This window comes from Artibeus jamaicensis, unplaced genomic scaffold, assembly GCF_021234435.1.
Source record: "Artibeus jamaicensis isolate MK-2021 breed Jamaican fruit bat unplaced genomic scaffold, CSHL_Jam_final contig_3126, whole genome shotgun sequence".
NCBI classification, from domain to species: Eukaryota; Metazoa; Chordata; class Mammalia; order Chiroptera; family Phyllostomidae; genus Artibeus; species Artibeus jamaicensis.
Genome location: NW_026521723.1, coordinates 7,170,999 through 7,315,177, shown reverse-complemented (window position 1 = coordinate 7,315,177; position 144,179 = coordinate 7,170,999). Strand labels below are relative to the sequence as shown.

The 144,179-nt window shown below is 40.1% G+C and overlaps 2 protein-coding genes, 1 non-coding gene and 2 pseudogenes across 3 annotated transcripts; 3 read left to right on the top strand and 2 right to left on the bottom strand.

Annotated features, from left to right (window-relative positions):
* The first annotated feature begins 30,554 nt into the window (after positions 1–30,554).
* Positions 30,555–39,038, top strand: DPPA4 (developmental pluripotency associated 4). The gene is made up of 7 exons (XM_037128648.2): positions 30,555–30,578; positions 32,793–32,949; positions 34,402–34,562; positions 34,657–34,707; positions 34,937–35,213; positions 37,035–37,230; positions 39,008–39,038. The coding sequence occupies exons 1-7, from the start codon at positions 30,555–30,557 to the stop codon at positions 39,036–39,038; spliced, it is 897 nt and encodes a 298-aa protein (XP_036984543.2).
* Positions 39,039–55,569: 16,531 nt separating this feature from the next.
* Positions 55,570–56,892, bottom strand: LOC119036790 (ribosome biogenesis protein NSA2 homolog; annotated as a pseudogene).
* A 1,876-nt stretch (positions 56,893–58,768) lies between these two features.
* LOC119036851 (ubiquitin-conjugating enzyme E2 variant 1-like) lies at positions 58,769–60,254 on the top strand (annotated as a pseudogene).
* Positions 60,255–60,705: 451 nt separating this feature from the next.
* On the top strand, positions 60,706–69,554 carry DPPA2 (developmental pluripotency associated 2). Its single transcript, XM_053663162.1, has 7 exons — positions 60,706–60,738; positions 62,717–62,864; positions 64,192–64,337; positions 64,430–64,483; positions 64,906–65,170; positions 66,936–67,131; positions 69,482–69,554. Exons 1-7 carry the CDS (start codon positions 60,706–60,708, stop codon positions 69,552–69,554), a joined length of 915 nt encoding a protein of 304 aa, XP_053519137.1.
* A 4,240-nt stretch (positions 69,555–73,794) lies between these two features.
* Positions 73,795–73,898, bottom strand: LOC119044350 (U6 spliceosomal RNA). Its single transcript, XR_005081584.2, has one exon. It is a non-coding gene; the product is annotated as a U6 spliceosomal RNA (small nuclear RNA).
* Between the last annotated feature and the right edge of the window lie 70,281 nt (positions 73,899–144,179).

Genomic DNA, 144,179 nt, shown 5'->3' with positions numbered 1-144,179 from the left:
AATAAATAAAATGGAAGAATCGACAAATTTATAGATCAATATGGAGACTTGGTCTATTTAATAGAGTAGCTAGTGGGCACTCGAGCTGGGGCTAGTCCCAGTTCAGGTGTCCTGTAGCATGAAATGCACACCATATTTCAGAGAATTAACACCAAAAAGGTCATAAAATAACACACTAAAATGTTTGCATTAATTTCATATTAAATAATATTTGTGATGCATTGAGGTAAAGAGAATACATTATTTTTCATCTCCTTTTTTTTTACTTTTTTAAAGTGGCTACTAGAAAATGTCATTATATTTCATATGTGGCACACATTGTATTTCTGTTTTGAGAGCACTGATATACAACCTTCATGTTACTACAGACATAATAATTTTTTTAAATCATAAAATTTGTGGTATGTACCTGGCTCCATGGTAAATGCTTTGACATGTGTTAATGCATTTAATCCTCACAGAAGCCTAATGAGGTAGGTGCTACCATTACCCCATTCTGCAGATTAATAAACTGAAGCACAGGCGCTGCATGGAACAATTTCTACTGGCACACAAGGAACTGAAAACATGGGTGGTGTCCTGAGAAGGAATTGGGGATTAAGGTGTTGAAACAAATTTCTAGGCCCCCGTTGGACCCTCTCGTGCCTGGGGTGCCACATCAACCAATGGAAACTCACATCATCTTCCTGTCCCTGTAGACGCTCCACGTGACCAGAAAGGCAGTCTCTCCAGTCAGCCAATTCCAAAGGCCAAGCCAACTTTCAGCTTTACCCTTATTTCCTTATTCCTTCTTCTTCATCCTTTAAAAGCTTCCTGCCTGCTCTCTGCCCTGTTTTGCAGTTCTTGGGCCCCACGGGAGCAGAGACTGGCTGCTGGCTTCATAAAGTATGAAACTTTCTATCACCTAAATTGTCTTCTTTAAACATTTTAACAAAAGCTCGGAGTAAAAGGGAGACTGATTTTCATTGTTCATCTCTTTGTACAGATTGAATGTTGTTACAGTATGAACCTGTGATCTGCTACCACTTCGATTTAAATATAACAAATATGTTGGGACAATCTCCAAAATCACAGTGTTGGGGGCATAAACTCAAGTATAATTAAGTACAATTGAGCACTTAATTGAGAGTAATCAAGAGAAGATCAGCCAGAAGTCAAAACATAAAAACCATTGAAGAATTTGCATCTTTCAACCTAATCACAGACATGTCCTTCTTGCTTATTACCTGGAATCTGCCAAAATGATGGTGTTTTGTGAGTATTCAATTGTTTTTAAATGCCAAAGCCTTCACATGGAGGAACCAGGCTCAGCAACTGCTTCCACAGATTAGTTTCCACCAAGACAAAAGGCCTGAAAAGAGAAAAAGCATCTTGTGTCAGTTATGCCTGCAGTAATTACCATAAATTGGGTAATGTTCTTCCTTCATATACATGTGAGTTCAGCTTCTGCAATGCATATGAATTCATAAAGCTCTTCCTTCAAACATGGCTTACAAGTCCTGTGTGAGCCAAGGTCAGGCTCACTACGGCTGAGCAGATGCTCTTGTTGCTTTAACCACACTTCTGCACTAACCAGCACCATTAGAGAAGCCCAGATTGTTAAGAAACTCTTAAGTAACAACTTGTATTTGCTGAAAATTTACTGTGTTTCTCTCTCTCTCTCCATATATACACCTCACAGACACTCCTGTGATTCACCCTCGTTTTGTGCGTATTTATTCTTCTATATGTCAGACTCTTTCTAAGAGCTAGTGGGGCAGAGGGTAGCAGTAACCTAGAGAGAAAAAAGAGATTTTCTCTCATGGCTAATATGCTTCTGGCAGTAGACAGAAAAGCCATGGCAAACATATAGACAATGGCAGTCAGCCCTACGTGGGGAAATGGTTATGAGATACAGAGGTGGTGGGATGGTGGCTTACTCAGAAAGGGTGATCAGGGAAGGGCTAAGCGGGTGACATCTGAGTGAGCCAGCCATGAGGCCATGGAGGGGGAAACATTCTAAGCAGCAGGCAGAGCAGGTAGGAAGGCCTCGGAGGGAGGGCAGGTCTAGCAGGTCTGATAAGCAGTAAGGTACCCGGACCCTGGAGCAGGGTAAACCAGGGGGGGGGGGGGCCAGGGATCTACCCTCAGAGAAGTAGGCTGAGGTCCCTGTCACATTAAAAGATTTGTAAGCCATAATCATACATGTTTAGATTTTACTCTAAGTTTAATGGGATTTTCAAGATTTATATTTTAAAATATCTGACACTCAAATTTTGAGCACTAGGTTAATGGTAGCAGTGAAATTACTGTGCAGGATCAACCGGTATCTGGGACTTAATATCCAAGGGCTTGTGGTTTGCTCAGCATAGGTCCCCTCATCCCCTGTCCCCCATCAATGGTAACGCCTGGGTGCTGGATTGAAAATGCAGAACCTCAGGCCCTGCCCCAGACATACAGGATCGTAATTTGCATTTTATTCTGGGGCCATCATTGGCATTTTAATAAGCTGTCCCGGAGATTCATGAGCACATTAAAGTTTGAGAAGTGCTTCCTAAGGTAGGGAGTCTGGACATTGACTGCATTTTGGAATCACCATGAGAGCTATTAAAATAGTGCTGCCTGTTTCATCCCAGGGAAGCTGGTGCAATTGGTCTGGCGTGCAACTGAGACAGGACAGTCGGAAGCTAGGGAAATTCCTTGGCAAGCGGGCAAGTGGATAAGTGGAATAGGGAAACCGAGAAGATAGCTCGATACAATAGCCAGGCAATTTAGAGCCAGGTGCAGATGGTCACCAGGACCAGAAGGTCCCCAGTGCCTGGCAGAGGGCAAAACTGGGAAAAGAAGACCTTAGCCCCAGGGTAACTTCTCCTCCCCTGGCCTCTCCTTCCAGGAGATAACATCTAGGATATAATAACATCTAAGCCTCAGTTGTATTTCAGCTCCAGGCCCAGAAAAACAGCAAACCCAGGTGGTCATGGCCAGAACCAAGTATAATGACAAATAACCTGTCACTGACCGATCAATGGAGATTACTACTCTGAAAAGGCATTCCTGGAGAACAGATGAGTATTCTACTGAAACCCTCCTCGGAGACCTCTCCTAAAATGCCCCACCTGCAAGAGAGAGAAAAACAAAAGCCTTAAGACAAAGGACCCTGGGCACACCTGCTCTCCCTCTGGAGAGCAGCCCTATCCACTCCCTTTTCCTTCTTCTTCCCTTACTTCTTTCTTCACAGGCACGTGTTCTCTAAACACTAAGGCAGTGGGCAGCTAACTGCTTGTCCCAGGCTAATCCCCTGAACCTGTCCCCAAAGCCTCCCTTTTCTCTGACTTCCCTGTGAGCTACAGCCGCCCAGCCTAGACTCTCCTCTTGCCTCTTCTGTGCTAAGTCCTTCCTTGTTTCACCATCCCCAGCTTTAATAAATGGATCCTCACAGTCACCTGGACTTGTGTTGTGATATCTTTCCTACACAAAGTTAAGAACCCACACACTACAGCTGGCCCTAGGCAGACCGGCTCAGGGCCAGGCCCCTGGCTGGCAACAGTCATGACATTGGCACTTCGGAAGCCCCTTATCTTGCAACAGTTGGAAACCACTGACCTAAAGTGTCAGTGGGTGACCAGCAGCTGTTTTTCACGCTCAGCTGATTTCCCCTGAACCATTTTTCTTTATTTCCCCTCAGAGTGGTTCCCAGGGTCTTACCTTGATTTCCTTTCTCAAGGTCACTAGCAAAAAGTGCTTCTCTCCCTGGGGATTTTCAAACTGATCGCACTGAGAAAAGAGTCAGGCTAACCCTGAAGATAGACACACTGCCTCTTAATGTTAAGGGTTAACTGCTCTACCAGGCTGCAAGTTGTCAAATAGAACAACCCCAAACAAATTACAAAACCCAGTGTTCCTTCAAAAGTGATTCTCAAGTTCCTAAATGCCCTTCGAATGGAAAATCTAGGCTGAACTCGACTCTCTTGTCAGACCTCAGCATTTCAAGTTATCAAGTATTCATAAAAGGCCTTTTCTTCAAACTTAATTGTGGTAGAAGAATAGGTAGTACTCCCCCTGAAAGCTATATAATTTTACTAACCAGTCTCACCCCAATAAATTCACTAAAAAATATAAATAAATAAATCATAGGTAGTACTCTGCAGTTAGTTTTCATCTCGGAGGAGTTGGTTCCACCCAAATCCCACCCTGCACAGAAATGAGCTCCCTGGGCATTTCCAGCCTGACCTCTAAGTCACCTCCTAGGCTGACTTCTAGAGCAGACAATAAGGATCCAACTATTGCTAAATTGTAGCCAAAGGTCTACGGTTCTTAATGAAGTGATTGATCTCTTTTTACATTAAACTTCTGTTGAAACAAGATGAGTGTAAAGAAAAAAGGAAAGAAACACCCCAAATTTTCACACAATGATTTAGCCCCATGTCTTCTACTCAGTACTTGAGAGTATTAGCTTAAATTGCTCTTCTAAAGAACCATTACCTATTTAAGAGGAAAGCTACAGAAAAGAGCATCTCCTTTCATTTATTTTATTTTTATTTGTGTATTTTTAATTACAACTGATATACATACAGTAGTATGTTAGTTTTAGGCGAGTCAACATTAATATACCTTGCAAGTGATCACCACAATAAATCTGGTAACTGTCACGAAACATAGTGATTGCTATGTTCCAGACTCCACTCCCTACCCTGTATATTACCCTGTGACTTATTTTATAACTGGAAGTTTTGCACTTAATCCCCTTTCTCTTTTTGGCCCCTATGCAATCCCCTCATTTCTCTTTAGTTTTCTAAACTTTGAGCATGGAAAGTCCTTATCATTTTTAATCTACCTCTTGACAATCTGTTAGCCAAAGCATTTAAACTACCTATAAAAAGCATTTAAACTACCTACCTATTAAACCACCTAGTGAAATGATAGCTTCATAAAAATACAAACATCATTCTAAATTAATCTAAAAATAATTAAATTGGGAGAGGAATGGAAATTTAAGACTTATTTTTCTTACTGACAAATATGAATATTGACTGACCAATACTGTGAGAGAATTAGAAGATATTTTATGAAATATTTTTGCAGGCCTGGCTGGTGTGGCTCAGTGGATTGAGCATCGGCCTGTGAACCAAAGGCTCAGTGGTTAGATTCCCAGTCAGGGCACATGCCTGGGTTGTGGGCCAGGTTCCTGGTTTGGGGTGTATGAGAGGTAACCAGTCGATGTATCTCTCACACATCAATGTTTCTCTCCCTCTTTTTTCCCCTCCCTTTCCATCTCTCTAAAAATAAATAAAGAAAATCTTTATAAAAAAGAAAAAATATTTTTGCCATGCAAGGCTTTAAAAAGGAGAGGAGGGAGTCATTAAAAGCCATCAGATTTTATAATGGTGAAATTATAGACTGCCTTCTTCCTAATGTTCAAACCATGAAAAATATTCTATGCTTTGAGTTAATTTGGATGGTGTTCTTTCGCTGGCTTGGAGTCTAGGCCAAGAACAATTGGACTTAATTCAGGAATTATGCCCACTTCTTCTGTAACATCTGGGCCTTTGTCAGTCAGCTTTGCTTATTCTCGAAGTCACATTGCAATCACCAGCACCACTCTGGGATGCTTTGGATTTCATTCCCCTCCTAAGGACTAGGTTTTCTACTATTAGTACCGTCATCTTAAGCATATGTAATGTAATCAGTAACTCCATTACATATGCATGCTATTTTCCGTGATTTGTTTCTAAACAAGTTTATTGCTGCCCTAGGGCCTTAGCACCAGCTCTGCCCTCTGCCTAGAATGTTCTTGCCTCAGCTCCTGTTATTTAATTCTCAGTTCCCTCCTCAGAGAGCCTTTGCCTGAACATCCGGTCTAAGGTAGTCCCCCAGAGTGTTCTATCGCACCACCCCGTGTTATTTTCCCCCCACTGCTGGTTACTGCTTAAAATGATTTTATTTCTTTGCCTCTCCCTCTTCTAAAATGAAACTTCTTATGCTTGGGATCTGTCTACTTACAACGGTCACGGAACAGATCCCTAGTACCTAAAAGTGTAACTGGGACATAGTGGGTGTTTAAATATTGTTGACTACCTTTCAGAAAACGTTGTGGATATTTTGTTATCATTTCATCCAGTTGTGGTCACTGAACTAAAACATCATGAATCTTTATTTTTAATGCATCAGAAAGACAACCGAAATTATTAACATATTACTGCTTTTTAAAAGACTTGTACATTACCACACTTTTTAAAACATTTATTTATGTATTCTTAGAGACAGGGAAGGGAGGAGAAAGAGAGGCAGAGAAACAGGAGTGTGCAGTTGCTCTTTTGTGCCCCCAACTGGGGACTGGGCCTGCAACCCAGGCATGTGCCCTGTCTGGGAATTGAACCGTCAACACTTTGGTTCACATAGCAAGCATCCGATCTACTGAGCCACACCAGGCAGGGTGAAAACACCATTCTTTAATAATGAAACATCAAATTGTGAAGGTAGAAATGGAATCCCCCCACCATCCGAGTCACAGAATAACAAAAAAGTGATTGGGGTTTTTAGGCCATTTTAATTTCTGTCACTGTGACTGAAACTCATTTTGGATTCACTCTGTCAGACAGTTATAGAACATAGATGCTCTGGCAAAGATGAAGGTGTGGGTAGAAACCTTTCACTTCTTCGCACAACCAATCTAAAATCAATAAACAACCAAAAGCACCAGAAAGGCAAACTGCATAGAACTCCATCAACCACAGAATTAAAAAAAAAAAACAGAACAACCAGACTGGTAAGGTGACAGAGTTCAAGGGCCAACTCAGAAAAACCAAGGTTATGTGGCAGCCTGTGGCGGCGGGGCTGGCTGCCCAGCTTGACTTAGGGGAACCTGACACTTAGAGCTGACTGTGGGCTATGGCTGGGGTTGCTGCCGTGGGAGAAAGTCGCAGTCTCACAAGAGTTCACTGGAAAATGGGCTAGAGAGGAGCAGACGAGCTACACCGTTCCCTCTCTGCCCCTGCCTGAGGGGCAGACAATCTGGGGGCTTGGAGGAGCAGGGTGGAGGGGGAAATAAAGGGGGAAAATTGGGAAAACTGTAATAGCATAATCAATAAAAAATGCTTAAAATCTTAAAAAAAGAGAGAGAAAGATACAGAACATAGAGGTTCAAGAAGAGAAACCTTGTCATAAAGGCATCTTAATACTATTGATAACTCATAAAACATTTTATAAGTGAATTTATCTCTGAGAAAAAAATTTTATAGTCATGAGCCTGTAATTGGTTACCAATACATTCTATTTTGTTTCTGAAACTATATTTCTATACCATGAAGGAAAAAAGAGCCACATACTAAAGCTGACAAGCTCAGCAGAGGCCTGAATGGTGGGCCATACAAACTCAAAGACCAATAACCACATAGGACAATCTGAAATTAAAATGTTTTTAACTAAAAAGAAGCGATGATGGGTGGGCTGGCATCTTCCTTGACAAAGGTCGATATTTATCTTAACTGAGCCTGTGTGTCTATTGTCTTTTTGCATCTATAACATACCCTGGGGTGTCACAGTAACCCCCTTTTTTTTTCATACCCCTCAGGGCACAATCTCTCAGCAGGGCACAAGACCACAGAAGGTACCTGCCTGCCCTGGCTGGTGTAACTCAATACATTCACTGACTGCTGGCATTCGAACCAAAAGGTCACTGGTTAGATTCCCAGGCTAGGGCACATGCCTGGGTTGTAGGCCAGGTCCCCAGTAGGGGGTGCATGAGACGCAACCACACATTGATGTTTCTCTCCCCCTCTTCTCCCTCCCTTCCCCTCTCTAAAAAGTAAATACATGAAATATATTTTTTTAAATCTCCTTTAAAAGTAAAAGACCCCCTGAACCTCCTTATTGTTCCCCTGTACAGCTTGTTTAGGTGCTGTAAATGTTAATAGTTAAATATCCTGTACCCACCCATGTAAAAGAAGTATTTGTTTTTCCCTTTTATTCTTTATCCAATCTCAGAGATTTCCACCACTTTGCTTTTTATTTCACCTCTCTGATCTACCACCAATGAATTTCATGTAACCCTCCTTACATCTCCTCCTTTGCTTCTGTATAAGACAAAGTGCAAAACTGCCTTTCTCCTGAGCATTTTCTCAATCTGTTGAGATTTTGCTTCCTGCCAATTGTCATCAGTTTGGTTCAAGTAAAACTCAAAACTTCTCTATAGGTTTGTACATTTCTTACATTGACAGTATGCTTTGCTTTGTATGCACTGCTGGTAATTTAATGAACCATAGCAATTTTAGGATGAAGACAAATTTGCTACATTTTATACTATAATCCACTACCAGAGTTAATACACATTTAGATTTTCTATAAACTACTTTCTTCTTATATTTCTAATTGCTTTAATTCCAGCTGCATATTCCACATCTGTTTAAAGAAAGATTTTTTTTTAAACTGTATCTCTGGTTTTTACACATAACATAACTTATTATTGACTGTGATATTCCTGCAGAAAGATGAAGCGATCATTTGCTACTTGGACGATCATTTAGCCTGTTAGGGTTTTCACTGGCATTATATGCCAGATGTTACCCAGTCGGCAAATCATTGCTTTCTCAACCACCTGTGTACTTCCTTCTCCATCTGTATTGCTCTCTGACTCCTTGTACAAATAACTACTGAAATATCTCCTAAGAAAACATGACACTTCTTAGCTTTTACTTCTTTGTCCACAAGGAACTTGAAGTCATCTGCACTTGCCTCCCAGAATCCTCTGAATCTTCCATGATACTAAAAGAATCAGTTGCAATTCTGACATACCAGCTGTAAGGGTAGAGCTCTGAAGCTGATTAAGTCAACCAGGGTTACAGTTTACTTCTAAATTCGGGTAGGCTCTGTGAAGAGTTTTAACAAAGATGTTTACTTTTTCTGAAGAATGCATATAGATCATTTATGCAAACTAAGAGTAAGTCATGTTACACTAGTATCAATGAATGATAAAAGTAAGTTTGCTTTAAAAATCATTTTCCAAGCCCCAAAACCCTGAGACAATATTTTAATGTCATTAACAAATCTTGTGCATTTAAATAATCTTTAATGTCCTGATTGGTGTAGATCAGTGGATTGAGCACAAGCTGAGAACCAAAGGATTCCCCATCAGGGCACGTGCCTGGGTTGCAGGCCAGGTTCCCAGTAGGGGACTTGTGAGAGGCAACCACACATTGATGTTTGTCTCTCTGTCATTCTGCTTCCCTTCCCCTCTCTCTAAAAAGAAATAAATAAAACCTTTAAAAATAAATAAATAATCTTTAATGCTTATAAATCAACTACACCAGTAGAGTTCATCTCTTTTAAATTAATTAAAAAAAATTCTTATTATTAGTTAATATCTCCTTTACAAATGTTCACACTGAGAGGAAATGAAATTCCTTCTCATTCATTAGAAGGATAGAAAAGAAAAACAATTATTTATACAATAACAACTAATATTTATTGAGGTGTTATCATGTATCAGACCCCAGGTAAAGAGATTTATATTATTATCCCTTTTAATCCTCATACGGAGCCTAAGGTAGATACTATTATTACTACCATTGAACAGAAAAGTAACATGATAATTACTCTGCCCAAGGTCACAGGGTATATAAGTAACGTAGACAAGATTCTACATAGATTATCAGGAAAATACATCATGGTCATCATATCATAAAATAGATAAATAGTGAATCACTATGTTGTGCACCCGAAACTAATATAATATTGTATGTTAATAATACCTTAACAACAACAAAAAATATCAGGAGACATGGCATGTAGCTCAGTTGGTTGGAGCTTCATCCCAATGAGCTAAGGCTGTGGGTTTGATCCTTGGTCAGGGCACATACAAGAAATGAATGCATAAATAAGTGGAATGACAAAATAATCTCTCTTTCTCTCTCTCCCCTCTCTCTTTCCTTTCTCTAAAATCAATCAATAAAAAATTTTTTAAATAGAATCAGCAAAATAAATATGTGTTTTGGGTTTTTAAAACTACCATAAATTAGGATTAAAAGATGAAAAGCTATGGAAGCTAGATTACTCATTCCAATACTTTTCATTATGATAACTTTTAAACACACACAAAGTAGACAGAACACTATGATGAATTTTCATATACCCATGATCCGGACCCTATACTTAACAAACTTTTATCATTTTCCTTGATCTATCCTTTTTTTCCCTTTGCAAAACAACTTTTAAAGCATACCCTAGATACCCTATTATTTTATAGCTTCATACTTCAGCTTGCAGTTCCTCAAAGTGTGGCCATTTTCTTACTGAAGAAATGTCAACATCCACCAAACAAAAATTAAGAATAAATTTTTGATGTTGGCTAAATAACATTTCATTTCCACGCATTTCCCTGTTTTAAAAATGTTTGGGCATTTGTCCCTGGCTGGTGGGCTCAGTGGATTGATTGCTGGTCTGCAAACCAAAAAGCAACTGGTTCAATTCCTGATCAGTGTGTGTGCCTAGGTTACAGACCGAGTTCCTGGTTGGAGATGTGCAAGAGACAACTGATCAATGTCTTTTACCCTTGCTTTTTCCTTCCCTTCCCCTCTCCCTAAAAACAAATGCATAAAATCTTTAAGAAAATGTTCTGGCATTTACCTAGTTCAAATGAGGATCTAAAGCACTGGCTGGTGTGGCTCAGTGGATTGAGTGCATGCCTTCAAACCAAAGGGTTGCTGGTTATATTCCCAGTCAGGGCACATGCCTGGGATGTGGGCCAAGTCCCCAGTAGGGGGCTTGTGAGAGGCAACCACACAATGATGTTTCTCTCCCTTTCTTCCTTCTTCCCTTCCCCTCTTTCCAAATAAATAAATAAAATCCTTAAAAACAAGGAGGATCTAAATAAGGTCCATGCATTGCATTTCTTCGTGATGTCTCTTAAGTCTCTCTGAATCTGGTAGGCTACTCTAACTTTTTTCTCTACGTCTTCGATTTGTCTTGTAGAATATTTGTATTCTGGATGTGCTTGCTTCCTTCCCTGAGCCATTAATTTGTTTCTTTCTCCCACAATGTTTGTCCATGGGAGAGAGCCCCAGAGTCCTGACTGTATTTAGGATCACCATTTCGGGCAAGAACACTTTGCACGTGGCATTTTTCATGTTGCTTCACATGAAGCACCAAAATGTCTGACTATTTCTCTATGTTTAAGATTGACCAGTAGATTTATGTAATAACTGCTGAATTCCTCCTCTCCTCCATCAGCCTTTCATCTACTAAGTTCATCCATTAATAATCTTCCTCTGAATTTATTACATTAGGAGTTGTAAAATGTGACTTTCTCATGCTATTATTCCTCCCATATTCACCATCTGTACCTCTTCTGTAGAGAACTTTCCCACACTTACTGGGGCTGCTATTTAACTTGATACACTCTGCAAGGAAAGCTTAACTCTTGCCATTTAATTGTAAAGTTTAAAATAAAAAGTTGATATCTTAGCAACTACCAATGCTGTCCAGTGAAATGGAGGGAAAGAAGTTGGTGGGGACCAAGTGGGAGGCTCTTTTTCTTCCTCTTATTAGTTCCAATATGAATTTCGCAGTCTATAATAATAAATATCCATCTACTTAATACATTTCAATCATGTCTAGTGTTTTATTGTTTGGCTAGATTAAGGGTTCTGAAAATGTGATTCCTGGACAAGCGGCATCAGTGTCAGCTGGGAATTAATTAGAAGTGCAATTGCTCCAACTCTATTCCAGACCTGCTGAAACAGAAACTCTGCAGGTGAAGCCCAGAAAGATGCTTCAACAGGCCTTCAGGGTGGTTCTGATGCCCACTAAAGTCTAAGAATCATTGGGATAAATCATATTGGAATTAACCATTCATGTATTGTTATTATAACCTTGCCTCATACCTGTCAACTTCGCCTGCTCACCTTAGAATGACAGGTTTGTTTTATATCCTCTCACAGAGAGCCCATAATTGCAAGCTGGCACCTTTTTGGGGGGTGGGGGGATACTCTGTTGTCTTACTCTCCAGTTTCAGTGAGCTCATCTCAGGGTTTGGCAAATTCAGTTTTAGTTCTTTTAGTTGTCTTATATAATTTCTAAGTTAGAAACAGTAAAATATTTATAAGAATCATAAAAATAAGGATCCAATTTTCATGAAAGAAAATATAAAACATTTATTTCTCAAATAGGAAGATAATGATAAAGGACAAGGAAAGTAGAGAGAGTTCACTTGTAACTGCTGCTTTGTTTAGCAGGTGATTAAAGAAAGAAATGCTTCCAAAAGCAAAGTCAGTGTATTAAAATATATATACATTTAAATCTGTTTTTTTAACCAATGTATTATTTGAGATCATTGTCAAATCCAAAGCAGATGATGATCTATATTAGAATCACTGAGAAAGAGACTTGCTTTAAAATGTTAAATATTAGTACTGGAATGTTGCTGAATCTCATGGACAATTATCAAGATGACATTAAATTGAAAAAGAAAGTAGATATTGACATAAATCTGACAACCAATAAAGCCACAATGAAGGTTGAAACATAGAAACTTTCTATGAACCAGAAGATATTTGAGAAGAATAAGTAAAGACTTTTTAAGGTAAGACCGATTTTATTGTGTGTTTCTTTCTTTCTTTTTTCTGTATTTCACATCCAACTTTTATTTTATTTTATTTTTTATTGATTGATTTGTTTAGAGGGAGAGAGAGAGAAACATTGATTTGTTGTTCCACTTATTCATGCATTCATTCATTGCTTCTTTCATGTGCCCTGACCAGAGATAGAACACGCAATCTTGGTGTATGGGGACTGTGCTCTAACCAACTGAGCTACCAGGCCAGGGCTTATCTGTTTCTTTTTCTCTCCTCCTCTCCCCTCCCCTTCCTTCCCCTCCCTTCCCTTCTTTCTTTTTTTTTTCTTCCTTCCTTCCTTCCTTCCTTCCTCCCTTCCTTCCTTCCTTTTTTTCTTTTCTCTTTCTTTCTTTCCTTCCCTTTTCTTTTTCTTTCTTTCTTTCTTTCTTTCTTTCTTTCTTTCTTTCTTTCTTTCTTTCTTTCTTTCTTTCTTTCTTTCTTTTCTTTGATTTGTGCAGTGATATATTTCCCAAATCAATTTCCCCTGCCTCCCCTGACATCTTGAATTTTTCTGATGTCATACTTCAGCCTCTCACAACTTAACAATACTGCCCAAGTCTCTTATATCCAGACTTGCTTATTCAACTATGTCCTGGGTGTCCACAAGCACCTGACACTCAGTGTGACCTCCACAATAGAATGAGCCCCTGCTGTGGCCTCCTCTCCCTGGGCAGGTCTGAGAGGAGCACCCAATCACCATGACCTGCCAGTCTTCTGCAGGCTGACAGCTGAGAAAGAATAGAGCTCTGGAGTCCCCCACTTGCCCAATGCCATTCTTCCTTGTCTCAGGAACCACCATCCTCTCATTTGTGCAAGTTAAGAATCTGGGAGCCAAACTTCACACCCTCTCCACCTTCACTCCATCAGGGATTTTGTGTGGTATAGCTTCCCAGCTGTCTTCATTTCTCTGCTCCCAGCTGCCACTTGAGTCCTGCCAGATGCTTCTGCCTACTCACAGCCTCCAGCCTCCCAGCTTCCTTTCTTACTCCCTATACACCACCCTGATGCTAACAATACTTGTCAATTCTGTGCACCCCAGTTCCCACACACATCTATTATGCATTTCTTTAAAGTAAGGGGGAATCTTTCAAAGAGAAGCCTTGGCTGGGTAGCTTACTTGGTTAGAGCGTCAATCCAATAAGCCAAGGTAGCAGTTTGATCCCCACTGAGGGCACAACAAGAAGCAGCCAATGAATAAGTGAAATAACAAGTTGATGTTTCTCTTTCTCTTCTTTTCTCTTTCTCTAAAATCAATAAATATAATTTAAAAAAATAAAATAATGAAAAAATATAAAACAAAATGGGATTTATCATATTACACTGAAAAGCAAGAAGGCTATTAGGGACTCACTGGATGTGTCAATACAAGCTATAAGAGAACACTACAGGCCTCATGGATGGAATACCTTGCACTCCCGAACTCTCTGTTCTGTACCCCAATACTCAGCATAGTGCCTGTACGCATTGCCTCTTAGACAGAGGTATCTGAGAATTAGGAAAAGAAAAATTAAAATTTGATCAGAGTAGTAGAAAGAGAAATAGATGCACAAAAATAAATGTACCTACTTTGATTTCTTCTATTTTTCCCAACCCCTGACCTCACACCTGATATCATCCTCACCATCATCACCACCACTTGCGATCCAAATCCCTGATTGTTGCACATGTTCCACAGCAACACAGCCCATCTGGAGGAGCAATGTGAGCCAACACCACTCAAAGACAGCCTCAGCAACAGTAAGGAAGATTAAAGTAAGTCCCTAGATCATTTTGTTTGTTCGTCATTTACAATGAGCCATTTACTCATTACTCAGCCAATACTAGTGTGCTTGTCCCTTAGACTAGGGCTGGCAATACAAAATTACATAAAGCATAGTCCTCCTCATCAAGAAATTCCCAATCTACGAACTTCTGGCCAAGATGGAGGGATAGGTGGAAACACTGTGCCTCCTCACACAACCAAGTTTAAAGACAACAAAGTTTTAGTAAAAAAAAACAAAACAAAAACAAAACGCAACCAAAACACATAAAATTGAACTACACAGAAGTCCAACAACAACAAACAGTTCAGACAGACCGGTAAGAGGGGCGGAGTCAGTGACTGGCAGAGCAGGCTTGCGCAGAAAAACTCAGCATGACTGACCCAGGCACGTGGGCGGTGGTTGGCAGATCCAGTGACAGTGCAAGGCGACAGGCTGACTGCAGTCACACATTCGCATGATAAACCAGGCGAAGGAACGAGCAGTGAGACAAACCACGTAGGCCCTAGCACCAGGAAGCAGCACAGGGGACCGCTATTGCCCCTCTCTGACCCCGCCCCCACATACAGCATCACAAACCAGCGACTGAGTTGCCAAGCCCTGGTGAACACCTAAGGCGCCTCTCCTCATATGTAACAGGCGCGAAAAGACATTATGGCTCAAGAAGAACTCAAAGTCCAAGAGCCCATAACTCTAAGTGACCAAGAAATAGCCAACCTATCAGATGCACAGTTCAAAACACTGGTGATCAGGATGCTCACAGAACTGGTTGATTTTAGTCAAAATTAGAGGAACAGGACTTCCGCCAAGATGGAGGCATAGGTGGAGATGTCGCGCTTTCTCACACGACCAAGTTTAGAGACAACAAAATATTAGCAACAGAAAACGCAGCCAGAACACGGAAAATTGAACTTTTTGGAAGTCTGATAACAATGAATTCTTCAGCCTGACCGGTAAGAGGGGCGAAGCCAGCAGCTGGTGGAGCAGGGTTGCACAGGAAAACTCGGTCAGACTGACTCAGGTGCACGGATCCCAGGCATGGGGTTGCCACAAGCGAACCCAGTGAGTGACCCAGTGAGCTACCAGTGGACCCAGCGAGGGCGCATGGTGGCGGGTTGACTGTGGTTGTGCATTCATGCGCAGATAGACCTGTGAGGGAGTGGGCAGTGAGACAGGACAAGCAGGCCCCAGCAGCAGGAAGCAGCAGAGAAGGCCACCATTTCCCCATTCTGACCCCGCCCCTACATACAGCGTCAAAACCCAGCGACCTAGGCAGCCCCGCCCTCGCGAACACCTAAGGCTCTGCTCCTCATACTTAATGGGTGAAAACTGACCAAAAAGGGCTGAAGAAGATCTCAAAGCCCCAGAGCCCATAACTCTAAGTGACCAAGAAATAGCGACCTATGAGATGCACAGTTCAAAACACTGGTGATCAGGATTCTCACAGAACTGGTTGATTTCAGTCACAAATTAGAGGAACATATGAAGGCTAAACTAATTGAAATGAAGGGAATTGCACAGGAAACCAATAGTGATGAAAAGGAAACTGGGACTCAAATCAAGGGAGTGAAACAGAAGGAAGGAAAAAATTACCAAACAGGAATATATGAAGAAACAAAAATTCAAAAAAATGAGGAGGGACTTAGGAACCTCCAGGACATCTTTAAATGCTCCAACATCCGAATTATAGGGGTACCAGAAGGAGAAGAGGAAGAGCAACAAGTGGAAAATCTATTTGAACAAATAATAAAGGAGAATGTCCCCAATCTGGCAAAGGAAATAGACTTCCAGAAAATCCAGGAAGCTCAGAGAGTCCCAAAGAAGTTGGACCCAAGAAAGAACACACCAAGGCACACCATAATTATATTAGCCAAGATTAAAATAAAGGAGAGAATCCTAGAAGCAGCAAGAGATAAGGAGACAGTAACTTACAAAAGACTTCCCATAAGACTGCCAGCAGATTTCTCAAAAGAGACTTTACAGGCAAGAAGGGACTGGAAAGAAGTATTCCAAGTCATGAAATCCAAAGACCTACATCCAAGATTGCTCTATCCAGCAAAGCTTTCATTTACAATGGAAGGGCAGATAAAGTGCTTCTCAGATGAGATCAAATTCAAAGAGTTCATCATCACCAAGCCCTTACTGTATGAAATATTAAAGGGACTTATTTAAGAAAAAGAAGATAAAAAAGTTGAACAGTGAAAGGACAGCAAACTCACAGTTGTTAACAACCACACCTAAAACAAAAGCAAACTAAGAGGACAGATAGATCAGGAGTGAACCATAGAAATGATAATCACATGGAGGGTTAGCAACAGGGGAGTGGGAGGAGGAGAAGGGGGGAGAAGGTACAGAAAACAAGTAGCATAGACAGTAGATAGAAAATAGATAGGGGGAGGGCAAGAATAGTAGGGGAAATATAGCATCTAAAGAACTTGAGACACCTGGTCATAAACTAAAGGGGGGAAATGGTGGGGGAGGGGGTATGGAGGGTGGAGGGGAATGAAGGGGGAAAATAGAACAACTGTAATGGCATAATCAATAATAAATAAATAGATAGATAGATAAATAGATAAATAAATAAAAAGGAGGGATCCCCTCTGGCTGGGTAAAAAATAACAACAACAAAAAAACAGCTTCTGGATTCATTGATCCTTAGAATTGTGCTTTTAGTCTCTATGTCATTTAATTCTGCTCTGATTTTCATTATTTCCGTCCTTCTACTTGCTCTGGACTTTTCCTGTTGTCGTTCCTTGACTTCTTGTAGGCGTAGTGTTAGGTTGTTTGTTTGAAATGTTTCTTTCTTAGTTAGGCCTGTTTTGCTATGAACTTTTCTCTAGGATTGCCTTCACTATGCCCCGTAAGTTTTGGGTTGTTGTGAGTTCATTTTCATTTGTTTCCAGAAACTTTTTGATTTCTTCCCTAATTTCATTCTTGAACCATTCATTGCTTAGTATCATGCTATTCAATCTCTATGATTTTGAGTGTTTTGGGTCTTTTCCCTTGGGGTTGCTTTCCAGTTTCAGTCTCTTGTGGTCAGAGAAAATGCTTGGTATAATTTTAATTTTCTGAAATTTGTCGAGGCTTGTTTTGTGTTCTATCATGTGGTCTATCTTTGAAAATGTTCAATGTGCATTTGAAAAGAATACGTATTTATCTTCTTTGGGATGAAGGGCTCTATATATATCTGTTAAGTCTATTTCATCTAAGGTTTTGTTCAATGCCACAATATCTTTGTTGATATTTTGATTGGAAGATCTGTCCATTTTTGACAGTGGGGTGTTTAAATCCCCTACTATAATTGCATTGCTGCCAATATCTTTCTTGAAGTCCTCTAAAATTTTCTTTATATATTTGGGTGCTTCTATGTTGTATGCATATATATTTACAAGGTTTTTGTCTTATTGGTGGATTCTTCCCTTGAGTATTATGAAGTGTGCTTCTGGATCCTTTTATTTTGAAGTCTGTTTTGTCTCATATGAGTATTTCTGCCCTGCATTTTTTTGCCTGGCCGTTTGCTTGGAAAATTTGTTTTCAACCCTTAATTTTTAGTCTTTGTATGTCTTTTGTCCTGAGGTGGGTCTCTTGTAGGCAGATGTGTGGTCATGCTTTCTTAACCATTCAGCTATTCTATGTCTTTTTTAAAATATATTTTATTGATTATGCCATTACAGTTGTCCTATTCCCCCCCTTCATTCCCCTCCACCCTGCACACTCCCTCCCCCACCATTTCCCCCCTTTAGTTTATGACCAGGTGTCTCAAGTTCTTTAGATGCTATATTTCCCCTACTATTCTTGCCCTCCCCCTATCTATTTTCTACCTACCATTTATGCTACTTGTTTTCTGTACCTTCTCCCCCCTTTTCCTCCTCCCACTCCCTGTTGCTAACCCTCCATGTGATTATCATTTCTATGGTTCACTCCTGATCTATCTGTCCTCTTAGTTTGCTTTTGTTTTAGGTGTGGTTGTTAACAAATGTGAGTTTGCTGTCCTTTCACTGTTCATCTTTTTTATCTTCTTTTTCTTAAATAAGTCCCTTTAATATTTCATACAGTAAGGGCTTGGTGATGATGAACTCCTTGAAGTTGACCTTATCTGAGAAGCACTTTATCTGCCCTTCCATTGTAAATGAAAGCTTTGCTGGATAGAGCAATCTTGGATGTAGGTCTTTGGATTTCATGACTTGTAATACTTCTTTCCAGCCCCTTCTTGCCTGTAAGGTCTCTTTCGAGAAATCAGCTGATAGTCTAATGGGAACTCCTTTGTAGGTGACTGTCCCCTTATCTCTTGCTGCTTCTAGGATTCTCTCCTTTATTTTAATCTCGGCTAATATAATTATGGTGTGCCTTGGTGTGTTCTTTCTTGGGTCCAACTTCTTTGGGACTCTCTGAGCTTCCTGGATTTTCTGGAAGTCTATTTCCTTTGCCAGATTGGGGAAGTTCTCCTTTATTATTTGTTCAAATAAGTTTTCCACTTGTTGCTCTTCCTCTTCTCCTTCTGGTACCCCTATGATTCGGATGTTGGAGCGTTTAAAGATGTCCTGAAGGTTCCTAAGCCTCTCCTCATTCTTTTGAATTCTTGTTTCTTCATTCTTTTCTGTTTGGTCCTTTTTTTCTTCCTTCCGGTCAACTCCCTTGATTTGAGTTCCAGTTTTCTTTCCATCACTGTTGGTTTCCTGTGCATTTCCATTCATTTCAATTAGTTTAGCCTTCATTTGTTCCTCTAGTTTGTGACTAAAATCAACCACTTCTGTAAGCATCCTGATCACCAATGTTTTGAACTGTGCATCTCATAGGTCGCTATTTCTTGGTCACTTAGAGTTATGGGCTCTGAGGCTTTGAATTCTTCTTGGGCCATAATGTTGTGATCTGCTCATGTCTGTCAGGTATGAGGATCGAAGCTGTAGGTGTTCAGTAGGGTGAGGCCACCCAGTTCACTGGGTTGTGATGCCGTATGTGGGAGCAGGGTGAAAAAGGGTCAATAGCAGTCCCCTCTGCTGCTTCCTGCCACTGGGTCCTTTGAGGTCTATCTCACTGCTCACTCCTTTGTCTGGTTTATCTGCGTGCAAATGTGTGACCGAGTTCAGCCCGTTGACTTGCGCCCCCACTGGGTCTGCCTGTCACAGCACCGTGCCTGCGATCTGGCAACTGCCGCCACGTGCCTGGGTCAGTCATGCTGAGTTTTTGTGGGCAACCCTGCTCTGCCAATCGCTAGCTCTGCCCCTCTTACCAGTCTGGCTGAATGGTTTGTTTTTGTCGGACTTCCATATAGTTCAATTATCTGTGTTTTGATTGTGTTTTCTTTTTACTAAAACTTTGTTGTCTTTAAAGTTCGTTGTGCGAGGAGGTACACCGTTTCCACCTATGCCTCCATCTTTGCCGGAAGTGTACTTTATGTTTTTTGATTGGAGCATTTAATCCATTTATGTTTAAGGTTATTATTGATAGGTACTTATTCATTGTCATTTTTATTTCTGTGTTTCTCTTTGTCTCTCTCTTTTCCTTCCTTTCCTTAAAGCAGTCTCTTTTGAATCTTTTGCAGAGCTGGTTTCATGGAGGTGTATTTTTAGACTTCTTTTGTCTTAGAAGCTCTTTATTTGGCCTTCTATCTTGATTGAGAGCCTTGCTGGGTAAAGGAGCCTTGGTTGTAGACCTCTGGTTTTCATAACTTGGAATATTTCTTGCCATTCTCTTCTAGCTTGGAGTGTTTCCACTGAGAAGTCAGTTGCTAACCTTATTGGGGCTTGTATGTTACTTTCTTTTTCTCCCTTGCTGCCTTTAAGATTTTTTCTTTGTCATGGAATTTTGCCATTTTAATGATGATGTGTGTTGAAGTGGGCCTCTTTGGTTTCCTATTGCTTGGGACTCTCTGTGTTTCCTGGATTTGTGTGACTTTTTCTCTCATCAGATTAGGGAAGTTTTCCTTCATTACTTTTTCAAATAGATTTTCTATTTCTTGCTCTTCTTCTTCTCCTTCCGGTATCCCTATTATACAAATATTATTAAATTTCATATTGTCTTACATTTCTCTTAATCCCTCTTCATTATTTCTGAGCCTCTGTTTCTTTTCTTGCTCTTTCTGGAAGTTTTTTTTCTACTTAGTCCTCCAACTTGCTGATCCAATCCTCTGCTTCATCGATTCTGCTTTTGAGTTCTTCCACTGCGTTCTTCAGTTCAGAAATTGTATTCTTCATTTCCCCTTGTTCCTTGCTGATAGCTTCTATTTCCTTTTTCATGTTGATATAGTTTGCAGTGAGTTCATTGTAACTCCCCTGTAGTTTCTGGTAGCATTGTGAGCTCTCTGAACTTCCTGATAACCAGTGCTTTGAATTCAATATCTGATAGCTGACTTGCCTCTATTTCATCCAGCATTCTTTCTGAGGCTTCTTCCTTTATTTTCATTTGGGGACTATTTCTTTGTCTTCCCATTGTTTGTGAGACTCTTCTTGTTACCTTCAGCTTCTTAAATTGATTTGTTCTGGCTTCCTGGGTTTATGGTGCACACTTCTATAGTATAATACCTGTGAGATTCAGTGCTGTAGTCTCTTTGATCTCTCATACTCACTGGTATTGGGCTGTCCTTAACATTGGCTCTGAGTTTGTCTTTGGGTTTTGGTTGTTTTGGGGTCTTTCTTTTGTGGGTTCTACCCACCAACTGGTAAACTGATGGTCCCTCTCTCCACCACCCATTTTAATTTGTTGTGCTGGTGAGGGCAGGTTGTGTTGAAGCTAGATCTTCTGTGTGTTTAAGGTTTTAAGGATTCTCTTTTGTTCTTGTTCAGTTGTTTGCACTGGGTAGTTTCTCTGCTGTTTAGTTGTATTTACAGATAGGTGTTGGGTTGAGGTTTCTATGGTTTCCACTCCCTCCTTCACCTTCTTCTGTTGTTATCTGTTGGTGGTTCCTTTGTTGTTGGATTTCCTCTTGCAGTGGGTATCCTGGTGTTCACTGCTTCAACCTGCTCTTTTTGTGTGTGTGTGTGATCAGTTGGAGGGCAAGGCAAAATGGTTTATGACAGCAGGAGAGTATTCTGTATTTACAGTAGCAGCCAGTAGAGAAGAGATAGGGAATCCTTTGGCTATGTATAGTGTTAACCATGATCTTCCACCCAACTAGCCACTTTTTAGAAAGGATGGAAAGAAGATAGGACTCTTATTGGGGAGGGAAGTCTTGTGAGTTGGAGGTAGAAAGCAGTGAGGTTGTGGGAGGTCATATTCTGAGGTAAAGTGAGAGTAAAGGATAGTAAATAGGTGTAGTGTGTGAGAGAATAGAGTTAACCACTACAGTAATAGAGTTCAGGAAACCGTGAAGTGGGCTAAGATCTGGGAGGGGTGTTGTGTAGTATTTATAATAGTATGAAACAGCTATTACTTACAATAATATTAGAGCAACAATCATATGACAGAATCTATGAGATCTGGATACCAGAATAGGGAGTATAGGACCTTCAGGAGTGTGCTAATGGAGCACAGGTGAAGTGAAGGACAGTAAACTGGCAACAGACTATGAATGAGGGGACAGGGGAACCTGTCAAGTGATACAATATATCCAGCCAAGGCAAAGAAGACTATACAGAAAAAGGAGGAATACAAAGATACTATTAAAATAAAACATGTAAGAATAATGAAAAAAATAATAATAATGCAGATATGCAGTGATTTGTAGTTTCTCTGCTATAGCAAAGTGAAGTTTGTCTCTCTGTCTCCACTGTTGGGATGCCCTCTCTTTGGGTCCAACTCTGGTGTTTTCGCAGTTCCAAGTTTTTGGTCTCACTTGTAGGGGGAAAAAAAAGGCAGCAGAATGGAGGAAAAAGTGATAAGTTTGGGGAAAAAAGGAAGAAGGAATAAAACCAGAAAGAAGGAAAGAGAGGAAAAAGCTATTGAAAGATTAAACGATAATAAAGTTAAAAAATAAACAATTTCTTAAGTAAAATGAAACAAAACAAAACAAAAAACATCTCTTGTTGGTTTTCAGCTGGCCAAATCGATTTTTCTGGTCTCACTGGCTGCAGCAGGCTGAGGGGCAATTGGTGTGGCCTTTCTCCCTTCTTGGGGTACTCAGCCAGTCTCATGAGCACTCTCCCAAGATCCAGACCAGTGCCTCTCCCCAGCGCCCCACCCAGGTCCTCTTCAGAGCACTCTTTCCCCGGGAGTCACCACCGTGGGCTGGGGTGCAGGCGCGTGTGCCCAGCAAGGCTTCCCTGGTCCGGAAGGCTTGGGTGCAAACCTTTCCAGGTGCTACAAGGGAACGCAATGCCTTCCACCCAACCTCGGGATTGCTGCCAGGCTGGGTGGGTAGTAGGCCGAGTGGCTGTTGCTAGAGAACCCCCCCAAGCAGTTTACTTTTTAAGAAATTTCTCCCACTCAATCCTGCCACACAGCTCATCCCAATTCTTCAGCCAGACGGATGACAGTCTGGGTCAGAGCCGGACACTGTGACTCTCAATTCTCCCAAGCCTGCGACCACAGACCATGGGTGATCAAGGCCCCTATGTTTGCCTCCTTGTGCCTATTTCCCTCTCTAACGCTTCAAGCAAACGGGTTTCTCCTGGTGTTTTTCAAACCGCGCCTAGCCGGGTAGGGAGGAACTTGATGACCCGGCTCTTTCCCAAGGACCCTGCTGCCAGCCCTCGACTCCCAAAGAGTCCGCGGCAGACCCGGCACCAGGCCCCTGGCGACCTGCACAGCAGCCTTGGCCTGCCGCCTCTGTGCTGGTCCCTGGGACCTTATTGACCTGCAGCCGTCTCCTCACTGTATGGTTTTTCAGTGTCTGCTACAATTTCTGGACTCCTATTTTCCTATATGCTGGGGCACTGTTGGCTATTTGCGGTGTTCCTCTGCAGAGGGGCCAGGTTCTTCTCCCATGCGTGGGTGGAAGCGGAATCCCCTCCGTCCTACTCCACGCCATCTTCCCCCGCTCTCCCGACATACTTTCCTTTTAATCTTTATAGTGACTGCTGGCTACGTGGATTACCTATTTAGAAATCGCCTGAAGTGTCCAAATGTGAGGCTATTTGTGACTGTGAAACCTGGTGCTATTTATCATGAAAATTTTAATTACCTTGGGAAAAAATGATCATTTACCTTTTGTTTATATTATTTTTTCTGTGAGTGATTATCAAAAAAATGTGGGTTTTTTTCCCCAATGGCCAAGTGGCTCAGTTGGTTGGGCCATCCCACACATCGGAAAGGTTGCGGTTTATCCCCCATCCAGGCACATGCCTAGGTTGGGGGTTCAATGCCCGATCAGGACCCATTCTCTCTCACATCAGTATCTTTCCTTCTGCCTCTCTTTCTTTCTCAAAAAATCATAAACATATCCTCAGGTGAAGACTTAAAAAAATGTTTTTTCTATCTATTTAGAGATTTAGAGGCTCACTGTTTAACTTATGTCAGGAGTCAAAAATGCCACTCTGGCTGTTGTGGCTCAGTTGGTTGGAGAGCTATCCTGTACACCAATAAGTGGCAGGTTCAATTCTAAGTCAGGACACATACCATGATTGAGGGTTCAATCCCCTGTCAGGCACATATGGAAGACAACCAACTGATGTTTCTCACATCAGTGTTTCTCTCTCTCTTCCCTCTCTTCCCTCCTGCTTTCTCTATAAAAGCAATGAAAAAAAAATGCCCTCAGGTGGAGATTTTTTTAAAGGTGCTTATAGGTATGTTAGACAAACATTTAAAGCCAAAAATAAAATACAAAGTCATAATCTCAAAAGGGAAAGTGTATAAAGGGTTGGGAGCTGGGGAAAAGGTGAAGGAATTAAGCAATACAGACTAGTATTTGCAGAATAGCCACAGAGACTGAATTGCAGCATGGGGTGAGACAGGATAGTCAGAAGCTAGGAAAATTCCTCAGCGAGTAGAATAGGGAAACTGAGACAGATAGCTGAACACAAGGGCTGAGGAATCTACAGCCAGATACAAAAAGGTCACCTCCCTAGAGATAATATCTAGGCCTCCGGTGTATTTCGACCCTGGGCGTGGAAAAGCAGCAAAACCAGGAGTAGCTGGGTGATACCAGGACCCATTGCAATTACTGAGGAACCCCTGCCTGGTGCTAAGCAATCACAACCCTAAAAGGACACAGCTTAAAAAATGGTGAATATTTTACTTAAACCCTCCTTTGAGCATTGTCTTTCTCTGGGGAGCAGCCCTCGTCATTAGCTTTCCCTTCCTCTTCCCCGACTTCTTTCTTCACAAACATGTGTCTAAGGCAGCTGACAGCTTGGCCCAGGCTAATCCCCTGAACCCGTCCCCAAAGCCACCTCTTCTCTCACTGCCCTGTGAGCTATAGCAGCTCAGCCTAGGCTCTCCTGTCGCTTCTTCTGTGCTAAGCCCTTCCTTGTTTCACCATCCCCAGCTTTAATAAATGGATCCTCATAGTCACCTGGACTCATGTTGTGATATCTTTCCTACACCAAGTCAGGAACCCACACACTACAGCTGGCCCTAGGCAGACCCACAGTGGGTCAGACTCCTGCCCAATAACAGGAGAATATAGTCAATAACAGGGTATGGGGCCAGGTGTGTTCTTGGGCTGAGGGGCGCAGAAGGGTGTGGGGTCAATGGACATGGCCCTTCTTCCTCCCATGATTGAGGGCTGGTCATATGGCCACTGGCCAAGAAGAATGTATATTGTTTTGGGAATGGATTGTAACTCCTTCCTCATCTCCTTTTGAAAGTGGCTTTTTGTCCTATCATTTTTTCCTAACTTTTTCTTTATGCACATACACATTGAGATAATATAGTTTAAAGTATTGGGTAGCACGCATGCCTCCTTTGTCTCATATCTCTTATAATGAGCCTCAGACTGGAGGAAGTGTGGTCTCTCTCCCACTGACCCACCGCCATCAGTGAGCTTCTTGTAATTTGAATGGACCACATCTGCTGGTCCTCTGGGTGGTTTTTTCCGTATATTATGAACACTTAAGCAGCTCCCCAGTTTGGAGCTCTTGCACCATATGGGGGGAAACACTCTGTAGAGTATATAATTTTCTGGCCACTTTGCTGTACATCTGAATCTGGCACAGAATGGTATTGAATGTAAACTGTGGTTATAAAATAATTTTTAAAAAAATCCCCCAAATAGAAAACATGTAAAGAGGATTAGTAGCAAGTATTTCTGGGGAATTTTAGACCTACCTTTGATATACAGAATATTTATCATAGTATATTTCAGGGCTTCAATTGGAATAATTCCATTTATCCCACTGAGTACATCTGTGAATCTTTTGCTTCAGGAAAGTAGAAAGGCCAATTACCTGACACCTTCTAGAAGGTCAGCACCATGGTTGAACTGATTCTGGGGCAGCAGAAAATGGTCTACCTTCATCTTCATCTCTATTTTTCTACTACAACTTTAGAACATCTCAGAAAGATGTCCATTCGTCCCTTATCATTGTTGTTCTCCAATGAGAGCAAGTGCTTCAAAGCCAAAAGGCAGGTGGACCATCAATGCCTTTGCACGTCAGGGTTGATGTTAGAGGCATAGAAAAAAAAAGAGAGAAAACTGTTATAAATCAATACACACTGAAGTCTGAAGATGCTTTAGCTCCATATCATATTTAAGAAAGGAAACACTCAAGAATAAGGAAATTGTTAAAAAAAAAAAAAAGGATAAGGAAATTGCAGTTATAATTTTCCACTATAACACAGCATCAGCTACATTTTGCCTTCCTTTGAGATACTCAGATGAAAGACAGGCACGTATGAATGAAAATTGTTACCACCTATCTTCTCCTTGAGGATGCAGTTATGTAGTAATCATTCTCATTTAAGTTATTCTCACTGTTCTGTGTATGGCTATCCTTCTAGCTCAGGAGGAAAGTAATTCTTATCATAAAAGGCACCCTATTTCAGAGCCCAGTAAAATTTAAAGCAGCAAGAAAGTGAATTATACTGAACAAGAGTTAGTTAAGGCTTCCAGGCAAAAATGCATGCACGCTGCAGAATTAAATTAAGCCTGCTTATATCAGCTCTCACGGCTAAGTTCCTTGGGATGTATGTTATCTATGTAAAAAAAAAAGCCTCAAATACTCATGTTTTCTATTTTCTGAATCATTTGCACATCTGAGCTGAAAGGATAACAGGGGCCACCATTCACCTCATCCCAGGTCCCCTGGAGGTGGACTACACAGCCTGACATAGCAGACCTAGTGTAGACAATACTTGGAAGGAGATTAAATGAAGATTAAAAACCTCAATAAGGAGGCTATTACAGTGGTGCAGGTGAGAAGACACATCCTGAACACAGATATTCGCTGTGAGGACAAAGGTGAGGAATCCGAGTTGTGAAACATTAGGAGGTAGCATTAGTAGGTCTCCGTGGGTAACAAGTAGTTACTAAGGATTCTGACCTCACACAGGGGCTGCAGAATTTTCTCACCACATCTTCTCTAAATCATTGGATTCTCCCTTCTTTACTTCAAAGTAGGTCATCCTATGTAGGTGAGTTCTTATGATCACAAAGAGTAGTGCAGAGCCAGAAATTTCTCCATTTTCAAATAAAATTGGTTAAGGCCCACAGACACCAATGGCTCTTTTCCCCAGCTACGTGCCAGCAAACAACCTGGGAGATTAACACTAATTAATCTCTGGACAAGGCACTATCAGCTGGCTTGTTGAAGAACAAGCTTTGAGAAACATCAGTATGGCAAGATGAATCTCCCAGAGTACTGACATTCATTTTGGCTTCAAAAAGCATTTACAGCCCCGGCTGTTGTGCTCAGTGGATTGAGTGCCAGCCTGCAAACTAAAGGATCTTGGGTTCAATTCCCAATCAGGGCACATGCCTGGGTTGTGGGCCAGGTCCCCAGTAGGGGCACATGAGAGGCAACCACACATTGATGTTTCCCTCCCCATCTTTCTCTCCCTCTCTAAAAATTAAAAAAAAAATTTTTATTTATTTTATACTTGAAAGCATTTACATACATCCTCAGTAACATATTAGAAATGAACTAGGTAGGCACACAGGTTGTAGCCTTCAGGTGGATGTTCCAGAGAAAGATTAATGGAAATTGAAATAAAGTTCATGAGCCCCTTGCAGCAGGGAGGGATTGGCAGCTTTGTTTTTTCTAATTAACTTCCTGAGGCTTTTCTGCAACTTGTTGACTCCAAAGTGTCAGAATATACATACAGAGACATGGAAGATCTAAGCCACCACTTATGCTGGAACAAAGAAGGTACGTGTCACCGTCTTATACCTGACCACGACAAGATCCTTATTACCAAAAGCAACTGAGATGCAGCTGTCTGGAGCCCTGCTGGAGACCAGTGGAACCCTCACTGCCCCCGCCCCTTCTTCAAGCTTTTCCCAGAGACAAAGCCCATAAATCTCGTGGACTTTCTGGCCCAAATCAGCCACCCTGATGAGAGGACAATGTCTTGCAAACACCTATATCCAGGGTGACCCACCCTCCCCAGTGGTCGGCTACACACCCTTCAAAACCCTTCTACCTTTCCCTTGTTACTGTCATCTTCTTGGACTCAGCCCGCCTGATAGAAGTGTCCTGCCTCGAATAAAGGCCCTTAATTGGAACTTTTTGGCTCCCTGTCCTTTCTTAAAGTGTTACCTTTTTTTTTTTATGTATACTAAATTTTATATGTTGATGAGGACCAAAAGTTTTGCCTTTTGGGATATTGATTTTTAAGCTGATAATTAAGAAACAAGACTCAGAAAGAGACTTTGCTCCTCCTGGTTCCCTGCCGGAGAGATTCAGATGGAAAAACCTGCTTCGGGAAGTCTTCCGATGTTTGCCTTAGGCTAGTTTGAATCAAGTGTGATAAACAGGAGGGCTTCAGGCTTGGGTGTGTTATCGAGATACACTGAGTAGCCCATTGTTCTTGCATAATTGCACAAGCATTTCACTGCTGTGTGTTTTCCACTCTTCCTCAACTACCCGTAAATTGCCCATTTTCACTTTTAAAGTCTAAACCCCATCCCCCCCCCCCCCCGCCCCGGCTTTTTTCCTTCGTCCAAAATGACTCGACCCCAGTGTTGTCTCACTGTGCTTGGAATTTTCATGCCCATGCGAATTCCCCATGTGCATGTATTAAAAATTTGATTTTCAAGGAATAAGAAAAAAGAAGGGCTTGGTCCCCCTCATTTGGAGGCGCCTCCACAGAGCTGCCCTGGAGGAGGCGAGGAGGGTGTGTTGCGCGGCGCTGCTGGGGGCCCTCGCCCAAAAGCCGGACCGCCGGGGCGGCTGGGCGGGTACCTCGGCGGGAAACCCGGGTCGGTAGAAAGCGCCCTTAACGGTGCTCTTTTTTTTTTTTTTTTAACGGTGCTCTTGTTAAGCTCTGACCAATCGCCTGAAAGGGCACTGACCGCCAGGTACCTGGGCGAGGCTTAGAGGGACCGTGAGTGTCCAGCCTGTGCGGGGTGGGCCCCGTTTGGGAAAAGTAGCTGTGCCAGAGGGTCCTGCAAGGGGGTGGACTCAGACCTCGGAGAATCCCGGTGTCCGGAAAGTGCGCGACACCGCCTGGGGCCGTCCATTCTACTCCCCGTATTCCGGGCCCTGTTTTCCGGGTGCCTCCCGCACCAATGCCAGACGCCTGTTCCCTTCCATCCACTCGGAACACCTCACCTCCCCGACCCTTTGCGTGTAAGGAAAGCGGGGCTCAGAGAAGTTTAGCCGTCGCCCAAGGTCATCAGCTGAGCTGACTGGGACTAAACTGGGGGTTGAGTCCTCCCCTTCCTACTTCATCTAATTAGTACTTTCTAAACCCCTGGGCTTCTTAGCAGCAGGCATCCCCTCACCTCCTCTCTGTATAAAAATTTTGATTTTCTCCTGTTAATCTCTGTCTGCTAATTTGACTTTTGGCCCAGCCAGAAGAAATTTGGACCGTGGGAGGAAAAGTATAAGCATTTTTTCATCCCTCACGTGTTTTAGTGATAGCCCGAGGACACGCAATTACTTAGCATGTGCAATTTCAAGAATATCAGGATCTGAAAACTTAATAACCAACTAATGCTTCTCTTGGAGCAGTTAATTGGAAAGAGGCTGGGCAGTAGTAGGGGGAAGGAAAAATGAGAGCATATTGGGATTTTCAGGGAATGTTATTGTTTTATACAAACATTTCAGGATTTATGTATCATTCGGGCACATCTGTAGGGCATGACACTTATACAACTTTAGAGGTCCCTCTTTAAGAAAAAGTATAAAATAACGGCCCTTACTGGTGTGGCTTGGTAGTTGGGCATCCTGATACAAACCCAGAGGTCACCGGTTGATTACCTGTCAGGGCACAAGCCTGGGTTGGGGGCCAGGTCCCCAGGTGGGGGCAGGAGAGAGGCAGCAGATCAGTGTATCTCTGGCAGTTCGTTTTTTACTCTTTCTTCCTCCCTTCCCCTCTCTAAAATAAATAAAATCTTTTAAAAATAAAAAATAAAACTTATTGTTAGTCATTGACAGGTGGTAAGGTGTTATTAGTACAGAAGGGAAGCTAAAGTTTTAATTGGCTCAGTAACTTGCTTAAGGAACAAAACGTTACGTGGTAGAAGAAAATATCTTTGTTTTCTTCAAGTCACCACGTCTGGCCCTGGACTTGTATCGTTTCTACAAATCCCAAGCAGTAAATCCCTTCACACACCCAGTTCAGAAGTCTCCAGCGGCTTTTATTTTTCCCTTGGAATGTTTCTGAAGTTCTCAACTTCCCAAAATCTCCAGAGCCACACCTTAGATAATTATGTTTAAAAGCTCACAGCTCTGGCTGTGTGTCTCAGTTGGTCGAAGTGTCCTCACCAGAAGGTTGAAGGATCTATTCTCCGTCTGAGCCGGTACTTAGGTAAGTTTCAGGTTCTATCCCCGTAAGTTTCAGGTTCTATCCCCCTGTGGGGCAGTTTGGGGAGGTAACGAGTCAGTTTCTCTCTCAAATCAATGTCTCTGTTCTCTCTGTCCCCGCTCACACCTCTCTCCCTCCCTTCCCATCTCTCTAAAAATCAATAAACAGCCTTGGGTGAGGATAAAAAAAAAACAACAACACAAAAAAGGGTCAGGAATGTTATTAATTCACACAATAGGTCCCTCATAAGTAGTCCACACATTTAGCATTCCCAAATTGTGGGAGGGGGGAACCGAAAGGAGGAGTGAAAAAGTGCCTTTGGATGCAGGAAGTGGGAGGAGACTTTTTAAAAAGCAATCTTAGGCCAGAGGCCGCATCAGAAGTAAGAAGATTTTCTTTTTTATCACCCTTGTGTTCTGTTCTGAATATGGAAAATGCAAAAGGCAAGAAGGTAAGTACATTTTAGTGGCTTTGTTTTCTGTCTTTGTGTGTCTCCCTCAATCATGAATACACTGGTTCTTTTGAGAATAAATAGCCCCTTAGGATTTTTCTCTGTATACTTTGTTTTCCTTAAAAGTACAGTTCTATTTATGATTGCAGCCTGGTATATTGGAGTGAGGAAATAATATGAAATGGGCCACCTGTTTTGTTTTTGAGGAAATGCTTGATCTTGTCAGCAGAATCAATGATCGGGGCCAGAAGGAAATATAATGGGAAGAAAGGGAGGTGAGGCAAAGACTTTTGGAAGAGGCACTTGACTAAGGCTGGGCCAGAAGCTAAAGGGAAAGAGGCTTTAGCCCCGTCATCGTGCTGTGGGGGCTAAAAGGATACTACTTTTTCTCCTACCTTCTAAGTTCTCTGGCTGGGCTATAATCAAATTAATGGAGACAGACCAACAGGAGAAAATGAAGTTTTAATACATGTTTGTGGGGGATTCACCTGAGCCTGAAAATTGCCCCAGGCAGTGGGGCAACACTGACATCTTGGACAAAAGCGAAAAGGAAGGGAAGTCGGGGTCTTAAATTTCAAAAGTAAGAATGGGGAATTTTCAGGTGGTGGAGTAAGAGCTGAACTTCCCTGGCAGGAAACCCTTCCTAGGCGACGTAGAAACTGGGATATGGAGATATATCTAGCCAACAGACCCCTGCCTGACCTCCTCCAGTTTATCATACTTAATTCAAATTAGGCTAAGGTGAACACCCTAACATCTCCTTCCTGAAGCAGGTTTCTGTCTGAATCTCTTGGGAAGGAAGAGGGGGAGAGTTAAAAGTCCTCGGAGTCTTGTTTCTTTAATAAACGGCTTAAGATCAATATCCCAAAAAGGCAGATTCAGGGTGGCAACGATTTGGTTTCTTTTAGTAAAGAAGAATCGAACTCCTTTGCCCAAAAAAACTGACTGCTTTCGGGGTCTCTTCCGAGAACCCGGTTGTTTTCAGCCTTTCAGTTTAAGACTTCTGAGTCTCAAAAGTGAGTATTTTATGAAAGAGTTTTGCAAATGTAAAATTCGAATAAGAATGTTAAAATGTTATAGACTGTAAAACAAAAGTCACACAAATGTTAATTTGTCCTGCACTCCCATGGTGATGGACAATGGAAAAAATTTAGCTGAGGGAGTCAGTTGACTTTTGATTTAATTTTGATCTGAAATGACTAGTTCTGTGCCCTTAATTTTGTAACCTCCAATCCTCAGCATTTAAAAAACAAAATAATAAATTGTCACCAGATTGTTGTGAGATTAAATGAAAGAAAATAAGGAATGCGTCGAACAATATTTACGAGAAGGTAGAGATGTGAAATGTTACTTTATCCATACCACCATTGTCCTCTTGTTTTAGTTCAAATAAACGGTAAGTATGGAGTGTCAACCATGAAAGGGAAAGAAAGAATGGGGAGAAAGCCCCATTTTGTGGGGCTTATAATCAAATGGTGTAACAGGTATTAATTAAATCTCAAGCAACGGTAAAACTACAATTGACTAATGATGGGAATGAGGAAATATACGTAGTAGGTTTGACTTGGTCTGTAAAAACTAAAATTGATGCTAGATGAATTAACACTTGAAGTGAGTTTCTAAAAGATTAAGATTTTAAAATGTAAATAGAAGTGGGTGGGGGTGGAGCTGAGGGAAATCCCTAAATGTGAAAGGAACTGGGTTGGAAAGGAGAAAGAGAGGCTGAGACTGAATGGAACTTGGCAATGGAGAATAGTAGAGGGTGGGGTAGAAGATAAGAGGCTGGTGGATTGATTATCTTCCTGTTTCCCTGCTAACGAGAAACCATTGAATAGATATACAACAACCCTGTGGGAAACATTTATTAGTAAGAGGTCAAGACTAAAGAAATGGGGTTAAAAAAATCTTCCAGGTGAGAGATGAAGATAATGTGGCTGATATAAGTAAGGGCTTCCTCCAAAGCAGAGCATAGTTTCCTCTTACTGTTTGTATTATTTTCTGTCTTCTCTCATACATTCAAATTGGCCTTCTCCCATTTCTCTGACATCACTTTGCTGTCTTATAAATAAATCTGGGCATTACACGTTGTCGGTGACTGAAGGAGTCCGTGACTGTCTTGGTGTTGTGGGTATAGCTTAACTTAAAGCAGGTACGAAATGTAATGTGGTGGGTCAGACATCAGAGGAATGACTGACCGGCTCTTTTTGTCCCCAGTGTAAGTCCAAAAAGAAGTCAGGGGGGAAAAAAATGGCTTCCGCCAGTTTTCAACCAGTAAAAGCTGAAGAGGAACATCAGGCTGCCGGTGAATCAAGTACAGAAAGTACCTCCAGGAAGGAAACCAAACGGAAAAGGTCTATGAAAAGTGACAAAGGTAAGAGGTCATCAAGTCCCTCAAATCCCATTTCTTAGGGGTAAGAAGCCTGATGAGTTTTTTGTGGAGTAGAAAAGAGATTTTTGCCCTCTATACCACAAGTCCTACACTTCCTTTGAAACTTTCTTTGAGTCACCTGTTAATACTTTCTGTCTCCAAACTCCCACAATATATTTGGTTCTAATCATTTTGCTTTTCACCCTGACAAGGAGAAAATTCTGATGTGTTCTCAATTACAGTGGGTCAAGACTGAGAGAAAGACAAAACTGTTTGTTGATGGCTGTGGCTAGCTAAGAAAAGACTACTCACATTCTTTCTGTATTTGTTAGAGTTTGGATTAAATTCCTGGTGGCTTTTTCTTTACGTCTGGACTTTGTGACTGCACCTTTCCCAGTCCTGACCTCACTTCACTATCCCACTCCTTTGCTGATAGCTAATGTGAATTATTTTAGGTGGCTTATACCTTTTCTCTCCCTCCCTGCTATTTAAGTACGAAAACACTCACAGGCCCTGTCCAGATAGCTCAGTTGGTTAGTGTTAACAGATACACCAAGGTTGCAGGTTTGGTCCCCAGTCAGGGCACATGTAAAAGCAGCCAAAGAATAACAAATCGATGTGTTGGTGGTGGTGTTTCTCTCTCTCCCCCCCACCCCCCTTCTCCCTATCTTAAAAAAACTCATACACTTGTAAAGTCTGAAGTTGTTGGACGTGTGTATCTTTTCCACCTCGTAAAGCTCCTGGTGGTTTGGACTCAATGTCCCAAGACCCGTCACTTTTAGCCAGCGTTTTGGGGTTAATAAAACCATTCCTTTAAAAAAAGACTGTTGGCTATGGAAATTAAAATTTTTGTTCCAACTCGTGGCTTGGAGTTCAGGACCTCTGTGTATGATGGTTCAGGGATGGACCGATGTAAGTTTGAAATCACATTTATGAAATTGCACTTCCTTTTTTTAAAAGTGAGGATAATACCAATTGGGCCGAGTCTCGAGGGTGGGGTGGAAGGTTAATTGTAATTTACATGGAGTAATGAGGTAAAATGCCTAAATTATACCTGACTACTAACGTGAACTCTGTGTTCTACGAGACTCTCCTGAATGCCGAGTGTGAGGTGCAGCAGGACACCTGTGCATGATGAGAACAGTGCTGCCCTGGTGGGGTGGGGTGGAGGGTTTATGGGTAAATGCTTGCAGCACTGCAGAGTGGTTTATCTATTTTGTGAGAGATCAAGGAATCGCTGAGTATTTATGATCTCAGGACTAAAAACTTCTATCATTCCCCTGGATTGGAAATGTCTAGGCAACAACCTCCTTGGAGTCTGGATTAAGGGGCTCATTAGTCTTTGAACTGTACAATGGGGACTGTACTGTGATAACTAAAAGGGATTATACTTCTGACATTTTAAAAGGTTACACAAAAGTTAATTATTACTAATTTTATCCGATTCTCCTCAAGATTCCTGTCCACAAGAGACGGCACAAAACAAAGAGAGAGTCAGAATTCGGAAGAAGATACCAATCCCTCCGTTGCCCGTTATATTGCCACCAGTTGACCTGCTTCATCGAGACATCGTGAGGGCTTGGTGCCAGCAGTTAAAGCTGAGCACCAAAGGCTTGGTGAGAGCCCGGGGTGTTGGACTCGTTGAGGGGAGGAAGGGTAACAACCTTCCTTTAATCATTAACGCTCATTAACTCATTTTCCTCATCTTAGAAAGTGGAAGCATATAAGAGGCTGTGTGACTATGCTTATCCTAATCAAAAGGTAAGTAATTTGTAGGAAATTTGGCATAGTGGAAGTTGTCATTCTCATCCTAATCACCTACTTCAACATGAAAAAGTGAGTAGAGAGATTGTCCTGGCCCCTCCTTCCCACTCCTCTCCTTCTTAAGGCACAGTATCCCCAGTCCTCGCTTTTTACCAGTGCTTCAAAAAGTAATAAAAATGAGGCTGCACTTCTGACAGCACTTTAATCTTTTCAACTCTGTTTGTAGTATATTCCTGTCTCCTCAAAGGAGTCCAGGGTGTTGACAGAATCGAAAAGGAAATTGAAGATGGAAAAGGAGGGAATGACTCTGGAGAGTTTTGGTCTTCCTGAAATGATTGCTCCCCCTGAGGAGGGGGTGCCTGGAGGGGCTACTGCTCTCCTTGAGCGAATGGACGGTGTTGTCGTGACAACTTCCACACCAGAAGCTGTGTTTGCTTCCTGGAGCAAAATCGCGGCCAGTGCTGGGCAGATGGAGACATCGCAGTCAACACAAGAGGCCTCTGGTAAACCCGATATCAAAAGCTGGTTCTGGTTCAGATGAGTAAATACAGTTAATTGATATTCATCTCTGATAAACTTTAGGCTATAAAAATTACCTGAAGGACTGGTGATTCCCACCACCACGTCCCACACTCTCCAACCCCAGCTTAGCTTCTGATTCAGGTCTGAGATAGAGCCTGAGAATGTGCAATTCTAAAAATTTTCCAGGCCCAGCTGATGATGCTAGTCGGGGGACCACCACACTTTGAGAAACCACTGCTTTAACTTGCTGGTGTCATCACAAGGGGGATAGCAATCTGTTAAGATTCATTTCTTTCCTCTTCTGTAAGGAATTAGAAGTAAGGGCTCTAAAATCAACTGCCTGACCTTAAGCCCTGGATCTTCTAACATCTTTTAAGTGAGTGACATTAACAGACTATTTAAACTAGTTCAAATAGTTTCCCAGTTTCTTCACTGAAAAAGAAGTTAATAATACTTATGATGCCTATGTAAGAATTACAGAAGACCATTATGATACCATTAAACAAAACCATAGACTGCTGATCTCAATGAACTGCCTGTGAAAGAGTTGACACCCCTGAATCTATTCCCTGAAGGCTATTCCAGACCAATCTGGTTTAGTCTATTAAAGGATACCAGCATAGGTAGGATACCACAGACACCTCTCTGACATAAAAAATTGCTTTCAGGCAAATGTAAATAAACAAACTTAAAAAAAAAAAGAAAGAAAAACTTAGCCTTTTCTGCCTAAAGGCAGTATGTAAATTCTTGTGCTGGAGACACTCTTATAGACCCAGAGATGGTACCAGGGCCCTCTGCAAATAAACTTGACTCCATCAGTTTCCTCTACTATGTTCACCCTCTCACGACTCACCACCCTTGGAAGCCTAAAACTGCTCTCCTTTGTTCTATTATTTCTCTACAAATTTATTCTTCGTAGAACATGTTGTATAAGACACAATTCTAAACCACCATTATGAGTTAGTTTTTGTTGTGTTTTCTCTCACATGGTATGCACTTCACACATTAATATACTATTTTTTACTTATTCATCTGTCTTTTTGCTAGAGTCCCAGGTGAGCCCTGGCTGCTGTGGCTCAGTGGACTGAGGGCCGAGCTGTGAAACAAAAGGTGGCTGGTTCTGTTTCCAGCCAGCGTACATGCCTGGGTTGCAGGCCAGGTCCCCAGTTTGGGCATGTGAGAGGCAACTGATCAGTATATCTCTTGCATATGATGTCTCTCTCCCTCCCTCCCTTACCTTCTCTTTAAAAATAAAAAAAATCTTTTTTTTTTTTTTTCAAAAAGTCTCATACCATGGTTATTGTGGGTCAGTGGTTTGAGTGCCACCCTATGAACCAAAGGATTGCTGGTTCAATTCCCAGTCAGGGCACATGTCTGGGTTGTAGTCCAGGTACCTGATAGAGGGAGCGTTAGAGGCAACCACACACTGATGTGGTTTCTCTCCCTCTCCCTCCCTTCCCCTTTCTCCAAAAATAAAGAAAATACAGTTTTTAGAAATTGAAAAAAAAATTAGTCCCAGCTGAAAGCCTGAGATGGGTAGAGGTGAAGGTTTGCCTCCCCTACACCACCATTTACCCACTTGCACCTATACCACTTCCAATGAGTTTTTCTCTCCTTTTATAGTTGTAACAAGAACTGCCTTGCATTGTTTTCAAAAAGGAACTCATGAGAGCAGGTTAAATTAGAATTCTAAGGTTTGTATCTCAAGAGCTAGCACCTGAGAAAGAATCAGGCTGTGGTGCAATTTCTAACATGATAATTTGGTTTTGCTCTGTTCACACTTACCTCTCTTCCCTCCCCAGGTGTCAGGTGGTGTGTGGTCCATGGGCGAAGTATTGCTGCAGACACAGAAGGTTGGGTTAAGCTACAGTTTTATGCTGGGCAAGCCTGGGTTCCTGAAAAACAAGGGAAAGTGTGTGCACTCTTCTTGCTCCCGTCCTGCAACCTCCCGCCCCCGGACCTGGAGGACAATATGTTGTGCCCCAGATGTGTTCATAGGTAATTACTTAGTGCTGTTCCACAAACAAAAAATAGGCACCTGGATTTAGTCAAGGGAGAGGGGGGTGCATGTTTATGTTAATTAGCCCTGTTTTTCCATCATAAATTACCAGTAAAGAGTTTCAAGAAAATCAGTACCCATTAGTGTATTCCTAGGAAAAAGAACATTTTTGTCCACTTGGAGACCCGTAATTCTAGAGAAACAAACCTTAATAATTGCTATATTCTAAGTACAAGCTCTGCACAGAAATAATGACCAGCAAAAAAAAAAAAAACAAACTCCTTCCTTTAGGTATCCACTGTCTAATGTGGATGATTCATTTGTAAACAGCTGTCATACCATGTGTTGACTGGTATAACAAAGATTTCTTGACAAAAGGGAAGAACCGACTAGATGGAAAGGAGGGGGGGGGGTGTAAGGTCATTTTCCAGCACAGCAACCAGAGCCAATCCTGTGAAAGAACTTAGGACAACATAGAAATTGCAAGCAGTTTAGTGTGACAGAATATAGTTGGAAACCATATTCTGTTTTCTCATAAAATGGGCATAAGAATGACTATCTAAGGATATTGTGAAAATTAAATGAGTAAACAAGAAAAACATACATCTGCAAACAATTTCTAGTAGTCAAGGGCCAGACAAGGGTCAAGTCAGGCAGCTCATCCCAGGTGATGGGCCACTAATAGGTTTTAAACAAGTAAATGGACAGGCTTCATTGCTGAGGAGGGAAGGGCATAAGATCTGTTAAAGAAAGCTTGTGGGATAATACAGTTTCTTTGTGTTTAATGGGTCTGGCAACTTCTAGAGATGCCTCCTTAACAAACAAAAGAAATCTGGCTAAGGACAGAGCTTTAGGGAACAGCAGTATTGGGTGGGTATGTTGAAGGATGCAGAGAAAAACAAGGAAAGCTAGAATATGAAGTTAATGGGGAGAATTTGCATGGGGAAGTGTACTTAATTCCAAGTGAAGTTTCAATAAAGTACAAATAATATACTTGCTTAGATGATATGAGAGATTCAGCGGAGTAAAGGGTACAGAAAATGTGTTGGTTGAATATGGAGAGGAGAGAGGTAGGTAGACACTGCAGCTGTAGGTGTTTTCTGAAAGTACAAATGGAGAAGTGGATCAGTAGGATGCTTAAAGGAAATTTTCATTATGGAAAGGGAAAATGGGAAGAAAGGTGTCCCCCTGAATAGAGGCACTTGGTACAGCCCAGTCTTGGTTTCTAGGGATCCATTCTGCCACCCGTAGCTGCAGGGAAGCATCTTGGGTTCCACTTCTAGCTCTCCCGCCACCCCTTTGGTGTCATGGTTACTGAACACCACGGCTGGTGAAAGGTAGCAGTCTACAGTGGGTGGGCCCCTCAGGCCACACTCACCCTCCACCAGTCTAGGACTGCCAGTACCCTGAGCCCTGGCACAGGGAGTGTACGCTTATCTTTTTCCCATTTGGCTGTCCTGCTTTCTGCCACAATTCTCTGCCAAGCAAGTTAAATACAATTGAGGTCACTTTGAATAGCTCTTGAATGACATCCTGGGGCCATTGAGAAAATGGTAAAAGAGTCACTCGGGGACCTCTCCTGCCTGTGGCTGCACAGAGCAGGAACACGTTAGAGGCATAACCTGGCTGAAAACACCATTCCGAAAGGACTCGGGCACATCATTCCACCCACTCTCCTAAAGTTTGAGGGCAATTTTATTGGCCTTCCAGCAGTGGGTTTCTTGTGTTTTCTCATTTGATTTTTAAAAGATAACGATCATTTCATTTGCTTTATAGGAACAAGATATTAATGAAAAGCCTCCAGTGAGATTATAATGCTAAGAAAAAAAGAGTACGGCTAGGATTATAATTAGTGGTAGAAAGGTGACCATGATGAACTCCGTGGTGCCACTGACTCTGAACTCCAGGCTGCTTGGACACCCTCCACACTTCCTGTTCACAGGCCCCACAGACTGGAGGGGCAGGTGTTACCTTCCGATTCCCAGCATGCCAGCCACTTCATCTGTTGGGATATAGACATTTACATTTTAAACTGGAAAAGCCTTTTACAAATTATCAGTCATCACTGTGAATAAGATGAAAAAATCACACCATCAAAAGACTATCCTTCTGAATCAGAAGTGAACACAGCAGCTCCATCACGGTGGGAACCTCAGCAAACATCGTGCAGAGAATGAAGATCCGGGCAATCCCGCGCTGCGTTCCTGCCTCGGGACTCTGGCTCCCCTAGGGGGCTGCTGCCTTCTGAGTGGGATAACTTCAAACTGCTGACTATCTTAAGCCAAAGGAAAAACTGTTCTTTTCTGTTCTCCAAAAAAAACTCATTGTTAATATACAGAACATTTTTTAAAAAATTGTACTTATTTATTTCTAGAGAGGGGGGGAAAAGAGGAAGAAAGAAAGGAAGAGAAACATCAGTGTTTGGTTGCCTCTCGTGTACCCCCTACTGGGGACCTGGCCTTCAACCCAGACATGTGCCCTGATTGGGAGTCAAACTGGCAGCCCTTTGGGTCACAGTCCCGCACTCAATCCATCGAGCCACACCAGTCGGCTTAATATACAAAATATTTTTCAAAGTTTTCTTAACCCGGTTTCCTATAGTGTATCTCCTGAATAAAAACACAGGACACTTTTCTAGTATTCTTATCAGTCGTAACTGTTTTTTGCATGTTTCTGGTGTTTAAAACATTCAAGGTTATTTCTTAGTACATAATACGTCTTAAATGTGTATGTAAAAAATGTATTGTGTTCAGGAAATTTTGTCATACAAATTATTAGTGCTCTTAACGTAGGAACAAGACAAGGCATGATTATTAGTAATCATTTTCTCGGTGTAATAATACAGTATTCTTTATTGTTGCATGTATATTTTGATTTTTTTTCTATTTTAACTTCCATTTTTTTCATTGGATTGCTCAAGTTTCTATTTTATTACCTTGCTCTCTTCCCTTTATTAATTTTGGAATTTTAGTTTGCTTTCCAATTCTGCTTATCTTGTTCCTAGCACACTAAATAAAGTAAGCTTAAGATTTCTCTCTATATAAAATAAGTCCTCTTCTACCATTAAGGATGTTTATTTACCCCTCCTTACTGCCCCAGCAAAATAAAATCCCTGAAGTCACGTTTTCCAGCTCTCCCAAAATTACTCTGAAGTTTTAACTGCTTACTCTATCCCTCCTTCACTCTCTCTGTCCCATGCTCTCCAAATATTTCAAGAAAGGGAATTCCATGACAAAGGGGCGTGTACATAATCTCTAACATTGTTTTATGATTATTGAGTTATAAATGTATATATACACAAAATATATGAAAAATATTTCATTAGCCATTGACATTGATTAATGAGGTACAGAATACATAGGTGTTATACCAACTTTTACCTTTGAAATTTTTTAAATAAAATAATTGCATATATGAAAAGACTCTTGAAATATAAGTCAGATTGTGACACTGCTTAGAACCTTCACATGGATCTCATTTCATTAAAAGGAAAAACCAAAGTCCATGTAATACAATGACCTAAGTCTCCTTGAGGGACGTCTCCTTCAAGTCAGGTCTCCTACCTCGTGTTCCCTCACCTCTGACCTCTTCTCCAGCACCCTGCTTTTGCTGTTCCTTGGGCACGTTTAACATTGCTTCCACAGGCTGGAATGCTCTTTCCCCAGATATGGCAAACTTACTTTTACTCTTATTTTATAGAGAGGGAAAGAAACCAATCCTCTCACATCTAGGGACCTGGCCCACAACCCAAGCATGTGCCCCGACCAGGAATCAACCAGCAACCCCTTGGTTCACAGGCTGGATCTCAATCTACTGAGCCACACCAGCAGGGCAAGTAAACTTCCTTACTTTTAAGTCTTTCTTCAAATGTCACTTTTTCAAAAAGGTGACCCCCCCCCCCATTTAAAATCACAAGCTATTTCTCAACCCGTCAGTACCATATATCACTCTTCAGCTTTCTAGATGAATGATGAGTGAAAATGGATTGCAAGTTACTTAGGAATCAGTATTTAGAAAATTGATCTTTGTACTCTAATGTGTTACTGCATGATGAATATAACACAGCTACACTCTGATGCAATGACCTGACCTGTGAGTAGGGAGCTACAAAACAAACAAGAGGGCAGGAATGGATGTTGGGTGAAATGTTAATGCCCTGCAAAGATTAAGAGTAAGAAGTCTAAGACCTAGGTTTCAGGACCAGTTGTGCTTTTAGTTGCTGGATGACTTTGGAGTATCTCTTGACTACATGGCAATGATCAGAATATTTATGTCACAGGATTGAAAGAATTAATGAGAATATATACAACATACTTAACAAATTGAAGGTCTATGCAAATGTTGATTATGACTATTTTATTAAATGTCTCTTAGCTATTTTTTATTGATTTTACAGAGAAAGAGAGGAAGGGAGAAGGAGAAAAACATTGATTTGTTGTTCCACTTACTTATTCATGTATTGGTTGCTCCTTGTATGTGCCCTGACTGGAGATTAAACTCGCAACCTTGGGGTATCCGGACGATTCTCTATCCAAGGGACCAATCCACTCAAGGCCTAGCTTCTATTCTTCAGTGTTAAGTTGCCCCAAACAAAATGCTTCCCTGACTTACCAGCCTGCTTCCCATCACTAGGTTATTTTGAGAAATTTGCATAGCTAGCGCCAACAACAGAATTTGAGTATTGCTGGCAAAGTTAGTAAATTAGAAATGTGTGCTGCTCAGAACAATGGTGTGAATGTGAGTTCTTTGATTAACTCATATTTTGCCCTTATTCTCTGCAGAAAATGTAATTTGAGAGACTACAAACAGGCATTTTTTAAAAAGTCACTTGTTGGGAAAGCAGCAATAATATAAAGTAATACTTTTACTGAATCATTTTGCCTAATTTTAGTTTAAAGCAAGGTCAGAAGGCAGAAGGATAGAGAAGAGGGTGTTATTCTTCATATATTACTCCCTTCACACCCTGTTCTGCTTTCGTCTCTAACATGGAGGTAAAAACATTTATTTTTAAACAGTGATAATAGTGTCTCACTTCTGGACACGATCTAGAGACCCGTTTGCAGAATATGCTCACCTCAGCAGAAGTAGTCCAGAAATTATATCCAAGAAGAGGCATGATACCAGCCAGTTCAGCAAGGCCCACACAGACCTAAAAAAATAAAGAAGACTGAAGAAGCCTCTACCCTTGACATGGGTAAAAGATTTTTTTGTGTGTGTGTTCTTATCAAAATGGGTTTTTTTAAATATATTTTATTGATTATGCCATTACAGTTGTCTTATTTTCCCCCCTTCATTCCCCTCCACCCTGCAAACCCCCTCCCACCCATCATTACCCCCCCTAGTTCATGTCCGTGTGTCACAAGTTCTTTAGATTCTACATTTCCCATACTATTCTTGCCTTCCCCCTGTCTATTTTCTACCCACCATCTATGCTACTAATTCTCTGTACCTTCTCCCTACCTCTCTTTCTCCCACTCCCCTGTCACTAATTCTCCACGTGATCTCCATTTCTGTGGCTCTGCTCCTGATCCAGCTGTCTGCTTAGTTTGCTTTTGTTTTAGGTGTGGTTGTTAATAACTGTGAGTTTGCTGTCCTTTCACTGTTCATATTTTTTATCTTCTTTTTCTTAGATAAGTCCCTTTAACATTTCATATAATAAGGGCTTGGTGATGATGAACTCCTTGAACTTGGCCTTATCTGAGAAGCACTTTATCTGCCCTTCCATTCTAAATGAAAGCTTTGCCTGATAGAGCAATCTTGGATGTAGGTCTTTGGATTTCATGACTTGGAATACTTCTTTCCAGCCCTTTCTTGCCTGTAAGGTCTCTTTTGAAAAGTCAGCTGACAGTCTGATGGGAATTCCTTTATAGGTGACTGTCTCTTTTCTCTTGCTGCTTCTAGGATTCTCTCCAACATTTTTATCTCGGCTAATGTAATTATGATGTACGTTTGTGTGTTCCTCCTTGGGTCCAACTTCTTTGGGACTCTCTGAGCTTCCTGGATGTCCTGGAAGTCTCTTTCCTTTGCCAGATTGGGGAAGTTCTCCTTTATTATTTGTTCAAATAAGTTTTACACTTGTTGCTGTTCCTCTTTCCCTTCTGGTACCCCTATAATTTGGATGTTGGAACGTTTAAAGATGTTCTGGACATTCCTAAGCCTCCTCATTTTTTTGAATTCTTATTTCTTCATTCTTTTCTGTTTGGTCATTTCTTTCTTCCTTTTGGTCCACTCCATTGATTTTAGTCCCAGATTTGTTTCCATCACTATTGGTTCCCTGTGCATTTTCCTTTATTTCATTTAGTGTAACCTTCATTTTTTCATCTAATTTGCAACTAAAATCAACCAGTTCAGTGAGAATCCTGATCACCAGTGTTTTGAACTGTGCATCTGATAGGTTGGCTAACTCTTGGTCACTTAGATTTATTGGCTCTGGGGCTTTGAGCTGTTCTGCTTGAGCCATAATGTTTGGGTCAGGTCAAGCCTATTATGTATGAGGAGCAGAGGCTTAGGTGTTCACCAGGGTGAAGCAACCTCAGTCCCTGGGTTGTGACTGGGTGTTGGGAGAAATTGAAAGCTATTTTAAGACACAACACAGTGACTAGAGAGTGATTTGTGTTTGCAGCCCAGTTGTTTTTGCAGCCCGGTGGCTTGTTTTGGGCCTAAGAGGCCAAAAACCTCTTTTGGCTTCTCTAGACTATTTATCATCTACATAGCAGAGATAATGCTCTGCTTTCTGCTTCTGTAATTGCCTCCTGCTTTCGATCCGGAAGTAAGGGTCTGAAGGACGGGCTCTCCCTTGCTCTATAAAATTAACTGCTCCCCCACTGCTGAGTGCCCAGAATTTGGAAACTGACTCCTCTGGGTCGGCGTACATAAAATAAACTTCCACTCTGTACACCCAAAAGCAGCTGAGTTGTTTTCTGTAACATATGGTTCCAACACTCACGCTAGCAGGCCTTTTTACCTCTGGTGAGGGGACGGTGGGGGAGTGACCCAGAGGGAGCCCGGGGCGAAGAGAAGCACAAGCCCCTGTGATTTCCGGTCCCGGACACCCCGGGCTCCGTGGAAGTCATCCCCCGGACCACTCTTCAACCCAGGCAGGCAGGGTATGGACTGGAACTATCCAGACCTGAGAAGTCGCCAACGGTAAGTGCCCCGGGGGACCAGAGCCCGAGACCCGCCCACTCCTTGGGGTGGAAGGAAAGACTGATTGCCTCTCAGGAAGGCAATTAGCCATAAGTCCTCTGGAGGCCAACTGGCCATCTGGAAGGGGAAATGTATCCCCACCTGGGCAGTCCTACTCGGGAGGGACCGTAGAAACTCTTGGATGTCTGTGTGTTTGTAGGAGTGACTGTGTTTGTGGCTCCATGGGTGAAAAACCTACGGAGCAAGAGTGACCCCCACCCACTGGAGGGACAGGAGGCGGCCCAGGCCAGCATGGCCCCCTGCACCTGGTCCTGCTAAACGGGTCACCAAGGAGACAAGCAGGGCTACCCCAGCCGAGCCCCCTTGAATGAGCCAGAAGCGAGCTGTGAAGACCTCCTGGGCCCGCACTGGAGGCCCTGGCAGTGGGTCCTTTAAGAAACCAGACACCTCCCGGGAGCAGTGAATACCAGATTGCCTAAGCAGAGGAACCAAGAGTAAAAGGAATGATAGATAAATCAAATAAGTAGAAATATGTATAAAGGATATGAAAGTTTTAATCCTGGAGTAAAGGAAACCTCAACTACTTATTTTCTGGTTTTGTGGGAAAAGAGCAAATTTCTCACATGTGGTTCTGTTTCTGATCAGAAATCTGTATTGTAAGACCTAGGAAAGGTCGCCTGTAGCCAGTTGGGGAGAATGCCTTCGCCACCGGGGACCCAGGAAGGGTCAATTGGGGCTGATGAGGGCTTCAGCCTGAGGCAAAGCAGCATGTCTCTGCCATGAGACTGGGCCTGAAGGAGCATGTCTCTGCAAGGCACCAGTGGATGCACTGATGCAAGAGATTGCCTCTACCTGTGTATTGTTTTGGAACTCTGTTTCAGATTTTGCTCCGTATCTGCTCTGAAAAGGAAAAAGAAAAAGCCCACTGGCAGGTGACAAAGACCAGAGTTACTGGCACCTACAGTCCTCAGCCTAGCTGGCTTAGACCCAGACCAGACTGCCACAGGGCTTCAGAAACTCTCCCACTCTCCTCAGAGAGGCCCTGGCCAGAGATCTAAAATCATTCACCGAGAAGGAGACTGATCCAGTGTTACTGCAGTGTGTAGATGACCTCCTTTCAGCCACACCAACCCCAGACAGGTGTTGGGAGGGCCCTGGCCAGCTGTTCGAACTGCTAAGCAAGACAGGGTACCGGCTGTCCTTAAAGAAGGGGCATAAATTGAAACAGAGTAGGCACACTGCATACTGGCCCCAGAGCTCAGGAAAAGTAGAGCGCATGAACAGACTCTCAGGGAAACTCTGGCTAAGTTCCACCAGGAGACTGGACTGCCCTGGACTGATTTGCTGCCACTGGCACTACTTAGAGTTAGGAATGCCCCTAACCCTTCAGGCTACACCCCATATGAGTTAGTTTTGGGGAGACCTCCTCCCATCCTAAGAATAGATAAAGAGGGACCCCAGACAGCAGGAACTCCTGTGGTGACGTTGCCTTGTGGGGAGGTGAGGCTCACTGTGGCTTCTCCCCGCCCTGCAAGTGAGAGAAGTCTTCACCACGGATTCGCAGCCTCTGCGAGTGGGCTCTGCTCACCTGCTGCAACAGGGGCCTCTGGGGCCTTTTTCACTCTGGAGACTAGAGCCAGAGCCTTGGGACTGCCAATGCAGGTGGGCAGAACCAGAGTCGAGGTGCTGCCATTTTGGGTAAAATGGATGAGCCACGTGGATGCCCCACCATGGAGGACAGAGCATTCATGGGCGTTGCCATCTTGGAACTGGCTAAGGCTTCTTTTCAGATTATGGGCTGTATGCTGCTGCTGTGTGGACACTGTAGCAGTCAGGTTTTCTGTGTAACTGGTTCTGATAGGAATAGCTCTGGTTTTGAAGGTCACGAACTGAGGTCCAAGGCTGACCATCTGATTTATAGGGTGTTTGCAAGGTCCAAGCATCAGAAAGGTGAAAAAATGTCCCTGCAAATCTAGGGACTTTTAGTAGAAGATGCCTAGAGTGCTAGGGACTTTTAGCTGCCAGATACTGAGTTTAAGTACAGTCCTTCCCAGTGTGGGAAAGGAACAGGGATTAAAAGTGAATTATGGATAAATCTGGATAGGTAAAAAGGCTATAGAAGGTTTGTGAATATTGCAGAAAGTCTGTGGTAAGTTTAACAATAAATGGAAATGTGAAAGTTTAGGAAAGAAATTATGTGGTGTTAGTAATAGAAGGTATAAGGCACGGAGATGCATCTTGATGGGTATTAGAAGGAGAAAGATTTTCCTTCAAGCTTTGTGTTTTCTCCCTACCTGATCCCTCCAGAATTTGTCACTATAAAAGAATGCATGATGACGTAAGGTTTCTTTGCATAAAACCAATAGGACCAGTCATTAATAGTGGTTTTGTTAACCAGGACTTTGACTGGAATGTCACACCTGAAGGAGGCATGTATGGGTTCTGTTCGTTACCAGAGAGCTCAGAGGAACTGGGATTGACCTGTGAAGCTAGCGAAAGCCCACGAGAAAAGCCTGGTACTTTGGTTGGTTGTGCGGTTCCAGCCGGCCTTTCCAGGGAAGGAACGAAGGTTGCTTTCCTGAAAGATGGCTAAAAAGGAACCTGTAGACACAATGGAGGCTCAAGGATTTGAGTGAAACAACTGGTACAAGTGAAGCCAGATGGCAGGTGTGTGGCTCTGCTTCTGTGCCCCGAGGGGTGGACTGAGAAGTCAATCTGAAGGTTCCCAGTGTGAGTTCCAGAAAAGCAGACTTAAGGATCATAAGTGATCCAGGTTGCTCTTAGTGTGTTTATGCAAATGAACAGTCAAAATCAAGAGCAGGACCCAAAGTAGTCCCTGTAATAACAGTAAGGGTGATCTTAAGGAGAAAAATTGTAGTTCAAGGAAAATTACTATGCTCAGTATTAGACATCAGAATGGTCCACCTAACTGTCTTAAAAGTTTATTTACATTTCATAGTTAAAACCAGGTTTGTGATGTCACTGAAGATGTACAATTCACAGGTGCAAAGGACCTGTCAAATTGCCACTGTTGAGTGTCATTGCAGGAAGGACCTTGCAATGGAATGTCACCCCAAAAGACAGTCTCATAGGCACAGCGACTGGTTTGGGGATTATTGTGTGAATTAACCTGTGTGTTCTTCTGTTTTCATAGGGCGTATGCCTATGACCTGCCTATGCCTATGGATGATTAGTTACAATATAGGCCTCATTTAAGGATCCCATCTTCGTCATCGCCCCCCCTGAGACTCAACGGTTCGATTTAACTGAGTAGGTTGATGAAGGGTCGGGGTGGTCTGCGGGCTTCACTTTAGAACTGATTTTCCCTTTTCTGTCTTGATAGCTTGGCAGAAAGGGCTCAGAAATCTGAAAAGAGGAAAATCCTAATGTATTCCCCCCAGCCTGAGTGAAGTATAGTGGGCCACAAGAGTCTTGGATAGGTGTAGCATGCCTTGTACACCTTCCTCCAGATAAGCCATTCTTTACTGAAGCCCCTGCCTTTGTCATTTAATGGTTATGATTAAATTGTGTTTCCAATTCCTTGCCTAATCTGTCACCTCCAGAATATGACCTGACCAGAAGGCCAGTGGTCCAGTAATGCCAGCCTTTGGACACCAAGCCTGCGACTTCCTGGTGACAGCCAACTGACCAGAACCCTGTAAGGTCCTTCCCCTTGCAGGAAGGACTCCCTCCGTGATGCACCCCCCTTCCCTTTCAGGGTACCCCAGACCCAAGGGTAGGTGGGACGACGTCCAAGTCCAGCCAAAAGTAGTTACAAGAAGATGAGACCTTCGTCCATTGTCCTTTATATGATTCCAGAAGGAGAAAGGAATCTCAGAACCCCTCCCTAATAGTAAATCACAGGAGGAGAAAAATGATGAGGAAAGAAACCTCATTAATGCTCTGAATCCTGGGAAAGGAGGGGACCTGTATGTTCCTAGGAAAGAAATGTTACTTACTATGTAAATCAGTCAGAGGTCATAGCAAAGAAAGTTAAAGAAGTCAGAGAAAATATGAACCGCCATGCCAAAGAAACAGAAAGTTAATTTAGAGAACTGGGGAATAAACCCTCAAGCCCAGCTCCAGTATTTGCTCCCCTTCCTGGGACCCCTAATTGTCATTTTCTCAAGCCTGAGTTTTGGCCCCTGTGTACTATGGACCATAGTCCAGAGTCTAGAGGCCACAGTGACTCGAAGAACAACCACCAAGATCCTGTCCCTCCAGAGACATCATTATCAGAAGATAACCCAAGATTCATAGACCAGCCTTGTAGTGTTGCTAGACCAGCTACCAGTGCTGTCAAGCATCAAAGGGGGGAATGTTGGGGAAAATTGATAGCTATTTTAAGACACAACACAGTGACTAGAGAGTGATTTGTGTTTGCAGCTCAGTGTGTGCAGCCCGGTGGCTTGTTTTGGCCCTAAGAGGGCAAAAGCCTCTTTTGGCTTCTCTGGACTATTTATCGTCTACATACCAGAGATAATGCTCTGCTTTCTGCTTCCATAACTGCCTCCCGCTTTCGCACCAGAAGTAAGGGTCTGAAGGACAGGCCCTCCTTTGCTCTATAAAATTAACTGCTCCCCCACTGCTGAGTGCCCAGAATTTGGAAACTGACTCCTCTGGGTCGGCGCGCGTAAAATAAACTTCCACTCCGTACACCTGAAAGCGCTGAGTTGTTTTCTGCAACATGGGGAGGGGTCAGAGAGGGAGCAATGGCGCTTGTTCTGTGCTTTCTCTTGAATTTCGGTCCCCTCTACCGCTTCCCACAAGCAAATTGGACCCTTCTGGTGCTGATTCCCGGGTGGGTGGGCTTGTGTTCATTCTAGGACCCTCTGGGTCTCTCCAATGAACTCTCCTGAGAGGCTGGGAGCCTCTCCCGGCACCTCAACCTCCGCAAGTGTTTCCAATGGGCACTTTTAGGCTTTATTTCCCATCCCATCGCTGGGGCTGTGGTTTGCGCAGTCTGTCTCACTGACCATTTTTAAACCTGCCTGGTTTCTCTACACACAAATGTGTGTCCGCAGTCAGCCAGCTGCCTTTTCGACCCTCACTGGGTTTCTGTCTGCACCCGCCCGGGTCGCCAACCACCGCCTGCTCCTGCTGGGACCCCTCTCCACCGCCGCCGCCTATGCCCCTCTTACCAGTCTGGACGAATGGTTCATTGTTGTCGGACTTCGGTACAGTTCAATTTTCTGTCTGATTTGGTTGTGTTTTCATTTCTAAATCTTTGTTGTCCTTAAATTTGGTTGTGCGAGGAGGTACAGTGTTTCCACCTACGCCTCCATCTTGGCCAGAAGTCAAAACACTTATGATAAGTAACTCAGACTATATTAAGATCAAGATGGTAGACACACAATATAATATACTGATGATGTACTTTAGAATTTTACACCTGAAACCTATATAATTTTATTGTCCAATGTCACGCAATAAATTCAATAAAAATTTAAATAAATAAATACAGAGAAGCCAATAAAAAAGAGAAAATACGTCAGTGTATGAAAATACGTATGAGAAAATAAATCAACCCTATAGCAGTAGCCTCAGCTGTCCTTACTGCCAATTCTGATCCCTGGACCCAAAAACTCTGGTAAGACTGGTAATAGTGCTCGTGTGAAAGAGGAAATAGCTCAATTTTAATGAGCTTCAAATGGAAAAGAAGAAATAAAAAAGCCACTTACCATTCAACAGTCCATAGGTTGGAAAATGGATTCTTGTAAGTGATCTCTCTGTTTGCTGGAGCTCACATTCTCCTGGCAGATGTCAATGTTGTTCCTCAATTGATTTTTAAGTTGAACAGTTTGGCCCTGTCCTTTTCCCAACATTGAGTGTAATTTTAATTCTAGAGGGAAGTATAAATTTTTGGTGTGCTCAGAAAAGAAGTGCCAGCAAGTGAGTATACATTATTTGTCTTTCTTCAAGGCAAACAGGCAAAAAAAAGTAGAGCACTGTGCTGTGGTGATCATACAAGTGTGCCTGTCAGCTTTGTACTACAGGGGAGAATAATTGGTCAATGGCTCTAACTTGAACTTCACTATTATCTTCATGTCTATGCTGCAACTCCCATCTGCTACCCCAACTTACTGAGTGTAGCAGACAGGCCTTCTGAGGTAGACTATTCTTAATGGTTAACACTTGAGGGCTCCTCATTAACCTTGCTTAAACTTCCTTAGCACTTCACTGTGGCTCCAAACTCTTCCTACCCAAACCACCTTGCCTCTCCTTCATAGGGGTCAGAAGTACATCGTGGTCTGACAGTCCTCCCAGTCTCCTGGCTCCCTCCTCATTTCCCTTCACAGTTGTTCTCTACAACAAATCTCTTGCATACCTGAACCTATCTCGGGTTTGCTTCTTGGTGGACATGCGCAAATATAGATACGGTACCAGGAACAGTCAGAGAAAACGTGATAACATGGAATTCCAGAACTTGCTCACTGACCTGCTGATGAGCACAAAAGGGCACAATTCTGAATGCTGCGTGAAGGGTGGATAGTCCCTGACACGCAGTGGCAGTCCAGTTATTGAAGATTCCACTGAAGGTGACCTGAAAGTGCCCTAGTGGAAGGGAATTCCCTTGCAAATGCAATAATTCAGGCATTTGAAATATATAAGTATAAAAGGGTCTACAAAAATAGTGGAGTTAGCTGGTTATTGGTAAGTTCTATTAATGACCATCAGTGGGATAATGAGAAACCGAGAGCTATTAACAAATTTTCAAAGACTAAGTATGAGATATGAGAGCCAGAACCCTCTAGTAGTTTTTTTAAAGATTTATTTGTTTAATTGATTAATTAATTAATTAAAGAGTGAGGGGAAAGGAGGGAGAATGGGGAGGGCAACATCAATGCATGGTTGCCTCTTGTGCACATGCCCCAAACTGGGGACCTGGTCTGCAACCCAGGCATATACCCTAACTGGGAATTGAACTAATGACCCTTTGGTTCACAGACTGGCACTCAATCCACTGAGCCACACCAACCAGGGCTCTAGTAGTTTAAAGAGGTCCATATTTTGTGTTTCCAGAAGAATGGACATAGCTGAGCAGTAAACAGAATCTCTAATAGCTAAAGTTGCAGGAACTTAAAGTTTTCACAAAGGACAAGTCTATTATGCTAAAGTAAGCAACCTGGTTGGGAAAACCTTGGACCCGGAAGTATTGAGTGGGGATATTAGAATGAGTACCCATGAGAGTCAGCTCCGTAGAACCCTATGAATTCACAGAACTTGCAGAGGTGGTCCATGGTTCCCTGGTAAACCCTGGCTGGTGTAGCTCAGTGGGTCAAGCGTGGGCCTGTGAACCAAGAGGTAGCCAGTTCAATTCCCAGTCAGGGCACATGCCTGGGTTCCGGGCGAGGTTCTCAGTAGCGGGTGTGAGAGAGGCAACCACACACTGATGGTTCTCTCCCTCCCATTCCCTTCCCCTTTCTCTAAAAACAAATAAATAAAATCTAAAAAAAAAGAAGAACTAGCAATATCTTTGTGCTGGAAGGTGCTGCACAGGCTCCCTCCCCTCAAAAACTCCTCCAAACTGCTCTGCCAGCCACTAGGCAAATAACTCAACGTTAAATTCCAACATAGTCCAGCTAGGAAAATGATGGGCCTGGCAAAGGAGAAAAGAGAATGTGCACCAAAGGATCTGCAGATATTAACTAGCCAGCATGTACTGGCAGGAGATAAGGGAATAATTCTCAAATTAGATTTTTAGAGCAATTGGTCAAGAGAACTGAAACATAACACTACATAAGCAAAAGTTCATTGATGGGGGGGGGGAACGCACTTCCACTTTGCAAGGTTTTAACATCCTAGCAAGGATCCCAGGAGATGGGGCAAATTTACAGCTTTGCTGATTCTTAGAAGACGATAGAAAGTGATTGCCAGCAGTGGGCAAAGGATGAATGCCCAAGCTGCCCTGGAAGAATGTAGAGGAGAGACTAAAGAGGCTGAGCAAGGGTCTGCAAGGATGGCAAGGTTGCATGTGAGGTCAGACACCCACCAGAGGATGTTCCTCAGGTGAGCCCAGAGGATCCAGCATTCACCAAAGCCATCAGGACCATGCTAGACAGGAGACACAGCATTGCTGAGAAGGTCATTAGTCAGTCCTCTGCAGACAGGGCTGATGTAGGTGAGCCAGTCACAGAGCTGCTCTTGTTAATGTAAATCTGGCAGTGATGGCACTAGAGTAAATGATGGCACTTAACCAGCAGAAACCAGGAGGCTGCAATTACCAGGAAGGATGGAGAGCAGCCAAGGGTCTTCATTCATTGGGGTCTGTGGAGATGGTCACTAAAGCAGGACTCCCTAGCACCAAAATAGATGGGCAACCAATAGTGATATACGTACATACACGATATAAATACATGCATATATTTCATTTGAAAGTAAACAATTACTTTTATTTTTCTTTTTCCCAGTTTTATTAAGATATAATTAATATAACATGTACAAGCCTAAGGTGTACAACATGATTTGATATATGTATATATTGTGGGAAGGAATGCTTTTTATTTGTACAATCAGAAGTTAAGAATAGAGAAGCAACTCTTCAGTTAGAGTTTCACAAAACTGATAAAGGTGTTATTTTAGTGTCCAAAAAAACCGAATAGAGAAGCAAGAGGCTGAGGACAGTCACCCTCATTAAGAGCCACCATCTCTGGCTCAGCCCCCAGACAGAACTGAGCTGATTTTCAGATTGAGAACCTACTAGGTGATAAGATGGCTAGCTTCCTGGGAGGAAGGACCAACCATGTACCACCATGACAACTCCTTCCCCAGAGGGATCTACAGTCATTCAACAATGAAAAGAGAAATAAGACATTTTGAAGACTGTTGGACACAAGGTCTGAATTAACATTGATATTCAAATTATCATCATGACCTACCTTCCTACCCTCTCTTTTGTTAGATTAGGGGTTTAAAGGTGCCAGGTCCTGACTGGGGTCCAGGCTAATTACTAGCTCACTTGTTTTGTGAATACACCCTGGGGATCATTTCCTCAGCCTCTGAATGCATAATTAGAATAAGTTGTACTTGACAGTTGAAGTACCCCCCACTTAAGTCCTTGGCATATTGTGTAAGAGCTATCATAGTGGGAAGGCCTATTCAAAACCTCTGAAACTGCTTTCTATCTGGTATGAGATTCTAAATTCCCTGGTTATGAAACTTAGTTTGAGGTAGCCTATAATCAGTATTTTGTAGCATCAAAAATAGGTTGGCTGGGAGGTAATATGACCAGTTAGAGATTTCGACAACTGGTTAAAGATGCTTTGGACAAGAAATAAGGCAAAGGTAGTAGAATCACAAGAGAGACAAAATCAAGCAAGATGCGTGCACGTTTGACTCTACTGGAATTTAAAAAGGGGTATTTTAAAGGAGGTGTTATGTTTCTGCCTTTAGATGACTGTGTGGATGATAATACACCCCAAAAGAGAAGAAATACAGGAGATTGAAAGTTGGTGGTGAAGACAATGAGTTTATTTTTTATTGTGTTTGAAGAGCATAATAGGATATGCCAAAACTTGGGTCAGTAATACAATAAAAAATGTTGGGCTGGAAATACATGTAGCCAGCACTGAGGTGTAGCTGACATGGAGAAACAGATGTGGCTGCTCTAGGAATGCATGAGGGATGCTTTAAGAACAGAGAAATGAATCCTATGGGACATCAGTGTGTTGGGAATTAGGTGGGAAAAAGACAAAAAACAAAAACCCATTAGACCAGAATGGAAAAGAACTAGATAGAGTAAGAAGATGGTTTAGAAAGTTCAGCAACTCTGAAAAGGGGGAGAGGATAGTAGTTTAAATAGCAAGATAGTGTGTGTGTGTGTGTGTGTGCATGTGTGTGTTGTTTTATTTTAAGTGGGACAGGCTTAATAACGTTTGGGCTGAACATGTGAAGAAGGAAAGGCAGAAAACTCAAGAAGGAACTAAAGTGACTGGTAGGGACATAAAAGGGAGTAGACTGGGTTTATTTTACTTTGCCTGAGTTCCCATCCTTCCTCATCTACAGTCCTCACATAGTAGGGCAACTGCTCAGAGATCCAAAAGTTCTTAACAGCAACCTTCAGTCACATCAGGAGGACAACATGAATTGAGCTCTCCAATTCCAACATTTTTAACACATACCATTTGTTTCATATGAAACAGATCTTGATGAAATGCATTCAATATGCAAGGAGGAAGATGAGAAAGGACTTGCTTTGACCAGCCAAGGATACAGCTAAGTACACAAATTTAGGCTATACGTAAATTTGTAACTCTTTTTTGGAGAACCTACAGCCAAATCAATTCCCTGTCCAGTAGCCAAAAGGCATCCTCACCACCTCCTTCTCTGAATCTGCAGCTCTGCCCTAGCCCTAACTTTGTCTGAGTTAGACAGAACGAAGGAGGATAGACTTACTGGTCCCTATCAGGAATTTCAGATTCTCCTAATACTGACCATTGTGTATAAGTTTAATATGATTTCAAGCCCACATATTTATGACCTAAATGAAGTAGTTTTAATCTATTTGGTTATGACAGTAACAAAAACAAAAAATATTAATTTTCCTTTAGAAGGAAAGTTGTTCTGATATAAGTGAAGTAAAGATATCATCATTCTACATCAGTTGTTATTGATAAGCAGTAAGCAGCCCAGCAGCTAAGGGGCCCCACCGAAGACTTATGGATAAAAACAAGTGGAGAAGCAACTATGGCAAGGGAATATTTAGACTAAATATTGAAAGTTTGGAGGACTATTTGAGAGTTTCAATTTGGGTGAAGTCAACTCTTCCCTAACCTAAAAACTCTCTAAATACCCTTGGCTCATTCATTTGCCTTGGGAAGGCATTCCACACAGAGGGTGGTGATAAACCACCCTAGCATCCAGGTGAAAGACATTAGCCCTCCTACCCAATTGAAGACTTTGTTTTTCAGCAACAGGGAACATTTGCTTTTGTACTCACAGGTGGAAATCAGCAACGTCTTTAAATTATCTACTGGCATAAAAAGACACCTCATGTTAAATGTGAACTATATTTCTTTTTTAAAATTAATTAATTAATTAGTTTGTTTATTTATTTTTGTAAAACTGGGCCATTTTAATGTTCTGTACAATAAAATAGTTTAGTTCTCTTGATGGCTGCCGACATGTAAGCGTTGTAATACTGTAGTATGCAGAAACATCACAGTCACATTTTCCTGATTGGTGCATGGTCTTCAATCATTACAAGGAGTTACTTGTATGAAACCGCTGTCAAACCAGTCAGCCAGCATCTCTACATCCATTGTTTTCCGGATTAGTGGTAACCTGGGCATATTTTCCTCAAATATCCTTGCCTCCTTGTGTCGCAAGGCCCAACTCACTTACATTCACCTCGATGGCAGTGCCTTCAGTAATAACACCCAAAGTTCTATAAAGTGGGGATGAGGGATTCTCCTTTGTACCAACAAGTATTGGCAGGCAAAAGGTGGCTTTCAGTTCAGGATGCGTTAGATGGGCCTTCTTGAAATGTAAGCCCATTGGCCTAATGAATCTTTTGTAATTGGGTGGTTTTCAAGTAAAACCGTCTCTAACAAAGCAGATTTTAGTAACCATACTCTTCTATGTTTTTTTCTCTCTCCTTCCTGTTTGAATAACTTTTCATACCTCTGTTTCTCCCTGGGCACGAACTCTGGGCAGAGGGACTTCCCATTTTCTCCTCTTTCTCTTTTCATTTTTTAAAAAAAAATTTTATTTATTTATCTTTAGAGGGGAAGGGAAAGAGAGAGGGAGAGAAATATAAATGTATGGTTGCCTCTCGTGTGTCCCCTGTTGGGAACTGGCCTGCAACCCAGGCATGTGCCCTGACTGGGAATCGAACCTCGATACTCTGGGTCACAGGCCCGTGCTCAATCCACTGAGCTACACCAGCTAAGGCTCTCTTTTCATTTTTATTTAATCCTATTGGAAAGTAGTTTAGCTCTGGACTGTCCCTTTCAGCCCAGTGGATATGCAGTGCTGCTCCTTGTGGAGTCACTTCATCATTCTTTTGTGTAGTGTTTCTCTTTTCATGCATCTTGATATTCTTTTCCATTTGTATTTTCTCAGCATGTTTATGGTAGAGCTTGGCCTTCAGACTAATCATCTTTTTTGCCTTCTTTGAAAGTGTTGAGCCACTTGACCTTTCTTCTTTCTCTTTTTCTCATGGTAATTCAAATGATATCCATAGCATTTATGATGTAACTCAATATACTCATTCTGTGGCCTGGTTACCGTGGGCAGCCTGGGGAAGTCCCTGGTGCGTGAAGAAACTTTCAACTTTAGGGTCTCAGAGACCCACAAAGCAACTCTACTGCAACCTGTGACAGGAAAGAAACAATTCTCTATTTTTATTTTTAGAGAGAGAGGAAGGGAGGGAGAGAGAGAAAGAAATATTAATGTGGGAGAGAAACCTCAGTCAGTTGCCTTTCACAGGTGCTCCATACCCAGGGACAAACCTGGAATCTGGGACTGTGCCCTGACCAGAACTGCACTGGGAACCTTTCACTTTGAAAAGCCATACCTAACCAACTAGCTACACTAGTCAGGGAAGGACTTTATTTCTTTTTTAAAAAATGTATTTTATTGATTATGCTATTACAATTGTCCCATTTTCCCCCTTCACTCCCCTCCACCCTGCACACCCTCTCCCACCCAAATTCCCCTCCTTTAGTTCATGTCTATGTTTCATGCTTATAAGTTCTTTAGGTTCTTCCTTTCCCATACTATTTTTACCTGCTCCCTCTCTATTTTCTACCTACCATCTATGCTACCATCTACCTACCTACCATTATTCTCTGTACCTTTTCCCCCCTCTCTCTTCCTCCCACTTCCCTGTTGCTAACCCTCCATGTGATCTCAATTTCTGTGGTTCTGTTCCTGTTTTAGTTGTTTGCTTAGTTTGGTTTTGTTTTTGTTTTAGGTATGGTTGTTAATAATTGTGAGTTTGCTGTCATTTTACTGTACATGTTTTTGATTTTTTTCTTCGATGACACACTGATGTTTCATTCCTTCCACACCGGCAAAGCATTTCCATTTGAGGACTTTTTTATCCACAGAAACAAACAAACAAAATAAGTTGCTGGGGTGATATCAGGCGAATAGGGTGTGGCATGGGGATCATGCTGTTTTTGGTTAAAAACTACTGAAAACTCAGCACAGTGTGGGCAGGTGTGCTTATAAATCACCCATCATGAAATGGGCAACACACTGAGTCTTCGAAAAAATTCACTGAGGCCAAACACATTCTCTTACAACAACGTCAGCTGGTACACTGATACAGTGGGTTCCTAGAACACTGACCTAGTGACGGAAGCCTGTACTCTAAGAAGCCCACCCCCCAGAAGATAAGTCTATTTTTTGTGGGGTTCCCCCCTCATATTTCATTTAGTATAATGTTCTCCAGGACGGTTTATGCTGTTGCAGAGAGTAAACAACAAAACAGACTCACAGATGGAGAGCAGGCTGACAGCTGTGGGATGGAGGTGGCTTCGGGGTAGAGGGATCAAGAAAAAAAAAGAAAAAAGAACTCGTGGGCACAGAAAACTGTGCTGATCGTGGGGAGTGTGGGCAGGGAGATGGAAGAAGGTATGGGGGGTTAAATGGTGATGGAAAAAAAGATGACTTTGAGCGTCCTAGTCTGGTAATAGAGTCATGTCAGTCTGAGATCAGCATTTACACCGTATGCTTTAGCAGCAGTGCAAAGAGGCACATGTACCCAAAAGGGACTTGGGTGGAATGAGGACGACAGGAGGAAGCTGCAGCAACCTGAATAACTAGCACTGACTGAGCCTTTATTCTGAGCTAAATACAGTTCCAGGGGGATAGACCTGGATAGACCAAGGGGGACCCAAACATGAGTCCTTGTTGCCCTCTGGAGCAGGTGGTCTGAGGAAATAAAGTTAAGTAAAATCCAAGAAATATACAAAATTAAACCTTCTAATGAATTCTATGAAGGAAAGAGTAAGAGGATAACAGGAGCAAAATCTTTTAGAGATACTTAAAGAATGTATTACACATGCTAATTATCACTACAATGGTGATAGTATTGCAATATATAAATATTCCAAATTAACATGTTATACACCTTAAATTTGCATGTTATTTGTCTATTTGAAGAATCATGAGTAGAGAAGGAAGAAAAGAATGTTCTTTTTTTTTTTAAAGTCATACCTGAATCTGATCAAACCAATTTACAATAAATGCAGAGGATGGAAAAATAAGCTAAACAGAGGAACAAATGAAATTAGCAAAATCCAAATAAAGAAAGTGGAGAAAATTTGCCTTGGCTGGTGTGGTTCAGTGGACTGAGTGCCAGCCTGAGAGCCAAAGGGTTGTCAGTTGTATTCCCAGTCAGGGCACATGCCTGGGTTGCTAGCCACGCCCCCAGCTGGCGGCATGCAAGAGGTAATCAATCGATATATCTTTTGCACATTGATGTTTCTTTCCTTCTCTTTCTCTCTCCTTTTTTCCTCTCTCTAAAAACAAAGAAAATAAAATAAAACCTTTATAAAAAGTAAAAATAAATTCTAAGAAGAAAAACAATGGTATTCCCACGGGAACTTCTGTCCTAGCCTAAGGCAATGTGATCAGTTTAGGCTCCAGGTCAGCTCTTGTCCTAAATTACTGGGGGGGAGGGGGGGGGAAGTCCACCAGGTGGGGGCACGCCCAAGGAGGGGGCTGGAATGCTTTCCTAGGGGAATTTCCATGGGTGGATTCACTTTCGAACCTGGAAAGAAAGGCGCCAGAATTTCGACCATTGTCTTCCTAATCCAAAACCATTTGGTCACACCCTAATCTAGTTTATGATTCTAGACTTTTAAATGCATTTTACTTTAGTGAATTCTTTAACCTGAAGGCTTACAGAAGTGCAGACTCCTGGAGGTCTAGGGTGGAGTCTCATAGTGTATTTTTTAAATCATTTTATTTCTTCAATAATCTGAAGCTGAGCCCTTGCAGACCACATTTTAAATATAAATGAAACTGCTCTGGGCTCCATGGCTGCTGAGTCTTAATGGACCAAACCACTTTCCTAGGGCAGAGGAAGTCCCCTGCAAGACCACTGGATGCCAGTGCTGCTGTATCATTTGCTAATATTTGCTTTAGTGCCTCTGGTCCCTTACAGCGACATGAAAATATCCATGACTTCTTTAGGCTTATGGCTTGTCATGCCCTGCCTCCAACATTATGCTTCAGCAATCCCTCTGTGCTTGTAGTTCCTTATGTATTTCTTCGTCCATTCACCCCCTTCTTGTTTTGGCTCTTGCTGTGCCTTTTCTGAACAGCCAAACCCTTCCTCTTATCCAGTTTATCAATATTGCACACTTAATATTTATATTTAAAAGTAAATCCAGGAGGAATTCTATTATTCAAGTCCTACAATTTAATTCTAATGCCCCAGCGAGTGACACACCCTGGGCATAAATCTGTTATCAAATACCTCTGAATCTTTTTTTCTATTCTTTCTGTTCTGTTTTTTCTATTCTAAACTTTATTTAAGAGTTTTCTACTTGCAATTTGCTCCCAAGTTTTTATTTCTTAAGGCTAAAAATCTTTTAAAAAAAATTATGCAACACAGCAACACACTATGATAGCCACCAGGGGCTTAGACGATTTATGAAAACTGAATATACAGCCTTAAAGTAGAATGTGGGCCTTGATACCCAGAAGCACCCAGTTTCGTAAGATTTGTAACAAAAACTAGTATGACTGGACCTAATAGTTCTAATGGAATGTGGACCCGAGAGCCATATGAGTGCCAGCAGATTTCATACAGCATCAAAGCTGTTCTTGCAGGAGCTTCGGCGCCTAATGACGTCTGATGAAAATAATGAAACTCAAGCCACCTGAGGGAGAGTGTAGGCCCACCCCTCCCCCCATCTGATTTAAGCAGTCTTCATTTTCCACTTCATTTATCTAGAGAAGTAGTAAATTCTTTAGATAAAGTACTGGAAAAACAGTTCCCATTCAAAGGCAATTTATCTCAAGATAGTGTAAATGACACTATTTTTTTTTTGTCTATTTGAAATATGTAACTTGCACTGTAACAAAAATAAATAAATAGATACGTTTTAAAAAATTAAGAGTGATGTTAATTACCCATTAGCTCAAAGCCCAATTAATAGACGAGAGATAAAACGGGATGAAATTATCACACTATCAGATGATGGGAAGGCAGGAAGAAGAGGAAGAAAAGAGCTCTTTTGAGAAACAGGAAGTAGAAGGAGACATTTGCTTATAAAAGGAGAAATCAGGCTAGAACCCTCAGGTTAAAAGGAGTGAACTGCAAGTGTCCTCCACTCTGCGGGCTTTACCTTCCTCCGAGGTTCCTGGAAATGACGAGCTCGAGTTTGAATAGCAATGAAAAGGTAAGTTTTCTTCAAATATAATTAATTTTACTACAGAGTCACTTTTCAGAGCCTTTCTGGGACTCACTTATGTTCCTCTCTCGCCACCAATCTTAGTTTCCAGATGTAAGAAACTTCCACCTTAGATCTCCTTCTTTTTGCTGTGGATCATTACTTTTCTTACACGTGAATGTGGCTCTGCGTATTTGAGTGATAGTAAAAAAGAAATAAAATATTTTTTAATAGCGCAAAGTAAGAGATCTATTTTTGGCAGAAAGGCATGGTATAAATGGATAAGATAAAAATAATAAAAAAGTGGAGAACTACAATAAAAAGAATGTGGAAAAGTGTAATGTAGATAAAGCCAGAAAGTGAAGTAACCAGCTAGTTTCTTAACTCCGGGAGTGAGAAGTAACTTATTCCCATTAGCCTTCCCATTAGCCGGTGTCAAATGCATTTCCAAACTAGGCTTGGGTCGCCCCGGTCTGGAGGGGAGGGTTAATCGAGAAGTTTTCATAGGTATTTACAAGGCTGCTCTACGCGGTTGGAGAGCTGATTTGGCCAGCGTTAAGTGTTTGATTGTGGGCACATCACATAGCTGCTTTGAGCCCCCAATTATCTCTAGAGTAGAGTAATATTTCCCCAATAATATCAATATTTTTTTGAAGCTGACCATTGAGTGTGTGTGAAAGTGCTTTGAAAAAGTGGTAAACAAATGCAAAATCCCTATATGCAAGCCAGGAGTGGGAGAGCAATAGGAAGCTATTGAGATGATTTAAATAGGGAAAGGGGGTGTCTGCATAAGCTCCCGCTTAGAAGCTGTAGGGAAAAAAGTATTACAATAGGGCTGGAGTGGAGTTGATTTGCCTTCGTTTTGAGAGGAAAGGCTAAATTCAGAGATTTACTCAAGCCTATGTTACTCTCTGGCACTGGTCTTTTAATTTCTAAGGCTTGCTTGCCTAGTTTTTAAAATAGAAGTACTTCTATACCACCAGTCTGCTCTGAGGGTTAAATGAGAAACACAGAAGCACCCAGCACAGTGCGTGTTAAGTGTACAAAGCAGTAAATGTTACCTCTTACCTGTCCACTTTACCTTTCAGTCATTACACCATAAAAAGCACACCGAGGGCCCCATTTGCTGAGTGAAACAGATACATTCTCTCCCCTCAGGTCCTGGGGCAGAAATAAGGACAAAATGGCTTGAGCTCAGAAAGCTCTTAAGCCGGAATGGCAGGCAGAAGCCAGAGTGTTGAGGAATGTGTGAACTACAGAGTGAAGCTTTTTTTTTCTTCCTTTTTTAAAAAGTTTATTTTTAGAAAGAAGGGAAAGGTGTGAGAAAACAAAAAGCATCAGTGTGCAAGAGGAATATTGATTAGTTTCCTCCTGCACAACTTCAGTTGGGGACCTGGCCCAGAACCCCGGCATGTACCCCAACTGGGAATCGAACGTGCCACCTTTTGGTTCTCAGAACAGGACTCAAGCCACTGAACCACAGTCAGGACTGCACAGCAAGTTTGGTCATTAACCTAAAAAGCAATGATAAGCCACTGAAGTGCTTTAAGCAAGCAGGAGAGGAATCTGAAGAAAGAGTGGAGTTAGAATGGGTTTTGGAATAGCAGGAGAATTTTGCATATGCCAATGAGAGTTAATGATAGCTTGAATTGTGAAACAGGATGGAAAATTGGAAAGCAGGAACACAATTCATACAGATTTAGGAAATAAAATGAAAGTATCTAGTGTTTTAGCTAATGGAAAGGAAGGGCATGAGGGAAACAGTTTCCACAAATGTCTTCTATTTCCTTTTCATACTCGTAAATCTGGTTTTGCCGATTTCCTTATTGTTTTTTTAAATCTAGTAAAGGGTCTACAAATAAACATCAAATTTAAGGAAACCTCAATAAGTTTTCATTCCATCCACGGTCTCAGTTTCTCATTTGAAAGTAATCAATTTAATTGTATGTATCAAATGAGAATCAGAGATGGGCTATTTTTTTTCCAGGATTTCTTTGAAGATAAATTAGATGAAGAAAGTGTAATTCTCACATTGGTTCCAGTTGATGAGGAACATAATGAACAACATCAAATGGAACCAAGTGTGTCTTCAACCTCAGGAGCCAACTTGAGGATGCCTGGGACGGATGATACAGGTATGAGGATGAGGGTTGCTCAGTCTGCGTTTTTTTTCCAGCTTTGGGAAGCCCAAGAAAAAAGATTTCCCTTCGCTATTCTTTGACCATACAAGGTCCAGCTTAAATTTCACTTCAGTTTCTTGTAGCTTGTCATTTGCTAAGTAAGCATCACGTACTGCCTTGTCTTTAAGACACGCAACACAAATCAGCATGTGGCGCGCTTTGGACAGAATAGAGTCTTGTGGGGTAGCTAGATATGAGTTTAAATTTTCAACCAGTGAAGCTCAATCTTCTCTTCATTTTGGTTAATGCATACTTTTCAAACATCTTACAAAAACTCATTCAGATTTATTGATATTAATGCATAACACTGTAATTTTAATATATACAAAGTGATGATTCATGCACATATGTATTGTAAAATGATTACCAAAATAAGGTTAATTAGTGCATTCATTACCTCACACAGGAAGCTTTTTGTCCCCCATGTGGTAAGAATGTTTAAGATCTACTCTTAGCAACTTGCAAGTTTACAAAAGAGTATTGCTAACTAGCAGCCATACCATACATCAGATACCCAGAACTTACTCATCTTGTAACTGAAAACTTGTACCTTTGGATCTATAACATCTCCCCATTTCTCCCATTCTAAACCCCTGGTAACCACTACCCTACTCTGTTTCTATGAGTTATGTTTATTTAGATTCCACTTACTTATAAATGAGATCTGGGTATTTAGAAGACAAAACAATTTTGGAAAACATCTAATATTTGGTTGGTGAGTAATTACTAATCAAATATCTAGCAGTTCTTAATAATCATGACCCTTTGTGTCCTCAGTGCTTTGTATAAAGGCACTGAATAAATATTTTGAGAATGATTTAATTTTTTCAGCCAAAAATAAGGACGGCAAAATGAAGGAGATAATAACAAGTTATGGTTAAGCAGAGTGTGAACTCAGACAAACTGCTGTGGAGAAAAATAAGGCAGGCTGACAGAATGGAAGGCTACTGTTGGTTGGGGTGCTTTCTTTGATTTCTATAGGTCTAAAATCTAGACATTTTGGAGGAGCACTCCAATATAATGTTTTATAATTTGTATTTCTTTTAAGATTTATTTTTTAGAGAGGGGGAAGGAAAGAGAGGGAGAGAAATATAAATGTGTGGTTGCCACTCATATGCCTCCAACTGGGGACCTGGCCTGCAGCCCAGGCATGTGCCCTGACTAGGAATCAAACCAGTGACCCTTTGGTTCACAGGCCCATGCTCAATCCACCAAGCTACACCAGCCAGGGCAAGAATGTTACAATTTTAAAATTATTACTACTCTGGTTTTCTTTTTTCAGCTTATCTTCCTCAAATGAATGAACAGTTCAAAGATTACCCTAAACCAGTTCTCCCCTTGCCAACCATTTTGCCTTCATTTAATAAAGTACGTCGTGATACTTTGCGGGACTGGTGCCAACAAATCAACTTGAGTACTGAAGGCAAGGTGAGTACATGTGTGGGAATTTCTGCTGCTCAGAGCAAATACTGGAAGCTTTGTCAAATTTTACTCTGTCCCCTCCCCCTTGATTTTCCTAGAAAATAGACATTTATATGAGGCTGAAGAAACATGCTTACCCTGAAGACAAACAGGTGAGTGAGGAATATGGGTGCAGTGCAAAGGTGAGTTGTCATTGTGAATTGTTCCTCCTCTCCTAACAACTACATTTGTTGTGCATATAATGCAAGGGTGCTCAATCAGGACTATTGACATTTTGGGCCAAATAACTTATTTTTAGTTTTGGGAGCTGTCCTGTGTATTTTAGCAAATGTTTGGCCAACTAAACACCCCTGGCCCCTACCCACTAGATGTCCCAAGCAACTCTTCCTCCCCCACACAGTTTTAGCAATCAACAACCTCTCCCACTAGAGAGAACCACTGCTTTAAGAGAAACTCATGTATCTAAACCCTTCCTATGCTGACCTACCTGGGTCAATGGATAGATATGATAAAACTGACACAGAATCATTATGACGGCACTTCACTGAATACTCATCATGAATTCCATTTGCAGAGTATTGCTGAAATATCACAGGAGGACACATTGCAGTTCAGTTCGAAGAAATGCAAGATGGTGAACAAGAGAACAAGGAGTAATAAAAGTTGTAATACAAGTAAGAGAGAGAAAGAGACCAATACAGTTGAAGTGATAACTTCAGCTCAGGAGGCCATGTTGGCAGCATGGTCAAGAATTGCTGCAAGAGCCGCGCAGCTTAATAAGGCTGTGAATTCATGTTTCATTCCTGTTCCTGATGAGAACTTTCTGCCGCAAACATCTGGTAAGAGCAACCTTAAACAGTGAGTACCATTCCAGAAAAAGATGAACTTTTTAGTCCAATACTGAAAAGTAGTGCATCAAAAAGATGAACTTTTTAGTCCGATACTGAAAAGTAGTACAAGGGAAAGTACATTGAGTATCAGGTTCATAGAATTTTGTAGTATAAGACAAAGAATTAATATATCTGTACATTGGATATTAGGTTCATAGAAGACTTATCTTTTGATTGTCAAATTTTGCCTGGATGGATTTCTAAGCCAGGTGATTGACGGTGCCACCCTTTCTTACCACTAAGCAGAAGACCAAGTTGGGAAGAAAGCATAATCTGGTAATGTGGTCAGCCACAACCCAAGGTCTTCGCCACTTTTCTCTTCTTTCCGTTAAAGTTTTAATAACATAGTAAATAATAAGAAGGCAAGCATTTGTGTAGCCTTAGTTCAGATCCTTGTCTTACGACTTCAATGGTATGTGGCATTGGCCAGTTCCCTTGTAAGCCCTGATGTCATAATTGATAAAATGACTTCATAGAATGATTGTGACACTTAGGAGATATAAGTTGGCACATACAAAATATGGAATAATAATTAAAATATTTGGAACCCCTGTCTTAAGAAATCTTGACATAACTTGGCCCCATCTTTCTCCCACTTCTTCCCCCTTGTTTTCATTTCCAGTAGATCCTATCTCAGGCCAGCACAAAGCCACCCTTGTTCTTTTTTTTGCTTGAGTTCTTTTTCTCTCCATCTCATTTCCAAAAGTGTTCTGTAGCCTCTTTCATCCAGGGCTGACTTGTGTAGTAGGGCATGTTTTTTTTATTACACAAGAAACACAGCCACAAAGAAGATAGAAGGTGAAGTTGGCCTAATGTCTGATCTCTAAGCTGCACTCCCTTCTGTGAACAAGAATAGGCATCTTTTACTAATTTCCAATAAATTGTTCTCCAGTCACAAACCTGTCTCTGGAGGACTGCTTCCCCAAAGATGATACCTCCTTCTGGTTTTCATTAATGTGCTGTATGAGCTAGTAGTACCCCACACTTACTCATCTTTTTAGGTCTTCTCCATTTAGTAGTTATTTAAGCACCTACTATGATCTAGGAGAGTGCCTACTCACCAAACATACAGTGCTGAACATAATCAATTTCTACTGTTTTATAGTCTGACTGGGGAGCTCTTACGGATATTTAGGCTCCCAGAGACTGGTCCTTTCTCTCAGTTTCAAACATTTGATATCTTAGCCTGTTTACCTTGTTTTTTCTTACATATCCCTCTCCCCAATTTTATTATTATTCCTTAGGCTTTTAAACAAAGATCCTTGTGCATGTTTTTTATATTTGAAGCAGTACAATATCATAACTAGGCAAATAGGCCATGAATTAGAATATCTGGATACATGTATTAGTTCTGGGAAAGTTATAATATTTAACACCACAAGCTTCAGCTACTTAACCTGTAAATATAAAAAGTAAATAGAAGGTAAATATTTATAACATTCTTAATAAATATAGGAATACATGTAAACCATTTAGCAATATTGTGAAAACAAAACAAGCATTTCAAAAAGTTAATTACTATTATCCTTAATGCTATGTAATTTGTGAAGTTAGATTATAGTGTCTTTTGGTCTGCAATTTTTATGCTTCTCATTCAGTTGATTCATCAACAAAATATAAGAATGAAGCCAAGAGTGGCTTGCTGAGGAGAGGTTGGATTGGGGTGCAGTTACTTGATGTTAACCGTTTATATTTGCCTCTCTTTCCTTGCCAGGGGTCAGATGGTGTGTGGTCCATGGCAGACCTCTTTTGGGAGACAAAGAGGGGTGGGTTCGTCTGCAGTTTCGTGCAGGTCATGCCTGGGTGCCTGATACTCCCAGGAAGATGATCGCTCTCCTCCTGTTACCGGCCTGCACTTTCCCATCCTCAGATCTAGAAGATAATATGATATGCCCTGAATGTGTTAAGAGGTAAACCTTAATATTTTTCTGTATGGTACACCAAAAAGTAGATGTCTAGGTGGGTCTCTGAATAATTTAGTACTAGAAAGCAGAGAGCAAATATACTGTTTTCTTAATTTGCCAGGTCAGGGTTATAGATCAGGCAAAGATCGGAAGGAAACCGAATTTGGTAGTAGATTAAAACTCAGATAAATGAGGCTTCCTAGCCAGCTTAATAAAGTATCTGACACATTAGGAGTAATAATAGCCTCAATTTTAGAGACCTGTTTTAAAAATATATATATATATCAAATATGTAGCTGGGGATAAAAAAAATTGGGCAAAATTCATGTAGCGTGATAAAAAGATGCTATGAAAATACAAGGGTAGCTTAGGGAAACTTAGAAAGAATTAATTATGTTTACTGAGGAAGATCTTATCAGTTGGAAAGTAATAATTTGGGCATTTAGCTATGGACACAACCCCTACAAATACAGGGAAGTAAAAGAACATGGCATACCCAGAAACTGCAAATGCATCAATATGACTGAAGCTTGAATTGACAAGTAAGTCCAGGAAAGGGAGGAGTTGACCACTGACAGGCTTATATCTGTAATAAAGGTCTCGTATATTATTTTGTGGGTCATAATTTCTTAGTCATTTTTGGAACACACTACCTTGAGGCTATATAAAAGCTATACACTGTATAGCCACTGTTTGAGAAAATATACATAGGGCATATACTTAAATACTACTGTAGATTTTTTATATAGACTAGAACTTCTAATGTTTACCCATTAGTACAAAATTTAGCTTTAGATTAGTGGAGGTAATGTGAGATGGGTATGGAGGGGAGCTAAGGTTTTTTGTTTTAAAGATTTTATTTTATTTTTAGAGAGAGGGGGAGGGAGGTAGAAAAAGGGGGAGAGAAACAGGAGTGTGCAGTTGTTCTTTTCTGCCCCCAACTGGGGACTGGGCCTGCAGCCCAGGCATGTGCCTTGACTGGGAATTGAACTGCCGACCCTTTGGTTCACAATCTATTGAGCCACACCAGCTAGGAAAGGTTTTTTGTTGTTTGCTGTTTTCATAAAGAAAGCGTATTGATATCTTGCAACAGAAACTAGACGGAAAAGTAAGTAAGAGATAACTATAATAATTCTGAAAAGATGTAATATATGACCTTGGTGATGAGTTTAAAGACGAATGGGACAAATTTAAGACATGGAGTAAAAGGAAGAGGATGCTATCTTATTAGATGGAGGAAAGGTGGAGGAAAGGTATCATATACCTGGTTCAGTGGCAAAGTATATGATACATGGTACATGCTTAACATGGGTCTAAAGAACTGAGATGAGTGGGTTAGAGAGGAACATTTTTGGGAGTCATTAGCATTTAAATTGTGAGTAAAATGTAATGTGTAGGAATTAAAAGGGACATAGGAAAGAACCCTAAAGAGAATCAGTCTATCAGTGGCAAGTGAGCAATTGAAGACTATAAAGGTACAGTTTATAGGTTGGGAAATAAATGAGAAAAGGAAGCAAGGGGCAGAGTCTCTGAGGAAAATGGTTTGCAGTGAGGTGGCCATGTAGGATTATGAATAATGCAGTGCTGTTGAGAATGTCAATTTAGGAAATAATTTGTGGCCTTTTTGAGAGTGAGTTGAAAGGGTCAATAAAAGCAGAAATGTGATAGTACCAAGTTAGGGTCAAGCATGTGAAGAACTGTGACGGAACATACTGCTAATCTACTACCCTAGTGAAAAAGAGATGGCAGTTAGTTGAAGTAGTAATATCAAGGGAACTTTTTTCCTTCCTTTCTTTTTCTTTTTTAATGGGGAAACCATAGGCATGTGTGAATAGAGATGGGATGTGGGAGAAGCTGTGGGAAGGGAAGGGAGAGTATAAAGATAAAGAAAGTGCCCTGGCTGGTGTGACTCAGTGGGTTGAATGTTGGCCTACTGACCAAAAGTTCACCAGTTCAATTCCCGGTCAGGGCACATGCCTGGGTTGTGGGTAACGTCTCCAGATGGGACCATAAGAGGCATGTTTCTCTTGACACTTGGATGTTTCTCTCCCTCTTTTTCTTTCTCCTGTTCCTTTTCACTATAAATAAATAAATAAAATACTTTTTAAAATGATAAAGGAAGTGAAATGAATTGTAGTGTACAGAATATGAGGAGTGATATTAGGTGGGCAATCCTGTTCCATTGTTTGCTACATCAAGTTCTTTTGCCCACCCTTTTTAGGTGAGGGTGGGGTGCTAACTCCTCAGGAACTCTAGGAGAGGATTCCTTGTTTCATCAGTCATTTCCAAGGGGTGGTTTGGAATGGTTATCTTATTCTACCAGTTTTTCAAAATTATTTTTTACCTTGCTTTATAGGAATAGAAAGATGATGGAAAAATTAATTAAAATGAAAAGGAAGAAGAAACCTCGTTTGAATATACCCACATAATTCCTTTTGGATGGGTCATGTCTCAATAAAGAATAAATGGAATGCTTATAGCTAAATTGACTTGTATTCAAATGATTGCTGTGTTCTGTTCTGGACATCCTCAGTGTTGCTTGATGCCTTGAGTACAGATGTGAATGTCTGGATTCTGTACTTGAGGTTTGCCCAAAAGTGACTACCACTACTGCTTTAGGTATTTAGGTATGTAGAATATAATTGGATTTTGTCCTAATAAATAGATTTTTTTAGCAGTTTTAGGATTTCAAAAAAAACTGAGCAGAAAGTAATGAGTTCCAAAATTCTGCCCCCTCTCCAACATTCTACCTAGTATCGACACCGTGCATCAGAATGGTCAATTTGTTGAACTTATGATGACTCCTCATTATCACCGAAAGTCCATAGTTGACAGGGTTCAGTCTTTTGTGTTTTAGATTCTATGGGGTTTCACAAAGGTATAATGAGACATATCCACCATTATGAAGTCATACAAAAGAGTTTCACTGCCCTAAAAATTCTGTACTTTTATTCAACACGCCTTCCTCCCAACCTCTAGCCACTGATAATTTTTACCGTATCCATAGCTTTGCCCTTTCCAGAATGTCACGTAGTTGGCATCATACAGTAGTAGCCTTTCCAGACTGACTTTTCACAGCAACATGCATTTAAGGTTCCCTCTGTTTTTTCACAGCTTGATAGCCCACTTTTTTTCCCCCATTTTTTAATTGATTGATTTTTTTTTTTTTTTTTTTAGGGAGAGAGGGAGGGGAGGCGGGAGGTAACATTTGTGTACAGGTTTTTGTGGTCATACAGTTTCAACTTTTTGGGGTTACTACCAGGGAGCACGGTTTTTGGATCTGATGTTAAGAGTGTTTAGTTTTATAAATGCCAAACTTTCTTCCAAAGTGGCTACACCATTCTGCATCCGCACTAGCATGAGGTGTTGTCAGTGATTTAGATAGATTTTAGCTGTGTAGTGTTATCTCATTGTTTTAATTTGCAATTTTCTAATTACACTTGAGGTGGACCAGCTTCTTATTTGCTTCTTTATCATCTATATATCTTTGGTGAAGTATCTGTTCAGGTCTTTTACCTATTTTCTTTTGACCTGCCTATTTTGTTATTAAGTTCTCTGAGTTCTTTCTTTATTTTGGATGGCATTCCTTTTTCAGATGATTTTGTTGCAAATATTTTTCACAATCTTTGGCTTGCCTCCTCATTTTCTTGATTAATTGGTGTATTTAGGTCATTGATAATTTAAGTGACTGATAGAGATGGATTAAGATATTTTTCATTGCCCTCATTTTAGTTTTTTGTCTTTCCCTTTTCTGGTTTTAATTGAAGCATTTTATTATCTATTAATAAAATTAAAAACAACATCTGGATACAGAGAAAGCATGTAAAAAAATCCAACCTCCTTTCATGATGTGAATACATTTGGTACACAAAGAATAGAATGGAACAACCTAAACATATAGGTCACCTGTCCAAAGCCACAGCTAACATACTGAGTGGTGAAAGGCTGAAAGTATTTTTTCCTGAAGTCGGCAATAAGACAAGGATGCCCATTTTAACCGCTTCTGTTCAAAGTGACACTGGAAGGTCTAGCCAGAAACATTAGTTAAGAAAAAGAAACTTGAGGTCACCGAAATTGGAAAGGCAGAAGTAAAAACTACACAGGTGACATGACATTACATGTAAACTGAGTAATCCTTTGAAAACCTGTTAGAGTTAATGAACAAATACGGCAAATTGTCAGAATATACAAATCACAAAACCAGTTGTATTTCTATATAGTAGAAATGATCTGACAAAATGATTTCTAGTAACATCAAAATAGCCTATTAATACTATTAAAGGAATAAAGTTTTAAGGATTTATAAACCACATACACTGAAGACTACAAGGCATTGCTGGAAGAAATCTCAGTTCATAAGTGTAAACAGATAAATTTCAATGTAGAAACATGCTTGTATTTAAAAAAAATTATTTTTAGAGAGGGAAAGGGAAGAAGAGGGAGAGAAACGTCAATGTGTGGTTGCCTCTTGTGTGTCCCCTGCACTGGGGACACAGCCTGCAACTCAGGCATGTGCTCTGACTGGGAATTGAACTGGCGACCCTGTGGTTCACGGGCCAGCACTCAATCCATTGAGCCACCAGCCAGGGCCATGTTTGCATTTTTTTATACTGCTAGCATATGCATTTTATATATTTTATTTAAAAATTTTTTCATGAAACAAAAGTTGAAAGAATAGCAACAATTTACAATGATCATTTTTCCCACATTTAAAAAACTTTTCCATTTGTTTTTTTATTGATTACCCTGCATTATAAACAGACACATTCTTTGCCCTTAAATGCTTGAGCATGCCCCCTGTAAGAATAAGGGCATTCAGCATAATCTGTTACTATCAAACCTAAGAAATAATCATTTTATAACAGCATCTTGCCCTGTTCTGGTGTCTCATTTGGTTGGAGAATCATCCAGGGCACCAAAAGGTTGCAGGTTCTATCCTCGGTCAGGATGCGTGCAGGAGGCAACCAATCTATGTTTCTCACACTCATGTTTCCTTCTTCCTGTCTGTCTAAAATTAAACATATTCTCAGGTAAGGATTAAAATAATTTAAAAAATAGTAGCACCTACTATCTAGTTCATATTCAATAACTGTCCACAGAATGTTTTGTACTTTTAAAAATTCAGGATTCAGTAGTTTCAGGCAATTTATTTATCACACTATCTTCTTCCTTTAAATGAAAGATCTTTTCTTTATAATATTGTCTTTGAAGAGAAAAGGTCGGGTTACTTGTACAATATCCCATATTCTAGATTGTGTTCTTGTGGGGTCCTTAGACAAATTCTTATTAAACCCAAAATTAAGATTACAGACTTGATTCAATTCAGATAAAACATTTTTAGAAGAATATTTCATACATAAGACTGAGGATTTCATAATTTCATTGCATAAGAAGATCCATAACTCGGATTGTCTCGTCATTATATTAAAAAAAGTTACAACTTTATTTCAGTGATGACCACCTTATTTCTCCAAGGTGTAAATGCAGTTTTCACTTTCCGGTTTATAAATACTTCACAGGTTGACACTTCTGCCACCATATGACTGACTCTCTGGCCCCTTCCCCACAATTCTTCACCCAGTGAATTTTAACATCTGTGGTCATTCATGTCTGAATCAATGACTGCATTGATGGTTGCAAACTCTCACCAGTATTGATTCATTTTTTTAGCTGGAATTCTGTAAAAAAGAAGGAAAACTCTCCTTTTAGAGTTCCATTATAGTCTCATAAATTTAAAATATTTTAAAAATTAATTTATTTTTTACTTAAAAATTGAGTTTTAGTTAGTGTTATGACCAATTAATATTATGATGCACTTAAATATTCTTGGGTTTAATAGCTCATAGTATTTAAAATTGTATCACATGAATAATTTAGCATATTTTTCTTTTCTTAAAAAATTTTATTTATTGATTTTTAGAGATAAGGGACTCGTAAAGGGGAAAAGAAGAAAGCAAGAACGTGGAAAGAAAGAAATCAGATTTTTTAATTCCTTTTTAAAAAGATTTATTTATTTTTAGAGGGGGAGGGAGAATGAGGGAAAAAAACATCAATGTGTGGTTGCCCCTCTTGTACCCCTACTGGGGACCTGGCCTGCAACACAGGCATGTGCCCTGACTGGGAATTGAACTTGTGACCTTTTGTTTAGCAGATCGGTGCTCAATCCACTGAGCCACACTAGTCAGGGCAGAAATCAAATGTGCATGCTGGAACTGGGAGCATAATAAAAGCCCTGGCCAATCTCTGGGGGAAGTTTTGGAGCTAAAATGTCAAGGTTGCTCCCACCTTGAGTCAAAAGTTTGTGCTCTGTATACTGTAGCCAAATTAGTTGCTGGCTGGTTCCTTAGGTTAGGCCAAAGCCTGGGGCATTTATTCTCAACTGAGGGTGGGGCTCTCCCAGGGGCTGACAGTGGGAGGCTGTCTCCTGATAAGATTCCCTTCCTCAGCGAGGGGATCTGGGCAACTTCTATCCAAGTCCACTATAATTGGGTTTCTCATTTTGATCGCTCTGCCATGTTAGTCTGTTTTGTTTTCTTAATTTCTATTTTCTTTCTTCACTTTCCTTCCTCCATGTTTCTTTGAATTTATTCAATGTTTCTTTTTCTGGTTTGAGTGGCAATTTTCCCTGAGTTAAATTCTTGGCTCACTTATATTTATTTTAATCTTTTTATTTTTTTAATGATATGCTTAATGAAATTGCATCTCCTTGCTCAGGGGCCATGCTAGTCTTTGTGTTGTTCCAACTTTAGTATATGTGTTGCCAAAGAGAGCACAATCCTTCTGTTTTGTGATCAATACTTTTAAAGCTAGAAGTGTCCTTATAAAAACTACTTTCTCTAATTTTGGGAAGCTCTGAGTCATTATTTCTCCAAAATATTTTCTCCCTTGTATTTATTCCTTTCTCTTCCTCCAGGGTTCTTACTAAATACCGGTTAACTTTCTTCCATCATAGCTCTAACTTTTATTTCGTAATTTTATCTTGGGTTTGTGTCTGGAAGGCCAGGAGTGGAAAGACACTCGCCATTTGGAAGGAATCCTGAACAAGGAGTTCCTAGACTCTTCCTTCTCTTCTTCAGACAAGGCACATAAATGCTCAGAATAAGAATGTGCTACTGTTAACTAGACACAGACCCCCTGAGAGAGTCTGCCTAGGGCCCGCTGTAGTGTGTGGGTTCCTGACTTGGTGTAGGACAGATTTCACAACACAAGTCCAGGTGACTATGAGGATCCATTTGTTAAAGTTGGGGATGGTGGAACAAGGAAGGGCTTAACACAGAAGAAGCTACAGGAGAGTCTAGGCTGGGCTGCCTTCGCTCACTGGGAAGTCAGAGAAAAGGGAGGCTTTGGGGACGGGTTCAGGGGATGAGCCTGGGACAAGCATTGCCTTGCCCACCAGCTGCCCACTGCCTTGCAGGGGTGTCCAACCTGTAGCCAGCTGGCTGCCTGCAGCACAGGGTGGCTATAAATGGAGTCCAACCCAAAACTGTAAATTTACTTAAAACATTATGAGAATTTTTTGTGATTATGTGTCACAATGTATTCCATGCGTGGCCCAAGACAATTCTTCTTCCATTGTGGCACAGAGATGCCAAAAATTTGGACACCTCTGCTAGGAGATGCCTGTGAAGAAAGAACTGGGGGAAGAGAAGGAAAAAAGGGATTGGCGTGGGCTGTTCCCTAGAGGGAGAACATGTGTGCACAGGGCCCTTTGTCTTCAAGCTGTTTTTTTTCTCTTTCTTGTAGATGGGGAGTTTTAGGGGAGGTCTCAGGGGTGGGTTTCTGTAGAATACTCATCAGTTCTCCAGCTGTGACTGGTCAATGACAGGACAGGGCATCTTTAGTGATTGCAGTGGGTCCTGGCCATAGCTCACTCCGTTTTTCTGCTTTTCTGGGCCTGCAGCTCAAATACAACAGGCCCACATTTTATCTCCAGGAAGGAAAGTCGAGTGGAGGAGAGGTTACCTCGGGGGTAAGGTTACCAGGTGGGAGGCCCTCGTGACCACCTATCTGCACCTGGCTGTAGATAACTCAGCCATTGTGTTCAGCTATCTTCTCAGTTTCCCTATTCTGTGCACTAAGGAATTTTCCTATCTTCTTAGTATCTCTTCTTAGTATATGATAGTATCTCACTACCGTAAACGACAAGATCTCTGCTCCTCTGCAAACCACAGGAATCCACCACCTCCGGAATATCTAAGGAAAAGACGAGCCAGTGCATGTCATTATTAAGTAATGGCATTTTCAGTTTGTGACACTTAAAATGTTTGTGACAACTTCAGTTTGCTCTCTCAGGCATGGTCTTTTTAGCTGTTCTTTTCTATGAACACTTACATATAATCTACCTACAGCAAATAGCTTCTATCTAGTTATCGTACTTTGTCCAAACGCTTGTATTTCATACCTGTTGTTTTGTTTTGTTTTTTATCTTCACCCAAGGACATTTTTTTTTAAATTGCTTTTAAGAGAGAGAGGAAGGGTGGGAAGAAACATTGATGTGAGAGAAGCATTGATTGGCTGTTTTCTGTACCGTCCATATGGGGAATTGCACATGCCCAAACCGGGAACCAAACCCGCAAGCTACCTATGTGCCCCAACAGGGAATTGAACCTATAATCTTTAGTTATGGGACAGTGCTCCAATCAACTGAATCACACCGACCAGGGGCATACCTGTGTTTTTCAACTTAGCTGCTTATAATTTTTCTTGTCTTCCTCTGGGCAAGGAGGGGGTAGGAAAGGGAGATGTTCTGGCCCCAAGTAAGCACTAAATTTCACCCTTTATACTTTATTACTTACATTTTGAATTCTACAGGCTTGAGACTATGAGTGTTTGTGACCTGCAATATATTTCGTAGAATTAAAGTCAGGCTACCCTGAACTCCAGCTCCTGATGGCTAACGGCACAGTTGTCCTGTCGTCAGTGTTTTACTCGTATAGGGAGCCCTAACTGGCAGAATAGAAAGATCAAATGTCCCTTGAAAGCTTTCCCAATACAGTGCTTAGCTGGGCTTTCAGGGCAAAATAAACTTAGGGCGAAGTGCTGTGAAGTCTGTCTTTTAAGTGTCACAAACTGAAAATGAAAGTGGTTTCAGAGTTGTGATATTATTAATATATAATACTAACAGTATTATACATTACATGATTATGATATACAATACTTGACTACATCAAGGAGGATAAAACGGCTTGATCAAAACACCCCTTACCTTCTGTTATTTATCTACTGTACAAAGGCAAATTAGTGGGTATGTGGGCAAGATAAACTTGAAAATGAATTTGTTTTTTACTTGAAATTGGTTTTAGATTTAAAAAAAAAGGCTTTTCTAAAAGCCCACACTTTTGTATTAACAAAATGTACTTTTTGAAATTCTGAGTGTTCCAGAGTTAAGGATTATAAGTTTTTTAAAAAAAATTTGCCCTTGAAGTTAAACAATGGTATGTGAGGTAATGAAACGTACAGCTGCCCACTTACTGCATATAAATGAGTGTCATTGGGACATCCCAAGAACATTTCCCATCTTCGCTATTGAAGATTAGAATCCCCCATGCCTATTTTCTTCAGCCTCCCTGAATTTTAAAGGCTGAGTGGAAAGAGTATTAATGTTGGAGTTAAACATAACAGTGGTCAAATTCTGGTTTCCCCACTTAACAGCTATGAGTTCTTTCTTGTCAGTAAAAGGGCGGGGAGGTTTCTTACCAGGCTGGTGGTTTTGTTCTATTTTTTAATTATTTATTTAATTATTTTTAAAATTGTGGTTCAAGTACAGTTGTCTCCATTTCCCCACCACCACTCCCCCCACCCCCAGTCACTCCCACCCTCCATCCTACTCCCCTTTGGCTCTGTCCATGTGTCCTTTATACATGTGCCTGACAGCCCTTCCCCCTTTTCCCCCATTACTCCCTCCCACCTTCCCTCTGGTTACTGTCAGTTTGTTCTCAATTTTAATGTCTCTGGTTATATTTTGCTTGCTTTTGTTCTTTTGTGAGAGAATGCTTGTAAAACTCCTTGCGGAAAACAGATCTTTAATAATAGGTTCCTGCTATTATTATTCTTAGTCGATAGGAGACAGTGGGAAAGGAAGGAGAACCAATGCCATTGTCAGGCAGGAACCTTGGAAAATGATGAAGGGTTTATAGCAGGAACTGAGAGAGCACTCTGTCTATTACCATTTGTAGCCATTTCCGCCAGAATAATCTGATTCGTCAAAGGAATAATCCCAAACTTTCTTTTTCATTAACTCTCCTGCTTGAAATCTCTCTCTCGTTCTCTGCCACTTTCTCAATAGGAAGTTCGTGTCTGTGCATGATCTGTTATTTTATTTCCAATTTATTTTTCAGATTTCCCGGTGGAAAATCTCTACTCCTGACTGGCAGTAGAGAAGGTTTTATCCTTGTCCACCTGTCCTCCCACCTTGCCCTTCAACCTCTACTCACCTGACCTTCCCCTGCCACGTTCCCTCCAATAAAAAGACTACGCAGCATAGCTCTCTCTCCCCACGTGAGTTGAGTGCTGCTTCTCTTGTTTTCTGAATTCTTTTTGTATGTACTGCCTTTTATTGTAATTTAACTTTGCACTAAGACTCTCACTTGTCTTTTCAATAAGAGTGTTTCATCGAGGCAGTGATCATAGTGTTATACTTCTTGCTGTCTAACCAAGATGTTAATATCTGTAATTTATATTCTTTAAAGAATACTGTAGGAGTTTGTGGATTCAATTACCCCTTCACTACTAATTTTTCTTAAAATATTTATTTGTTTGTTTGTTTGTTTGTTTATCTTTAGAGGGGAAGGGAAGGAGAGAGGGAGAGAAATATCAATGTATGATTGCCTCTCATGCTTCCCCCACTGGTAACTGGCCTGCAAACCAGGCGTGTGCTGTGACTGCGAATCAAACCTGACTCTCTGGTTCGCAGGCCTGCGCTCAATCCACTGAGTTACACCACAGGGCCCTTCACTACTAATTTTGATACTGCGTGTAAAGAATTAGTATTTTTCTTATCCAAAAACCACATGGGTCTGCAGTCCACTCAGCTATTTCTGCATCAAATACTATTTTCTCCAAGTTATTCAACTGTAACACATTCTATTACAGGGGCGCCCTCTATTGGACAAGCGGCTGCTAGGTGAGATATGCTCTCTGAAATTGAGGCATAGTAATTTCTCAATACCAAAGTTTCAGTCTACAGGTGAATGCAGGATGCTTAAAGCAATGATATAACACCCGTGTAAATTACTAGTGGCTTCCCCCCCCCTTTAATCCCACTATACCCCGATGACTCTTGATGACTTTTTATTTTTAAAGTATATTTATTTACTTTTAGAAAGAGGGGAAGAGAGGGAGAAAGAAAGGGACGGAGAGAAATGCAGATATGGGAGAGAAACATTGATTGCTTGCGTCTCACTGCCCCCTACCAAAAACCTGGCCAGCAACCAAGGCATGAGCCGTAACAGGGAATCAAACTGGTGACCTTTCAGTTTGCAGGGTGACCCTGAACCCATTGAGTACACCAGTAATGGCTTGATGATTCTTTAAATAGAACACTGTTCGAATAGTGTCTTTGAAACACATGGATTCCTACCCTTGTTTAATTTTCTGGGCTTCAAAATTTGACTCAGAGAAAGCCAGGATTCTATCCATACACTGCACTTTTAGTCCCTGAAGAATGTGTAGTCAATTAAGCTATACTTCTAAGAGTGCTAACGCTCATTGACATTATTAATCATTTTAAACATGTCAATGGTCTGATTTCCTCTGGGAAAAGTGTGTACTGCTTTGAGTGTTTTTCGTATCAGGTCTACTACAAAAATCTTTCCTAGGGCCATATCCTTCAGCTCTGTTGATGCAATGATGACTTGGGGTTTTATTTATTTATTTTTTAAAGATTTTACTTTATTTTTAGAGAGAGGGCAAGGGAGGAAGACGCAGTGTGAGAGAAAACATCAATCAGTTGCCTGCTGTATGTGCTCAGACTGGGCCCAGAATCTGCAGCCCAGGCACATGCCCTGACAGGGAATGGAACTGGCGACCCTTCGCTTTGCAGAACAATGCCCAACCCACTGAGCCACATTGGTCAGGGTGACTTTGGCTTTTAAATACAGTTTCGTGGCTTCATAAATCACTCGAGACCCCATATTTAGATATGGTTCCCTTTTTTAAAAGATGTTATTTTAGTATAACTGACTACAAAAATGTTCAGTGACTAGAACTAAATTAAATCAGAAAATAAGATTTTACATTGCTAACAGCAAACACACAGTGCTTCCTATCACCCCCATGTTGCTAATAAGAAAACAAGCTTGGAGAAGTTAACGTGGTTGAGCCCAGGTCACCCAACTATAAGTGGTAGAGCCACAATTCAAACCCCAGGCATCATGGACACAACTTTATTTCTCTTAAAAACTATGCAGAAAGAGAGTGTATCTGTGAAATAAGTTACTGAAATTAAGATATCGTCACAATTTGGCATGTAGTATACAAACTATTTGGGTTATCAGTGTCGCCTGCCTCACCCTTTGAGCAGAGACTTTATTTGGATATACGCGTTGACTGTGCCAGTTATTAAGTTTCTAGTACCATAACTAGAAACAAAGTCGAATAGTTTTATGACTCCTCTTCCTCCACGCTCAACATCTAATTAGCACAAGCCTTTCCACTTGTCAGTCTAATGCTCTAATTCAGATCTCAGGGTATGCAGTGTTTTATAGATAACTAGCATTCTGACATCTAATTTCTGTATTTGATTATATTAGTTTAGGAGATTATGATAATCACAGTAACTTGTTGTTCATTGTTCCTTCTATAAGGGAATGTTTGAAGTATTATGTTACAGTTATAATAACATCTAGCCACTAAAAAACATTGAGGTGGATAAATATATGCTACACTGCAGGTGCTACCTCCTCCGTCTTCACTATTAATAGCAGACATTTATATGGCATTTGGTTTGAGTTAGGCAATGTTCTAACCACTTCAGGTATGTTAATTTAGCTATAGGCTGTCTCTGAAATAATACACAAGAAATTGGTCATTGTGTTTTCTCCGGAAAAGGAGTCTAGGGCAACTGGAGTCTGTCCTAGAAACTTAGTTTTGACTGTATCTTTTTATATTGGTTTGAAATGAATACATATTGTGTTACATTTAATATTAAAATAATTTGGATGTGCCTGGCTGGTGTGGCTCAGTTGGTTGGAACATCGTCCTGTAACTAAAAAGTTGTGGGTTCAATTCCTGGACCTGGGACCTGCTATCCCAGGTCTAGGTACTGTGATTCTGGGTCCAATGGATGTTTGATCCCCAGTCCGTGCCCGTAAGATCCCCAACTGTAGGCAGGCAATCAATTGACGCTTCTTTGTTGCATCAGTGTTTTGCTCTTTCTCCCTTCCTCTCTCTCTAAAAACAATGTAAAAAAAATTGTCTTCCAGGTAAGGATAAAAAAAATAATTTGAGTGTAAGAATCACTTCATTAATATTAACATGGCATGGAAATAAACATAGACAAGTAAGTGGAAAAGCAGCATGACTGCATGTGCACTATGGCTGCAAATTTTTTTAATAGAAATGTGGCTGACCCTGAAAAGCACAGCTCAGTCTCCCTTCAAGAAAGGACTCACCGCCGAGGTTATCTGACAGCTTCCAACCAGGCATGCAGCTGAGGTCATTTCTCTTTTCTTTGCTCTCTGTTAATGACTAAGTGAGATAGTGGAACAAGGGCCAGACTACTTCTGCCCAATATGGACTTCTCTGACCTCTGCTCATGGACTCCTCCCTGGGGTGAGGGTGACTCTGTCAGGTCTGCCTCTGCCTAAGCCTGTGTTTTACTAATGTTTTTCACAAGACTTCCTCCCCAATAACCATTTCCATTCCTAATTCAGTCTCAGTTTCTGCTTCCCAAACAACTGGGCCAGCATGTGCATCCATGAGGGTGTAGAGGAAGAAAAATTCTCCTCTAGCCTCTTAGGATGTCTGGCTGGGCCTAAGACTGCAACTGACGTTAGAGGAACAGGGGAAAGAATACAGGTTTGTTGTGAGTACATGGGGCCTTGGTAAGAGAAGGCAGACCTGGAGAAGTGACCAGAGCAGAAAGCTTTGATACCTCTTAGACAAAACAAAACAGTACAAAAACCAAAGACCATTATTTTTTGTGAAGAAATGACAAGACAAAAGAGTTTGGGACGGGCTGTAAATCGTGGGGAGGTGATGAAGAGACATGGGGGAAGGGAGTAGACAGAACTTGTGGCAGATAAGGGCTGTTTTAGTGTCGACTCTGGTGACAAAGATGTTCTCTTGTTGGTACAGAGAAGTCACCTGTACCCTCATAGGAAATTCTATGGCTTGTTTTTAGGTGGAAAAGAAAGGGTCAGAGAGCTCTTCCTGCATCTGCTGTTTCTCAAGTGCCTTCATCTTAAATAATAATCCATCTGCCTAAGTGGCCTATTTGGGGGAGGCATGTCTTGCACTCCTTCAAAGATAAGAATGGGACTGGAAGAAAATGTATGTGACGCTTCCTTTCTCTTAAAATGTTACTTTATCTTTTTTCTTTTGCAGTTATTATTTTAATCATGCATCTGTATAGTTTAATTGCATGCATGTAATTTAACTGCATATACATAACGAATCAACCAGTTCCCAAGACTTGCTAAGATCAGCAGAAGTTTCTAGACCTTCATTTTTCTTTCCTCAGAGGCCAACATTTTCAATGCTTTGAGCGTTCATTTTAGCCTCCATATTGCTAACTAACATGCTTGTGTTGCCGCTTCCTGATTTTTTCATGGTAGACTTTATTGGTTTTCTACTAGGAGAGATAAGGATTTAGCTCCCTTCTCTTTTCCTATTTCTAATGTGCATGAGCACTCTCCAAATCTCCCAATATTTTAAGTATATTATATCATAATATTGGTAAGAGCAATATTTAATATTCATATTATTTTTCTTATAGTCATTTCATATTATTATGACTGTGAAAATTCCATTCATAACACCATCATATAGAAAAGTAGAATTACTTTTCCTTTATTATATCATTTTTATGCCATTTTCTGTTTCTCCTGAAGTTGATTTTCCTTCTTTCTTTTTCTTTGTTAAAGAATTAGTAGCATTTCTGTGCTTTGGGGAAGTCAGTATAGAATAACAGTTATGAGAAAGTCTCTGGACTCAGATTGCCTGGGTTTCAGCGCCAGTGCTGCTTCTTACTAGCTGTGTGACCGAACTAGAGAGTTATTTGGCTTTGTCTTTTTTTTCTGTAAAATAGGGACAGTACATAATATCCCTTTTGTAATCTTCATATTCCAAGTGTCAGAAGAGTGCTGCCCGCACTGTAAGCAGAAGAAAAATGTTATCTATCATTAACCACCAGTTCAACCCGAGACCCTGTCAGTTTGCCTGAGTCTGTTACTGTGCTAGCTCATGGCAGGGAGTCTGTCATTTTCATTTTTTGGGAACTGTCTCCTAGATTCCTCCAACCTTCCCCACACAGGACTGTTCACCGTCTCCACTGAGGATGGATAGGGCCAACTCCTATTTAAAATTTTCTTTTATCTTCATTTTCCCTTGCTTCTTGTTTTGACCTGTCTACCCCACCCCATATCTCCCCTTTTATTGGTTTATGCCTGTATTTGAATGAACTATACCTATAACCACCTAAGAAGGAGTTTTTTGGAAAGCAATTTTTAAAAAGAAATTGCATTCCTAAAAATGTGTGTGTTCTATCTATCCTTACACTAATTAATTTTTGGATTGGGCATAGAATTCAAAAATAGAAGTTTTTCTTTTTCTTTTTCTGGAATCGGGAAGGCATTCTTTCACTGTCTTCTTGTTTTCAGTATTGTTGGGAGGTCTAAAGCTGTTCTAACTTATGACTCCTAAATACGAGCTGGTCCCTCCCTCCCCCCTTCTTTAGAACTTGTAGGTCCTTCTCTTTGACCTACAAAGAAAAGGTATTCTGAAATTTCATGGTAATATGTTTAATTTAAAAAGAAAAGTGGTTCCTTACTCCTGTGGAATAGAACTCAATGTATGTACCATTCTGCCTTTTGCTTTTTTTTTCTTTTCTTTACTTAGATCTCAGCATAGCAGCTGTCCTTGATGATCTGTCTCACAGAGCACAGTACGCAGAGATGGCAGTGTACTCTTAGGGCAATCATCATGACAGATTTATGTATTCTTTTAAATAACACAAACAATTTAAAATATATATTTAGTAAAAAAAGAATGAGCCAATTCTATATACTAAATATGGGCAGCTATTTATGTATTAATTATACCTCAGCAAAGCTGTCAAAAATTTAGGGGTTTGGGGCTGACTTCAGGTCAGATTCAATTTCATGGTCACTGTTTCTATCTTAGATGTGACTGACAGAGCCTATTCACCCTTTTTTGTTATTGCTTTCTTTGCGTTTGGGTTACAGTAGTCTCTTCCCTGTAGTTTTACTTTTCATGTTTCAGACACCTGTCATTAACTGCAGTCCAAAAATATTACATGGAAAATTCTAGAAATAAGCCACTTGCAAGTTTTAAATTGTGAAGCTGTTTTCAGGAGCTGTGATGAAATCTCGGTGTCCTGCTCTGACCCAACTGTCCCTTTGTCCGGCATCTCCTCACTGTGTAAGGTGTCAGACCACTGGTCACTTGGTAGCCATCTTGGTTATTAGATTGGCTGTTGCAGTATGTACTTGTGTTCACCAGTAAGCCTTCTTTTTCTTTCTTTTTGCCTCACTTAATTTTATCCATTTTGGATAAAATTTAAAATAAAAAATGTCTTGTTATTTATTTATTTTAAAGATTTCATTTATTTATTTATTTATTTTTAGAGAGAGGAGAAGGGAGGGAGAAAGAGAGGGAAGCAGCAATGTGTGGTTGCCTCTTGAGCGCCCCCTACTGGGGACCTGGCTCACAACCCAGGCATGTGCCCTGACTGGGAATCAAACCAGTGACTTTTTGATTCACAGGCCGGCATTCAATCCACTGAGCCACACCAGCAAGGGATATTTTTATTTATTTTTTATTTCATTGATTGAGCATAATCAGTATATTTCACTGATTATGCTATTACAGTTTTCCCATTTTTTCTCACTTTTATCCCTTTCCACCCTGCATCTGCACCCCTCCACCCTCCAGCAACCTACCCTGACCTAGTTCATGTCCTTGGGTCATGCATACAAGTTCTTTGGCTTCTCCATTTCCTATACTAATAACAACCCCCTGTCTATTTTGCACCACCATTTATGCTTCCTTTTTTTTTTTTTAAGTTTTTATTTATTTATTTGCAGAGAGAGGGCAAAGGAGGGAGAAAGAGAAGGAGAGATATATCACCTGGCTGCTTCTCACACACCCTCAACCAGAGACCTGGCCTGCAACCCAGGCATGTGCCATGATTGGGAGTCGAACCAACGACATTTCAGTTCACAGGCCCACGTTCAGTCTACTGAGCCATACCAGCCAGGACCACTTATGCTCCTTATTCCCTGTACCTTTTTCCCCATTTTCCTCTTCCCCACTCCCCTCTTATAACCCTCTAAATGATTTCCATATCTATGATTCTGTACCTGTTCTGATTGTTTGTTTAGCTTGTTTTTTTAAGATTCCGTTGTAAAAAAAATCCTTATTTTTTTTTAATGACAGCTGTAAAACACAAAAGCAGTGATGCTGGCAATTTAGATATTCTAGAGAAACTGTATGTGTTCCTTTAGGTCAAAAGATAGAAAGTTCTTGACTTAATACAGGAAGGAGAAAAATATGCTAAGATCATATGCTAAGATCAATGATAACAATGAATCTTATATTTGTGAATTGTGAACAAGGAAAAAGAAATCCATGCCAGTTTTACTATTGCATCTCAAACTGTAAAACTCCTGGCCACAATGAGTGATACGTTCTGAGTCGAGATGGAACAGGCATTAAATCTGTGAATGAAAGACTATGAGGCAGAAAATGTCTTTTGATTGACAGTAACATGTTATGGGAGAAAGCACAGAGTTTAAAGAAGATTTCAGCAAGGGATCACCTGAAACCAGTGACACCAAGCCATTTACTGCAAGTAAGGGATGGTTAAACAGTTTCATGAAGAGGTACAAGAAGAGTGATTACTGTACAATAAGACATTTGTTAGACAACATCAGAACTTTTTATTACAGTAAATCATAACTTTTATTACAGTAGGTTGTCATAATTGTTCTATTTTATTATTGCTTATGGTTGTCAATCTCTTACTGTGCCTAATTTATAAATGAAACTTTATCCTCAGTATGTGTGCTAGGAAAAACAACGCATAGTAGGTTTTGGTGCCATCTGTGGTTTCAGACACCCATGGAGGGTCTTGGAAGTATGCACCGTGGATAAGTGGGGAGCAAGATATGCTCAATCTGCATTTTAATAAAAGTAAATGTTTTAAGCCCTGGCCGGTGTAGCTCAGTGAATTGAGCACGGGTCTGTGAACCAGACAATCACAGTTTGATTCCTAGACAGGGCACATGCCTGGGTTGAAGGCTGGTTCCCAGCAGGGATGCACTAGAGGCATCCATACATTGATGTTTCTCTCCCTCTCTCCTTCTCTCCTTCCCTTCCTCTCCAAAGATAAATAAAAAAATCTTAAAAAAATAAAAATAAATGTTTTGAAATCATTTGTCTATTTAGTTACATTCTCTTAACGAGGCATGCATAAACTGCAGGAAATTTCAATAAACTGAGATTGCTGCTATTAATCTGATGAACTATCTAGCATAATAAGGTAGGTAACAATGTCAACCAGAGTATGAAATATTAGTATAGCTCTTTCCAAAAATAAAAACAAATAAAATTTCAATATTTTCTCCCCATATTCTATTGGACTGTTTTGCACACATTTGGGACCAAACACCTCATGTTGAAGACTAGAATACACCGTTCTCTCATCATATAATTACTGTGGATTCCTCAAAAAGTACAATATCCTGATATGTGCATGTTATTATCATGCTTCCTCTTACCTTTCTCATACTATTATTACATGTTTTATCTCAGACCTATATACTTGATATATTTGCAATTTATAAAGCTTTTTTTGTTTTTAAGGGTAATTAACATATGTATTGAATCTCATGGTACATAAGGCATTATGTTGGTGTGGTAGAGCAGTTTTTTAAAATTTTAAGATACATTAAAATCACTTGGAGATTTTTTAAAATGCAGACTCTGGTTCATTATGTCTGGGATGGGGCCTGTGATTCTGCATTCCTAATAAGCTCCCAGGTGATGGCAGTAATAGTGGTCTATGGAACACCCTTTGAGTTCCATGGCTGGGGTGCAAAATGTGCAGTTTGGTCTCAACCTTAAGGGACTTATACTATAGTCAGGAATGAACATGCATCTGAGTAACTGAACACCCCAGATTCATATAAGTTGATACAACTCTTTTTTTTACTGTTTGTATAGTCCCATTCTTCTCCAGGTCACTACATTTTATTTACCCTCTTGGACAGCATACCCTTCCTGAGGACTTTATCCTTTATGAATAGATATATTATTCCATTGCTTTAAAACATGTTAATGTCTATTAATGTCTAATTCCTTCCAGAAATTATATTGAAATTTGTACCAGGTGAGTAAAAATTGGTTAGTTGGTCATAGTGAATTTTTCAAAAGGTTATGTGTTGTTGGATAACAAGCTCAAAAACTGTCTCTAGTAGGAGAAATTCTAAGGACTGGGAAAATGATGGAAAATAGCTTATGAAATAATTCTAGGAGCTGGGACAAATCTGCCATGCAGTTCCATGTTTAAATACTCAAGAGCTATATATGTAGTTAGCCCTATAAAGTAAACATTTTCTGATTGAGCAGGACTATGGGCCTGATACACAAAGAACAAGACTGTCAGAAAAGAGCTCTGTTAACCCCAAAATGGACTCATGAAAGGATTAATCATCAGTGATAAATGTTCATGGTCCCCCAAGAGCTGAATGTGTTGGGCTATTTTGAGCAAATTCCATCCATCACTGTTGACTCATAATAGCTATCCATCCATTATGCTGACTGGCAAAGAAATGTCCCCAACGAGGTCAGTGTTATGACTTGCTTGGCTTCAAATCACCACAGTGGTCATCACACCTTTGCTATCTGCCAGCACCCTTCCCATCACCATAATTAACAACTCTCAAGCATGCCCACTCACCTCTTCTTCATTCTAAAGAGGAAAAGAGGATTGCAGAGTCATGATTCTTTCTAGAATTGCCTGACAAATTTAACTGAGCGATTATAAAGTAGGCTTTCAAGTCTAATCAATTATTAAACATTACTTGAGCACTGACTTTATAAAAGCACTCACTCAGGCACCCCAGGGAATACAAAGATGCATAAGACCTGGTTCCCATCTTCATAGGGCTCACATTCCAGTTGTTCGGAATATACATTGCTTTTTGAAAAATTCACTATGAGCGATCGATCAAATTTTCTTCACCTTTGTGTTTTCCTACCTAGGAAAGTGACTGGCAAACAGTAGGTGATGAAAATGTGTAATGAAGAATGGTAATTAAATGATACTAAGTGACAGTTTTAGACAATAATGAAGAACGTTCACAGGATGTGATATAGCTAATTTCACAATGAACTGTGCAGACAGTGATACGGGAAATGTTTCTCAGACTGGGTCCACAAGTTTGCTTTAAGAATATATATATTTTTAATTTTATAGATATATGACAGCCATACAGTTGAGGAATTTATATCTGATTTCATCCTTGTATGTATTTAACTGATGTATAATTAAAGTGATTTAAAGTAATATTAGGGACCCTCAGAAATATTATTCTTTTAATAAAAAAATTAGCCAATGCCATGTATGGATCTCATTTGAATTCTGTTTCAAATGAACTAAAAAATACATTTAAAGAAAGATTTTATTTATTTATGTTTTGAGAGGGGAAGGGAGGGAGAAAGGGAGAGAAACATCAAAGTGAGAAAGAAACATCAATCGGTTGCCTCTTGGACGGGCCCCGATGAGGGACCAAACCTACAAGCCATAACTCAGGTATGTGCCCTGACTGGGAGTTGAATCAGTGAACTTTCACTTTGCACCACGACGCCCAACCAGCTGCACCGCACTAGTTAGCGCTGCAAAATATTTTAAAAATCAGGATAGAATAAAGGAAATCTAAATAATTACCACATATTTGATTATTTTAAGATGATTACATTTTTAGGTGTGACTAATTTCTCCTTTAAAGAATTCTTATCTTTCAAAAATATATACTGAAATAGCTAAGAAATGAGATGATAAAGTGGCTGATAAGTGCCTTGAAGTAATCCAGGGATGGGTTGCTCGTATGTGACATAGAGACTGTGGTGTGCAGAATAGTGGCTCCTCAAAGAAGTCCATGTGCTAATCTGCAGAAATTAAGATAGAGGATGGAATTAAGGTTGCTAATCAGTTGACTTTAACATAAGGAGATTATTCTGGATTAACGGTGAGGATTGCGCATAATGACAAGGGTCCGTATGTGAAGAAGAGAAAGGCAGAGGCAGAATCAGAGTGATGCAAGAGAAGAAGACTTGACTGGTCACTGCTAGCTTAAAGATGGAAGACAACCACAAATCACTAAGTTATTTTCACTTACTGCACCCATCCTTTGTAGTATTACTGTCATGTATTTTAAAGCTAGATATGTTATAATCCCCAAAACACAGTATTATAATGTTTGTGTTAGATCTGTTGTCTTTTTAAAAAGAGCATTTTCAGTGCTCTTCATTTCTTTCTATGGAACAAACTTTCTATCTGGTGTCACTGCCTTACAGTATAAAAATTCTCCTTTAGCATTTCTTGTAGGACAACTTTACTTGTAATTAACTCTCCCACTTAAGTTCTGTTTTGTTTTTTGCTATTTTTAATTCTCCAAATATATACCAAGGACCAAATAAGAACAAGGCACTAAATAATTATCTAATTAATTATTTTTTAAATTCTCACCTGAGGACATGCTTATTGATTTTAGAGAGAGGGGAAGGGAGGGAGAGAAACACCCATGTGAGAGGGAGAGATCTATTGGTTGCCTCTCTCACGCATCCCACTGGGGTGAACCCACAATCTAGGCTTGTGCCTCGACTGGAATCCAATAGGCAACCTTTTCCTTTGTGGGATGACACTCAACCAACTGAACCACACTGACCGAGGCTGTCTAATGTATTCTTATTTTTTTAATATTTTATTTACTTATTTTTAGAGAGAAGGGAAGAGAGGGATAAAGAAAGGAAGAAAATCGTCAGAGTGTGGTTGCCTCTCATGTGTCCCCCACTGGGGGACCCGGCCTGCAACCCAGTCCTAAGCTCTGACTGGGAATTGAACCAGTGACCCTTTGCTTAACAGACCTGTGCTCAGTCCACTGAGCTACACCAGCCAGGGCTATCTAATGTATTCTTAATAAGGGAAGTTGTTGTTCTGAAAATGTTTTAAAATTCTATTTTCAAATACTATACTTTTTGTATAGAGACTGAACAATTGTCAGCATCTAGTCAGTATCAATTAAAACTATTTGAAAGTCATCTAAGAAATCAAAGAAATTTAAGTAATTTCATGGAAAAGAAATGTAAGAACAAAAAAATTCATCAAGTTATTAACATTATCACCATCTTTATACTTAGACTGTGCTTTAATATTATGACAATTTTTTTAAAGATTTCATTTAAAGAGAAGAGAAGGAGAGAGAGGGAGAGAAATATCAATGTGCAGTTGCCTCTCGGGCGCCCCCTGCTGGGAGCTGGCCTGCAAACCAGGCATGTGCCCTGACTGGGAATTGAACAGCAGCTGTTTGGTTCGCAGGCCCGTGCTCAATCAACTGAATCATACCAGCCAAGGCTAGAATTATGACAATTGTTTTAACAAATTTATTTTCAGAAGGAAGCAGTAAGTGGCTACTGGTTTAAGACTACAATGGCAGGTGATTGGTTCAATGTTTTTTTTTTTTTCCCCCTCTCTCTTTCTTTTATTGTTTTTCAAGTACAGTTGTCTCTATTTCCTCCCTATCACTCCTCTCTACCCCAGCCATCTCCACCCCCCACTCTTGATCCTACCCCTCTTTGGCTTTGTCCATGTGTCCTTTATACTTGTTCTTTGTATTTATTTATTTATTTTAAGATTTTATTTATTTTTAGACAGAGGGGAAGGGAGGTTAGAATGAGAGAGAAACATCACTGTGTGGTTGCCTCTCCCATGCCCCCCACTGGAGTCCTGGCCCACAACCCAGGCATGTGCCCTGACTGGGAATCGAACCAGTGACCCTTTGGTTCACAGACCCATGTTCAGTCCACCAAGCCACACCAGCCAGGGCTATACTTGTTCTTTTTCATGTTTTACAATTTAAAATTTTCTCAAACAGGTTTATGTAAATAAGAAATGAGCAGAAATTTCAAATTATGTGTGTGACAGAGTCAGAGAGAGACAGCTCCTCCAATATAAATGCCTCAAAAATGTTTTCCGATAAAGAAAGTTATGTTTTTGTGTTTTTCAATTAATTTATTTTTAGAGAGAGAGGAATAGAGGGAGAAAAAGAGGGTGAGAAACATTTATGTGAGAGAGAATCATTGATCAGCCGCATCTCCTATGTGCCCTGAGCGGGGACCAACCCTTCAACTCAAGCTTGTGCCCTGATGGGGAATCAAACTGGTGATCTTTTGCATTTCAGAGCAACACCCAACCCACCAAGCCACACCAGTCAAGGCTGTTTTTGTGTTTTGTTCTGTGTGTGTGTGTGTGTGTGTGTGTGTTTTAAATAGATTTTTTACAAAGGTTTGGCTCCTATCCTCTTCTAGTCAGGTTAAAAAAATACATTTCTATAAATGTTTAGCTTTAGCTCTGTGAAAATGAACAAACATATATGTTACAGCAATAAGTATCATTCTTTTGGGTCTAATTGGTTCTTTGTTAAAGCATAAATCCAAACCTGACACTATGTGCGATTTTGTCTAGTCAGATGTGTTCCAGTTTGAGGTGAAATGCAAAAGGTTTATAATGCAAAAATTTTATGATATATCATCCCAAGAATTTTGGCTGATTGCCACTGCAGAGAGATTTAGAAATGAAAAGTGACTGACCTAAAATCATGGCTAATAAAATTATGAACTAAAATCTATCATATCCAATAATTATAGGCACATGTTTGTTTACGACAAAGTCTGTGTGTTTTAGAAGGATTTTAGAAATTTCTTTCCTCCTCATAATCATTTTTATGATTATCCAGTTATCCATTCCATTATTCTTGTTGTAACCAATGCGTTGAAACTGTAATTTATATATAAAGAGTGATCATGAGTATTCAATGGATATGCCCTCTGACATGGGGATAAATTGTGCCACATAGTGGCTAAAAATAGAACTACTCCAGAAAGTGATTTTGATATAAAGCCTCATTTTCTTCCAGAGGTTATTTCAGTCCTAGACTTTGGGGATGAGTCAAACAGCTCAGGGCAGGGAAGGGCGAAGGCTGTTTCAGAGCGAGTCCATAGTGAGGAAATTCTGTAGTACCCAGGCAGACCATTTGTTAGCAAGAACATGTGAAAAACCAGATCCTGCTTGTCAATCAACAAATAGTTAACCAGCATCTCTGTTTTGCCTGACACTGCTGCAAACACTGTGGGGAATAGAAAAATATCCATTGTAGGGGACCGGTTTGTCTTGGCCTGGCAAATGTGACTCAGCTCTGTATGGAAAACCTACAGATGTGAAGTGGTGGGCAGGAGCCAGACCTTCAAACCGAGTTTTCCCGTGGGAATCAGGCCTAGAAAATGCTTACAGACGGTTATGGCTTGCTCTTGCTAAAACATCCTCACCCTGGTCTAAAGCAACAAATGTATATTGTTTATCCTCAAGGTAATTTCCAAAGCCTGTGTGAGCTCTCCCAAGGACAGAGCTAATGAGCTCATTGCCATCCCCCTCTGCATGCTATTTTTATTTCCTTGATTGTACCTAGAATGTAGACAATAATATTCTATGTGATAGATAATAAATCTTTCTATGATGTAAGACCCTAGGAAAACAATAAAAGCCTGCCTAGGCAAGGGTCAGGGCGCTCCCCTCTTGAGGGAGTGGCTGAGGCGCCATAGGCACTCTCCCCTTGAGAGAGTAGTTGTGCCTGTTCCCTTTTTCCACACAGGGTTGTTGTTGCCTGTGAATTGATTCTCGTCACAAACCACAACAGGCGGACTCTGCTGGACAGAGTCTGCAACATCTGGCGCCCGGAACAGGGACGCAACATCTGGAGTCCGAACAGGGATGCAACAATCCATAAGACAAACAGAGGACCTACAAACATGCTGGAGAAACAACACAATTAAAAACAATTAAATGCTAAATTTTGTAGTAATATACTAATCATAAGATCCACAAAGACAGACTCTTTGTGGATTGTAATAATCAATAAGGTTTTCCCAAAGTAAATGGGAAATCAGCTGAAGGCTTGCTTATTAACCTTGGTTCTATTCTAAGTAGGATGACTATAAAGCCGAAACAAACAACCAACCAAAAAGATTGTTTTGGTGGAAATTATTTATAATGATGTACACAGGGTCAGCTTAAGCCTAGTAGGAATAGATCAATAAAGTTACAGAATAAATTTCAAGATATGATTGCTATTTCATTGAGGTAAAACAGAAGAGTTATTCAACAGATAAAATTCTGGTCTGCATTAGTTATTATCTATTTCCTTTGTTTTCTAATGCTGTATAACAAATCACCACCAATTTTGCAGCTTAAAACAGTATATATATATATATATATATATATATATATATACACACACACACACACACACTCACACACACACATATATAGAGATACTAGCACAAATAATGCCCCTTTTTATTAAAAATGTTTTATTACAAAATCATAAGCATGTAATTCTGTAACATAACAATATCACATTCAAGCACACCATATGACATTTGAGGTAAAATATTCAAATTAAAACTATAAATTATTACACCCATATTATTACCCTACCAACTATACTCAAGCAGCTGTTACTTCTGCTGGACTCTGTTTTATTCACTCATATTTTTTCTGGGTCAGGAGTCTGGACATAGCCTAATTTGATCCCCTGCTCAGAGTTTCAAAAGCCTACAATCAAGATGTTGACCAGACTGCATTCTTACCTGGAGGTTCAAGTAGGGAAGAGTCTGTTTCCACACTCATTTAGGTTGTTGGCAGAATTTTGATCCTTGCAGCTAGCTATATGATTGAGAAAGCAGCTTTTTATTGATTACTGACTAGAGGCTGTTTTGGTCTCAGAGGACACTCATAATTTCCTACTATATACATAAACCTTTCCATAAACCCTTAGAATACAGAAATGTGTTCCTTTAAGACCAACAGGTTTTGACCTAGATCTGCTACGTCATAGGTGATATATCTATTTTTCTAATCGATAGATAGATATAGAGTAACCTATCATGGGATATCCTATTACCTTTGGCATATTCTTTTTGTTTAAACCAAGTCACAAAGTCTTTCTGCATTAAGATGAGATTAACTCATTAGGTGTCACCTTAAGATGTATTCAACTATCAAATATTAAATAGTATATTTTTACAATAGTTTGTTGTACTTACTAAGAACTTACCACTTTAGTTGGTGATCTTAAATAATCTCTTCTCACTAAATCTCAGTGTTAAGAGACAATTCTTTTCATGTTTGTCCCATTTCTGCCCATCTCAGCAAGAGGCATTGACATCTTTGTTCTGTTTGCCCAGATGTTTATAGAGCTAATGTCTCCTTCCAGGATAGATAAGAAAATGATGAAAATAATTTTTTCATTCCTTGAAAACCTAGGCAGGTTTGCTAGCCCCTCCCTATAAAACTGAAGTCTTCCTAACCCCAAAATTCCTCAGCTGACACATGCATGTCTAGCATTTACTTGGGCTCACATCCTCATCCCCAGAAAGGACTTAGGAAGCAATGGGTACCAATTTGAACATGAAGCTCATGTTGCCTATTGTGCCCTTCACACAAAAGTCCCTTGTCTTTGACCCAGGGATCTCATGCCTTCTGCCAAGCATACATGCAACTGTGGGCAAGCTAATGCATTAGGTTAAAAGCAGCACAAAAATCTCAGACCCTTCGTAATTCTTGACACTCAGTTTTCCTCTATGTAATTTAATAGATGATACTGAGATTATTTCTAAAATCTCTTTCATGTTTAATCTTCAATATTTTAATTCTTTAACTGGCTCTGACATTTTTATCATTGCCATAAAAGAATGCAACCAATTTTGTACTTGATCTCCTTAAAGGATATTTAAACATTCCACAACAGTCTGGAGATGGTAAAGATGATTTAAAACTGCCTTTTGCAAATATACAAATTAAATTTATTTTAATTTGTTGATACTGCTAATGTGATGCATTGACTATTTGGGAAACGAATCCTTTAGGACTCTGGTTTGACTAGGAAAGAGTCAGGTGCTCATCCCTTAGTGCGTGTCCTCGTTGTAGTTTTTTGTTTGTTTGTGGCAACATTGTAAAATTCCATCTTTTGCATTTATTTAAGTCATGTTTAAATATATCACTGAAATATCCTACATTCTGAGTTTTGTTCAAACTTTTCCTCTCTCACATTTTTTTACAATATAGCTAGATTTTATTAACTGTATTATAGGAGCAGAGGGATGGGCGGAAACATTCCCCGCAGCCCATGCCGCCCGCAAACAGTAGCTTGTATCAATAGGAAAACTGCAGCTTTCTCCTAACTTCTATCGTAGGGCGAGGGTGAGTTTTACTCTTTCACCAGACTCCGAAATTGTTCAGTTCATCTGGAGAAGGGAGTTCACTAACTTGAATATCAGCAAGTCACACCAAAAACTCTGTTCGCAAAAACACAAAATCACAACAGTGCAGCCCATAAGAAGTTTGTCATGCCTTCAAGAACTACAACATAGACTCCTCTCTCAGAGAAGCGTGTTTCAGACAGGGAACCGTCCTCCAGATGAGTCTCTCATTTGTCATTTTCATAGGCAGCTGGATTCTTCTTCTTGGATTTCTCAAACTCTCGGGTCCCCCATGTGTAGACAAGATACACACACACACACACACACACACACACACACACACACACACACACACACCCCTACGAATGGCAGCTCCATGAGGATGGACGCCTAAACGCAGCGCAGGGCGTTGAGGATGCCCTTGCAGAAATACCCGCACTGGGTGGGTGTGCTGCTTTCAGTCAGTTACAAGCTGTAGGTGATTACATGCCGAACCCCTGACAGCTTCCCTAACTAGTGGCCCCTGGTGGCCGCAGCGCCTGCAGGACCTGGTGGCCGCAGCGCCTGCAGGGCTCAGTCCTGGGCGGCGTTGCCGCACCAGACAGGCTTTCCCCTGGCGCCCCTCATCTTCCCCAGGCCAGGTGGCGCCCCTGTCTTCCCAGGGCCCACCAGGAGCTCAGCGAATAGAGTCTGCTCCCAAACCGGGGTCACCTTGCCCCTCAGAGTCGCTTCCTCTCTCCCATTTTCAAACAGTAAATTGTCTGCTCTTGTTAGCATTTCTTAATTGATCTTTTTTTGTTTATTATGGAAAAATGAAGTGTTTTTGGCAGGAGATAAAATTGCAGTACACTACAGAACAGGGTTGGGAGCCTAAGAGGGCATCCTGAAACAAACTTGCACTGACAGGCAACACACAGGGATGTTACAAGCTTTCCACAAAGCTAAGGACAGCTACAAGGAACCATCCCGGCTTTGCTATTTTCTTCAGCTACCATTAAAAGTAACAAACTCGAATGTTAACTTTTACTGCATGTGCAACATTTATAGAAATTTCAGAAATAACTAATATATATTTTTCATAGAAAATTGTATTTGACCTAATAGTTTAAAATAAAAAGGCTGGGGACTTCCGCCAAGATGGAGAAGTAGGTGGAGGTTCCACCTCACCTCTGTGCACAACCAAATCTAAGAACAACTATTTTTAACAGCATTCACAACCAAGCCACACGGAAAATCGACAATACGGAGTCCAAAGGACAACTAGATACTCGGCTGGACCGGTACGAGGAGCGAGGCCAGCAGCGGAGCAGGTTAGCAAGAAAAAATTCCCGGGGCGGTGCGCGGGGCGTGCAGGCAATCGAAGGCGCTGATCACCGGCGAGCTGGCTGCCGGAGCGCACAGGGAAGAGGCGCGGTGGATCGGTCGGTCGCGCGCATTTACGTGTGGAGAAACCAGTGAGAAGGGAAACCCGCGCGGTGCAGCAGGCTCGCAAAATTAGGATCGGATAAGCAAGCCCGAGGCGTTTGAGTGACTGGATGCGCTGGGCTAGCGGAGAGGAACGCCATTGCTCCCTCTCTGACCCCGCCCCCACACACAGCGTCACAAACCAGCGACCTGGGTCTCCCCGTCCTGGTAAACAACTAAGGCTTCGCTCTGCTCACTTAACAGCACGAATAGACCAAAAATGGCTCTAGGACAACTCAGAGCCCCAGAACCGATAGACCTAAGTGATGAAGAAATAGCCAGTCTTTCAGATGCACAGTTCAAAACACTGGTTATAAAGATCCTTACAGAACTGGTGGATTTTAGTCACAAATTAGAGAAACATATGGAAGCTAAATTAATTGAAATGAATGGTGATACAAAAGATACCAATAGTAATGGAAAGAAAATTGGGATTCAAATCAAGGGAGAGGACCAGACGGAAGAAAAAAATGATCAAACAGAAAGGAATGAAGAAATAAGAATTCAGAAAAATGAGGAGAAGCTTAGAAACCTCCAGGACATCTTTAAACGTTCCAACATCCGAATTATAGGGGTACCAGAAGGGGGAAAGGCACAACCACCAGTTGAAAAATTATTTGAACAAATAATAAAGGAGAACTTCCCCAAGATGGCAAAGGAAATAGACTTCCGAGAAATCCAGGAAGCTCAGAGAGTCCCAAAGAAGTTGGACCCAAGAAGGAACACACCAAGGCACATCATAATTACATTAGCCAAGATTAAAATGAAGGAGAGAATCCTAGAAGCAGCAAGAGCTAAGGGGACAGTCACCTACAAAGGAGTTCCCATCAGACTGTCAGCTGATTTCTCAAAAGAGACCTTCCAGGCAAGAAGGGGCTGGACAGAGGTATTCCAAGTCATGAATACCAAAGATCTACAACCAAGATTGCTCTACCCAGCAAAACTTTCATTTAGAATGGAAGGACAGATAAAGTGCTTCTCAGATAAGACCAAATTCAAGGAGTTCATCATCACCAAGCCCTTACTATATGAAATGTTAAAGGGACTTACCTAAGAAAAAGAAGATAAAAAAGATGAACAGTGAAAGGACAGCAAACTCACAGTTATTAAGAACCACACCTAAAACAAAAGCAAACTAAGAGGATAGCTAGATCAGGAGCAGAACCATAGAAATGAAGATCTCATGGAGGGTAAGCAACAGGGGAGTGGGAGGAGGGGAAGGGGGGAGAAGGTACAGAAAATAAGTAGTATAGACAGTAGATAGAAAATAGATAGGGGGAGGGTAAGAATAGTAGGGGAAATACAGAATCTAAAGAATTTGAGACACATGTTCATGAACTAAAGGGGGAAATGGTGGGGGAGGGGTATGCAGGGTGGAGGGGAAGGGAGGGGGGAATAGAGCAAATGTAATGGCATAATCAATAAAAAAAATATGAAAAATAAAAATAAAATAAAATAAAATAAAATAAAATAAAATAAAATAAAATAAAAAGGCTAACATTCTAATATCAGGGCTGGTGCCACATGGAAGCACCCTATAAATGTGCTTCTATGTGTATGGGTGTGTGTTTGTGTAATAGGTCAAAATAAAGTGAAAATGCGCCCCTACCTCCACTTACAGGGCCAAGTTTTAGGCAAAATGACATTTTATTGGAGTCATCATTTCTTTTCCCTTCTCAGCCTCAAATGATGATGATGAAAATAAAGATAATGATGGCACCAAGAGCTACAACAGCCAACACTTACTGAGTCTTTAATGTCTATCAGGTATTATGCTATGTGCTTTGTTGGTGTTCATTTAATCCTTAAAACAGTTTAAGGATTGAGTATTGTTGTTAAACCTATTTTCATGAAACTAGCAAAAAGCACTATGTAACTTGCCCAAGATGAAATAATTTTTAAGTAGTGTCAGAACTTTACCCTCAGGATAAGTATTTTAACTTTTCAGCAGGCTGGGGATTTTTTTCCAGTTAAGATCTTCACAAGAGACAAAAACAAACAAACAGACACCCAATAATCAAGGACCGAATTAGTAAACATAAGACAAATTTAAATTTTGAGATATCTATTAAATGTTCCCTTTGCCATTAATTTGGAACAATGAGCAAAAAAAAAAATCATAAAAAAACAAATAAGGTTAGAGAGGGACAGAGAACAAGAGCTGGAGGATTTGGGGGGGGCCTCCTGTCTCCTACCCATCAGCCTCTCTGGCTCTGTCAGATCAGTTCCAGGAGCCTTCATCATGCCACAGTAACTTTCATGATTTAAAGTCTTCTTTCAAATGCACATCTTCTTCAGAGACCACTTCACTGCTCCCTTTGCCAGAAAACAAATACTCTAAAGAGCTGCCTATGCTTACTATCATTGTTCCCCTGACTTCTCTTTCCTTCTCACTCTAGTGACGTTTCTTGTCCAATATTCCACATGAACTGCTTTTGCCAAAGTCACCAGTGATGTCCATGTCATCTTCGATAGATAGTTCTGGTTCTTGTCTTCCTATACCTCTTGACATCATCTGAAAAAGCTGATTATCTTTTTCTTCATGAAACACTCTTCCTTTTCCTTGCAACATCATCCTTGATTGATTAAACTTCCTTACTGGCCTCTCTTTCTCAGTCTCTTTTCCTGACTTCCCCTCATGAACCAACTCAAGTCAAGTTTGATTTCTTCATCATGTGACCATCCCAGTGCCTGGCTCATGAGACTACTCAATAAATATTTGCTGGATTGATGAATGAATAAATTAATAAATGAAGTGTTACAGAAGCGCATAGGTGGGAAAGTTTACTTTGTGACAGTCAGAAAAGTTTTGAGAGGAGAAGGTAAAAATTTACCCATGTTGAGAGATGAGTAGAGATTTGTTTAGTGAACAAATGAGGCATTTATTTCCAGAAATTGGTGTTTTTACAAAATTAACTTATAATGTACCATTTCCAGGAAGCTATGGAAAAATGTACTGTTCCAGAGGGAGAAAGTAAATTGATTTTAAAAATGTGATTCAGAAGATTCAGCACAATGAGAAGGAAAGGAAATCCTCTGGGAAGTGGGTGAGGAAGAGGCTGCAGTGACCACTGGGCGGGAGGCCCAGAGCTGAGCGGCCTCCAGACGCGACCGGCGGGGCAGAGCGCAGCAAGAAGACGAATCTGACAGAAGGTACTTCTGCCAGAGAAACTGAGAGTGACAGGTGCACAGAAATACAGGTCAGTGAAAAAGGGGTGGCTGTTAAATGCAGGTAAAATTAAAAGTTATTCAAAAAAATGCACCCTGGTCTAGGTGTGGGTAGTGTTTACATAGTCATAATAATGCACATACTGAATACGTACTTGAAATTATTGGAAGGATGAAAGGGAAAAGTCTGTGTGTAGGGAAGAAATAAGCACAAAAGAAGCTAAATTCTTTATGTCCCGCAATGAAAATTCAATGAAACTGAAATTCCTGGCTAAAACTGAAAAATTATTAACCAGCATTACAGAGGTACTATTCAGACAGGAGTTAAATGCTAAGGGAAAAACCTGAGTAGTTGACAGTGGTCATCTCTGTGGAAGAGGGTGAAGGGGCAGAGATGTCGAACAATTATTACTTTTCATAATAAACCATGGAGAAATATGGGAATTAAAATGTAAATATGTTAAAAGGAATGAAATTAAGCAAAAAAGAAGTTAAAGGTGGTGTTAAAATAAATAATTTAGTCTTTGACATTGGCTTCTCAATGTTGATGCCAAAACCCTTGCTTCAATGGGGGAAGTTTTAAAAAGAATTAGTGGAAAGGCTGAGGGCTTTGTATTTAATTAGTCTTTATGAAAATAATCACACATCAATTAACATAACCTTAGAAGGTGAAGATGTGAATACAGACAGGCCTAATTGGGAGGATGTGGTACTTGGGTGGTAATAAATGGCAGTTGGTGAGTATTAGGGCTATTTGCAATGGTCTCTTAGTGGTTTATAACAAACATGTATAATACCAATAATAAACATGTATTGTAGCCAAGCTTGTTGTAGGAAAATGTGTTTTCTTTTACTAAAAGCCCCTTGAGAAAAATGATTCTTTCTCTGAGGAAATCTGTAATTTCATAGCTCTTATGTTACAGAATTCACTTTTAATGGCGAAAAGGTCATCCAGCAGAGGTGACCTATTAAATAAAGTTATACCTAGAAAACTGTGCCTGGTACTACTATCAAAATGTTGACATGGAACGATAGAAATGAAGACCCAGGACTATAGGCTCACAGACTCAGAGTTAAACAACTGCCCCCAATATAAGTCTGAAATTTTAATGTGAAAATTTACTTCTATTGAAAAATAGAAGAGTGACATCAGATGATGTGTGCTTGGGCAGAAGATAATTTTCCTATAGGCATTTTATTTCTGTGGGGTTTAGTTGTGAAGGTGAAATAAATTAGGATACAGAAAGTTCTTTCATGGAAAGAATCTTGCCTGGGGGGGCTTTCTCCAGAGATGGCACCCATTTCTAAAATGGTTCTCTTCTATCATTGCATCCTGGGAGTCTTCTAGTTGCTCTCTTAAGAGCCTTAAAACATGATTATTTGAAGAAAGACCCTTGTTTTTCATCCAGTCTTGTCAATTTTTTCTTGTGGGAGGAACAGTTGCACCAGAACTTGTGGGGGGTAGAATAGTGTTCCCCTAAAGGTATGTCCACTTGGAACTTGTGAATGTGACCTTATTTGGAAAAAGGGTCTTGAGAGTTGTAATTAAGTTAAGGATGTCAAGATGAGATGATCCTGGACTCAAATGGACCCTAAATCTGATGACAAGTGTCCTCAGAGGATTAGAGGAGGGGAGGAAACGTACAGGTGAGAAGGTCATGTGACGGTAGAGGCAGAGATTGGAGCAATGCACAGACAAGCCAGGGAGCACGAAGGACTGGTGGCAGCCAGCAGAAGCTACAGGAGAGAGAGGCATGGAACAGATTCTTCCACTGACCCTCCAAAAGAAATCAAATTTGCCAAGACCTTGCTTTCAGACTTCTGGCTTCTGGAACTGTGGGACAACAAATTTCAGCCGTTTTAAGGCACCCAGTCTTACATTAACCATAGCTTGTTCCCAGCAGAGCCCCCGCCCAGTTGGGTCCACACTCACCCTGCTCCTTGTTCAGTCTCTTCAGGAGAGAGTATTGTCAGCAAACAGGCAACACTTCTCTAAACATCCATGTGCAACAAGAATGCTTTGCATTTTTAACCATTCACTCACTTTGACAAAGGTTATTAACATAATACATATTCATTGAAGACACTGCTTCCTCCAGGGAATGAGCCGGATTTGAGGGAAGCTGCAGCTGAGGGACTGGCTGTTCATAGTCATTGGACACATCAGTAGTAGCCATCCAACTATTTTGGCTTATATTTTCTTTTTAAAAAATTACATTTCACTAATAGCGTATCATGGATCTAAGATGTCCCACGCACCATGGGAGTATAAGAGGTTGAGTCAGATGTAGTTCCTGCCCTCAGGACTTACTAAGTTTCATAAAGGACCAAGACAAAATCTGAACTTCAGGGCAGAATGGGATTCATGTTTTCAAAGGCAGATAATGTTCTGTAGGAAAGATCCTTTCTGATGAAGGTCATTTCAGGGCTGGTTTGTGAAAGATGTTGTTGTTGTTATTATTGTTTTGCTGTTTTGTTCTGTTTTATTAACTTCAGTTGATTTGTTAAGAAGCGTATCAATTACCATTTTCACTGGGAAGCCTTCTGTGACCCCTGGTGCTGGCTGCCCAGTCTTCCATGACCTGATGGGCTGAGATTTCTCTGTTTCAGCAATTAGCTCATTTAATCATGAGGAGCTATTTACACATCTTACTTCTCTCACTAGGCTGTGACCAAATTTCGAGTCTGTATGTGATTATTTTTTATTGTGCAATGCCTGATACATAATTGCTACACTAACACTTAAATGAGTGCATGCTAGCAGAGATAATTGGAGGGCAGGACAATCCAGATGGAAGAAATGGTAGGAACAGAGGTACAGAGTGTTTGAGAAGAAATAGTTGCCCACATTGAATACTATCTCCTTTACAATTTTCCTGGAGGCTGATCTCACTTAAAGGTATATCATTAAGGATGCCCTCCTGCTATAGGTAGCAGAAGCCCAACCACAGTGGTTTATAAAACAGAGGGATTTTTCCCCCTTAAATGAAAATCTAGATATAAGCATCCAACTGTTGAGTCATCATGTCTCAATCTCCCTTCTTTTTATCTCAGCATTCTGGGTGCAGCTACCCCGGGATTACTTCACAGTCACAATCCATCTTCATACCATGTTCCAGGCAGAAGAGAGAAGCAAACTGGGCAACAGGAAGGAAGAATCATACCCATGTCAAAAAAATTCCTATAAATTTCCAACAGATTCCCATTTCTACCTATATGTCATTAATCAAAACTCTAGATTTGGTCATTTCAAGCTGCAAAGGAGGTTAGTGTAAAAACAGGGTGCATTATACAGATTTCCCTTACAAGTGATATGCTTTTTGGGATGCTGTTATAGCATTATGAGAACTTATCAAAATAATTGTAAATCTAAGGTCAAATTATAATTTGAACAAAAATGACCACTCTATTCAGTGATAATATTATGTTCATATTTTCTGATTCTCTTTTTTCAATGTGTGTTATGGATTTTCTGGTAAGATGCTGTTTAGTATACATTTTTGGGTGAAAGGAAGTATTAGTTGCACTAGTTCCCTTAAATTGGAGCCTGCAAATAAGAAGCTATTTTCTTAACTGTTAGAGCAGTATGTGTCTTAGCACTAGGTTTCAAAATGCCTATGTTCAAATCCCATCTCTAATACTTACCAACTATGTGACCTCAAGCAAGTTTCTTTTTTAAATTTTTTAATCTAATCTTTATTGAATTTTTCCCATCATCATTTAGTACACTTATACCCCCATCCCCCAGCAACAACAAACTATTGGCCATGTCCATGAGTACTTTTTCCTTTTTGCTTAATCCCTCCACTCCTTAACCTGCCTGCCCTCAACAGCTGCTATCTGCTGTCTATGAGTCTGTCTCTATTTTGCTTGATAGTTCAGTTTGTTCATTAGATTCTACATATGAGTGAAATTATATGGTATTTGTCTTTCTTTGACTGGTTTATTTCACTTAGCATAATGCTCTCCAGGTGCATCCATACTGTTGCAAAGGATAAAATTTTCTTCTTTTTTATGGCTGAGTAGAATTTTGTGTAAATGTCCCATTGTTGTTTTATCCACTCATCTATCGATGGACACTTGGGCTGCTTCCATATCTTGGCAAATGTAAATAATGTGGCAAAGAACATAAGGGTGCTTACGTTTTTTCCATATTGCTTTCCGAAGTGGCTGCACCAGTCTGCATTCCACCAACAGTGCACTAGGGTTCCCCTTTCTCCACATCCTCTCCAGCACTTGTTTGTTGATTTATTCACGATAGCCATTCTGAGAGGTATGAGGTGGTATCTCATTGTGGTTTTAATTTGTATTTCTCTGGTGATTAGTAACATTGAACATCTTTTCATATGTCTATCAGCTATTTGTATGTTCTCTTTAGAGAACCGTCAATTCAGGTTCTTTGCCCATTTTTTAATTGGGTTGGGTTTTTTTTTGGTGCTGAGTTTTATAAGTTCTTTATAAATTTTCGATATTAACCCAAATTTATCAGATACATCAGCAAATATGTCCTCCCATCTGTGGGTTTTCTTTTTATTTTGTTGATTTCATTTGCTGTTCAAATGCTCTTTAGTTTGATGTAGTCCCATTTGTTTATTTGTTTCCTTTGCATGGGGAGATACATCTGATAAAAAAAATTCTACAAGCAATATCTGAAATTTTGCTGCCTGTGTTTTCTTCTAGGATTTTCATGAGGTCAGGTCTAACAGTTAAGTCTTTGATCCATTTTGAATTCATTCTTGTGTGTGGTGTAAGAAGGTGGTCTAGTGTCATTTTTCTGCATGTATCTGTCCAATCTCCCCTACACCATTTATTAAATAAATTATTTTAGCCTGCTGTATGGGCTTGCTTCCTCTGGTGAGTATTAATTGACTATAAAGATGTGGGTTTATTTCTGGACTCTCTCTTGTGTTTCATTGATCTATGTGTCTGGTTTTCTATTTTAATTGTTGTTCAAGTACAGTTTTCTGTCTTTTATTCCCATCCCAACCCACCCATGTTTCTATTTTTATTCCAGTGCAAGGCTGTTTTGATTACTATGGCCTTGCAGTATAGTTTCATATTAGGTAGCATGATTCCTCAACTTTGTTCTTCTTTCTAGGGATTCTTGTTTCTCTGCAGGCCCTTTTATGGTTCCATATAAATTTCTGAAATATTTCTTGTAGCTCTGTAAAATATGTCATTGGGATCTTGGTAGGAATTGCCTTGAATCTATAGATTGCTTTGGGTAATATGAACATTTTAAGATGTTAATTCTTAAAATTCCTATCCATGAGCATGGTATGTGCTTCCATTTATTTGTCTCTTCTGTTTCTTTCTTCAGCAATTTATAATTTTCTGAGGACAGGTCTTTTATATCTTTGATTAGGTTTATTCCTAGGTGTTTTATTCTCTTTGAATCAATTGTGAATGGGAATGTTTTCTTAATTTCCTTTTCTGTTAGTTCATTGTTGACATATAAATATACAACTGGATATTAATTTAGTATCCTGCTACATTGCTGAATTAGTTTCTTGGTGGAATCTTTGGGATTCTCTATATACGGTATCATGTCATCCGCAAATACAGTTTTACTTCTTATTTTCTAATTTGGATGCCTTTTATTTCTTCTTCCTGTATGATTTCTGTGACTAGGACTTCCAGTGCTATGCTGAATAAGAGAGGTGAAAGCAGGCATCCCTGCCTTGCTTCTCATCTTAAGGGGCATGCTTATAGATTTTGCCTGTTGAGCATGATGCTGGCAGTGGGTTTGTCATATATGGCCTTTATGATGTTTAGGTATGTTCTCTCTACTCCCACTTTGTTGAGAATTTTTTATCATAAATTGTTGCTGTATTTTACCAAAAGGTCTTTCTGCATCTATTTATATAATAATGTGGTTTTAAACCTTCATTTTGCTTATGGGTGGATCACATTTATTGATTTGAGAATGTTGTACCAACTTTGCATTACCAGAATAAGTCCCACTTGATCATGGTGTACAGTCTTTTTGATGCACTGGTGTATTATGTTTGCTAATATTTTGTTAGGATTTTAGCATTTACATTTATCAGGAATGTTGGCCTATAATTTTCTTTTTTTGTAGTGTCTTTATCTGGTTTTGAAACTAGGATAATTCCAGCCTCATACAATGAGTTTGGGAGCCTTCCCTCCTCTTGAACTTTATAAAGTAGTTTTATTTTCATTTTAAGTATTTTTTATTGATTATGCTATTACAGCTTTGCCAATTTTCCCCCTTTAATCCCCCTCCACCCCCCAGCATCCTGCCCCCTTAATTCATGTCCATGGGTTGTACATATAAATTCTTTGAGTCCTCTGTTTCCTATACCATTTTTTTCTCTCCCCATCTATTTTTTAAAATATTTTTTATACTTTTTTATTTAATTATTTTTCAACTACAGTATTCTGTCTTTTACTCCCATCCCAGCCCACCCCCCTATGCCCCCCATATTTTAAAAAATATTTTATTTATTTATTTTTAGAGAGAGGAAGGGAGGGAGAAAAAGAAGGAGAGAAACATCAGTGTGCGGTTGCCTCTCATGTGGCCCCCACTGAGGGACTTGGCCTACAACCCAGGCATGTGCCCTGACTGGGAATCAAATCGGCAACCCTTTGGTTTGCAACCCTTGTTCAATTCACTGAGATGCACCAGCCAGGGCTCTCTCCATCTATTTTATGACTTCTAATTATACACCTTCTTCCCTGTACCTTTCCCCCACATTCCTCCCTTCCCCCTCCCCACTGAACTCCCTCCATGTGATGCCCATTTCTCTGATTGTGTTCCTGTTCTGGTTGTTTGTCTAGTTTTTGTTTTCATTGTTTTCCTTTTCTTTTAGGTTCGTTTGTTGAGAGTTGTAAATTTGTTGTCATTTTACTGTTCATATTTTTTATCTCCTTTTTCTTAGATAAGCCCCTTCAATGTTTCATATAATAATGACTTGGTGATGATGAACTCCTTTAACTTGACCTTATCTGGGAAGCACTTTACCTGGCTTTTTATTTTAAATGAAAGCTTTGCTGGATAGAGTCATCTTGGATATAGGTCCTTCCTTGCCTTACATGACTTCAAATACTTCTTTCCAGCCCCTTCTTGCCTGTAAGGTTTCTTTAGAGAAATCAGCTGATAGTCTAATGGAAACTCTTTTGTAGGTAACCATCTCCCCTTCTCTTGCTACTTTAAGATTCTTTCCTTATCTTTAATTTAGATAACATAATTATGATATATTTTGATGTGTGCTTCCTTGAATCCAACTTCTTTGGGACTCTCTGAGCTTCCTGGACTTCCTGGAAGACAATTTCCTTCACTAGATTGGAAAAGTTCTCCTTCATCATTTGTTCAAGTACGTTTTTAATTTCTTGCTGCTGTTCTTCTCCATCTGGAACCACTTTAATTTGGATATTAGAACATTTCAGGTTGTCTCAGAGATTTCTCAGCCTCTCTTCTTTTTGGGGAATTCTTGTTTCTTCATTCTTATCCGGTTGGATGTTTATTTCTTCCTTTCGTTCCAAATTGTTGCACTGAGTCTTGGTTTCCCTCCTGTCACTGTTGTTTCCCTGGATATTTTGCTTTATTTTATTTAGGGTGTCTTTTATTTGTTCTTTTATTTTTTGACCAGGCTCAGTGAGTTCTCAGACTATGTTTACTACCAGGGCTTTAAATTTTCCATCCGATAGGTTGGCAATCTCTTCCTCACTTAGTTCTGAGGTTTTGCTCTGTTTTTTTTTTTTCTTGGGCCATATTTCTTTGTCTTGGTACAGCTGATAGGCTGTAAGGGGGGGGGCTTAGGTATTCACCTGGGCAGGGCAACCCTCCCTGCTGTGCTGCAGCACTGTCTGTGGGGGTGGGGCCAGAGAGGAAACAGTGCTTGCTGATCTCTAGAGCACTTTTCAGCTCCCATGTGAGACTGGGGGTTTCTCTCGCTGGAGCAACCCCAGCCGTAGCCTACAGTCTGCTCTGAGTCTCAGTTTTCCCCTTAAGTCAGCCCCTCCTGTGCAGCCCGATGAGCTCCGCCCCGCCTCACCCCCACCGTCTGCCTCATCGCAGCAGTTTTTCTGAGTCCACCTGTGTGGTCAGCTGCCTTACTAATCTGGTTGTTCTGGTTGATTTTTTTTTAATTCCTTGGTTGTTGGAGTTCCATGAACCTTTTGGTTTATTTTATTTATTTATATATTTTTATTTTTTGAGGGAGAGAAACATTAATGTGAGGTTGCCTCTCACACACCTCACACTGGGGAACCCTTTACTCTCTTCCACCCAGCACCCCCTACTTGATCAGGAAATCCCCACACCATTGTTCATGCCCAGGGGTCATGCTTATAAGTTCTTTGCCTACTTCATTTCCTGTGCTGTACTTTACATACCCGTGGCCATTCTGTAACTACCTGTTTGTATTTCTTAATCCCCTCACTTCCTTCCCCTTATATTCTCCTCCTCACCCTTCCCATCTGACAACCATCTGGTAATTAACTTCTTTTCTCTTGCTGGTGTTAAGCATTTCTCTCTTTATCTTTAACCTTCGGCCTTTTAATTATGATGTATCTTGGAGTGGGCCTCTCTGCATCCATCATAATTGGGACCCTCTGTTCTTCTTGGACTTGCATGTCTATTTCCTTCACCAAATTAAGGAAGTTTTCTTTCATTATTTTTTCTGATAGATTTTTCAATTTCTTGCTGTTTCTCTTCTATTTCTGGCGCCCCTACAAGGTAAATGTTGGACCTCTTGAAGTTGTTCCAGAAGCGTTGTATACTATCCTCATTTTCTGGATTCTTTTTTCTTCTTGTTGTCCTGATTGCTTGTTTTTTGCTGCCTTATGTTCCAAATCATTGATTTGATTCTCAGCTTCATTCACTCTACTGTTTTTTCCCTGTAAATTGTTTTTTATTTCAATTTGTGTAGCCTTCATTTCTGACTGGATCTTTTTAATTTCTTAAAGATTTTATTTATTCAAGGACTTCCAGCCAAGATGGAGGTGTAGGTGGAAATACTGTACCTCCTTGCACAACCAAATTTAAGGACAACAAAGACTTAGAAACAAAAACACAATGAAAACACACAGAAAAATCAAACTGTACCAAAGTCCAACAACAACAAACCATTCATCCAGACCGATAAGAGGGGCAGAGTCAGCGGCTGGCAGAGAGGGGTTGCAGCAGGAGAAAGTGGTGACTGCCAGACCGACCCAGGTGCGCAGGCGGCAATTGGCAGATCCCAGGCATGGGGTGGCAATGGGCAGACCCAATGAGAGGACAAGGCAGCTGACTGACTGTGGTCACACATTTATACGCAGATAAACCAGGCAAAAACAAACAAACAGTGAGACAGACCGTGCAACCCAGGACCCCAGCTCCAGGAATTAAAGCCTAAAAACACCCATTGGAAAAACTTTCAGGGGCTGAGGTGTTGGGAGAGGCTCTCAGCCTCGCAGGAGTTTTTTAGAGAGATCCACAGGTTCCTAGAATGTACACAAGCCCACCCACCTGGACACCAACACCAGAAGGACCCAATTTGCTTGTGGGATGCAGCAAAGGGAACTGAAATCTGAGAGAAAGCCCAACAAACGCCATTGCTCCCTCTCTGACCCCACTCCCACATACAGCGTCACAGCCCACCCACGTGGGTTGCCCCACTCTGCCGAACACTTAAGGCTCCATCCCTCATACATAACCCACGAGAACAGACCAAAACATTATGGCTCAAGCAGAAGAACAGCTCAAAGTCCAAGCCAATACTTCTAAGCGACTGAGAGATAGCCAACCTGTCAGAGGCACAATTAGAGACACTGGTAAACAGTATTTCTGGCCAACATGGAGGCGTAGGTGGAAACGCTGTGCCTCCTCGCATGACCAAGTTTAAAGACAACAACGTTTTAGTAACAAAAATGCAAGCAAAACACCGAAAATTGAACTGTACGGAAGTCCAACAACAACGAACCATTGAGCCAGACCAGTGAGAGGAGCGGGGCCAGTGGCTGGCGGAGCGAAGTCATGCAGGAAAAATCGGTCAGACCGACCCAGGTGCACAGGCGGCGGCTGGCAGAGTCCAGGTGTGGAGTGGCAATGGGCAGACCCAGTGAGGGCTCAAGGGGGCAGGCTGACTGTGGTCACACATTTGTGTGCAGCTAAACCAGGCAAGGGAGTGAGCACTGAGACAGACCGTGCAGGCCCCAGTGGCTTACAGGAAGCAGCAGAGGGGACCGCTATTGCCCCTCACTGACCACGCCCCCACATACAACGTCACAACCCAGTGACCTGGGTGGCCCCGCCCTGGTGAACATCTAAGGCTCCGCTCCTCATATCTAACAGGCGCGAACAGACCAAAACATTATGGCTCAAGAACAACTCAAAGCCCCAGAGCCAATAATTCTAAGCAACCAAGAGATAGCCAACCTTTCAGATGCACAGTTCAAAACACTGGTGATCGGGATGCTCACAGAACTGGTTCATTTTAGTCACAAATTAGAGGAACATATGGAAGCTAAACTAATTGAGATGAAGGGAAATGCACAGGAAACCAATAGTGATGGAAAGGAAACTGGGACTCAAATCAAGGGAGTGGACCAGAAGTAGGAAAAAAGTGACCAAACAGAAAAGGATGGAGAAACAAGAATTCAAAAAAATGAGGAGAGGCTTAGGAACCTCCAGGACATTTTTAAACATTCCAACATCTGAATTGTAGGGGTACCAGAGGAGGAAGAGGAACAGCCACCAGTGGAAAACTTATTTGAACAAATAATAAAGGAGAACTTCCCCAGTCTGGCAAAGGCAATAGACTTCCAGGAAATCCAGGAAGCTCGGAGAGTCCCAAAGAAGTTGGACCCAAGAAGGAACACACCAAGGCACATCATCATTACATTAGCCAAGATAAAAATGAAGGAGAGACTCCTAGAAGCAGCAAGAGAGAAGGGGACAGTCAACTACAAAGGAGTGCCCATCAGATTGTCAGCTGATTTCTCAAAAGAGACCTTGCAGGCAAGAAGGGGCTGGAAAGAATTATTCCAAGTCATGAAATCCAAAGACCTACATCCAAGATTGCTCTATCAAGCAAAGCTTTCATTTAGAATGGAAGGACAGTTAAAGTGCTTCTCAGATAAGGTCAAGTTCAAGGAGTTCATCACCATCAATCCCTTATTATATGAAATGTTAAAGGGACTTATCTAAGAAAAAGAAGATAAAAAAGATGAACAGTGAAAGGACAGCAAACTCAGTTATTAACAACTACACCTAAAACAAAAGCAAACTAAGCAGACAGCTGGATAAGGAGCAGAGCCACAGAAATGGAGATCATGTGGAGAATTAGTGACAGGGGAGTGGGAGAAAGAGAGGTAGGGAGAAGGTACAGAGAATAAGTAGCATAGACCTTGGGGAGAAAATAGATGGGGAGGGCAAGAATAGTGGGGAAAATATAGAATCTAAAGAACTTGAGACACATGGACATGAACTAAAAGGGGGAATTGGGGGGAGGTAGTGTGCAGGGTGGAAGGGAATGAAGGGGGATATGGGACAACTGTAATGGCATAATCAATAAAATATATTAAAAATTTAAAAAGATTTTATTTATTCATTTTTAGAGAGAGGGAATGGGAGGGAGAGAAACATTGATGTGTGAGAGATAGATCAGTCATTTACCTTTCATTTGCCCACACTTGGGCATCTGGCCTGCAACTCGGTTATGTACCCTGACTGGAAATTGAACCTACAACCTTTCAGTTCACAGGCCAGCACTCAATCCATTGAGCCACATGAGCTAGGGCTCTGGCTGGGCCTTTTTTATGCTGTTAAGGCCTTCACTAAGTTTCCTGAGCATACTTATAAACAGCGTTTTGCACTCTGCATTTGATAGCTTGTTTATCTCCATTTCATTTAGCTCTCTTTCTGGGGTTTTGATTTGGTCTTTCATTTGGGCCATGTTCTTTTCTTTTTGTTTTGGCAACCTCTTTGTGTCTGTTTCTATGGATAAGGTAGAGCTGCTTTGAATCTATGTCTTGGTAGTCTTGCCTAATGTAGCATGTGACTTGTAGGGTCAAATGGGGTGCTCAAGGTACACCATTCATGTGGGCTGAGTACACCCTCCTCTTGTAGTTGAGCCTTCATTACTGTTGACAGATCAACAGGAGGGATTTACCCAGGCCAGTCAGCTGCAAGGATATGCTGTGACGACTGACCAAAAACTTCTGCTGTCTGTGGAGGATCAGCAATGCTAGTGCAAGGTATTCCAACACAGTCTGTTGCTGTCCACTGGGTGCATTGGCCCTGAAGTTTCCAGAGTGGTGCACGCCAAGTTCAGCCTCTACTTGTGTCTTGCCTGGGTTCTGCCTGAGCTCTAAAATGATCTGAGATGGCTGCTACTTGTGCTGGGCTTGGAGATTCCTAGGCAAAGCCAAGCTGTGAAACTAATCTGACCTCCACTATGGCTCACTGAAGCCAGCTGTTGCTTGTTTGATAGGATTTAGGAGCCAAAAATAGCTATTCTTATGGAAAAGCAGCTTGGGTGGGCCCATAATTTGGGTGGGCCCATAATTTGTGTGAGGTAGAGCCTCTGGGGATCTGCAAGGCAGATCAAACAGTGTTAGCCAAGTTGATGAAGTCTCAGAAAAGGCACCAGCTTATTGGCTCTGTGGGAGAAGCATTTAGCAAAGGGACAAGGGGCTCTGTTCACCCTGATGCCAGATGCTTTAGTTTCTCCCTATATACCACTGGTATCTTCCAAGCTGCTACACTGGTGTGCTGGAGCTCAGAGGGAATGAGTCTGAGTAATGGAGTCTGTGTGGGAGCTTTTTAAGAGGAACTGCTTGGGCTCCAGAAATTTCCTTCACCGATTCAACCCACTCTGTTTTTTTCTGCCAGATGTTGTGGGGACATCTTCCTGGCACTGGAGTCCTGGACTGGGGACCTGGTGTTCATCTGGGACTTCTCATTCCTAAGATATCCCTCCCAAATTTTTATCCACGTGAGTGTGGGACCAGCCTGTTCCTCATCTGCACTGCACCTACCAGTCTGGATGAATGTGTTTTTTTAAATTCTTAGTTATCAGTCTTCCATTCAGCTCAATTTTATAGTAGTCAAACTTTCATTTGGCTCGATTTCTGACATTCCTTAGTGATGATTGTTCTATATTTTAGTTGTAATTTTCATGTGGTTATGTGAAGGGGCAAATCACGTGTGCCCATGCCACCATCTTGACAAGAAGTCCTACATTTTAACCTTACGGTTGTAGTGATTTTGTCATAAAGTAGGGCAACAGACATGTTAATTTATAAAGGGGCTTGACTCATGTGATTTGCAGCCATTGTGGGGAAGCAATGCCCCCACGCTCACTCTGAAAAGGTGCCAATGTCTGCCTCAGGGATTACTAGATATGCTCAGGGCTTACTAAAATAGAAGCTTCCTTACAGTCTTCTGAAGGTAAATTTAGAGAAATGTACATGGAAAAGGGACATAAGAGTCATGTCAATCAGTTAGTTGAAGTCCAACATGAAGGATTCTAAGCCCCTGATTCTTGCCTTCAAAGTTGGAGGTGTAGATTTTGATACCTGTGACGTTTAGGAATGTTTTCAGACGTAGATATCAGAACACTCAGTAGCTTTGTCAGTCACCATTTTTCATTATGTTAGGTAATCAACAATCTGGAGGTGGGTAGTTCCCAGTTGGGGGTGGAGACTTAATAGCATAAGTGAAATACCAGTACATGTCTTTCTGCTCTGCTGTTAGGAGCACATTGGCTTTCACTTATTGTGTTATTCTGACCCCAAGGCTCCTGCAGCTTTAAGCATCATCCTCACCATTAACATTTCAAGCAGGAATGAAAAGGGACATGTTGGGGGAAAGGGTTTCTTTATTTTTTAGGAGGTGTTATGGACTGAGTTGTGTTGCCTTAAAATTACTGTGTTGACACTTTAACTGCCGACACGATTTTATTTGGAGATGGGGCTTTTAAGAAGTAATTAAGGTTAAATGAAGTTATAAGAATGGGGTTATATGTAGAATCTAATGTACAAAATAAACAAACAAATAAAATGGACACAGACCCATAGATACAGAGAACGGACTGACAGTTGTCAGAGGGGAAGGGGTTAGAGGGCTGGGTGAAAGGGATTAAGGAAAAAATCTCATAGACACAGAGAACAGTATGGTGATCACCAGAGGGAAAGTTGGGTGGAGGCTGGTAGAAGAGGGTAAAGGGAGGATAAATGTTGACAGATCTGACTTAGGTGGTGGCACACAGTGCAATGTACAGATGATGTGTTATAGAATTGTGCACCTGAAACCTATATGATTTTATTGACCAAAGTCATCCTAATGAATTCTATCAAAAAATTTTAAAAAGAAAATGGAAACAAAACAAAAGCAAAGAAAACCTTCTGAAATCAATGGGGTCCTAATGTGATAGAATTGGGAGCCTTTTATAAAAAAAGAGAGAGATCTCTCCCTTTCGCTCTCCACCATGAGAGAATACAGTGAAAGAGTGGCTGACGGAGAGCTAACAGCAGAAATGCAGTCAGCCGACATCTGATCTTGGACTTCCAGCCTCTAGAACTGTGAAAAAAGAAATTTCTGTTGTTTAAGTCACCCAATATAAGACATTTTGTTATGAAAGCCCAAGATGGCTAATACAGAAGTAAAAAGTTTGCTGGAAACCTTTTAGTAAACTTTCCTTTAATTAAAATGATTTTCCATATATATATATATATATATATATATATATTAATTTTGAGAGTACATTTATTAAAGCTGGGGATAGTACAACAAAAGAAGGGCTAAGGGTAGAAAAAGCAACAGGAGAAAGCCTAGGTGGGGGTGCTCTGGCTCTCTAGAAACACTGTACAAAGAAGTGAGCCATGGTGGAGCTGCTATTAGCTAATCTAAAAGTCAGAAAACAGGGGGCCTTGGGGTCAGGCTCAGTCTGCTAAGCCTGGGACCAGCTGCTGCTGCCCAGTGCCCCCCCCCAGCTGCAAGTCTCATGGAGACCATTAAATTTTAGGAGAGAACAGTAAAGAAGCATACCTGAGAGGGAAGGGATGTCATGGACATGGTCTGGAGAAAACCACCTCCTTTACATTTAATTGCAAGAAAAATATTACAGCTAGCTTCATGCAAAATTGGGAAACTATATAGCAAAATTCAGTGAGATCTCCATGATTTGTTTATCAGTCATGATGGATTCTGTGCTCAATACATTATCATCCCTAATAAAACTGGTGTTCTGTTAACAGGAAGGAGGGCAATAGGTGTTAGGCAAATGACCTTCGTGCCCCAGAGCCTGAAACAGTGTAGTTAGAGAACTATACAGAGAAATTCCATCCAATTGAAAAAATTGGGTATCTTAGGTATCCTAGGAATAAGAGAGGCAAACAAAGCCTATGGAATTACAGAGAAGACAACAAGGAGTAAATAAAACTGGTATGCTAGGGATTCTTGCTCATCTTCAAATTTACCTGTGAGTTCCAACCATATGCAAATGATTTATCCTGCATTCTCAATAGATTCTGCATCCATCAACTCAGTAGAATGAGCAGAATCCTGAGGTCATGCTGGGCCTCTCCCACATCTCTTATATAGAATCAGTCACCAAATTATAGTGATTCTATTCCAATATCCTTTGTATAATATCTCTTCTTCCTCCAAACTACTCGCAACACCTTAAATAAGGGCATTCCTTATATCTTACCTGGATTATAGTCTTCCCAGTGTCCAAAGTTTCCCTCTTCAGTACAATCTCCAGCCTGTAGCCAGTGTTCAACATGAAGCTGATCACCCCATTTACCATATTTCCACCATTCCTCAGGCCCTTCTGAATAAGACCCAATGCTCTTTATCTTCCTTTAGTCTGTTTTTTCCTTCTCATCTCTTCATCACCACTTGTCCAGCCATTCAGATCTACTTGCAGTCTCAACAGGTTCAGTGTTCTCAGATTCCATCCATAGCTCATGCTGTTCTCTCTAGACCCAAAGAATTCTGTCACTCAGCATTTTACTAAGTAAACTCTTATTTATTTTTTAGGATTTATCTCACATGTCATCTGATTCTTTAGATTGTGTTAGGACCCTTCAGTCTTTGTTTCTCTGTTTCCTGTCATAACTTTTGGCCAAATCCTTTATTATAGGGAAGGGAGAGTGTTTTTTGACAACCTGTTATGTGCCAGACATTAGGTTGGGTATTTTATAGACTATCTCATTTAATGCACACATCAGTGCACTATAAGAATCACTACAAACAAATCCCCTTTAGTGCTCAGTAATCCCATTTGGTGTGGAAAAGCTAAGTGAATCTAGGCTATATGGAATCTGTACAACAAAGTATCATAGGAATGTTCTTCCTAGTATATATTGGCAATCACCATTTGCTTCTTTTCAAATCAGAAGTTGTGACATACCTCTAAGAATTATTTCTGTAGGCTACCATACAAACAATTGTTGGTCACTTCCTCCAAGGCTATTTAAGATGACTTTCATGTCAAAGGACCTCCACCAACCCCTGAATGACTGTTAAGCATTACCATTAGTTACTACCATTAGTTTTATGAAGGTGCTCACATACCATAAAATGTGCTCACATATCATAAAACTCTGCCTTAGCATCTTGCAGCATCGACACTTACCAATTTGCTTGCTGTTCATCAGCCATTAAGAGTTCACACTGCTAAACAAAAAATAAAATGGCAGAAAGAAATATCACGTCAACGTAAGCTGATAAATTGGCTTAGAGCCTATGATATTGCTTCCCCTGTGTGCTGGTTGGTGGGTCATGAGGAAACATATATTAATTTTACTGCTCAGTGGACTAATAAATATATTATCTGCAAAAATATGAAACTATTTCTGAGGGGAAAAAAGCCTGTAACCAGAATGCACAGGACAGAACTAAACAAGGACTGAGGTGCTTTCAGGAGACACGACTGAGTCAGAGTGACTGAGAACTGGCCCAAGGCACTTTCTTAGGAATCAGAGGCAGGATTTGAACCCAATCTGCCTGGTTCAGCAGCAGATATTTTTCACTATACCACCTTCTCCCTCTATAGCAATTTGCACATGCTGTTGTAATCATTATTATATTTTTAAAAAGTGTATTAAATGTATTGGGATTACACTGGAAACAGGATCATATAGATTTCCAATGTAATCATTATTTTTCTAAAAAAAACTTTCCTTTTGAAATTGATAGAAGAAATACCAAAATGTCAAAAGGTTTATGCTGGGATGCATTTTTCCCTATTCTTTTTTATTTTATTGATTATACTATCATAGTTGTCCTGATTTCTCCCCCAATACCCCCAGGTATTTCTTGACCCAGCACCCCCTGCCACTTCCTCAGGCAATCCCCCCACCATTGTTTATGCGTCATATGCGGGTTCTCTGGCTACTCCATTTCCTATGCTGCATTTTACATCCCCATGGCTATTCTGTAACTACCTGTTTGTACTTCTCAATCCTCTCACTTCATCGCCTATTCTCCCACACCCCCCTCCCACCTGGTAACCATCAAAATGCTCTCTGTATCCATGATTCTGTCTCTGTTCTTCTGTTTCCTTAGTTTGTTTTATAGATTTGATTATTGATAGATATGTATTTATTGCCATTTTATTGTTCATAGTTCTAAGCTTCTTTATCTTAAATAAGTCCCTTTAACATTTCATACAATAATGGTTTGGTGATTATGAACTCCTTTGTTTTTTTTCTTGTCTGGGAAGCTCTTTCTCTGCCCCAATATTCTAAATCAGAGCTATTCTGGGCAGAGAAATCTTGGCTGTAGGTCCCTGCTTTTCATGACTTTGAATATTTCTCACCAATCCATTCTAACCTGCAAAGTTTCTTTTGAGAACTCAGCTGGAAATCTTATGTAAATCCCCTTGTAGGTAACTGCTTTTCTCTTGCTGCTTTCAAAGTAGTTTATCTTTAACTTTTGGCATTTTAATTATAATATGACTTGGATTAGGCCTCTTTGCATCCATCTTATTTGGGACCCTCACATGTCTATTTCCTTCACCAAATTAGGGGAGTTTTCTTTCATTATTTTTTTCAAAAACATTTCCAATTTCTCACCCTTTTTCTTCTCCCACTGGTACCCCTATGATGTGAATGTTGGACCACCTGAAATTGTCCCAGAGGCTGGCTCACATTATCCCTGTTTTGGGAGGGAATTCTTCTTCTTTCTTGCTGTTCTGATTGGTTGTTTTTTGCTTCCCAATATTCCAAGTAATTGATTTGATTCTTGGCTTCATCCACTCTATGGTTGTTTCCCTGTAAATTGTTCTTCATTTCAACTAGTGTAAATTTCATTTATGACTGGTTATTTTTTATGCTGTTGAAGTCCTCACAAAGTTCCTTGAGCATCCTTATAACCAGTGTTTTGAACTCTGCATCTGTTAGATTGCTTATCTCCATTTTGTTCAGCTGTTTTTCTGGAGTTTCAAGCTGTTCTTTCATTTGGCCCGTGTTTCTTTGTCTTCTCATTTTGGGAGCCTCCCTGTGTTTGTTTCTATGTATTAGGCAGAGCTGCTATGAATCCCTGTATTCGTAGTGTAGCCTAACATAGTAGGTGTCCTGTAGGGTCCAGTGGCATAGCCCTCCTATCACTGAAGCTGGGTACTCAAGATGTACCCTGTATGAGGGCTGAGTACACCCTCCTGTGTAGTTGAGCTTTGATTGCTGTTGGCAGGTCAATGGGAGGGATTTACCCAGGCCAGTCACCTGCCAAAACTGCCTGTGGCCACTGACCACTAACCTCCACCTTCTGAGGAGGATCAGCTGTGCAGGGGCAGGGCAGTGGTACTGTGATGTGGTTTGTAGCTGTTCACTTGGCTTTCAGGCTCTGGAATTTCCCAGGTGATGCAGGCTAAAGTCAGCCTCCACCTGTATTTTTCCTGGGTCTACCCTGGCTGAGCTATAAAGCAATCTGAGATGGCTGCTATTTGGGCTGTACTTGGAGATTCCCAGACGAAGCCAAGCTATGGATCTAGGCTGGTTGCTGCTAGGACTAGGGTGGGGCCCCTTAGCAAGAGGTATGGGGGCCGGGGGTTCACAGAGGCTGACTTGCTTGGGAGGATTTAGGAAGCTGTGAAACATGAGCAAGACCAGCCATTCATATGGAAAAACACTTGTATGGGCCCTTAAGCTGGGTGGGATGAGTGTTTGAGAATCTCCAGCACAGGGCAAACTGTGTTAGCCAGGTTGATGGAGTCTCAGATAGAGCACCAGCTTGTTGGCTCTGTGGTTCTGTGGGGGCAGAACTCTGAAAGAGGACAGTGGCCTCTGCCCATCTTTCTGTCTGGGAAAAAGCCGTCCCTCAGCTCTCACCTTAATGCCAGTGTAACATACCCCAATGCGAGCAAATGTCAGAAGCTTTCAGGAGTTTAAGATGGAACTTTATTGGCCAAAGTTTCAAAGTTTTACCTGTGCAGGAGCGAACTCTTGGGGGTGCCTCTGGAGACACAGGTGCCAAAATGGCTGCAGATGAGAGTCGCACCTGGCGCTTACAGCCTGGGGTTTTTATTGGGGTGAGCAAGCACGCAAATACAGAAGCAGACCTAGCTGTTAGCAATTGGCTATCTCAAGAGAACACACATGGCTATGTTCTCTGCTTGCAACAATGGATGCTTTTCTGCAAAGACAAGGCCATGCAAAGACAAGGCCGTGTACAGGTGGTTTATCTCGTTCAGCACTCCTTGTACTTTCTGTACTTTCTATCTTCCTTGCTGAGACAGTCTGGAGCCTGCCTCGGGTTCCTTTTGGCTACTTTTATCTAATTCCGGCCCTAACACCAGACACTTCCATTTCTTCTTGTATGTCACGGGTGCTTTTCAAGCTTCTACCCCAGTGCTGGAATTTACAGGGAATGAGTCTGATTAAGTCCATGTGTGGGTTCTTGAAGAGGAACCGCTTGGGATTCCAGAAGCTTCTTCCACTGACTCAATCAGCTCTGGTTTTTGCAGCCAGAAGTTATGGGGACTTACCTTCCTGGCACTAGAACCCTGGGCTAGGGGGCCTGGTACAGGGCTGGGAGCCCTCATTCTAGATATCCCTCCCGAATTCTTATCCACCACACCGGGACATGCCTGGTCTTCATCTCTGCCTCTGCTACCTGTCTGGATGGATGTGGTTTCTTTAATTCTGTAGTTGTTGGACTTCAATTCCGCTCTATTTTGGATGATTCTGAGTGATGGGTGTTCTATATTTTAGTTGTAATTTTTAAAAAGATTTTAAATTTATTTATCTGTAGAGGAGAAGGGAAGGAGAAAGGGAGAGAAAAATATCAATGTATGGTTGCCTCCCATTTGTTCCCTGCTGGGAACTGGCCTGCAACCTCGGCATGTGCCCTGACTGGGAATTGAACCGGGATCCTCTGGTTCGCAGGCCCACGCTCAATCCACTGAGCTACACCAGCCAAGGGCTTTTAGTTGTAATTTTGATGTGCTTGTGTGACAAGGCATGCCATGTTTACCTTTGCACCCATCTTGACTGGAGGCTCCAAAAGATGCATTTTAACACCTGATAATTCTATTTATTAAAATATATGTTAGTATACATCATCATCACACCGTGTATATGTTTTATTCTTACAAAATTAATTAGAGAAACTGACTTCAGCTAGTCTGGGAAGAACAATCACAACCAAGAGTTGCAGAAAAGTGTTTTGGAGTAAATCTAGTAAAAGACTATTGTATTTTTTGCTATTGACATCTGAATTGTCAGCTATATCCTTCATTTGCCACTGGTACACTGAAACAGCATGACTTACAGGACATAATCATAATTGATCTTCAGTTATTTTATTAATTTGTCTTCAATTACTCCATTATATTGGTTCATTAAAATTTCTCTTTTCCCTTCCCCTGAATGAAATTTTGGTTGCACCAAAATATTTCTGGTCATTCATGGGTAATATATAGTCCAGAAGTTAACATGTTCAATTCCATTTAATAGTACAGACTTCAAATTTAATATAAAACTGAGAGTTTTCTTCTCTTTTCCTAAGGTTTGTTTCAGGCTAAAAAGCCTAAAGTCAAAAAGAGGTACATGGTTGGCTTGTTTTCTCATATTCAGCTATCTATCTCGGGTTTTAGACTCCTGGGGAATGATGCATGATGAGAGAAGACAAGTAAGGAAGACAAAAGTTTTTAGTTGACTAACTTTCTCAAGGGTGGGCTTGTAAGTCTCTAGGGTAAGCAGTTACATATTTCCACAAAGCTTTTTTTAAAAAAAAATAACAGCTTTTATTGATATATAATTCCCACACCAACTGTTGATCAACAAAAAGAAACAAACTAGCCCCGGCTGGTGTAGCTCAGTGGATTGAGCATGCGGGCCTGTGAAGCCAAGGGTCACTGGTTTGATTCCCAGTCAGGGCACATGCCTGGGTTGCAGACCAGTTCCCCAGTTCCCCAGTAGGGGACACATGAGAGGCAACCACACATTGATGTTTCTCTCCCACTTTTTTTCTTCCTGTCCCCTCTCTCTAAAAATAAATAAATAAAATATTTTTTAAAAAAGAAACAAACTAAAGATCCAAGAAACAACATAGATGAATCTCAGAATATTATTCTGAGAGAAAGTAGGAAGATGTAAATGGGTACGTAAGTATAATTCAATTTACATAATATTCTACAACAGGCAAAACTAATCTTAAGTGATAGAAATCACACTAGTGTTGCATTGCACAGAGATGGGGTTTAATTAATGCCAAAAAGAGCATGAATTTTGGGGTAGGATTAAGCTGCTTTATATACTGATTATGGTGGTGGTCACACAGATATACACACATCAAAACTCACAGAACTATAGAGTAAAATCTATGAATTTTACTGCAATAAATTATATGTAATAAAAATATTTTAATTAAAATACAACAGTATTTTATTTCCTTCTATTACTGAATAATATTTCATTGTATGGCTACATCACCTTTTGTTTATATATTCTTCCATTAATGACATTTGGATTGTTTGTACTTTGCGCTATTATGAATAATGCTACTACTATAAACATTTGTGTTTAAGTTTTTATATGGACTTAGGTTTTCATTTCTCTTGGGCATATAGCTGGAAATAGTATTGCTCATTCACATAGTAACTCTATGTTTAACATTTTGAGAAGCTGCTAATCTGTTTAGCAAAGTGGCTGTACATTTTTGTCAATCCACTAGCAATGTATGAGGGCTCGTTTCTCCACATCTCACCCAACATTTTCCAGTCTTTTTTTAATTTTAGCCATCCCGAATAGGTGGGAAGTAGTGTTGATTTGTATTTCTTAAATGACTAATAATGTTAAATTTTGTTTTATGTGCTTTTTGGCCATTCATGTATCTTCTTTGGAGAACTGCCTATTTAAATCCTATGCCCATTATAAAATCAGGTAATTTGTCCTTTTATTGTTGAGTTGTAGGAGTTCTTTTTATATTTTAGGTACAAGTCCCTTATCAGATATGAGTTGCAAATATTTTCTCCCAGTTTTCAAAGTGTTATTATGAAAATAATGCCAAATATGCCCCAAGAGTTGAAAAAATGGTGTAGTAAGACCCCATACCCCCACCACCTACATCACCAATGCTTGCCATTTTGCCAAATGTTTTTCTTTCCCGTGTATTTGAAAGTAAGATATAGACACTATGACACTTTATTCCTGAAGAATTCAGCCTGACTCTCTTAAAAATAAGTATGTTTTCTTACATACCCTAACACAAGGATCAAACCCCCAAAATTTAATTTATATTGGAACTTAGGTTCCAATATAAATTAAAATCAATGTTCATGTTTCACAATTTTCCCCAAAGTGACTTCATTCTGGACTAGAACCACATCAAGTCGTATGCATTACATTTATTTTTTTATGCTCTTTTATCACTTTTCATCTAAGAATAATTCCCTCTCATTTTCTTGACATGGATTTTTGAGGAGATTAAACCATCTGTGTTACAAAATGCCCCATATCCTGGCTGTTTGCTTGTGAAATCATGTACTAATGTGATCCCTTGTTTAATACATTTAATATAAACTTGAAGTTAGTTTTAAAGGCTCCATTTGATTTTGGATAAACACTGTGGGCAAGAACAGTTCATAGATGGTGCTGAGTCACACAGATGAGGTCGTATTTCAACTCCTCAGTTTGTGGAGGAGGAGGTTAGATGATGCTAAGTTTAATCATTTGTCTAATGTGGTGATGGTAACATGGCTCCACTATAAAGGTGATTTTTTTCATGTGCAATGAGCAAATAACCATTTGCTCCAAACCATTTTACCTAAAGATTTGAATGTCTATAATTATTTCCAGTATCGATTATTTTATGGTACATAACTGGTTGAGAATTTTATATTTTTATCATTTTCCATATTTATAAGCTGGTATTTTTCACCAAAAACAGTTTTTATTACTTATAAAAAGTCAGAGTAGATGTTTAATTTCTTCTATTTAAGAATCTGTTTTCAGAATAAGGAGTGAGTTTAATGACCATCCCTAGTGGTGGTAAATAAGGTTTTATTCTTTTGTTTGTTTTCTACAATTAATTTTACCTATTACTAGGTATATTAATTACAGCTAAAATTTCCCCAAATTTGATGTATAAGCACTTCTTAAGCTGTATACTTTTATTTGTTTTTAAAAAGTTTTATTAAAAATTTTTAAAGGTTTTATTTTATTTGTTTTTAGAGAGAGGGGGAGGGAGAAAGAAAGAGAGGAAGAGAAACATTGATGTCCGGTTGCCTCTCACGTGGCCCTCACTGGGGACCTGGCCTGCAACTCAGGTATGTGCCCTGACTGGGAATCAAACTGGCGACTCTTTGGTTTGCAGCCCATGTTCAATCTATTGAGCTATACTAGCGAGGGTTTACTTAAGCTATATACTTTTTAAAAAAATTGTATTTATTTATTTTTAGAGAGAGAAAGGGAGGAAGAGAAACATCAATTGGTTGTCTCTCCCATGCCCGCAGCTGGGGAGCTGGCACACAACCCAGGCATGTGCCCTGACTGGGAATTGAACCAGTGACCCTTTGGTTCACAGGATGGCACTCATTCCACTGAGCCACATGAGTCAGGGCCATTAACCTGTATACTTTTGACATGACCCCCATTAATATTTGAATTCTCCTTTTATTTATTTTTAGAGAAAGGGGGTGGGAGAGAAAAAGAGAGGGAGAGAAACATCGATAAGGGACCTGGCCTGCAATCCAGGGATATGCCCTGACCAGGAATCGAACTGGTGACCATTTGGTTTGTGGTACAAAGCCCAACCCACTGAGCCACACCAGTTAGGGCAAACCCAATTAGCTTTAAATATCTCTAGTTAGCAAAGTTCATCTTTTTAGTTACATCAAAATCTTCCGTTAAATATTTGAAATTTTTGTTGATAATGGAGGAAAAAATGAAAATCCTCACTTTTGAAAACTCTAAATATGCTTACAAAATCTCCTGCAGTTGCAGTACAATTGTTCAAGATTACTGGTCACTTGTTCAGCAAGATGATTCTCTCTGTATTAGGGTCCTAGGAGACAGATAATGTTGAGAGAAGGGCTGGTGCTTAGATGCTTTTGGGTCTTCTAGAGCTCCCTGACCAATGTAGCGGTTTCATCAAATTTTCTTTGGAATACTTCAGTATCTTCAGTCGAAACTTTCACCTGGAGTTCTGTACCTCACCGCACTCAATGCTGTGAGCCTGTTCTGATTATTGAGTGAGAACAAACTGGATCAATTTCTGCAAACTCCATGTCTTTTGCCATGTCAAATGTCCAATTTTGGACTTCATCTTTGTTTAATGTTGTCTCCAATTCCCGTAAAGTAATAAAATGCCTCTCGTTAGACTACACACTAAATTATCTCTATAGCATATGGGTAATCTGGACATGTGGCCAAAACTCTTGGATATTGAGATCACTTGGAAGATGAATCTTTTCCGTAAATTAAGTAGATTACATCAAAAAAGATTCTTGCTGATAATTGCAGATATGATGTCATAGTGTGCTCTGCAGAAACTTACTATTACTAAAGTATCACTTCGTTGCATCTTCTTGCATGTTATTCACTCCAGACTGAAATCTACCAGTTGTCATTGCCAATCTGATAGAGCAGGAGGCTGGTTCTCTTACCACAGGATGGCCAGAATGAAAAAAGACCCCATCTTTGTCCCATCTGGTTCTTTTCCTTCAAACTCTGTTAAGAAGTTTCCTGGTTCATTTTCCTCTACATTCTTTAACAGAATGTTCAATTTACTCCTGTTTCCTAAGTTACTGCTTCTAAATTTACTTTCAAGCATATCTTTATCCTTTTTAACTTAACTTGATTTAATTTAATTTAACTTAGATTGTTTTCCTTATTGTAGTTTTTGAAAACTTTGGTATCCGTTTCTTCATTATCTTTTGTCCTCCCTAGTCGGCTAGGGGTTCCTTTACATTCCCCCCGCTTCTGAGTTTTTTGCTAGTCTGCTGTGCATTCATCATGCTCTGCTTCAGGCTTTGTATTCTTTGACTAAGAAAAGACTCTGTCTATTATAATACTTTGGAATCCCCATCACAAGGGATCTCTTGCCTGCAGTCCTTGACATTTGCAAATGCATCTCTACTTCACTGGTAGATTCCTCTAGCCACATGGAATCTGGTGATGCCTCCTGCTTCTCTTTGCTGAGATCTCTTATTCCCTCCAGAGACATTCTTGCACAGATGCTCAAATGATTGCACACTGGTGCTCTTGCACATGGCCTACATTAGGTTCACAGGAAGCACCCCTGCATGTTTTATCCCCAAAGTTCTGAGACTTTAGGTTACCTGAGAGTGTATTTTCTCCTCTGGCTTTCCACCAGTCTCTTTAGACAGTGCCCCTCTCCCCACTTAGATTTCTCAGATGAGAGTCCAGCATTAGTCCTCTGGGGACCCCAAACTGCAGGGACATAGACTAGCTTTCCAAGTGGTTCCTCAAAATGTTTTTGCCAGGCTTAATATGAGAGTTCCAGATTGTACTTTTCATGTTGAGAGGTATAGGAAAATCTTTTTTTGGTACAAATTTTTATTTTATTATTTTTAAAAATTTTATTGATTATGTCATTACAGTTGTTCTATTTCCCCTCTTCATTCCCCTCCACCCTGCACACCCCTTCCCTACCATTCCCCCCTTTAGTTTATGACCACGTGTCTCAAGTTCTTTAGATTCTATATTTCCCCTACTATTCTTGCCCTCCTCCATCTATTTTCTACCTACCATCTATGCTTCTTATTTTCTGTACTTTCTCCTCCTCCCACTCCCCTGTTGCTAACTCTCCATGAGATCTTTATTTCTATGTTTCCGCTCCTGATCTAGCTGTCCTTTTAGTTTGCTTTTGTTTTAGGTGTGATTGTTAATAACTGTGAGTTTGCTGTCCTTTCACTGTTCACCTTTTTTTATCTTCTTTTTCTTAGATAAGTCCCTTTAAAATTTCATATAATAAGGGCTTGGTGATGATGAACTCCTTGAATTTGGTCTTATCTGAGAAGCACCTTATCTGTCCTTCCATTCTAAATGAAAGTTTTGCTGGATAGAGTAATCTTGGTTGTAGGTCTTTGGATTTCATGACTTGGAATACCTCTTTCCAGCCCCTTCTTGCCTGTAAGGTCTCTTTGGAGAAATCCACTGACAGTCTGATGGGAACTCCTTTGTAGGTGACTGTCCTCTTATCTCTTGCTGCTTCTAGGATTCTCTCCTTCATTTTAATCTTGGCTAATGTAATGATGATGTGCCTTGGTGTGTTTCTTCTTGAGTCTGACTTCTTTGGGACTCTCTGAGCTTCCTGGATTTCCTGAAAGTCTATTTCCTTTGCCAGATTGGGGAAGTTCTCCTTTATTATTTGTTCAAATAAGCTTTCCACTCGTGGCTGTTCTTCTTCCCCTTGTGGTACCCCTATAATTCGGATGTTGGAGCATTTAAAGATGTCCTGGAGGTTCCTAAGCCTCTCCTCATTTTTTGAATTCTTGTTTCTTCATATTTTTCTGTTTGGTCATTTTTTCCTTCCTTCTGGTCTGCACTCCCTTGATTTGAGCCCCAGTTTCCTTTCCATTACTATTGGTTTCCTGTGCATTTCCCTTCATTTCAATTAGTTTAGCCTTCATATGTTCCTGTAATTTGTGACTAAAACCAACCAGTTCTGTGAGCATCCTGATCGCCAGTGTTTTGAACTGTGCCTCTGAAAGGTTGGCTGTCTCTTGGTAGCTTAGAATTATTGGCCCTGGGGCTTTGAGTTCTTTTTGAGCCATGATTGGTCTGTTCATGCTCATTAAGTATGAGGAGCGGAGCCTTATGTGTTCACCAGGGTGGGGTTGCCTAGGTCGCTGGTTTGTGACGCTGTATTTGGGGGCAGGGTCAGAGGGGGCAATGGTGGTCTCCTCTGTTGCTTCCGGCTGCTGGAGGGCCTGCAGGGTCTGGCTTATCTGCGCACAAAAGTGTGACTGCAGTCAGCCTGCCGCCTTGCATCCTCATTGGTCTGTTCATCGCAACCCCACGCCTGTGGATTCGCCAACTGCCCACGGAGCACCTGGGTCGGTCTGGCCAAGATTTTCTGTGCAACCCTACTCTGCCAGCTGCTGGCTCTGCCCCTTTTACCAGTCTAGCTGAAGGGTTCCTTGTTGTCAGACTTCAGTAGTTTAATTTTCTGTGTTATGGCTGCGTATTTGTTTTACTAAAACTTTGTTGTCTTTAAACTTGGTTGTGCAAGAAGGTACGGCGTCTCCACCTACGCCTCCATCTTGGCAGAAGTCCCTGGTATAGGACTATCTTGTACAGATTACTTTTCTTCAAATTCCAGAGGCTGGCCTCTTTCACAAGTGTCTTTTTTTTTAATCAGAAAGTTCCTGTATTATGTTTTAGCATCAGAAATTTCATCTTAATACTCTCTTACAAACTCAGTCACCCATTGGGCAACTCAAAGCTTGAGTTGAATAAAGTGGTATCTTCACTTTTCACTTCTGTGCATTGAAGTGGCCAAATCTGAAGACTGATACATTTTATGTTTTCTTAAATTTTACATTCTTCACTTTATGGTATGTGCATTCTGTGAATTCTCAAAGAGAGCACTCAGCATACATAAAGGCTCTGTCAGGTGGCTTTTCACTTGATTTTGCTATTCAAGGAAACTTTTCTCAGAACCTGGCTACAGTTAGCCCAGATGCATGGGAACCTCAATTGTCCAATCATGTGCCTCATTCTTACACACTGAGTTTCTATCACAGTTTGATGAAGCTTTCTGTTTAAGTTATGTGGTATCTTCGTACTACCCCTTCTTCTAGATAAGTACAAATATTTTATTTGTATAAGTTTGTGATGACTTTGTACAAAGATGCTTCCCAAATGCATTGGTAACTATGAATTCTAGCTAATTGTGAGACCTCTACATTGACAGGCTAAGTAGTAACTCATTGTTTCAGGTTTACTTTCTGGTGTTGTAAAGTTTACAGTTTCCATCATACACCACTATATGTACTTTTTAGCGATATTAGCGGCTTTCTCTTCCATTTATAGAAACACTGATATTTTCTGTAATGAGAAACACTCAATACAGAAACACACTTTCTGTAATGAGAATTAGCATTGCTTAGAAGAGCTTTTGCCTTTGAACAAGGGCTTTTAACAGATTACCCATAAAGCAAGAGATAACTGCATAGAGAACTAGACCAGGACTCCAGAGACCTGGATGAAAGTTCAGGAATGATTGTAAGAAACTAGGAAACTATTATTATCCTAATTCATAGTGGCATTGTTAATGTTTTTTTAAACTATATTTTATTGATTATGCTATTAAAGCTGTCCCAATTTTTTTCCCTTTGCCCCTTTCCACTCAATACCATCATTCCCCCCAGCAATACCCTTCCCTTAGTTCATGCCCATGAATCATGCCTATAAGTTCTTTTTAAAAAAAATTATTTTATTGTTGTTCAAGTACAGTTGTCTGCATTTACCCCCCACCACTGCGTATGAGTTCTTTGGCTTCACATTTCCTATACTGTTCTTAACCAACCCCAGTCCATTTTTACCTACCAATTATGCTTCTTAATTCCTGCACCTCTTCCTCCATTTTTCCCTTTCCTTCTCCCAGCTCATAACCCACCAAATGATCTTCATAGCTATGATTCTGTTCCTGTTATGGTTATTTGCTTGATTTTTTTGTTGTTTTTTTGTTTATTGTTTTGTTTTTTAGATTCAGTTGTTGATAATTTTGAATTTGTTGCCTTTTAAGGTGCATAGTTTTGATCTTCTTCTTTTTCTTAGATATGTCCCTTTAACATTTCATGTCATAGTGGCTTGGTGGTGATGAACTCCTTTAGTTTCACCTCATCTTGGAAGCACTTTATCTGCCCCTCGATTCTAAATGAAAGCTTTGCTGGATAGAGTAATATATGGTGTAAGTCATTGCTTTTCATCACTTTAATACTTCTTGCCAGTCCCTTCATGCCTGCAGATTTTCTTTTGAGAGATCAGCTGTCTTATGGGAACCCCTTTGTAGGTAACACTATGCTTTTCTTTTGCTGCTTTTAAGATTCTCCTCTCTCTTTATCTTTAACCTTTGGCATTTAAATTATGATGTCTTGGTGTGGTCTTCTTTGGATCCAACTTGTCTGGGACACTCTGTGCTTCCTGGACTTGGATGTCTATTTTCTTTACCAAAATAGGGAAGTTTTATTTCATTATTGTTTCAAATAATTTTCAATTTCTTGTTCTTCCTTTTCTCCTTCTGGCATTCTTATGATTTGAATGTTGACATGTTTGGAGGTGTCCCAAAGTCTTCTTACGCTATTCCTGTTTTTTTTTTTTTTTTGAATTCTTGTTTCTTCTCTCTGTTTTGACTGTTTAATTTTGATTGTTTAAGGGAGAAATATTTATTTCTCCCTTATGCTCTGAATTCTGATTTGAATTGCAGCTTCTTTCTTTTCACTGTTGCCTCCCTGTGAATTTTTTAAAAATTTCACTTAGAGTAAGCTTCATTTCTTTCTTTATGCGTTTGCTATACTCAATGAGTTCTTTGAGCAGCCTGATACCCAGTTTTTTGGACTCTGTATCTGATAGGTTGGTTTTCTCCATTTTGTTTAGTTCTTTTTCAGAGGGGTTATTCTGTTTTTTTACTGGGGCCATATTTCTTTGTCTCCTCAATTGGGCAGTCTCCCTGTGTTTATTTCTATGTATTAGATAAAGCTGTTTGACTACTTGTCTTGGTAGTGTGGCCTATTGTAAAAATGGTATCTATAAATTGTTGTGGAGCAGAGCCTTAGGTAATTGTCAGGATGGGCCAACCCACTTCACCACTTTATGGCTCTGTGTGGAGGGAGGGCTCAGAGAGGGGACAATGCCACTGCTTGGCTTCTGGAGGTTTGCCCAGCACTTGTCCTGTGTCCAGTCACTTTACCCACTTCCTGTAGCAGCCAGCACCCTTCCAGCTGTTGTCCTGATGCTGAATCCCAGAGTGGGTAGGTTTGTGTACATTCTAAGTTCATGGGGGTCTTTTAAACAGAGTCTCTTGAAAGTCCAGCAGTTTATTCTGCCACCCCAAACCCTAATGGTTTTATAGCCAGAAGTTATGGAGATTTATCTTTCTGACACTGGAACCCTGGGCTATGTGGTCTGGCCTGGGGCTGGGATTGCTCACTCCCAATGTATCCCTCCTGATTTTTATCCACCATGTATGAACATGGGACCATCCATTATGCTGCCGCCTCTTGGTGCCACTGTGTCTCTATGCCTCTCCACCTGTGTCTGTGACTGCCTCTCCTATCCATCTGGATGAATGTAGCTTTTTTAATCCTTGGTTGTTGGACTTACATACAGCTCAATTTTATGACAGTTCTGGGTGTTATTTGTTTTGAGATCTAGTTGTGATTCTTTCTGTGGTCACATGAGGAAGTGAAGTGTGTCTACCTCTACCTCGAACATGATTTGAAGTTGTTGATAATTTTTAAATCTTTTTTCTGCATAAGCATGTTCTATTTCAGAGTACCTCAAAATAATGTGTAATCTTATCATTAATACAAAGAGAATATTCCATTTTTAAGGTTTTACAGTTTTCAGAGAAATTTCATAAATATAAAAACCAAAAAATGCCAAAAATTTTTTTGAAAGACACGGTGTTTAAAAATAACATCAATTTAGTTGAAAATACTCTTTTTTTACTTTTTAAAATTATATTTTATAGATTACACTATTGCAGTTGTCCCAATTTTCTCCCTTTGCCTGCTTGTACCCAGCACCCTCCACTCCCTCTGGCCATTCTGTTTTTTTTATACTAAAATTTTTTTCAATTACAGTTTACATTTAATGTTAGTTTGTGTTTGTTTCAGATGTGCAGCATAGTAGCTAGACAATCATATACTTTACAAAGTGTTTAAGGGTCAACTATATATATGTTGGGGGCTGGTCACCAGAAAGACCATGCCATGATTACGAGCTTGGAGTTCTTAGCTCCACCTCTCAATTCTCTAGAAAGGTGAGGGGGTAGAAATGGAGTTAATGATCAATTATGCCTACATGATAAAACCTCCATAAAATCCCTCAAGTACTGAGCACTTCTGGGTTATTGAGCATGTGGGACTGGAAAAGTATTCCACTGGGAGGGAGCAAGAGACTTCACTCTCCTTCCCACATACCTTGCTCTATGCATTTGGATGTTCATTTGTATACTTTATCATATCCTTTTATAACAAACGTAGCAGTAAGTAAACTTTTTCTAAATTCTGTAAGCTGCTCTAGCAAAATAATCAACCCCTGAGGTGAGGGTCATGGGAACCTTTGATATACAGTTGATAAGTCAGAAGTGCAGGTAATAACCTGTATTTGCAACTGGTGTCTGAAATGGGGAGTGGGAGGGGAGCAATCTTTTAGGATTGCTTAATGTGTGTGATCCAGGTAGATAGTGTCAGAATTGAGTTAAATAAACCCACAAATCAGTGACCAGAGCATTAGAAGTAGTCTTCTTTGTGAGTTATAAAAAAGAAACACACAGAGTGTTTCCTACTTAGAACAGCTCCTAAATTCCTGAAGCTCTTACACTGCCTCTTGCAATTGAAGAATATAATAAGTTGAAAATAAAACTGTCCCTAATTCTTCTAAGAAGATAGGCAAAAGATGAAGACATTTCTATTGTGTTTCATCATGAGAAGAGGTAAATAAACTCCTTATTCCAGAGGATCTTTAGACTTCTTCCTCCTCCTCTGATTAAATATGTGATTTGGTCAATTAAAGGAAATATTTTTAGACTTTTATTAATAAAGGTCTTAAAGAGCTCACTGTCCTCTTAGCAACAGTTTTTGGTTTTCACATCTATTCTGTGATAACTGCAATATCCTGTGTTTTCATGAAAATTTCTGAGTATATGGCAGAAATATAAGCTACCAACTTACATTCTCTTAGCTGAATATTGTTTTAGAATTTCTAGATGATATAAGTAACGGTGAAAATTTTTATGACTTGAGACACATAGAGACAATTTTTCTCACCTGTCAAAGGCAATAGAAAATGTGTCACACTGGGATCAGGTAGGTTTGGTCCTGCCAGTTATCAGCTCTGATTCAGAGCACACTGGTTCTCTTATCTATAAAATGGGAATAATTATGTTATCTACTAGTGAGGATTATTAGAGATTATTATAAAAATTAACCTTTAATACTCCTTGATTTGTAAAGTGGTCATTAACTCCTCTGAGAAGCTGTTCTTGACTCTCCTCTTTTGCACATAAAGTACTTCTCCTCCCCCACTTACTTCCACTTCACTCCAGGATTTTGTGCTATCACTGCATTTCTCATTGTATTGAAATTGCATCTACATATGTCTGTTACTCCCACCAGACTGTGATATCCTTATAAACTTTATATCTTCAACACTTAATAGAGTACCTGGGTATCGAAGAGTAGGAGCTTTGCCCTTTTAAGATTACGAGTTTGTTGAGTGAATGAATGACACATTTTAAGTGCTTGCTCAGTACTTAAAGCATTGAACACATTCATTAATTTGTTCTTGACTTTTTTTTTTGCAAAATTGGGTCCCCAAAGTTAATAAAACTTTGAGAAAGATTTATTTTTTCCCATGATGCCTTAACTACAAAAATTCAGAGTTAGGACTGTTTTTGGATTCATTCTAGGTTAATCAACATGCTGTGAGAGGCTTGGTTTATGGAAGGTTAAGGCTTATTAAACTTAATGAATAATGGGATGAAAATTGCTTCAGACTTTTAGCCATAAACTATGTATACACACCCAGAAAAAATTAATTATCTGACCTTTTTCTCATATTTTTGTAACTATATAACTTGGCAGTGTCAATTTAGATCATCAAAGCAATGTGCTAGAGACCTTTTTACATTTGTCTCAGCTGCCTTATTACATTGCAAATGATGTTAATTTTGTGCTTAATTATGCTTAATATAGTATATATGCAAATCAGTGTTTCTCAGTTGGACATAACAAATATGCTGTTGTTTCCTCCCATCTTCCTTTTGCTTATCATTTGTTGATTTTTTTAAAGCAGCTGGAGTTGTTCCATGTGAATTAAAACAATTACAAGTTTGTACAATAAACACTCTAAAAAACATCTTATGTCAACTGTGTTCTTTGCCTTTTAAAGAGTTGGTGTGCATTCTCATGCAAATGGCTATTTTTTCAGATCAGAAGAAATCTCTCTTTAGATTAACAAAAAAAGTTTACATTACCCAGAATTTTTCAAAAGCATATCTATTTCATCTATTGAAACAGGAACTTTCATCTCTCCAAATTCACTATTAGAGTCTGTTGCATATATAAGGTCTGTCCAAGAAAAGTCCAGGCATTGGTAATATAATGAAAACAGTTTGTGCAACTGTGTCCAAGCCAAGGAGAATGGACTGGAATGCACATGCATGAACAATGACAACTTCACTATGCTAGTCATGGGGCAGTAGACACCACTGAGTGAGCATGTGTACTGCATGGCTGTTGCATTCAAAATGACTGAGTAGACAATGAATCTATGTCAAATTTTGCATTAAGCTTGATCTGTCCTATGTGGAAAGTACTTGGATGATTCAGAAAGCTTTTGGAGATGATATAGTGAGTGCAGCCCAAATATAAGTGTGGCATAAATGCTTCAAAGATGGTCAAGAATCTGTTGAAAGTGATTCACATTCTGGAAGGTCTGCAATAAGCAGAACACCTGAGAATGCTGAATGTGTATGGGCTGCGATCAACAAAGATTGACGACTGACAGTGTGAGAACTAGCAGCTGATCTGGGAATTCCAAAAACTGCTGTGTCTGAGATTTTGATGAAGGTTCTTGGCATGATATGTGTCATGGCAAAATTTATTTGGTGGCTTCTGCTGTCAGAGTGGAAGGAACATCTTGCTACAGTTGCTAATGACTCTGAGAGAATCGTGTGAGGTCCTCAGGTGCCTATTTCAAAGGGGACTGAGGTGTTGTTGTCCTATGTTCAATGTTTCTTGTATCTTCTTCAATAAATGTCTTTATCTTTCATATTACATGGCTGGATAATTTCTAGACAGGCCTTGCATGTTGAGTTATGTTTACATAAAAGGCCATGTTACTATAATGACTGGATATTTGTGGCTTATGTTCTCATATTTTCAACTGTTATATGTGACTTAGGGGATAGAAAGGGGTAGTTTGGGGTATTTATTTTATTTTCCTTTTTAAAAAATTGAATGTATTGATGTAACACTGATTAACAAAATTATACAGGTTTCAAGTGTGCAATTCCACAACGAATTGTCTATAAACTGTATTGTGAGTTCAACACCCCAAGTCAAGTAGGTGAGTATTTATTTTATTTTATTTTATTTTTTATTGTTGTTCAATTACAGTTGTCCCCATTTCCCCATTACTTTATTTATTTTAAAATTATTATTTCATCTAGCTTGATCAAAAGAGATTTATTTAAAATGTTCTTTTAAATTTTTTCAGCACAAGGTCAAGACTACAATAGAGCCAAAGTATAAGTATTGGAAAATATTGTAGCATATGTGACTTTTTCCAAGAGTATTGAGATTAATATTTATGAAAATATTTTTGGTGGATATCAATACTTAGTAAAAATTAACCGCATTTCTGACAGCAGTTTTATAAGTAGAATTTAGGTCGTTGTTAAATTTGAGTTATGTTATAACAATAATCACTATGCTTATTACACAACTATTTAGTCTCAAGTGTTTTAACACATTATACTTATCTCATTTATTCCTCAGAACAGTCCAGGTAAAATATGAGGGCCAGGCAATGAATGATTTGTTCAAAGTTAGTAAATGGAAAGTAAAAGATCAGAAACCATTTTTGCTCTGTGCAACATCGTTGCTCTGTCCCTGTTGGTACTGCATATCTTCTTTCACCCACTGTGTCACCAGGGGGACCCAGGAGATAGAGCCAAATGAAAGCTCTCGCCAGTGCCCCCTATTCTGAACATTGCTCTCACCCTAAATCCTTGCTATCTTTCATTCTCCATAAACTTAACACATCTAGAAAGGATTTTTTCACTAATGTTTTCTCTTCTTCATAAGTCTTTTTTTGTTCTAGCAAATTGAAAGTGCTAGAGAACCTTTTCCTTTAAAGGTAGTAAGAACCATTAAGTGCCACAATTTTTTCTATTTCCCTTCTCTCTTCCCTTCTGATCTCTTGTCTCCTTTGCCCTCACAGACTGCCTGGAATATAGTAAATGTTCAGTAAATGATTACTGTTACTACTATCCAGGTTCTGGGGCCCCTCTGTGAAGGAATTTTTAATAATAATAAAAAGCACAGCTAATATTTATTGCACATTGTGTTCTGGGATCTCTTTGAAGTACTTTAAATGTATGTGCTTTGTTATTACGTGTATCTTTATCAAGCAAGGGAAAAGGTGACATTCAGAGTGGGCATTACTTGTCCAAGATAACATGGACAGGTGGTTGGTAGTGACAGATTTTGACCTCAAGTTTTCTGAAGTTTAGTCCTTTATTACTCATGATAGATGCAGAAATGTACTCAAACCTCCTTCAAGAAAACCTGGTCTGAAGAACTTAGCTGATAACCAACTTCAGTTGCCAACCTCGTCATATCCACAAAGGTGTTCATACCGAAACTATACCTCTGTGCCCTGTGCCCTGTGCTGCCCCCAGACAATGACTGAGCATGGTGGGGATAATACTGAGTGGCCAGAAAGATCCTTTTTTTCTTCTTCTGTGAGATGGCTCTAGTAGCACTTAGTTGTCTGTAACTTCATTTGAAACAATTTTGTTAGATTGTGTTGTAACAGCTGTCATACAAGAGTGCATTTAAAAAAACAAAAATTGGTGAATATTTGTGAAGCTATTTTAATATTGAAAATGGAAGAAAATGTGCAACATTTTTAGTATATTATGCTTTATTATTTCAAGAAAGGTAAAAACCAGAACACAAAAAAAGATTTGTGCAGCATATGGAGAAGGTGCTGTGATGGACTGAATGTGTCAAAAGTGGTTTGTGAAATTTTGTTCTGGAGATTTCTCAATGGATGATCCTCCATGGCCACGTAGACCAGTTGAAGTTAATAGTGATCAGATTGGGATATTTATTGAGAACAATCAATGTTACACTATGCAGGAGATAGTTGGCATACTCAAAATATCCAAATGAATAAAGCTACTGGTTCATCTGTGCACAAATGTGTGACCACAGTCAGCCAGCCACCTTACACACTTCACTGGGTCTGCTCATTTCTTTCATGTGGCTGGGTCTGGCAGCCACCACCTTTTCCTGCCATGACTCCTCTCTACCAGCTGCTGGCTCTACCCTTCTTACCAGTCTGGATGAATGATTGTCAGACTTCCGTACAGTTCAATTTTCTGTCTGTTCTGGTTGTGTTTTTGTCTTTAAATCTTTGTTGTCCTTAATTTTGGTTGTGCAAGGAGGCATAGTGTTTCCACCTTCACCTCCATCTTGTCCAGAATTCTGGAATAGAGAACAATTTAAAGGAAAACAGTAGAGTGGATGAAGCCCAATATCAAATAATTGATTTGAAATATAAAGAAGCAAACAAACAAACCCACACAGAACAACAACAACAAAAAAGAATCTAAAAAAACAAGGATAGTGTAAGCAGCCCCTGGGATAACTTCAAGAAGTCCAACATTTACACCATAGTTGTACCAGAAGGAGAATTAAAAGAGCAAGAAATTGGAAATCTATCTGAAAAAATAGTGAAAGAAAACTTCCCTAATTTTGTGAAGGAAATAGACATGCAAGTCAAGGAAGCACAGAGGGTTCCAATCATGATGGATGCAAAGAAGTCTACTCCAAGACACATCAACATGAAAAAGCCAAAGATTAGAGATATAGAGACAATTAAAAATTTTTTATTTAATTATTTTTCAAGTACAGTTTTCTGTCTTTTACTTCCATCCCAGCCTACCCCCTCCCTGTGCTCCCCACCTCCCTCCCACTTACACCCCCTTAGTTGTTGTCCATGTGTCATTTATAGTAGTTCATGTAAATTTTAAAAGTTGCAAGAGAAAAGAAGTTATTTATCAGATAGTTGCATCTGGGAGGGGAAAGGGTGAATGAGTGAAGAAGTGAGGGAATGAAGAAGTACAAATATAGCCCTGGCTGGTATAGCTCAGTGGATTGAGCAAGGACTGCAAATTCCCGGTCAGGGCATATGCCTGTGTTATGGGCCCGGTCCCCAGTAGGGGCCACTCAGGACACAACCACCCATTGATGTTTCTCTCCCTCTCTTACTCTCCCTTCCCCTCTCTCTAAAAAAATAAATAAAATATTTTTAAAAAGAAGTACAAATGTGCAGTTACAGAATAACCATATAAAGTACTGTACAGAAAATGGAGTAGCTAAAGAACTTACACACATGACCTATGGACATGAACAATGGTGGGGGAATTGCCTGTGGGAGTAGGGGGCTCTGGGTGGAGGGGGGAAAAAAGGGGCGAATTAGGACAACTCTAATAGTATAATCAATAAAATATAATTTAAAAAGTGGCAAAGCTTAAAGATAAGGAGAAAATTTTTTGTAGTGTATTTTTTTCATTAACACATATCTCTCTTATACCCTCTTATATCTCTACCTGCCACACTTCCCCAAACATCACCGCCCTGTTGTTTGTGTCCAGTACTTTTTATTTTTTGCTCAGTCCCTTTGGCCTTCAGCACCACCACCCCCACCCCTGCCAGAGTTGTCAGCCTGCTCTGGATCAACGATTCTGTCTTTATTTTGCTTGTTAGTTCAGTTTGTTCACTAGATTACACACATACAGTATTTGTCTTTCTCCAACTTGCTTATTTGATTTAGCATAATAGTCTCCAGGTCCATCCTGACTGTTTCAAAGAGCAAACTTTTCTTCTTTTTAATGGCTGAGTAGTATTCCATTGTGTAAAAGTGCCATAGTTGTTTTATCCACTTCTCTTCTGATGGATACTTGGGCTACTCCCAAATCTTGACCATTGTAAATAATGCTGCAGTAAAATAAAGTTGCTTATATTCTTTGGAATAAGTGTTTAAGGCCTCTTTAGATAAATTTCCAGAAATGAAATTGCTGGGTCATAAGGCAGTTCTATTTTAAATGTTTTGTAGTAACTCCATAATGCTTTCCACAGTGGCCACAATAATCTGCATTTCCAGTAATCATATATCTATAAGTCATCTGTACAGGTCCTCTTTGGAGAAGTGTCTATTTGGGTCTTTTATCTATTTCTAATTGTATTATTTGTTTCTTGGTGTTGAGTTGTATAATTTTTATACAATGGAATACTACTTGGCCATAAAAAAGAATATTTTACCATTTGTGACAGTATGGATGGACCTGGAGATCATTATGCTAAGTGAAATAATCCAGTCAGAAAAAAACAATCCCATATGATTTCACTCATGTGTGGAATCTAATGAACAAACTGAACTAACAAGGAAAATAGAGACATATTCATAGGTAGAGAGCAGGCTGACAGTTCTTGGGGGTACAGTTGGGGACTTCAGGGATCAAGCAATGAAGAAAAAGTACTCACAGACACAGACAACAGTGTTATGATGTGGGGGAGAGTTGGAAGAGGGTACAAGGGGGATAAATGGTAGTAAAAAAAACAATAAAAACAAACTATTAAAAAATTTGATATCATACCGTATAATGAAAGAGGTGTGAGAAAATAAGCACCCAATATAGTTCTTTAGGAATATGTGTTGGTATAAACTATGTAAAGAGCTATTTAGTAATAGCTTTTCAAAATTTTAGATGTGCATGTTCTTTAATTTTGATATTCTGTTTTAAGAATCTATTCACACATCCTTATCACATCTTAAATGACATACATACAAGGATATTCATCATAGTATTCTTAGAAATAGCAGGAAGATTAGAAATAGCGTAATTATATTAGGGGACAGATTAAATAATTATGTATATGTATGATACAGTGTATACTATATAGCCTTTATAACGATTTAAGCCATTGTGTAGGTATTGTTTGGACAATTTCCAATATACATGGGTCAGCAAAATAGATTTTGTATAATGGTAAAAAAGTAAAGTGTAAAGTGATGAAGAATATACTATGTGATTCTTTTTGTTTGCACCTGTATGCTTTAATATGCACTGAATATATGTAAATTGATAAAGTTATCTCTAGGGAATGAAACTAGGAAACTAAAGAAAAAGAGAGATGAAGAGGCTAAATTTCTAACCTATGAATTTTCATTTGAATTTTTTTACTGTGTGATGTATTACTGTATTTAATACTTAACTACAGCACTAAGCATACTATGCAATTCATTTGACCTTTGTACCAAGACTTTCTCAATGGAGGATGGAATGTTCACTTACATATGTCACAAGCTTCTTGTCTTGTCAAAGATCAGAGTGTGTTTGCTGACTGGCTGCTGGTCTAGACTTTCTGAAACAGAAAGTGTGTTTTGTTTTGTTTTAAATTAAATTTAAATTTTTAATTTTTAATTTATTTTTAAACATTGTTTTAATTGTTGTTCCAGTACAGTTTTCTGCCTTTTCCCCTCACCCCTCCCTGAAACAGAGAATGTTTGTTTGTACTTTATGTGACTCTGGTGACTTGGCCTGTTTGTGATGCTCGGGATGGAAACCTTGTGAGGAATAGGAGGGTGGGGTGGGCACAGGTGGTAGACTTGGGAATAAGGAGGTGAAACTTTCTAGAAACTGTCACTGCTTTAAGCTATGTATCTTGGATGGGAAAAGGCATTCTGGATGTTTACTTCAGTAGAAAAATCATGCCAGAAAGTTAACCAGAGCATGGCATTCTCTTTAAGGAGGCAAAATGGCTAAAAATGCACAGCAGTAATATAATGTTTATAAAGAATAGACTGAAGTAACTATGGTATATCAAAAACAAATAACTGCTGTGAAAATTGGCATATTTTAATTTGGTTCAGACTACAGTTTACATGTTGTGATTGTACTGTAATGTCTGACTTTATATGTAGAATTTAAATATATAACTAATATAGTTTGAAGCTAATCCTATCCACATGATTAAAATCGATCATGGAATTAGCTTTCAAATAGAGACTTTTTAAATAAGTTATAGTCAATGCCATAAACCAGATCTCTGATGAACTCTGAATAAGGGACTATAATTGATGCTGATGGTATTTTCTTAGAGACATTTTAGCTGCTGTAGCAGGTGAAGAGCACCTTCCATTATCTTGGCTAAACATTTCTGTTAACGAAATCATTTTTCCTTCTAGTACGGTTGCTTTAGGAATATCCATTTTTATTGAAGATGAATTAAAATGCTTTATTTATACATGCAATTCAGCTTCGTGTTGACTACCAGACAAATCTAGTTCGTGGGGAGTTTACAGCATAAAGAAAAAAAGGAATCTTTTAATATTTGTGAAGGAAATGATAGACACATAAGTGAAAGGTAAAAGGGGGAAATTCCAAATTTCCTTTTCAATGATTTAAAAGTAAAGATCCGAGGATTGGTTGCTGGTGAAATGACTATGGCATTTTCTTTGCTTTCCAATTATTTGTATTTTTTAAAATGTATTTTTTAATCAAAATTATAGGAATATACTATTTCAAAGAAAAAGCTCAATAATCTTTTAAGAGATAATTACTATGAGCATTTTGGCATATACTCTTCCAGAATTCATCTACACAAAATATTTTTTCTTCTTAAAACTGTGAGTCTATTGCCAGCATTGTTTGAGTTCTTCCTCTTCTGCTTTCTGCATCTGATCAAATTTGCCCACCCCTGTAGTTTCGATCACTTTGGTGGAATGACATATTAGGTAAACATAGCCAAAATTCCTGGTTTCTGGACCTAAGGACAGATTTTGTGCCAATGCATCTGTGCCTAAGAGCAGACTTTAGACTGTGTGCCTGTGCCCAAGTAGCGACTGGGTGCCAGCTTGTTGAAAGCTTAGCAGAATACGGATGCCCACATGGAGTGAGGCTGCTTCTGGTGGCTCCATTTCCCCAACCCCAGACGTGAGTATCTGGTGGAGTATAGTGCTGAAGAGCCATCCATGTCTTTATCAGACTTCCTCACATTTGGTTCAGTGGATTAAGCAAGGTTCTTTACTTCAATTTCGCCCTTGTCAAAATGATTACCAAGTTTATCCCATCTTGAGTTGCATGTTTCCCAGCTTCTAATGGATAATTTTTTTGGTTAATATTTGAACACTTACTCTACAGACACTATTGAGAAGCTTTAAAAAATGTCTTAGAAAACAATCTTCATTCAATGTGACAGGTCATTTAGAGTAAATATTCATCAGTTAAAAACAGGATGAAATTAACAGTCTAAATGCCATGCTACATTTATTGTGTGATTGAATTTTAACATACCAAATAGATTTACTAAAGCCTAATTTAAAAATTCCATGGACATTAGAATGTTAATTCTGAGAAATTTGGGTCAGAATGCATCAAAAAACTGTTAAATGTCTTATGGAATTTTGTCAACTTGCCTACTCTTCTTAATATATCATATTCAGAGTTAGAAAAACAGAAAATATGCATAGTGAAGAAAGTCATATCTGTGTCTCTAAATTATTTTCAAAGCTTTCTGTGATGTTCTTCTTCAGACAGAATTGGGAAAGATTTAAAATCCCGGCTTTTCTTATTTTCATAATGAAAATATCTCCTGTGTGTTAGAACAGGTGAATTTGGTGTATATATCAATATATATAGAAAGTTTACATACCCTACCATTTATTGAAGACTTACTTTGCAGTAGATACTTTATTTTTTTATTTTTATTTTTTTTACACTTTCGATTTCTGAGTATTTATTCATCTCTCGGTTCCTTTCTAAGGTATCTATCTCTTAGAAAACCCATGAGCAAGATGCGGGTTTAATCCTCATCTTATATCTTAGAGAATCCAGGGTCTGTAGATAGTAATTACTTTTTTTCCCCTTTATTCCTGAAATTAAAAAAAATTATTTAGTTATTTTTCAAGTACAGTTTTTTGTCTATTTCTCCCATCCCAGCCCCCCCTGCCCTGTCTCCCCACCTCCCTCCCATTCCCCCCCCCCCAAGTCCTCATCCCTGTGTCTTTCATACTTGTTCTTCAAAATCCCTCCCCATTTTTCCCCTTAAATTCCCTTCCCTCTCCCCTCTGGTTGCTGCCCACTTGTTCTCTATTTCAGTGTCTTTGTTTTTATTCTGTTTGCTTGTTTATTTTGTTGTTTAGCTTCCTGTTAAAGGTGCAGTAGATACTTTATTAAGCATTCATGTGGATCAAATTACAAACTATAAGCACCTCTCAATCTCATCAGTGTTTATAAAATACTGGTAAATCTCAAGCACCCTCATGTTAATAGAAAAATAGGCAATGAAATGTCACTCAGTTTTTTAAACAGGATGATTACAGGAAGTTGACACTGTTATGATGAACTCCTGATAATCTCTCTATAGCACTTCTTGAGCTAAACTTTCCAGGAAACTTGCAGAAGCAGAGTTTATTTGTGTGGCTAAACCTCTTGTCTCTCACTTAAATATTTGTCTGATGAAGCCATAAGATGAAATATCACCATTTGTGACAACATGGATGAATCTTGAGAATATCGGGCTAAGAGAAATAAGTTAGAAAAAGTCAAGAACTATATGACTTCACTAATATGTGGTATGTAAAACTGAAAGCAACAAATAAACAAACAAAAACTCATAACTTTGGCCAGTGTGGCTCAGTTGGTTGGGTGCTCTCTCATAAAAAGAAAGGTCCCGGGTTGTATTGGCAGTCAGGGCACATGCTTAGCTGGTGGATTTGGTCTCCAGTCAGGGCTCATCCAAAAGGCAATTAATGGATGTTTCTTTCCCTCTCTTTCTCCTCTCCTTCACCTCTTTCTAAATCTCCTCTCCCTTCCTCCTTTTCTAAAAGCAATAAAAAAATGTCATCGGAATAAAAACAAACAAATACAAAACTCATAGACACAGACAACAGTATGGTGGTTACCAAAGAAAAGGGGTTTGGGTGGTAGTAAAGGCTAAAGGGGGCCAACTAGATGGTGATAGAAGATGATTTGACTTTGGGTGGTAGGCAAACAATGCTGTATACTGGTCATACATTGTAGAAATGTATACTTGAAACCTATATAATCTTATTAACCAAAATTACTCCAATAAATTTAATAAAAATATGTATCTAGAGAGACTTTCAGGAGTCTTAAAATTTAGAGTAGGAGGGATATAAATATTATTGTCCTCATTTTATTGATGAGGAAACAGATCAAAGTAACTTATTCATTTACTGATTCAATCATTCCATTGTCGATCTCTAAAAATTGCTTGAACTTGAAAAATAACTAAATAAAATTTTTAAAAAAACCTTATCAAAATTGATGAATTATTGTGCAGTCATTTTAATATTGAAGACGGAATAAAATGCACATTTTTGCCAAAAAAATAAATAAATAAAAATTGCTTGATTCTCTACTAAATCCTGTGATAAAAAGCAAATAAGTCATGGCCCAGTTAGAGTCCAGAATTTAAGAATTGCTTTGTTTAGTGAGAAAGTAGTAGAATCACTGAATGTGTTGTCATGGAGTGGATTTAACCCAATTCCATTTATGGGTAGAATCCACAATTCACCATTAATTTTTTTGAGCCCTTGCTATTTGTCAGGCAAGGAGAATACAAGGTAAAGAAAACCTATCAGGCCTGTACTCTCACTCAGTTTATAGCCTAATTGAAGAAAGAGTCAAAAAGAAGCAAACAAACAGATGAAAAATTGCCAATTGTGAAAATAAACAAGGTAAAGTGATAGAAAACTACACAGCAGGTTCTAATTTGATGGTTTCTCTTAGATGTCATCGAAGAATGCTAAATCCAAATGCTGAGAAAGATCAAGCCAGGACTAGAATGTGATCTGGTATCCACAGGCTAGAAAAAATATACTGACCAGAGCAGGAAAGGCCCAGAAATCCATGGCATGGAGTCAAAATGACATTTGAAAAGCAATAACACAACATCAGAGAGGTTTAGTAACAGAAGAGGGACCTTGTGATTTTAAAAGGACACTCCCTCTGTGGAGTGGAGAATGTACAGGAGTGTGACAGGCAGCAAGGAGGCTCTGACTGTAGTCCAGGTAACAGACTGAAGTGAACTGACATTGGCAGTGGTGAAGAACAGTGCGTGGGCTGAGATATTTGGGGAGCCAAACACAAGGACTTGCTCCTGGATTGATGGTGGGAAATGAGGGAGGTTATGAAGGTCGATATACAGGTTTCTGGCTTTGAAATTAAATGGATGACAGTGTTTATTCATTTACTAGAAAATTAGGGAAACACAGGGGCAGACTAGTTTTTA

Bases quoted from the DNA above. Each gene is read 5' to 3' on its own strand.
- DPPA4 (XM_037128648.2), top strand. From the start codon at position 30,555: ATGGAAAATGCAAAAGGCAAGAAG. The intron at 34,563-34,656 runs GTGAGAGCCCGG...TCCTCATCTTAG, and splicing joins AGCTGAGCACCAAAGGCTTG to AAAGTGGAAGCATATAAGAG. The intron at 34,708-34,936 runs GTAAGTAATTTG...CTCTGTTTGTAG, and splicing joins ATGCTTATCCTAATCAAAAG to TATATTCCTGTCTCCTCAAA.
- DPPA2 (XM_053663162.1), top strand. From the start codon at position 60,706: ATGACGAGCTCGAGTTTGAATAGCAATGAAAAG. The intron at 60,739-62,716 runs GTAAGTTTTCTT...TTTTTTTTCCAG, and splicing joins GTTTGAATAGCAATGAAAAG to GATTTCTTTGAAGATAAATT. The intron at 67,132-69,481 runs GTAAACCTTAAT...CTTGCTTTATAG, and splicing joins TGCCCTGAATGTGTTAAGAG to GAATAGAAAGATGATGGAAA.